Below are 144,179 nucleotides of genomic sequence, written 5' to 3' on the forward strand. Positions count from 1 at the left end.
CATCTTTGGACATGCTGGTTATACTGGGTGAGGTCACCGCATGTGTGGGAGGTGGGGCAAAGGAGGTATCTAAGGCATGTACAGTGGGACTAGGGGCTCCGCAGTAAACTAAAACAATGATAATTATCCTAAACAACAGTATACAAGGCATATTGACATTAGAGAGACATAAAGTGAGGCATAAAGCAATCACAGGTGTTGATTGGGAGAGCTAGCTAAGACAACAACGGGTAAGACAACAGCTAATGAGCTAAGTCAACATCAACAGGTAAAATGGCGATGAATGGGCAGGGAGTGTCTGTTAACTATACACAGGGCCTGAGTTCGGGGTTAGGGCCGACAGATAAACAAAGGTAAACAAAGTGGAGGACCGTGATAAATGAACAGTCCAGCAGGCATCAGCTATGTAGCCAAGTGATCATAGGGTCCAGGGGACAGCAACAGATGAAACAGGGAAACCGCTAGGTAGTCGTTACTACGCTAGCACGCGGGAGACATGGCGTTTAAAGTTAACAGGCCGGGGTAAGTAGAAGCGTCTGCTCCGTCGTCCGGCAAAGGCACAGCTGATGGAATTACATCCGCGGACCAGTCGTGGTGGTACAGCGGGGCGCCGTGTCGACAAAGGGACTGGGCCAGATGGCGAAAGAGGTATTGTAGTTGTGGGAATTTCGTTTGCTAGCCGGGAGATGTGCCTGGCTCAGGGCTAGCTTCGGGGCTTGGTCACTCAGTTGAAGATAGCTAGCTGTAATGATCAATGATCCAGGGGTTTACGGCAGGAATCTGGCATTGTAGTGGAGAAAAACAGCCCGAGGCTGGCAGGTATTATCCAGGCTAAAAAAATGGCTGGTGCCTGAGCAGAGGGTAAAGGCCACTAACAGTGGCTAACAATGACTAAAAGGCTAGTAACTTAGCTAATTAACTGGCTACCTTCTGATGAAAGTTTTGGCTATAGGGTAACAACAAAAAAAAATAGCGGCTCCGTGTCATATTGAGTGAGGCGGGTTACCGGAGGGTATATTTAATTTAAAAATAGAAAAAGAGAGATTGAAAAATAAATTGGAATATATACAAAAAAGACAAAAAGTAAACAAAAGAGGACAACAAACCACGTCTGCACTGCTACGCCATCTTGGATTGGAATACAGTTGGCATTGCTGTTATGATTTTAGTTGTCCTTGATGTCCTTTGTTTTAAATGTATTAATTTTTAATATTTTTTTTGCATTATTGTTTGCTGGTTTCTTCTGTCTTTTCCTTTTTTTCTCTTTCGTTCATTATCTTGGTTGCTGATGTCTTGGGGGGGGGGTGGAGAATGTAATTAATTGTATATTTTCTCTTCCTGGTGGTGGAGGGACTGTGGGAGTGGTGTTGAATGGTTGAGGGACAGCTATTGGGACACTGTGGGGGGGGGGGATCTTGGAGGTTTCGGTTTTAAAATTGTTTGGCCTGGTGGTAGATCGGTCAACATGCCCTTGAACAGGGCATTAACCCTGGATGCCTCTGTGTGTCGCTCTGAGTGGAAATCTGTTGGATGACTGGTATGATGTAGTTATTGAGCGGCTTCACTGCAAGTATATTGTATGTTTCGAATATTCAATAAATATTTTTTTTAAAAGGCTGACTCACAGAAGACAGGACACACAGACATAACAGCAGGGCTTTCTCGCACTCACACATATTATGTGCACGCAGCACAGGACAAACAGTCATAGTGAAGGAATATGAGAATGCTGCTAAGGCTTAAACCTGGACATGACAGAACAGTGTCAACTGACACGGTACGAATTCAACCGATACCATTTCAGTTGCACTTTCACTGCTCACTTAACCCTGATGTTACGTAAGAGGACTAGACCTCCTCCCAGGGCTTCTCCGGCTAACTTATCAAACGACAGCCCAGCTAAACGCGCTTATGAAAACAGGAAAAAGAGACTTGACAGTTTGGTAGGATCAGGATGTTTATACCATATCTGGTCTGTTTATACCAAAACATGCCCCGTGGGAATAAAACAGGTCTTTTTTATTTTTTTAGAGCTGACATCAGGTATTTAATTAAATGCACAACAGTAACATGAACATTTACCATTTTCATTTCCCCTCCTATAAGAAACAGAGGATATTTGCCAATCATCAGGGCCCAGTTTTTTATAAGTTATCTGATCGGATTTCAGCAATATAATACAGTATATACATATGAGATGAGTAAAGCAGTATGTAAACATTATTTAAACATTATTAAAGTGACTAGTGTTCCATTATTAAAGTAGCCAGTGATTCCAAGTCCGTATATAGTGCAGCAGCCTCTAAGGTGTAGGGTTGTGTAACCGGCTGGAAGCCGGCTAGTGATGGGTATTTAACAGTCTGATGGCCTTGAGATAAAAGTCTCCCGGGTGCTGTAGGTGTCCTGTTTGCTCCCGGTGATGCGTTGGGCAGACCACACCACCCTCTGGAGAGCCCTGCGGTTGTGGGTGGTGCAGGTGCCAGGCAGGGATACAGCCCGACAGGATGCTCTCAATTGTGCATCTGTAAAAGTTTTGGGGCCAAGCCAAATTTCTTGAAACTCCTCATTCTATGCATTTAATTCTATCCGATAGACGAAATCCCCTGGATAGGGATAAGGATTTGGTAATTCAATCTGACGTTTAACAATTGTGGTCAGTTGTTTGTTATATATATATATATATAAAAAACAACTGACCACAATTATATATATATATATATATATGTGTGTTATATGTGTGTTAAATAAATGCATCTACTTACTTATAAGAAGTGAGATATATATATATATATATATATATATATATTCAGGCTCTACTATTAATCAAGGTACCGTTATTCATATAGTATACTCATCACTGTTTCCTTATGACAGTGTAGAAGTAGTGTCCAGTAGATGAAAAGGCCTGTTCAAACCACTGAAAATCCTGATTCTGTGATCTTGATATTGTGGTATCTAGATCAGAATGATCCTATTAGATTATGTTTTGGGGGAAGAAAATGCTAAATACAAAAAAACAGCCAGATTAATCTGATCTGATCCTGGATCACAAAAAAGAAGATTACAGAATATTTTGATCCAGATTTAATAAATGGAAAAACTGGGCTCCAGATGATGATGAATAAAATATACCATGAGGGTGATATTATGACCTTAAGTGGGTCCAACATTTTGAAGCCTGCTATGTATCTGGCACAACAGGCACATATTATCTCCTGACTGTAGACATTACTGCTGAGATAACACATTCATCATCATCAAGGCCCAGACAGGCCAGGCAGACACACCAAGAAATACTAGCTACCTTGAGCTGAGCATTGAGTTGGCTCAATGCTCATTGAGTTGGCTCTGTGCCCATCAACATTTACATTTACATTTAAGTCATTTAGCAGACGCTCTTATCAACACAGACTGGGATGAATTCTCAAGGATTCAGATAATTAAGAGAATTGACTCAAACTACCAAATATGACAAAACTGCTAACAACAAAATAATGAAAACTGGCTGCTGTTTTGAATGGACCCAGATCACTATTCCCTCACATGGTATTGGTGAGGATATCAGCCAACAACACTCTCTCAACAAAACTTCATCATAGTGATGTCATTGTCAGGGTTCACATGTGAACATGTATGGATGGCTCCTACATGTAGTCTTAAGACTTCAACTACTGTTCAATGTAATAATACTTTGCTCAAAGACCCTCCTGTGCTGTAGCCTATGTTGCTACAGTAGCAACGAATGGGGAAATGACAGCCACTTCTCTTGGGAGAGTTCGAGATAGTCCATATCAATCACGTGTGAGTGACAAAAACAAAACCAGGACAGTAAATGGAGTCCTGCATCTTAGATTCCCAAGTCTCCCCTCATTGGTGTTCATCAGTGATGAGGAGAGTTAAGAGTTCCGTGAGCCAGGCATCTGTAAAACCTCAAGAGAGACTAGTTTGCCTGCCAAGAGTGACAGTGGGAGAAGGGAGGGTGTCATTAAAACTGAGCTTAAATATTGGGATTAACTGCCACTCCTGCACACGCTTGAACAGTTTCAGATGGAGCGTGATCCACAGCAAACATCCAACTTAGCTCTGTAAAATCATATTCAACTCAATTACCAGGCTTTTACTCAACTCTTGTTTACAGAGCAAGGGGTGTGAGAGAACAGATCCTTACTCAATCATGCGGTTCGTCTGCACACCTTTTGCGATGTTGACAGGCCTGCCTTTTGTGGTGCTCCAGCGGTGATGTTAGTGCAAATAGCAAAGTCCAATTCAGTACAGCTGCACGACCGCTGCAGTTATGGCCCTACCGACCTCCCCCAGGTTTAGCGCGTCTTCTGGCCTATCCAATGTCTTTTCACAGGTCACTCTGACATCTGCGATTGCATATTTTCTCAAGACAACAAACACAGCTTGACAAGTCATAAGGATAAATTGTTTTTAACTTGACTTCTCTCAATTAAATAGTACAATAAACAAATTGTGTGCTCTTCCAAACCTCTAAAAGCACTTAACTAAGTCGAGCAAATCCAGCATGGTCAGTGTAGTTCTTTCTAAAGAGACAGTGTTCAAGTCAATCTTTTGATGATGTGATGAACTTGAGCCACATGCCTTCTGCTTTCTGTGCAAAAACATCTAATAAAATGATCCTGTCAATAACCACTGAATAATTTTGAGTGAACCTGGCCACGCTGTTCCCGAGGGAGATCATCTTGGATGCACAATTATGACTTGTTAAGCTTTTAGTGGAATTCAATTAGTTTTTGGCTATTACATGCCAATTACACATTTAGAGTGAAACACAGCCTCCTTTACAAATAGTTGATTCTACAGGCTCGTTGCTAAAAATATTGATATTACTGATATGACTTAATATTAAAATAACACCTGGAAACTGATAAGGTGAGACCTATAACAACTGAGCTGGTGTTGTTGCACTGTGAAGCCAATCAGCAGAACCCATGGACCGTAATAAATATCATAATATAATGTCATTGCTAAAGGGCGTCGGAACTGTGCGGAATACACATATATCTGGAGGACTTTTAGAGCAAACTGATGGTGGAGGTGAGAGCGAATTTACTACCAGATCTATGAGACTGTGCACTCAATGTCCTTGAACAAGTCCAATTTGTTATTAGTAATAGTTTGAGAAGTGTTCGATTGTCCATGGTACTGTATCTGTCTGTACACACAGGCAACACATTGATAGAGTACGACTAATCATAATGAGATGCTGTTGAAACATGCAAACAAAGTACTTACAGTGGCCAATTGGCAGGTGCTGTCTGTTGCTTTTCAGTGGACCAAGAAAACAATCCAAAAACTAAAAGGACAAGAACCCACTTGCACTGACAAGAATATACATTATTTTCCAATGAAGAATGTTCTGAAATATTTGTCCATTATCCCATCTAGCCTATTCTTTAGAAATGGTACCCACATGTTGTACACAATACAGTATACAAAAACAAATCTGTCATCAATTATCCCCTCCTCCCCCCGATCTCTCACACACACACACACAGAACATATTTCCAGGAAGACAGGTCAGCACCAGAAAAACTATCTAAAGGAACAGGCAACACAGATCAAAGAAGCAATGCTCCACTAGCTTAGCTCAACCAACCACTGACTGACTGGCATCCATGTCCCTGTGCTGGAACAAGGACCCTGTGATAGAAGAGAGAGCGTGAGCTCGACTCACTGGTTTTCCACTCTGTCATACACCAGCAGCTTCTAGCTTAGCAACATACAAATGGTGCAGTCAAACTAAATCAGCCCAATAATTAGTCGGACCTCACAATGTTGCATTGACTTATGATTTAATAAGCAACACTCACAGAGACACACCCATACACAATCAGACCAGGATTTCCTGTCTTGTCATTGAGTAGAAACTCTGACGTTCACCAGTGTTTTCCACAGTAACGAGGATCAAGGCATAAACAAATACAGTACATTTGATATACTATACACACATGTTTAAAATACTTTGGCCTTGGACAAACATAACAAAATATCGATAAAACACACATAAAGACGTCAATAATGCAGTTTTGCAAGTGAGGGTTAAAAAAAAAGAGCTTTCCTCATTTTGTCTTCTACTACAACAGCTGTATCTTTTCACTTGACAGAAAGAAAGTAGATGATGAGATATTTGTCCAGCACAACCTAATGGCCATATGTCAAACTAGCACGTTAAGTCAAACAAAATGAGATAACCTTGGTCTTCCATTTCTTTCATTACAAAGTCGTATCACAGTTACATTGTACTCCAAAGTCTACTGTGTGGAATGCATGTGGGAGCCACTGTTTTCAAAACACTGATTGAAGTGTTTTGGAGTTACTAAGTATTTCAGGCCTTGGATGCGGTGACCAAGGAAATGAGAGAGGGAGTTAAGACCGCACCTTGGCCCTAACAACTGGCTTGTGTGATACTCTACACCCGCTGTCACCCACACAACAGGGCCGGCCGGCCCTATAGCCTTTTGTGGGCCCTAGGCGAGATTTGATATTGGACATGTTTTATGTTAAAGTTCATTTCCTGTAATTCGACACATGTTGCTATGGGGAATAGAGAAGTTTGCAATTTTGAAACAAATTTCATGCAAACTCAGCGATATGACGTAGATGCAAAAAGCAAACAGCATAGTGGGGTCAATCTCCGCAACAACTAAGAGTGTTGAAGTGCAAGGTTAAACGTGTCCTCTGTTTAGGTGCCTTGGCTACCACGCTGTGATGATATGCCCTGCTTTACTTAAGTTGCAAGACATTGCAAGCCAAGAAATTGCGAGATACAGCTTTTGATTGCTGATAGATAGGCCTAGTGCACGGTTCTGACTGTCTGCCTGGTGGCCGACCTGCCTGTACTGTGCCCCTCCCCCTCTCTGGCGTGTGTTTTGTGTTCTCCTAAGTACAGCAACTAATCAGTCTCCTCCGTTCCAAAAATAGTGAATCTTACCAGTCTAATCTTGACACTCAGAAATGGGCGTTGCGAATTGCAAGGATTTGAGGAATCCATTATTTTGGAGTCGACTTCACCACTACGTCATCGTTGTTAACAGAAAAAACTAATGTCAGAGAAAGGCAAGCGACAGCAGTGCAGTCCTGTATGGCAATACTTTGAGTAGTTCATTGAGAAGGAAATGCAAACTTTGCGAGGTGGAAGTGAGGTACAGTAATGGCAGTACAGGTGCAATGCTTAACCATCTGAAAGGGAAGCACCGTGAGACAAAACCGTTGCTGGCAGCAGCTGCATTGTGAAATCATGTGGGATTTTATGCTGTTTAATCATTAAGAAAAATGTTCAATTTGTCACATCCCTAGCCTGGGCACATGCCCTGTGTGCCTGATCGGTATTCAGCCATGATTACCAGAAGTTTAGATCGCTGGCTAGACTAATTTTTATAACTTTTTGGTCGGGGGCCAGGGGCCCTAAGCGACCATCATATTAGTGTCATCGTGCAATGGAATTAACACAGTGAACATGCGTACAAAATGTTAAATTGGACAACAGATCCCCTTCTCATGATTTAATTTTGAGAACCTCGCTTCAATTCCGTTAACTAGGCTTACACCGCCCTCCAGTGGTGATAGTGTCCTACACCATTGCAATGCAGCCCTGTAGGTGGACACGTTGCGAAACATGCACGCGGAAACTTGCGTGCCCACGTCTCCGGGATCCAGGGCAGGCTGTCGATCTCCAACATGGCGGCGTTAGGTGAGGATTATGTTAGCTAAATTCTGCATGGGCCGGGTGTGGCAAGCATGGAGATATGCATTGAGTAGCATCGACTAAACATTTTAGAAAGGGATGGACTCACCTTTTGAAATACATACTTTCTCCGGGTGTTTCAGAATTGCGTGCTCTGTCAGGGCTGTAATCACGATCGACGCTGCAGGGTGGGAGTGGGCATGGGACGGAGGGACCGAGTAAACATCGCACTTACAGTTTTTTCCCCCAGGAAGAGGATCTGGTCATAGACCACAGGAATGACCATGCGTCTTCATAGATATTATTTGTTTGAGACGACGATAGTTGCTACTGTGCCGACAGTGCGTTATCTGCTGGGTTTTAGAGGTAGTTAGTTACCTGTAGACGCTTGACATCTACACTATATATACCGAAGTATGGGGACACACCTTCAAATGAGTCGATTCGGCTATTTTAGCCACACCCGTTACTGACAGGTGTATAACATCGCGCTCACAGCCATGCATTCTCCATAGACATTGGTAGTAGAATGGTCTTACTGGAGAGCCCAGTGACTTCAAACATAGCACTGTCATAGAATGCCACCTTGCCAAAAAAGTCAGTTTGTCAAATGTCTGCCCTGCTAGAGCTGCTCCGGTCAACTGTAAGTGTAGTTATGGTGAAGGGGAAACGTCTAGGAGCAACAATGGCTCAACTGCAAAGTGGTAGGCCACGGAAGCTCACAGAACGGGACCGCCGAGTGCTGTCCTTCGTTGCAACACTCACAACCAAATTTCAAACTGTCTCTGGAAGCAACGTCAGAACAAGAACTGTTCTTCGGGAGCTTCATGAAATGGGTTTCCATGGCCAAAATTACCATGCGTAATGCCAAGCATCGGCTGGAGTGGCGTAAAGCTCGCCGCCATAGGACTCTGGAGCAGTGGAAACGCGTTCTCTGGAGTGATAAATCATGCTGCACCATCTGGCAGAGAACTCTACCTGCCCGAATGCATAGTGCCAACTGTAAAGTTTGGTGGATGAGGAGTAATGGTCTGGTGCTGTTTTTCATGTTTCGGGTTAGGCCCCTTAGTTTCAGTGATGTTAAATATTAACGCTACAGAATACAATGACATTCTAGACGATTCTGTGCTTCCAACTTTGTGGCAAAATTTTGGGGAAGACATCCTGTCTTAGTATGCCCCTGTGCACAAAGCGAGGTCCATACAGAAATTGTTTGTTGAGATTGGTGTGGAAGAAGTTGACTGGCCTGCACAGAGCCCTGACCTGAACCCCACCGAACACCTTTGGGATGAATTGGAATGACGACTGCGAGCCAGGCCTAATCGCCCAATATCGGTACCCGGCTTCACTAATGCTCTTGTGGCTGAATGGAAGCAAGTCCCCGCAGCAGTTCCAACATCTAGTGGAAAGCCTTCCCAGAAGAGTGGAGGCTGTTATGGCAACAAAGGGGGGGATCAACTCCATGTTAATGCTCATGATTTTGGAATGAGATGTTCAACGAGTAGGTGTACACATACTTTTGGTCATGTAGTATATGTAAACAAGAGAGTTGACAGCTGACCTACGATGACAGTATCTGGGGCATGCACAGTAGACCAGGGTGAGGTATTTATGTTTTGTGGGGTGTGCCAACATCTGATGGAGGAGGGGAAGGGGATGTCGGTATGGTAAATCAAATGGGGACCCTTGTGCATCATGACCTCATTTCATGCCATTGTGAGCTCTCTGCAAGTCTGTAAAGGGAACATCCACACAGCACTGAAATGGTCTGACTGTGAACCATATGGCCGGCTTGGAATGACCCTTAAAAATCAGGGAAATGTTAGTCTTGCAGGCTTATAATTTTTCCTTCACTGACTCACTACTAAGGGACCGTCATCGACCCAGTGCAACATCCCCAAACACTTTTGCCTGATTCACACTATAGGCACAAAAGCAAGCCGACTTGGTTACGCAGCCACCATTGTTGCTGGAATCATATTGGAAAGGACAGTGTGACTGTGAAAATAAAATATCCAAGCCAGCACAGTAAGGTTTTGGTTCAGCCCTTTGGTATGAATCAGGCAATCGAACCAGGAGGAGTGTGCATATATGATGCATTAGGTCTATGTTGGACTGTTGGGCTATGAAGCAGGCACTCTGATAGCAGTAATACAATTTTCCCATCACAGTCAGTCTTGTCAGAGAGCTGTTTGACCATGATGGTAAATGTTTCCCTCTACTCACAGCAGCTAAGAAGAAGGGGAATAAGAAGGTGAAGACCCTATCTCTGACTGACTTCCTTGCTGATGACAAGGGGGGCAATGCTCCCACAAGTTACGCTCCCACCAAGCCCGCTAGCAGCTGGGCAGACGAGACCGATGACCTGGAAACAGAGGGTGAGATACTTCAGAAAAATAAACAATCGCCATACATATTTTCTCCTCTTTAGGCCTATATGTTGAGTGTTTATTCAACCAGGATAATGTTGGCTACTGTAATCCGTTTAGGCCCAATGCTGTTTTGTGATATTCACCTCTGGTGTCAGTGCACCTGTGTTTGGTATTCATAGTTTCATAGTCAACGTGTTAACAGCTGCCGACACATGTTATTGTTAGGATCCGTACATACGGTACCTAGCAGGGTGACCTTAAAAGAGGCAATTTGCAGTTCAAACAAACAACAAAAGGGACACCCTGCCACTGTTTTGTTAAATAGCTGGATAAATGTAACCACTCTTAAATTCATAGACTGCTATGGATGCAAGGACTCATCATCCATGAGATCAAAATTATAGATCAAATCCAATTTTATGCCACATGCGCTGAATACAACAGTGAAATGATTACTTACAGGCCCTTAACTAACAATGCAGTTTTGAGAAAAAAAAGTGTTAATTGAAAGATGAAGCAGTTAAACAACAATAGCGAGGCTATATACAGGGGGTATCAGTACAGAGTCAATGAGCAGGGACGCCGTTTAATTGAGGTAATATGTACATAACCGTTCAAAAGTTTGGGGTCTCTTATAAATGTCTTTGTTTTCCATGAAAACATACATGAAATTAGTTGCAAAAGGATAGGAAATATAGTCAAGACAATGACAAGGTCATAAATAATGATTTTTAATTGAAATAATAATTGTGTCCTTCAAACTTTGCTTTTGTCAAAGTATCCTCCATTTACAGCAATTACAGCCTTGCAGACCTTTGGCATTCTACAGTGGCTTGCGAAAAAAATTCTATTTTGTTGCCTTTACAATCTGGAATTAAAATGGATTTTGGGGGGGTTTGTATCATTTGATTTACACAACATGCCTACCACTTTGAAGATGCTGCAAGTCCTTTGGGGTATGTCTCTATAAGCTTGGCACATCTAGCCACTGGGATTTTTGCCCATTCTTCAAGGCAAAATTGTTCCAGCTCCTTCAAGTTGGACAGGTTCCGCTGGTGTACAGCAATCTTTAAATCATACCACAGATTCTCAATTGGATTGAGGTCTGGGCTTTGACTAGGCCATTCCGAGGCATTTAAATGTTTCTCCTTAAACCACAAGTGTTGTTTTAGCACTATGCTTAGGGTCATTGTCCTGCCGGAAGGTGAACCTGCGGTCCTAGTCTCAAATCTCTGGAAGACTGAAACAGGTTTCCCTCAAGAATTTCCCTGTATTTAGCGCCATCCATCATTCCTTCAATTCTGACCAGTTTCCCAGTCCCTGCCGATGAAAAACATCCCCACAACATGATGCTGCCACCACGATGCTTCACTGTGGGGATGGTGTTCTCGGGTTGATGAGAGGTGTTGGGTTTGCACCAGACATAGCATTTTCCTTGATGGCCAAAACGCTACATTTTTGTCTCATCTGACCAGAGTACCTTCTGCCATATGTTTGGGGAGTCTCCCACATGCCTTTTGGCAAACACCAAACATGTTTGCTTATTTTTTTCTTTAAGCAATGGCTTTTTTCTAGTCACTCTCCCGTAAAGCTCAGCTCTGTGGCGTGTACGGCGTAAAGTGGTCCTATGGACAGATACTACAATCTCCACTGTGGAGCTTTGCAGCTCCTTCAGGGTTATCTTTGGTCTATTTGTTGCCTCTGATTAATGCCCTCCTTGCCTGGTCCATGAGTTTTGGTGGGCGGCCCTCTCTTGGCAGGTTTGTTGTGGTGCCTTATTCTTTCCATTTTCTTTCTTATAATGGATTTAGTGGTCCTCCATGGGATGTTCACAGGTTTGGATATTTTTTTATAAACCATCCCTTGTCTGTACTTATCCACAACTTTGTGCCTGACCTGTTTGGAGAGTTCCTTGGTCTTCATGGTGTTGCAAACTCTGGGGCCTTTCAGAACAGGTGTGTGTATATATAATGAGATCATGTGACAGATCATGTGACACTTAGATTGCACACAGGTGGACTTTATTTAACTAATTATGTGACTTCTGAAGGTAATCGGTTGCACCAGATCTTATTTAGGGGCTTCATAGCAAAGAGGGGGAGTACATATGCACACACCACTTTTCCATTTAAAAAAATTAATTAAACAAATTGAAACATTATTTTTTAAATGTCACTTCACCAATTTGGTCTATTTTGTGTATGTCTATTACATGATATCCAAATAAAAATCAATTTAAATTACAGGTTGTAATGCAACAAAATAGGAAAAATGCCAAGGGGGATGAGTACCTTTGCAAGGCACTGTAGTTGTCAATTTGTTGAGGTAATCTGAAGAGATTTCACCCCATGCTTCCTGAAGCCCCTCCCACAGGTTGGATTGACTTGATGTGCACTTCTTATGTATCATACGATCAAGCTGCTCCCACAACAGCTCAATAGGGTTGAGATCCGGTGACTGTGCTGGCCACTCCATTATAGACAGAATACCAGCTGACTGCTTCTTCCCTAAATAGTTATTGCATAGTTTGGAGCTGTGCTTTGGGTCATTGTCCTGTTGTAGGAGGAAATTGGCTCCAATTAAGCACCGTCCACATGGTATGGCATTGCGTTGCAAAATGGAGTGATAGCCTTCCTTTTTCAAGTTCCCTTTTACCCTGTACAAATATCCCACTTTACCACCACCAAAGCATTTCAGACCATCACATTACCTCCACCATGCTTGACAGATGGCTAGCTTTGAGTCTAGACAGTGTTTACAATGGAGTAAAATACATTTATATTTGGGGTTCTGGTCGGGTATGATAGTTGAACTAAGCTCATGAGGCATTTATACATGAATTCTTAATTAAGAATCAATGGGTATATATGTGGACACCCCTTCAAATTAGTGGATTTGTCTATTTCAGCCACACCTGTTGCTGAACGGTGTATAAAATCTAGCACACCGCCATGCAATCTCCATAGACAAACATTGACAGTAGAATGGCCGTACTAAAGAGCTCAGTGACTTTTAACGTGGCACCGTCATAGGATTCTACCTTTCCAACAGTCAGTTTGTAAAAATTCTGCCCTGCTAGAGCTGTCCCGGTCAACTGTAAGTGCTGTTTTTGTGAAGTGGAAGTGTATAGGAGCCTCGTCTAGGAGCTGCCACACAAGCTCACAGAACTAGAATGCCGATTGCTGAAGTGCATAGCACGTACAAATCATCTGTCCTCAGTTGCAACACTCACTACCGAGTTCCAAACTGCCTCTGGAAGCAACGCCAGCACAGAAGTGTTCTTCAGGAGCTTCATGAAATGGGTTTCCGAGGCCTAGCAGCCGCACAATGCCAAGTGTCGGCTTGAGTGGTGTAAAGCTAACCGCCATGGCAGCCAATCAGTCTGTCCATTTGTATGTCTGATTCTTGAGATCAGAGTTTTAAGAGTTTTTTTTCTGTATTAATGACCCTGATCCTGTTTACAGAAGCAAACCCTTTTGATGTGAAGCTGGATGATGTATATAACTATTTTTAGTTCCGTCTTTTTGACAAAATGTACTTTGTGAGAAGGCTTTTTTTTTCTGCCTCGGGCCGCTCGTAAACTGTAGCCTACACCTTTTTGGAGTTGGAGCCTGCCGAGTCAGGAGCGTCTGTCTGCACGCTAGGCCTGCTACGCGAGCGCAGGTGCGCACTGAAGGCTAGGATAGGAGAAGCGGTTGCCAGATTGGGAAATCGGATGCACTTTGGGAAAATCAACGTCGTTCTGCATAACGTCTACTTGTTTTTGCACACCTGTGCTGAAAGAGCTATAAAAACCGGCATTATGTATCTGTTACTGTACTTGCTCTTTACTTAATGACATCCTGGATGAAATAGGATGAACGATCGATGGGTGAGTGACTAGACCATCATGTCTATACCACCAGGTTCTCTCTCTGCTGTTGCATTTGTACACGTTTTCTTTTTTAGAAAGGATTGGATGAGTAAAGGAGGACGGGTTGCAATTTATGTGAAATCCAAGTTTAGCACTTGAAATTCTGTCGATTACCAAACCCCAAACATTTGGAATTTCTTTGGGTTAAAGTGAACGTTTACAAGGACTCCCACATCTCTGTACACGGCTGCTACAGACTGCCCTCGGCTTCGGGAGATGCAGGTAACTCTCTTTCTGATGTCCTACACAAGCTAAATGACTTCATAAATCAATTCATTATTTTAGGAGGTTTGAACTTTTGAACTGGGACATGATTACATCTGTATCGGACTCTTTTTTTTAAAGAACTGTGTGACTCTCTGAATCTCGATCAATTAATCAATGCGCCTACAAGACCGAGTCCCAGAGCACCTAACAAATCGACGCTACTGGACATTCTTCTAACGAATACCCCTCACAAATACACATCGACTGGGGATATTCTGTAATGATGTCAGTGATCACCGTTATATTTTACAAGACATTTTAAGACAGTTTGATGAGCAAGCGTTCTTACATGATCTGTACCATAATATTGACCGAGTGATAAGCACACCCCTGTGAAGACATTTAGAATCAGTGGTTTTCAGATAACTTGGCAGAATTAATTAGAAAGAGAAATGTATCTTGGGCTCAAGCTAGACATACATATGCTCCTGTTGACTGGGCCTCCTTCAGAGCACTAAGAAATAAATGCACAGGATTAATCAGGAAGTCCAAAACATATTTCTATCTAAATGCAGTCACAGAGAACCTAAACAACCCTAACAAGTTCTGGAAGGTAATCAAATCAGTTTCAGGTTCTAATGTATCCTCTGGCCTACCTGACCATTTAATCATGGACTCTAATGAAGTGAAGGATAAAGCAGATATTGTAGAGGTTTTTAACAAGCACTTCATATCTGCTGGTTCTGTTGTTGATAATGGTGGGGCACAGGCCTCTAATGTCAGCTCCGTTACAGTCAACTATGATATAGGCCCTCGTGAACCATTTTAACTTTGAGCCTGTTTCTTATGCTGAGGTCTATAAAGCATGAAAGGCAATCGAGACTAAAAGGTCTGCAGGTCCAGACCACCTGGATCCCTACCTCTTAAAGATGGCAGCTGTGGTTCACATGTTCAACTAGAGTCTCTTGACTAATTCCATACCCGGCATTTGTAAATCAGTTTATGTCTTCCCCTTGCTAAAGGGTGGAGATCCTTCAGATGATAATATATATCGTCCTATTTCCAAACTCCCTATCTTGGCCAAAGTCTATGATGGTTTTTTTTTTGCGTTTTAATTGAAAATAACATACTGAGCAGGGTTCAGTCTGGCTTTAGATCGGGACACAGACCACAGCTGCAGCTATAGCAGTGAAAATTACATCATAAATGCACTTGATAAAAATCAACATTGTGCTGCTCTGTTTTTGATTTATCAAAGGCATTTGATTCTGTTGAGCATGAATTGTTGGTAGCTAGACTCAGTAACAGTGGTCTCAGTGAAGAGACAGAACTCAATGTGTATATACTGACAATCAAAAGTCTAGCTTTCTTGCCATTAATAGAGGTGTGCCTCAGGGTTTTGCATTAGCTCCTGTGTTCTCAATTGTATTAATGATTTGGGAAATGGGATGCAACCAGCAAAGTTCCATCTATATGCAGATGATACAGTCATATATTCATTTGCTGCTTCTCTGGTTCAGGCTGTTGAAGAGCTCCAGACTGCTTTTCAGTCACTGCAGGCCTCCCTTTATGGTCTCAAGTTGGTCTTGAATGTACAAAAAAACTAAATTCATGACCTTTACCAGAACTCACACTCAGCCAGAGAAGGTTAGTAATTGTCACATCTGGTGGCTTATCCATTGAAAAAGTGTCATCCTACACATACCTAGGTATATAGTTGGATGACAAGTTGTCCTTTAAAGTTCATATGAATGATCTTTGTGATAAGACCTGCTTCCCACTTATGGCTAGAAAGAACCTTGTTCAGGCCACTTTTCTCTCTGTAATTGATTATGGTGACTTGTTTTAAATGCATGCAGCCTCCTCCATTTTACAGGGACTGGACTCTGTTTATCATGCATCCTTGTGCTTTATTACAAATGCCAAGTCACTCATCCACCATTGCACCTTGTACCAAATGATAGGTTGGACTTCACTTTATATGTGCAGGGAGCTACATTTGTATGTGTTCATCTACAAAGCCCTTTTTTGTAAACTCCCACTTTACCTCTAGTCTGGTCTCCTTCACCACCAGCAGATACCATACCCGGTCTGCTAGGTGGGTGCTACTTAAAGTCCCCAGGATATATACAGTATTAGGCGAGACTGCCTTCTCGTCTTGAGCAGACTATGGAATAGTCTACAATCCATGCTTCATCTAGATATGTTAGTACCCCTGAATTAATTTAAAACATTGATGGGAGATTCTGTTACAGAGGAGTGTAAAATTATTTTTTTAAGGCTGGATCATGTTTTCATTGTATGTATTGATTGTTGCTGCTGCCTTAGCCAAGTCTCCCTTGAAAAAAGAGTCTCTGGGTATCAATGGGCTTTTCCTGGTTAAATAAAGGTAGAAGAGCAGTGCTAACAGGTTCTCTGGAGTTATGAATTACGCTTCACCATCTGGTAGTTCAAATGACGAATCTGGATTTGGCTGATGCCAGGAGAACACTACCTGCCCGAATATGTAGTGCCAACTGTAAAGTTTGGTGGAGGAGGAATATTTGTCTGGGACTGTTTTTCATGGTTCGGCCTAGGCCCCTTAGTTCCAGTGAAAGGAAATATTGGCTTTACAACATACAATGACGTTGTAGACCAGGGGTGTCAAAGTCAAATGGACGGAGGGCCAAATAAAAAATGTAGCTACAAGCCGAGGGCCGGACTGTTCGAATGTTCATTGAAAAATTTTTAAATGACGCATATAGTCTAGTGAACCTAATTGAACCTACTGAAAACCTAACAAATATATTCCAATATGATCAGATAAATAAAGCAATATTTTCTTATGGCTCTGTCAGTAATCTTTAATTTTCAACAGACACAAAAGACAAATTTCCTTTATATAAAAATCCCCATAACATGAACATTAAATGAAAGAAACCGGTATTCAAGGCACCATCAGTAGCCTATATTTTCTATTTTAGCAAAAGTGGGCTAAATTTACTTCAAAGAAAAAAACAATAATAGCAATTTTCTATCATCCACTCAACTTGGTTTTAAATGCCTTCACTGTACTGTACATATCAGAGATGACACGATCCCGACCCTGCAGCTGCAAGTTCATTGCATTCAGATGACTCGTAATGTCACACAGAAAAGCCATTTCACACAGAAACATTTCGTCTCGGAGTTGTGTTGTGTCTTTCCCTTTGCTGTCCAAGAACAGACAAATCTCCTCACGAAGCTCGAAACATCTTTGAAGCACCTTTCCCTGGCTTAGCCATCGCACCTCTGTGTGATAAGGCAAATCACCATGCTCCGTTTCTAACTCCGTCAGAAATGCCTTGAACTGGCGGTGATTCAAACCTTTGGCTCTGATAAAGTTAACTGTGCGCGTGATGATGCTCATTACATGCTCCATTTTCAAGGCTTTACCGCACAACGCTTCCTGGTGTATGATACAATGATAAGCTGTCAGCTCACCTGTCGCGTTTTCCTCTTGCATCTTTTCCCGTATCTTCCCCACCAGTCCGCTCCTGTGTCCACACATCGCAGGTGCTCCGTCGGTTGTCAAACCCACGAGTTTTTCCCAAGGCAGCTCCATCTCATTTACACATCTTGACACCTCTTCATACAAATCATGCCCCGTAGTTGTGCCATGCATAGGACGTAAAGCCAAAAACTCCTCTGTCACGCTTAGGCTGGAGTCCACTCCGCGGATGAAAATTGACAACTGGGCAATGTCAGAAATGTCGGTGCTCTCATCCACAGCCAAGGAATATGCAATGAAATCTTTTCCCTTTTTCACAAGCTGCTCTTTTAGATTGATGGACAACTGGTCTACTCTCTCGGCAATGGTGTTTCTGCTCAGACTCACATTTAAAAAGAGTTGCCTTTTTCTGGGCAAACTTCGTCACAAACTTTAATCATGCAGTTTTTGATGAAATCCCCCTCCGTAAATGGCCGGGCTGATTTAGCGATCTCTTCTGCCAAAATAAAACTGGCCTTGACAGCAGCCTGGCCTTGTGATTTGGCTTTTTGAACAGAGCCTGTCGAGATTTGAGGCCTCGTTTTAATTCCTCTGCCTTTTGTAGCCTTTGTTCCATGTCCATATTCTTGTTTTTGTCCGCGTGTTTCGTTTCATAATGTCGTCTCAGATTATACTCTTTCAGTACCGCCACACTTTCTCCACACAGAAGACACACAGGTTTTCCAGCTACCTCCGTGAACAAATACTCCGACTCCCACCTTGTTTGAAACCCCCGGTTCTCAGTGTCCACCTTCCGTTTTGCCATTTTTGATGGGTATCTGAAAGTTAATTTTACTGTGATGCTGACAACTGCTGTGCCAATAAATATTGAAATGAAGCAGCCTACTGCTCGGTGCGTCACCGTTGCATTGTGGGAAATGTAGTATTGGTGCGTGTAAAAGATCTGCGGGCTGCCGGCTTGCTGCGGTCTGCGGGCCGGTTCTAATAACAAATCAAGATCATCCCAGGGGCCGTAAAAAACCTTCTCGCGGGCCGGATGTGGCCCGCGGGCCTTGACTCTGACATATGTGTTGTAGACGATTCTGTGCTTCCAACTTTGTGGCAACAGTTTGGGGAAGGCCTTTTCCTGTTTCAGCATGACAATGCCCCAGTGCACAAAGCGAGGTCTATGCAGAAATTGTTTGTCGAGATTGGTGTGGAAGAAGTTGACTGGCCTGCACACTGCCCTTACCTCAACTCCATTGAAAACCTTTGGGATGAATTGAAATGCCGACTGCGAGCCAGGCCTAATCGCCCAACATCGGTGCCCAACCTCACTAATGCGCTTGTGGCTGAATGGAAGAAAGTCCCCGCAGCAATGTTCCGACATCTAGTGGAAAGCCTTCCCAGTAGAGTGGAGGCTGTTATAGCAACAAAGGGGGGGTGACCCAACTCTATATTAACGCCCATGATTTTGGAATGCGAGTATGTCCACATAATTAAAATTCCAAAAATAGATGGACCCTTTAACCGCCAATCTCTCTCAATTCTCTCCCGTCTCCTTCGTCCAGTGTCCACCTCCTGGCATACAGAGGAGGATATGTACAGGGCCCCGGCCATCGACCGCTCCATCCTGCCCACAGCGCCCCGTTCAGCCCGGGAGCCAAACGTTGACCGCTCCCGTATCCCACGTGGTCCCCCTTACACCGCCTTCCTGGGCAACTTGCCCTACGACGTCACTGAGGACTCAATCAAGGACTTCTTCAGGGGTGTGGGGGTAAGTGCACTACGAATGTAAAAACATGAAACCGTATGTAAAATGTATATACACGCGTGACTGTAATTCGCTTTGGACAAAATAATCTGCTAAATGGCACTTTGTTTTATATTATTATATGATAATGCCCTCAAATTCAAGTCTGGAACTCGAAACCAGTTCCACTGCTCTTTTTCATTATTTCCCTAGAGTCAGGGACTGATTTAGACCAGGGACACCAGGTGGTAATTAATGATCAGGTAGAACAGAAAACCAACAGTAGTCTGGACCTCGTAGGGTAAGATTTGAATACCCCTTTTATAAAGTATTTGTCAAGTTGCTGCTAGTATTTGTTCATCCAAACCCAGACATATCTCTTTCTCTCTCTGTGTAGATCAGTGCAGTGCGTCTTCCTAGAGAGCCCAGTAACCCAGAGAGGCTGAAGGGTTTTGGCTATGCTGAGTTTGACGATGTGGAATCCCTCCTGAGTGCCTTGAGTCTAAACGAAGAGGTGAGTCAATTTTACAAAGTGAGCTATAAGGGAAAAAGTCAGTGAAAACACCATTCTCACCATTCATAGGTTTAGCCACTAGATGGCATCCATTTGTTTTTTTAAAGGCCCAGTGCGTTCAAAAAACAGATTTTCTTTCTGTGTTTTATATATATTTCCACACTGAGGTTGGAATAATATTGTGAAAATTCTGATAATGCCTTTCTACTGTAAGAGCTGTTTGAATAGACTGCCTGTAATGTCGGCCTGTTTTGGTGGGATGGAGTTTTGTCCTGCCTGGTGACACCACCAAGTTGTAAATTAGTTAATAGGCCAATAAGAGAGTTCCAAACCGCTGCCAATAACCGCTAGTTTTTTATTTTCCCCTCCCCCTTAGACCATTCCCAGACAGTCCTAGCAAAATTCTTGCTTGAGAAATTGCTCTTTTGCAATCTTTAAAAAGTAACTGATATTGGCCCAAGATGGAAGGAATGTTGAAACATAATTAACTAAATTACAGTTAACGAAAATGAATGCTTAATCCATTATAAACTAATGTATAGAATTGATTATACAAGTGACAAGCCACAAGTTCTACAGCATAACGGCAAAGTCGTATATATTTGCCCATAAAAGCTATCCACTGACATTTCTCGCATAATTCACACACAAAAAAATGTACCACATGTACCGAATAAAAATCAGTGTGTCCATCGCATTTTCCACACTACCGATAGTTTGTCACAAAAACTGCTGAGTTAAATAGCAATGGCCTGCTTTGGTCTTGGCACGTGCGCTCTAGCAAACAACAGACGTAGTGTAGTTAGGCTGTGCAGGTAGTCTAGTCTACATGATGAGATAATTATGGATAAGAGCGAGAATCTTTTTGTTGTTGTCAAACAGCAGTCAAACATCGGTCATCCTGTCACTGGAAGAAGACCCTCGATATTTATTGGAAAGGTGCATCAAGCTCATCACCTTGCACTTTCACCACCCTGTGAAGTTCATCGCAAATGTATTCATCTGTAGCCTAAAACTCCATGCTTTCCCGATGAATCGTAGTGGGAGTACCACACAACATGTCATTGCGTGACTACAAGTCTACGTCGATATGATGGTTATTATACTAAACAAAAATATAAAACGCAACATGTAAAGTGTTGGTCCCATGTTTCATGAGCAGAAAAGATGCCAGAAATGTTCCATTCGCACAAAAAACACATTTCTCTCAAATTTTGTGCAGAAATTTGTTTGCATCTCTGTTAGTGAGCATTTATTCTTTCCCAGATAATCCATCCCCCTGACAGGTGTGGCATATCAAGAAGCTGATTAAACAGCATGATCATTACACAGGTGCACCGTGTGCTGGGAACAATAAAAGGCCACTCTCAAATGTGCAGTTGTGTCATACAACACAATGCCACAGATGTCTCAAGCTGAGGGCGCGTGCAATTGGCATGCAGACTGCAGGAGCGTCCTTCAGAGCTAGCAATACGTCCAACTGGCCTCACAAATGCCGATCACATGTAACCACGCCAGCCCAGGACTTCCACATCCGGCTTCTTCACCTGCAGGATTGTCTGAGACCAGCCACCCGGACAGCCGATGAAACTGTGGATTTGCACAATCCAATCATTTCTGCACAAACTGTCAGCTGCATTGGACCTTTAATGTTTACTCTTTCTCCATGCAGAACTTGGGAAATAGAAGAATCCGTGTGGACATTGCAGACCAGTCTAATGACAAAGGTGTGTGTCTTATCTTGAAGCTACAGTACTACCGTACACATTTTTGCAGCTGTGCATTCTACATACACTTTCGCAGTTCAGATGAACTTGGATTAAGCATCAGAAGAGTTTTGTCTCCACTTCCTTTCTGACTCGTCTGTGTCTCTCTTAGGGAGGGATAATCACTCCATGGGTGGCCGGGACAGGGACCGGGGGGGAGACTTTGGCCCAGACAAGACAGACTGTGATGACTGGAGGGCTCCTCGGCCCAGTGGAGGAGAGAGTGACGACGGGCCGCCTCGGAGAGACGACGCCTTTGGAGACCGTGAGTACAGTACAGGTTAGAAACCTCATGTCCTCTATGTGGGGTACATTGACCCCCTAATAAACCCCCCTGCCCCCTCTCTGTCTGCCGTTTGCTGCAGGGTCACGGGACCGCTACGAGTCAGACAGGCCCAGAGGAGATGATCGCTACGGAGGGGGCCAGGACAGGTTCAGGGATCGCTATGATGACCGGGATCGCAGAGATGACAGAGGAGGTCAGTTGGAATGCCTGGTCTTACACCAGTACACCTATACACATTCGGCATTTTAGTTAGAAGGCTTACTAATATAGTATTTCTGCCGCTTCCCTCAGGTGGTTTTGGTGGTGGTGGTCGCAGGGCATTTGGCACTGGTTACAGGCGCGATGAGGGAGGACAGGATAGCTACCGGCAGGATAGCTACCGGTCGGATAGCTACCGACGGGATGACTACCGGGTTAGTGGGGATCGTTATGGTGATCGTGGTAGTGATCGATACGAGAGACGGGAGGAAAGCCGGGATGACAGAGGTGAGAAAGTTTATTAAAATACATTATCTCATTCTTCATGTGCACCGGACCAGTGAAACCTGTACTGTACCAGGGTGTACTTTTTGGCCATTCTTAGGTGCTGTCGAGAGGCCCAAGTTGATCCTGAAGCCCCGTAGCGTACCCAAAGAGGTGGAGCAGAGCAACACCCCGTTTGCCCCCTCAGGCAGGGCTGCCTCCATTTTCGGCGGGGCTAAGCCAGTGGACACGGCCGCCAAGGAGAGAGAGGTCGAGGAGAGGCTGAAGAGGGAACAGGAGAAACTGCAGCGACAGCTAGAGGACAGGATCCCAGACCGCAAGCCCAGAGAGAGGTATGTTACGAAGGGCAGAAGAGCATAGGCTAAAATGAGGAAATGGAGTAAGGAATAAACTTCATGTATAGGATGTTATCCTTGACTCATTGATCCTGGTCATCCCTCAGGCACCCCAGCTGGCGCAGTGAGGACCAACCTGCAGAACGCTCTAGGACGGGCAGCGAGTCTTCCCAACCAGGCAGCCAGTCTGGCAGAGGTGAGAATTTGACTGGCTATGATGGGTAATGCAGTCAGCCGTTATATCAGTACTGTAGTCGCTGAGATGTCTTTGGAGGGTAACGTTGTGATTTCAGCTGACTTCTTTGGGAGAGTTGGTCTAAAATAATAGAATACACTTTTCCTGTTGGACATTTGTGGACGTTGGACAATAAAGTCCTATTTTCTTCTTCCTGTCCCATTGCCAGTCTCCAAGCGCAGGGAGAGCGAGCGCTCGGTGGACAGTGGTCGTGAAGAGGAGCCCTCCTCCCCTGTGACCCTGCCCCCTCCCAGACTGGACGGGCAGCCCCTGAAGGTGGTGTTTGCCCCGCCCCCCAAGGAGAACGCCTGGGCCAAGAGGACAACGCCAGTTGGGGGCTCCAGTGAGGGCTCGGCTGGGCAACCTGTCGCCCCCAGCAGTGAAACAGCCCCACAGCTCACCAGGTTAGAGGTCATCCCATAGATTGATTCTATGAGTCACCCCACCATACAATCCACATGCCCCTAACACCTCAATTAAAAGTTTTGAGATTATGCCGCAGGACATTGAGGTAATTTCTGGATTTGTATGTTACCCTGCGCCACTGCTTCATATGCTCCAGACCAGGCAGTGTGAGAGCGCTGATTATGCTTTTGGGTACATTGTAAAATGTTGGTCCCATGGCACTAATGTGTCTACCTGAGTGAATGCTGTCAATGAATGGGCAATATGACCAAATAAATTCTTCACAGAGTTCAAGTAACAGACACATCTCAACATCAACTGATCAGAAGAGACTGTGAATCAGGCCTTCATGGTTGAATTGCTGCAAAGAAATCACTACTAAAGTACACCAATAAGAAGAAGAGACTCTCTTTGGCCAAGAACTACGAGCAATGGACATTAGGCCGGTAGAAATCTGTCCTTAGTTCTGGGGTACAAATGTAAGATTTTTGTTTCCAACCTCCGTGTCTTTGTGAGACGCAGAGTAGGTGAACAGATGATCTCCGCATGTCTGGTTCCCTCCATGAAGCATGGAGGAGGAGGTGTGATGGTGTATTAGTGCTTTGCTGGTGACACTGTCAGTGATTTATTTAGAATTCAAGGCACACTTAACCAGCATGGCTACCACAGCATTCTGCAACGATACGCCATCCCATCTGGTTTGCGCTTTGTTGGGACTATCATTTGTTTTTCAACAGGACAATGACCCAAAACACACCTCCAGGCTGTGTAAGGGCTATTTGACCAAGAAGGAGAGTGATGTCGTGCTGCATCAGATGACCTGGCCTCCACAATCACCCGACCTCAACCTAATTGAGATGGTTTGGGATGAGTTGGGCCGCAGAGTGAAGGGAAAGCAGCCAACAAGGGCTCAGCATATGTGGGAACTCCTTCAAGACTGTTTGGAAAAGCATTCCTCATGAAGCTGGTAAAAAAGGAAGAACAACCCTTGAATGAGTAGTTGTGTCCAAACTTTTGACTGGTACCGTATATTGAAGTAGCAATTGAGAGAGAGCCCTTTGGAGATTAGGGGGAAATTATCAGACCCAAGTGTGAGGACACTTCACCTGACACAAGTTATAAATGTATCAATATCACAGACCTGATTTGCCCGAACGGAAAATGCATCAACACCCAACAAATATGTACATTTATTATAACCCACATAATAATCAAATCGACCTTTATAATTGGCAATGATTTATATATTTCCAAAAGAAAGACTCGTATCCATATGCAATGTTTGTTCATCAACATCTTTGCTTTCATTAATAAAATGATGATAGACTCAGATGTTTGTCGTCCCCCCCCAGCTCCACGACCACGGGTAAAACCTTGCGGAGATGATTAATGTATTTGTTGCGTTGTTGTATCGTCAGTTTCTCAAGCGAATACGTCTTGATGCCCTTCACCAGTTCATCTTTGCTTGTAGGCTTGACAGAGTTTACAGATTGTTTTCAGTTGATGCCAATCCAGTTTTGATCAGGTTTAAATCAGGAGACCTACATTAACATATTTTTTTTTTTAGATATACTGTAGGCCTTACCATAGGTGAGGTGAGTCTCACTAGTGTTGAGTAATGTGCTGTGAAAGTGTTTTAGATCTACTTACTCTGCTGGCGTCTTGACCCAGATTCTTATACAACAAATACAATAATCATTCACAAACAAATGATAATCAATCCCATATAGTCTGTTCTAACAAAAAAGGTTTTAAAGTCTTTAGTAGAGTCTAGATTAAAAACAGTGGAATGAATTCCTGAATTCAGTTGCTTTAGCCGACCATGTTGCGGTTGATTTATTGTTTAGTTATTCAAGGCTCCTTTCTCTTCTCTTTGCTGGTTCTTTTAAGAACGTGATGGTATAGCAATAGCCTAATAAACTTTACATTAACTTGAATCAACTCTCTTCATTTTGCCCACAAGAAAAATCACTAACAGTCTAGTATAGTCCCATGTAAACTCAGCTGGTAGAGCATAAGCGCTTGCAACGCCAGGATTGAGGGTTCGATTCCCATGAGGGACAAGTATGAAGAAGAAAAAAGTACGAAAACGTATGCAATTACCACTAGAAGTCATGTCTGGGGAGTCAGGTAGCCTAGTGGTTAGAGCATTGGGCTAGTAACCGAATGGTTGCTAAATCAAATCCCCGAGCTGACAAGGTAAAAATCTGTCATTCTGCCAACTGTTCCTAGGCCATCATTGTAAATAAGAATTTGTTCTTAATTGACTTGGTGAAATAAGGTAAAAAAACAATAAATAAACGACAAAAAAATGACTATCGTTTTTAATTTGATTATTGCCAGTATAATTTAGCCACTTTGACATGCATCATCCAAACAATGGCTGAAGGGAAAATGTGATCTAATGCCAAAGTCTCTGCGACTTCTTGCCAATGTTCAAACGCTCTCCATACTACATTGACCTGATGTATCATGTATACATCATGTATACATCGGGCAGATGTACCAGTCAAAAGTTTGGACACCTACTCATTCTAGTTATAAAAAAAAAATCTTTACTATTTTTACTATTTTTTTACATTGTAGATTAAGATTTTAGATTCTTAAAAGTAGCCACCATTTGCTTTGACAGCTCTTGGCATTCTCTCAACCAGCTTCACCTGGAATACTTTTCCAAAAGTATTGGATTTCCCACATATGCTGAGCAATTGTTGGCCGCTTTTCCTTCACTCTGCGGTCCAACCCATCCCAAATCATCTCAATTGGGCTGAGGTCGGGTGATTGTGGAGGCCAGGTCATCTGATGCAGCACTCCCATCACTCTCCTTGGTCAAATAGCCCTTACACAGCCTGGAGGTGTGCTTGGTCATTGTCCTGTTGAAAAACAAATGATCGTCACAGTAAGCTCAAACCAGAAGAGATGGCGTATTGCTGCAGAATGATGTAAATCACTGACAGTGTCACCAGCAAAGCACCATCACAACATCACCTCTGTGCTTCACGGAGGGAACCACACACACGTAGATCATCCATTCACCTAACACTGCCTGTTCACCCCGCTATCATCCAGAAGGTGCAGATAGTACAGGTGCATCAAAGCTGGGACCAAGAGACTGGAAAAACAGCTTCTATCTCAAGGCCATCAGATTGTTAAATCAAATGTTTTTGTCACATGCGCCGAATACAACCGGTGTAGACCTTACAGTGAAATGCTTACTTACAAGCCCTTAACCAACGATGCAGTTTTAAGAAAATACCTTTAAAAAAAATAATAAGAGATAAGAAAAACAAATAATTAAAGAGCAGCAATAACAGCCATCACTAGGTAGCTTCCACCCAGTTACATAACCCTGCACCTTAGAGGCTGCTGCCTCATACATACTAGTCACTTTAATAATGTTTACATATTTTTGCTTTACTCATTTCATATGTATATACCATATTCTATTCTACTGTGTTTAGTCTTACCACTCTGACATTTCTCATCCTAATATTTATATATTCCTTTATTCCGTTCTTTTACTTTTAGGTTGTGTGTACTGTTGTGAATTGTTAGATATTACTGCACTATTGAAACGAGTCCAAATCAATGTAATATACCCAATCACAAAGAAATCCATTCATATTTTGTTTAGGAAGGTCATAAAAAAAAAAAAAATGTTACTAAGACAATTTATTTTAAAAGAACAGAATGGCGTGTTTTAAGATGTGTTTCTCTGTGCTATAGTATGGTTGCTTCATGTCAACAAAATGAATGAACTTGCTATGCTTTTTAAGGTGGGTGTATAGCAATCGAAACGTGTGGCCTGCACGGACCTCTGTAGGATTATTTGAGAAAGTAAGCAAGCACCAATGAGCTTCATGAAGACGCCCTCAAAGAGGCCCTCCTCCGGTGGTTTCAACCAGCATCAACGGCTACAAAGTCTGACAGTGAAATACTATGACTCATGCACTGTAACATGCTGTACCATACCGCAGTATTCTGCAAGCTGTGCTGCAGTATGATCCAACTTGTAAATGAGGACCCACTGTATGGACAGGGATGTCCTACCCTGTTTGATATTCTAGCAATGCACCTAACTGAGGAGAGTATAATCAACCATGTTTCAGCAGTACATTTCTCCATGGACATATTCCATTGACATGTGTATTTTTTTCCCCAGCTCCTCAAGCTTAGCTGATGAGGCAAATAAAAAAGGTAAAGATTGGTTGCTGACACTGAATTTACTGCCATATTGAGATTTTAGCCATTGTTCAGACTTTTCAATTAAACTCCTACTTTTTCCGCAATTCTGTTCAGAGGTGGAGCTCGGCGAATAAGTACAGTATGCAGCCTTGCTATAATGGATGCAGACCCACATGACAATATGGAGGACAATGCAGACAAGAGGTGGAATGAAAGAAGTGAAGATGTTTGATGCCAAAAGAGTGAGATCTCTGCTCTGCACCACAACCTGGCTGGAGCAGCACTACAGCTCCCTTCCTGCTAACCTGCTTCAATAGAAACCCACCCCACAGTGCTGACTGGCTGCACCATCAGGACTGTACCTAAACATAGAGAAATAATGACTGGTTTTAAGTAAAAAGAGACTGGAGGTTGAAGTTTTAATCATTATAACAATTTTGAAAGGTGGGGTTGAGAAAACATGTATTGCTACGGGCGTCGTCGCCACCCACCACCAGTCTAAATGCTGGACTATGTAAGCTGTCTGAGCTCTGTAAGCCTGGTTATGCTAATGATGGAGCGCCTGTGTCCAAGAGGTACAGACAAGAGTTTTAATAAAAGAAAACAGACAGTCTCCTTATTTTAGGGGGCTTTGCTGACATACCTTAACTACTTTTTGACTATGGGGGAAGCAATGTTTGTGTTCCTCTAAATCATGATTAGCAGTCATTTCGCTGCTTCTTTCCAGGGTCTTTCCGTCAATGGCTTCCTGCTTCCTTCACAGAAAGGAACCGCTTCCTTGTCTCATCCGGACCTGCCTGGAGGTCAATGCCAAGGCAACCATGTCATGGAAAATCATACGAGCTGTGTGATAAATGTTTTGGAGGCATTCTCTTCACTCACTCTTATCCATGTGACAAGTGTTGACTGGCATTTTAATGCAGAGGATGTTTCAGCATTGTGTCGTATGTAACCCCACTATCACATGTAACTGAATGAGATCTCATTAAATGTTTCTGGATGTTTCTGTTTCTTTATCTGTTACGTGCATGACTGTAGAACCAGACTCTTACGGTTCTTTAAGCCATGGGAATGTCAAGTCACCCTTAACTCACTATGGGGAGCTTTTAAGAGTGGGAGAGCTTGATATAAGGATTTGTTTTTTATAGATATACCCCAAGGGTAATGGTACGCCACTGCTAAATTATGCCGTTTTGATTGTCGAATCTAACCCCTCATTTCCCACCTTAAAACAATATTCACCCAGATTTTGGTTTCTAGGTGTATTTTTGTCACATTTTAGGTTCACTTCAAACAGATGAAAATGTGATATTTATCTTGTAATATCCTGTCTATACAAACCACCTCTTTCTTCACATCCCTGACCTGTGTGACCCTCAGGTTGTGACCTCTGACTTTGTGTGACAGGACTCATTAAGCACAGCATATTTTGGGTGGGTTCTCTGCTTCGGAACGCTGATAGTAAACAGGCATTTCTGTGTAATTTTGAGGGGGGGAGAGAGAGCAGGGAACAAGACTCAGTGTGTCTGAGGAGTATACTGTAGCCTGAAGCTGGTCCAGCTGCATGTGCTCCGAGTCACTGTTAAACTCTTGACATTTTCCCAGCATCTTTTCCTGCTTGTCTCCCATATGGTCTATTCCTGGATACCAAGGCAGGCGCCTCCGCCCCCAGGGGAAGTCTAGATGTCCTATCCTGGGAGGGAGAGACAAGCCCCTGGTTGTGTTCAGTCAAGGTTAAGGGGGGTCAGTAATGGGAAATGTGTGGAACAGTGCCTCAGATCTGAATTCAAGGTTGAATTAAATCAATTTTACAAGGTAATACCCTCACCACAGCTTTGAGGAAGTTGAACTTTCTTCTCAAAATCAGCTTTTATTGGTCACTTTTGAATGTGAATCTATTCAATTTTCTACCTAACCCCCTATTATTTGTCATTCTCATACATTGTTATAATTTTTTTTTAATTACTATTAATAGTGTCCTCAATATCATGAAGATGGTTCCTATTTGGCACATTTCCATCACATCGCTTGTTCTGTACCTGTTTCCTCCACTGTTTTCCATAACTACAACCTTTTGCCACTACTACGTTTCATATCTGGCCTTTGTATCGGGTCAAATAATATATATTTTTAAATGTCCCAAGTTACCTACTGACAACAATTCCCAATCCTAACATGAGGATTGATTGATATTTGGTCCTTTACTTCCTGGCTTGCTAACTCCTAGACACTATAGGGATAGTTCACCCAAATGACGTATTGCTTTCCTGACCCCGTAAGCAGTCCATGCTTTGGTTGTTTTACTTTTTAGGATTGTGTGGCACAAATCCAACATAAGTCAATGGTACCTTTGGTATATTAGCAGTTTTGCACTTCATTTCCAAATCATCTACTGTATAAATAACGTCAATGACACAATCCATTTTTAGATACTTTAGGATGATTTGGACATGATGTACATTTTGTACTGTCATTTGGGTGAACTATCCCTTTAAATATAGCCAGCTTTCACTTAGCCTTTTTTTCCAGGAGCAACCTCCCTAAAGGGAAGAAGTTTGTAAGTCCCACATATTGTACTTGAATATACAGCACTTCATTTTGGTTACTTTCCCTTTTTGTCTTGTGGTCTGTGATATGGCCCATGTTTTTGTTATTTCCTGTTTATGGATTATGCCCACACTTGGCACAAATCTGTCCTTGGTCAAACGGCCATTTTTTTTTTTTTAGATTTACCATATGCAGACAACTATGTTCTATTTGAGTCCATGCTAATGTGTGTTTGGATGTAGAAAGACAAAGTGGTAGGCTAAAGGAGGGTGCCCCTTAACACTGATAATCATTTGAAAAATACTAGCTTTGAGAATGTGGCTCATTTCATTTACATCGTTGAAACAATTCACAAAGACAACCGGTGTCAAATATAGTGTTTATTAATATATCATATATGTACATTGTAGTATAACAAATCTTTATCACAGAAATCTGTGATGTTGATTTGCAACCTTTGAAATTTGAAAAGGAGCATAAAAGTAGACATAAGGAAACAAATTGACATGAATTTATTGTACAAATTTTGCAATGGACTTCTCAATCTCCAGCCTCAAACTCCATTGAAAATCTATGGTTTGAATTGAAGAGGGACAGTCCATAGGCGCAGATATCATGGAAAGTATTTTTTTTAAATAGGGGTGTCAATCATTTTGACACCTATCTTTTTTAGATTGTTTATTATTACCTGTAAATAAATACAAATTTTGAGCAAATGTATTAGTATAAAATAATAGAATTGCCCCCTTTTTTTTGCATACAATATACTATAGCTCAGTATTTGTATTATGTATCTCATATAGTCTTTTTTGCTCATCTTTATGAAGTGTGACAATTTTGGTCGTGACTATCTTTCTCACTCTCACACTTTCTCAGGGTTTCTCTCATCTCATATTTGGTCTCTATGATCTCTGTCTGTCGTCTCTGTCATATTTTTTCAATGTATAGAAACCCATGGTGAGTGGTTTTTTATTATGGTTATATGTCACTGTGTCTGGTATGCTTTGATAACCAGTACTGTCTGGAAGCCCAGCTACAGATCCTCAGTTTCATCCAAACCCTCTCCCTGTGATCAGTCTACTTCACACAGGACCTAAGTAAGTTGATTTAAAAGGAGTAAATTGTACTGTGGTTAAAGCAGGAGGGGTTCAGTTGTAAACACACAAACGGGGATCTGGAAACAGACACAACTGGAGGGGTGGAAAGAGAGTTGGGGGTGAATACCTGCAAGGGCCGTCTGGAGGGAGCAACACATTTACAACAACAAGACATAGCCTGGCCTGCTGTTTTCAGTCTACCGAGGTAGGAGGGGAAAGAGAAAGAGAGGAAAAGGGGGTTGGAGTAAGGGAGTGAGAGACTGGGTTTGGAGGCACATCAAGAATTTGCCTTTTAAGGGGTACGGTCTCCAAAGTCCTGCGAGTTCACATGCAGCAGCCAAAACACTGAACAGGATAAACAAAGAACACCGAAAAGACAGAGGAAAAAAACAAAGCAAGAATAATACTAATGTTATTCTAACTCTAGTATAAAGGGCCTCTTTTGGGAGCAGTAGCAAAGTGTGAGAATGGGTAAGAGTAAGTGAACTTTGTCTACTCTAAGGTCTAGACAAAATGATAGAGGTTTAGAGTAGATGGATGGCCATAGCAGCACTTCTGACCACTTCAACTCTGCTGGAAGTATTTGGAATTGATGTTGCAAGTTCCACGTTTGTAAGTAGCGTAGGGAGATGAGACTGCCTCCACGCTAAGAGGTCTGTGTCTTTTAGAGCATCTAAACTGCAACGATTGTGGTTTTGTTGCTTTGTGAACCCATTTCTAGACAATACATGCAATGTCTGGCAAAATGACTGTGTATGTGTGAGCAGGAAACAGAGACGGTTTCAGAGCGAGAGAGTGAGGGAGAAACAGAGCGGTATTGTATATGCGTATGAGAGAAGAGAGTTAGTTAGAGGGAAAGAGAGAGGGTAACCATTTGTGCCTGGGAGAGAGAGGGAACGAAGGAGAGCGACCATATATGTACTGTATGTCTATATGTGAGTATTTGAAATGGGGGGATGCATATGTCTGTGTGAGACAGAAGGAGAGGAGGGAGAGAACGTATATCCTCTGGCCCTTGGCGAGTGTGCGTGAGGCTGAATGGGAGCCAGGAAAAGGGGAAGGGCCTCGTGTCCGCTGACAAAAACAGCTGCCTGAGAGTACACAGGAAAACAGTGTCTGGTAGAGTATAGGGAGCAGGGGACAGGGAAAGAGAGGACAGGAGAGAAAGAGAGCACCAGGGCCCACATCTCTATATGGGTTGCGCCCTGAGTGCGGAGCCTTGCTGTGGGGAGGAAGCGGAGCCTGTGCCCATAGTGAGAGGGTCACTGAAGCGCCGAGGTCCAGAGAGATCCAACAGCGTCAAGATGAAGCTGACCAAGGTGAGTGTTTGGGTGGGCTTGTCTAGGGGCCACAGCTGGTCCAATACAAAAGAGCTGTATTTTAGGAAACCTTGCACATCATGCATGATATAGTCATACATTTGAGTGCATGTGTTTGGTCTGTGTATATTAGCGTGCTTGTTTCTTTGAGTTGTGTCTGGTGTCTGTGCCCATGTTTGGGTGCAGGGTTTGAATTACTCGGGGCTATAGAGGGATGGCTACCCCCATAAAAAATCATGGCCCCCCTCATCAGAATGGAAATGGTCAAAGAAAGAGACGTCGGGCACCCCCAAGAGTCTGTGTATAATTGGAACCCTGTTTGGGTACATGAGTGTTATTGTAAGTCTCCATGGTTACAGCACCTGCTGTGGAGCGTGGGAATGCTTAGCCCCCGGGGACGACGTCAGTCTATTGCATCCAACGGACCCGTCAGTATGGGTGTGGTCAAAATGGATCATCCTCTTTTCATGCTCTCAAGCTATTCATTTAAATGATTATTTACCTATCACAGAGCTGATGTACAGTATTGGTGTCCTTTGTGGAATTGATTTAATTTTGACTGGTTTGGCTGCGGCTGTGAATGTCAAAAATGCTCCATGAACAGATAAGTATGGAAGAGATATCATTGACTTCTTAATAAATACACTTCACAACAGTGTCCTTCTGGCCGATGCCTGTTTTCCTGTTGCTAGAATGGCAATGCTTTTTATTGGGTGCCAAGGGCAAGGTGGTGGTTATACTGGTGATTGTTTTTAAGCCTCACAGGTTATGTGCTATGAGTCATGATGCGTCACAGCTTTGTTATACTGCTGGCTACAGTACATCCTATGAGTGGGCTGGCTGTGTTATCTTAGAGAAGCTCCATTAATGGCTTATAGTATTCAATTACTTGGCAACCAAAAGAAAAACACAATTTGCTGTAGCCGAATGCACAACAGGGATCAAAGCCAGAGGTGTAATTTCTGCGATTGAATCTATCGTGATATGATACTCACTCTTTCAAAGCATATCTTGATCACCCGGGGAGCATTGTGATATCGGCTTATGATCCCCTCACCCTAAGCCAGAGCTGGGCAGCTCTCCGTCTCTTGAATGTGAAGATAGAGTACAACAACACTGTAGTGACTTGATTGGAATAGATGACTAGATATTCCTCTTGTTCCACCTGTTACAGCTGTAACACACAGCGGTTCTGCAGGCTCAGATTTCTCATCCCTTCAAAGGTCAAAAGAAAATGGTTTGAATTCCTTAAAGAACCAACAACGCTTTAAACTGGCACTGCCTTGCAGCGACCATAATCCACAGGCATTTTCTACACACCCAACACAGAAAAGAGCATTGGAGGATCAAGGGTAAAAATAGCCTCTACGATCCATAATGCTCACTCAGACACAGACACAAATAAATACACACCGTTCCATTGGCACACATAACCACAAACTCACTCACATGGAAACTCACTCACTTCCTGTTATCTGTGGTCAAACTTTAGTCAAACCCCAGGGAAGCTTTGACTAGACATGACTCCTCTGGTTTAGAACAAAACTGTTACCAGTACTTGAGGAATGTTTGTGTGTATGGGGCAGCGTATGAGATGAAAGTAGAGAAATGGGTAAAGGAAATGTCTTTCCTTTCTCCAAAACCTGCCACCCCAATAAAGAAGATGAAGATAATATTGTATGCAAAAGAGTGTTTTGAAAGAGTAGGAAATGTTTTGGGAATGAGCTGGAATTTGGCAGGGAGAGTAGGGAGGGCACATAAAGTAAGTGGGATATGATTCAGCATTGTATTACTCTCATGGAAAATGAATGTAAATATTCCCAAGATAAATACAACCCCAAAGAGACCCTAGCTTTGTTTACTCTCGTGCGTATGTATTCATAGTCTCTCTCTCTCTTTCTCTCTCTTTCTCTTTCTGTCTGTACAGCTGTACCTTATCAACATTTGGCTTAGCGCTGTCTTACACAATCATTCCTCAAGCAATACAGCTCCCCCTTCACTCCCTTTTCCCCCCACCCCATTTCCTCTTGGCCAATGTTCCCACTCTCAAAACCTTTTTCATTTACCTCCATGTTGCTCCATGCATTTCCCCTATTCCCCAAAGTGTTATATATCCTTTGTATTTAGAGAACTTAAGCTAAAAGCAGTATTTTATTTTAGAGGTATCATTCTATGTGTTCAGTACTGATAAGGATCAGTGAGGCTCATTCGGACTTAGTTTCTCAGTATCTCTGCACAGTTAAAGTTGTAATGATGGTTCTGCCTGATTTGCTCTCGACACAGGCTTATTCGACCCCCTATTTGAGGTTCAAAAGCTGTCGCTCCCCCCCTCTCTATTGTAGTTGTCTCTGTCCATATAACCTTCTTTGTAAATAACTACACATGTCCATCCGCAGGTTAGCGTTTTTCATCGTGAATCTTCGTCGGGAGGCAGCTCTGCAGAGTGGTCACTTGCTGGCACATTTTGAAAGTCATAAAATCTGATTTGAAACCTAACCCTAACCTTAACCACGGTGCTGACCCAAATGCCTATCCCTAACATATTTTTGTTTTCATGAATGTTTACAATTTTGCAGCTGCTATCTAGGGGGAAATCTCTCAGTTCAGCCTCCAGGACAAGACTCATGACAATAAACATCAACCTGTTGTCCATCCATGTCTATGTGTATTTGAGGATGTGACAATAAAATTGGTTCTAGGGCCAATTCAACAGCTGTAATCAAATCCCCATCCCTCATCTATCCCCCAACCCTACCCTCCTCTCCAAGTCCCAGACTCCAAGCATCTTGTCAGCTTGAGGAAGTACCCCTGTATTTTGTTAAACTCTCCTGTGGCCTTCCTGCCCCTCCCTCCCCCTCTCCTCCACTCCTCTCCAATAGAAAAAAGCTACAGACAAATAAACGTCCCTGGTCCCTCCGTTTTCACATGAGCCGGAAATTCCATGGCGCTTAGGCCTTTTTTACGGCTGGACTGAATTACCCTATGTGTTGTTCTGGGATTCCTGTGAGTTACACTCAAATGATGTAGTGGTTAGATAAACGTAGGTCCCGAACACAGATATACTCAGTCATTATAGTCATGTTTCTAATAATGTATTTACTATCCTATTTAGGAATAGTCCTAAATCCTGTCAAGGTCACAGATTATGGGTATTTATCACTATTCTCTTGAGCATTATGGCATTTAATAGTTTCATCTTGGCTTCTAGTTGGCTGGGTAGAAATATCTACATAATGCTTCCATCTATCCCATCCTCTCAGATCAACAGAGGTGGCTGGGGAATAGGGGCTAGGAGTTGATTTGGAACTCACAAGACCACCTCTGGATTGTGTGAAAATGTGCTACGCCACAGAACTGACGCACTTGCACACAACCTGTTGCACCTCTCTCTTCCCCCCACGTGGTGTAGCTCTTGCGCTATTGGTAATATGACACAAGTTTGGCCTACCTTTATTATGTCAATGTCTAATCTTGCAACCTGTGTGCATGCATTAAAACGTGTGTGTGTGTGCGTGCCTGTGTGCAAGAGAGAAAGAGAAAGAGAGAGATAGAGAGAAAGACAGACAGAGATAGACAGACAGACAGACAGACAGACAGACAGACAGACAGACAGACAGACAGACAGACAGGACGGAAGGACGGACGGTGCCTTTTGGTGGGATTGTGTCTGGAGAGTATTTACAAGTTTGGATCTATAATTGTCTACCACAATTATACATAAACAACCATAACAGTTTAGAAAAATCGTGATGGTTAACATGCAATGTTAGGACCATTTTGACTTGCCCCCAGAAAATACATATCTAATTCCCAATCCTGACCAATCCTGGGGAAATTTCTTCACTCTCCCCTCCCAGATCTGACCAATGATAGAGTGGAATTCCAGTCATTCAATTCCACAATAGCCTTTCCTTTAATGGCTCCACCCACAGCGACAGAGCAGAGGGGGACTAAAAGAAACAAGGCAACCTTTAGTTGCAAACTATGTTTTGAGGACTTTTTGGAGATGTAAGAGAACTTTTGAACTAAAAAGTCTAACTCGGACCTATGCCTCGAGGCGTAGATTTAAACGAAAAAGAAATGAATAAGGTAAGAAAATAATGGAAAAGTAATTATTATTGAAATGTATTTTTATTGCAGGACTAGTATTACATAGTACTACTTATTGTCAATCAAATAATGCAAATTCGTGAGGGAATCAAAGTGTTACATTGAGGTGTGGGGGACTGTGCAAGCATCCTCTCTGACAGTTTTCATCCCATTAATTTGCGCACGCTGCGCTTGCCATCTCCCTCGAAATGTTGTCATGTTGACATCAATAGCTATAGTCTCTTGTCGAATGTTCCAGTGCTGTTAGTTTTTTTTTTAAATAAACAATTATCTTTTTCTGTAAATGTTTTTGCGCGGTTAGATTAGTGGATTAGTCATCTTTCCAAACTCGCTTGTACTTTGACAGTACACCCTAGTCGAAAGTTACACAGCAGCACATCGGACAGGGTTATTTGTCCGACTGAATGAGATATTCGAGACTCTTCCACAGGGTAATCATCCTCTGGTAAACTATACTCAATTGAAATGATAAAGTACTAATATTGTCGTTTTACTATGTGATTAATATCCTCGCTTTTAGTGGAGTCTATTTGCCCAATTACAGTATAATCCGATGTCATAGCAGGCTAATTGTGAAGTATTCTTGCAGGTCTGACACAGAAAGCCTAAAAGGAAAGTGGTTAAAGGATCATATGACTCCATGCGCACCCCTCCCCTCCCGTCACACCCCTCCCCTCCCATCCCAAATGTGTTCTGTGTTCATTACTGCGTCATAGCAATTTCCCAATCCTTTACCATTATTATGATTTTGTGAAAGTGTATTTTGAGCTCCTTAGGTGTGTGTGTTTGTGTGTCTGTCTGTGTTTGCGGGTGTGTGAACTTAATGACAAATGTCAATTTTAATAACCAGGTGGTGATGGTAAACCAGGTAGAGTGTGTGTGTGTGTGTGTGTGTGTGTGTGTGTGTGTGTGTGTGTGTGTGTGTGTGTGTGTGTGTGTGTGTGTGTGTGTGTGTGTGTGTGTGTGTGTGTGTGTGTGTGTGTGTGTGTGTGTGTGTGTGTGTGTGTGTGTGTGTGTGTGTGTGTGTGCTTTCTTGCATGTGTTGTGTACAATGTGTGTGAGGGGAGATGTGGATGTGTGCTTTAATCTCCTCCAATATCATATTCCCATGTCAAAAGTTTCTTCCCTGCGGTCTGAACATAATAACATCAGGGAAACCACAGTGGATAGGTAACACGATAACATTGTCCAATCTTTCCTTTGGCAGTGATAACCGTGTTACTGCTAATAGACTGGCGCTGCTGTGTACTGCAGTGACCCGAGCATGTCATTTATCAGTTGATAGATAGGGCCCACTCCAGCAGCAGTGTTGTGGTTCAGACTCTGAGGGAGAAAGGAGCAGAGACACAGTAGAACCAGCCCAAGTCTCATCATAGGATTACCTATCTAGGATCAGTTTTGCATTTTTAGATCAAAATGAATAAGAATACAATGGAAAGGGGGGACCTGATCCTATATCAGCAGTCCTACTCTGAGATATATGAATACGGCCCCTGAACAACAGGATCAGGATTGGGAATGTGAGAGGAGAGGACCCTAAGCCAGCGACAGCAGCATTGTGGCTGACCACCAGAGGTTAAAACAGTGAGGAGGGCTACACAGGAAGTGTGTCATGGCGCAGCGCTGACCTCACCACTGGAACAAGCTGTCTCTGTTCCCTCCACTGCCTGTCCCACCCTTTTGAGACACACTGGCCTTCTGTGGAGGAAGGGACGGAGGCTGCACAGAGAACACACGCACGTTTTGACACACAGACACGTACCCACACACACAAACACGTGTGCACATAAACACGTGCACACACATTCAAACACAGACACACACACATCCGCATCTTTAGACTTTCTATTAAGGGAAGGGGAATACAGAGAGAACACACACACAATTATGCACACACACACACACACACTTGATCTCCATCTGTGACACACTGCCTTTAAATCGAGGGAGGGGGATTGTACTGCAGACCCACACATATACACAAACAACCCCTGTAACAATATGAGTCACAAAGACTCATAGTGGAGAGAAGATGGCATATTACACATGTTATTATGCTACTGTAATAATTTTACCAGATGGCACATGAAGTATGATGCTCTTGCACTGAACAGTGAACACTCTAAGCTGCTCTGCAGCTCTTCTCCCTCAGCAGCTGGTGGCCCTCATCCAGCCAGTGCGCCACAACATCAGAGGAGTTGACATTCAGGTCCAAATACAGCTTCAGTTGTTTAGATCCTGGAGTCTAAAGGGAAACCTAAGAGAAGACCCTACCCTTATGGAGTATCTCTATAGTCCAGCTGCCTCGGGCCCCTGGCCTCGCTGTAGCCTGGGGTCAGTGGGTCCAGTCCGGTAGAGAGAGTGCCACACAATAACCATCATTGTGTAAACTAAATATCAAGCTATTTTTGGAGGGGAAGAGGGAGTCAGAGCATCCAGGGGGTCTGTAAGGGATGGATGTGTGTAGCATCTGTGTGTATGGGTTGGCTCCTCCCTTCAATCACGCTTCTGTTCTGGGGGCTTCTGGTAGACAGGGAGAAGGAAAGGGAGGGATTTATTTTCAAAAAGCGGTTCTTTGACTAAGGAACTTCTGGTTTTCTGAGCTGGACGACATAAAAACAAGAAAACAGAACCCTTTTGTGTGCTGAACTGCTGTTGATGCCTGGGGGATGATGGGGGGTGGGGGAAGGGGGGCTGTCCCAGAGCAGACGGGAGACACAGGGACTTGGCGATAAAGGTTGTCCCATTACACTGACTGACTACACAAACTGTCAGGTTTGTGAGGTAGCAAGTCACTAGTGTGCACTTGAAGGGTGTTTTTAGGAGAGGAGGGGTTGTAACAGAGAACTCTCTGCAATTTCTTTTGAACCCAGAGTCTGAAGTTCTATTTGGGCGGCTAACGAGGTAAGATGTTATGCATGCCCATTTTAGACATACTTTGCCATGAAGGTGAATGGGATATATAGCCTGTTGGTAAACATTGCGAACTTGTAATAATAAATCATGTTTGTATAAATAAAGTACAGTATGAGGAGAATGTTAGCATGTTTTTGAACAAATATGTAAACCAATGGCTGGAGAGTGAAAAATCATGAATACCACAGACAAACTTTGTAAAGAGGGAGGGAAGACCAGGATATTTGGTTTGAATCAACTCAACCAGTCTAAGTTTTCAAGTTGCTGTGTACACTTTGAAAAAGGGGGTTTTCGGCTGGCCCCATAGGATAACCCTTGGTTATAGATACAACCCTTTTTAGTTACAGGTAGAACCCCTTTTGGGTAGAACCCTCTGTGGAAAAGGTTCTGCATGGAATCCACAAGGGTTCTACCTGGAACCAAAAAGCAAATAGATTCTACATAGCACCTTTTTTACTAAGAGTGTAAGCAGTTTCACTCGATACCTTTATCTTTTCTCCCCATCTCTCTTTCTATCCATCCTGTCCTCACAGCTCTCATTTGGCAGCTGATTATCCAAAGAGAGCCAATCATTCCTTTTATGTCATACAGAAGGATCCATGAGACACATGTCTCACATGGGGGACATTTTGATTTGTTACACCCAATTGTTATCGTAAGGCCCCAACTTGCACATTGTTTCAACTGAGTGTTTCCCAACTGTGGCCGGCTGCTTGTGCTTATGTCAGTATCCAGGTCCGTGTTCAGTATTGCACAATGTTGTGAAGTGTTCTCAATGACTGAACAGCCTCTCTGACAAGTAAAGTAAGGAGTCATGTCAGCTCTTTATCTCTGCAACATTCAGTCCATTGCACCTTTTCTGAACGCATCCCAGGGTATGCTGGCGCTGCAGTCCATCCGTCTGTTTCTCTGTCTGTCTGCCAGGTGGTCTGTATAATGCAGAGTGATCGTGTCTTTAGCAAAAATGTTGTGAAACCATGCCCAGTATGTGTGAAACTGCTTACAATATTTTACTCACACACAACAGTAGGCTTGCTTTGAAGTTCATTTTAATTTGAATTTAAAGTCTCTATTTAAACTTTGTTCACGGTCCACTCCATGGCTGCAGACAGGTAGAAAGTTTCAGAGAGACAGTTGTTTAGTGTCATGCCTGGTATGCTTGGGGTCAGTGGTGAGGTGGGGCCATGGGTGGGCAGGGAGGGGGGGGGGTACCAGCCCTGGGTGTCCACACAGTTGCGTAGTGAACATGGTAAGCACAGTCTCCTGCCAGCTGTCCAAATAGTGCCCAGTCGTAGCGGGAGAGGAGAATGGAAAAGTGTGCAAACAGCCCCTTTACTGAAGAGGAAAAGCACACACTGCCGTAACAAAGGTTCATTATATGTTTCAGTTTGATTTCCGGACCAATGAAAACAGACAGGCTTTGAGGCAGTAGATAGATTGTACTGTACACACACGAACATGGACACACGGCCATGCATGGTCACTTCTGAGGGCTTACATTAACTGGTGGATTTGCCCTCAGTATATCTGAGTGGGTGTTACTATGCCTTCATTTTTTCCACAAACATTCTCCATCCTTTCTTTCCGTAGTTCACGACATAGGGAGAGAGAGTGTGTGAATGTGTGTCTGTGTGTAAGAGCAGAGCAACCATTTGTTTACATTGGCTTAGTTACCATGCCATGAAACGTGTAACTCCCATCCCCCTGCAGTCTCATGTTCAAAGCCAATTTCACGTTGTGAAACAAAGTAGGATCATGGGCGTGTTACTAGAAGATTACCTCCGTTATAGGACCAACCATCCAGAGGTTCTGGAGCAGAAATAAGGATCAGCAAACCTGACTGCAAAACTCCTTTCACTCAAACACGCCAACAACCTGCTAGTGTGTGTGCTACTCCCTAAGTACTGAGCTTCTGAATGTGTGTGTATCTGTGTGTTGACAGACGTGCAAGGAAGAGCCCCATGTCTTCAAGGAGAAGACCTTTAGGAAGAGGCGTCAGTGTGGGGTGTGTCGTCAGAGTGTGGACAGCACAGGGTCCTTCTGTCGAGGTGAGTCTCTCTCTCTGTCTTTCTCAGACTCTCTCTCTCCCACTTCTCTCCCTCTCTCTCCACCCTCCTCCATGGAGGATCCTGTCAACTCTAGCTAGCTGTCTCTCTCAGAGCCAACATCCTCCGGACTGTAAGCTGATTATTGTCTAGGGAGCTAGGCTCGGTTAGATCATGTTTTTTAACAATGCTACATCAAATACACAAAATTAACCTGGATGATGGAAGCTGACTAATTGCTCCATTCTCTGTCTCCCTTTGTTCCATTCTCATCTTTCTCTCTCCAGTGTGTAAAACAGCCACTCACAAGAAATGCGAGGCAAAGGTAAGACTCCAAACTGATTCACTCCTGCGTAACTTGCCCAACTCTGGTATTGTCCTCCCTGTCCCTACCCTATGAGCTCGATGCCACCTCTGAGTTGAGCTGCAGCGGGTTAAGGAAGGCTACAGTTTCTTTCCACTGATGTGAAGGCTTCACTGTTCCATTCCCAGAACGGGGACCGGCCGCACCCAAGCCCCACGCTGCTCCATGTGAAAGGGTCATTGATGGAGGAGTGAATGCCAACTTTGGCCTGGGGCAGGGAGAGACTTGGCAGACTGCGGCGGCGGGCGCCATGCATTATGGAAGAAAGCATGTGGCAGAGATTGCCTTCCAATCTTCGTAGCATCTTTTCCGTCTGATGAGAGAGCATTAGAAGATAAAAGTAGCAAATATTAGATAAAAGTGGAAAGTAGCAAATCAATAAAAGTCCAAAGCCGGTTGTTTTTTCAATATCATTTTCATATTTGATGATTTCTATCTAGGAATGGGCACAAACTCGTCTGCATTAGACCTGGAATAGTATGTAGGCCACTCTTGTCCTGTGGATTGTAAAGGTCTGGCTGTTTCCTCAAATTAATGCTTTTCGTCAGAGGGATATTATTTCCACATTGTTGTGTTGTTTGTGGCCTGGATGTGTTTGGGTTTGGAGATGATAGCTGCTTAGCTGAGGCTGTCCTGTTGACTGGGGGTGGTCGGTGCCCAGGCAGCGATAGACATCGGTCCTGCCCAGGAAGGGTGAGGCCAGGCCAGCCTCCGGGGGCATGGCCATCTCAACGGTTATCTGGCCTTAAGAGCCAGCGCTGAGGGCTAAAGGGGCTCGCCCATGAAAGCTTGGGATTCAGGAAGCTCTGATCGAAGGAAGCTGCCTGGGGTTTTATTGAAACCACATACAGAAGAGCAAACACAAACCCCAAATACACATGGTACAACATCCGTCTGGCCCTGAGGGTTTTTATAAGTTATTGTCCACGAAAATCTGTCTGATTTCAATAAAAAAGACCAGCCTCTGTGTTATGCTAGTGTAATAACCTTAGCTTTATCACAGTCATTGAGAATTAAAGAGAGAGCGAGAGATCGACAGATGGTCAGGTCAGTGTCAGGCCAGGGCCCATTTCCACAAAGCAGGCCCCAACCTGTCCATATACAGATGTACGATCTTAAATTAAGCCAGTTTGCTACAGCAGGAAAACAATCCTGCAGCAAGAGGAAATGTGAATTATTATGGGTATTATAATTAATGGAAATAGTTTGAGGTGTTGATACATTTTCTGTTAGTGCAAATCAAGTCTGACATTTTAAAGTGGAAATTACAAACTTTATAGAAGCCTTTTTAAAATCTTGAATACACTACACGTTTGCATTTCCTGCTGTGCAGACAATTCTCAGCAACGAGTGATCAAATTAAGATCCTACATCTTTACTCTTCTTCATTATGATCTAAAAGGTCAAACTGATCCTAGATCAGCACTCCTACTCTGAGAGGCTTTGTGGATAAGGCCCAGATCTGTATTATCACTTGTCACTTTACATGATGACGAGTTTCTCACACGACTGGCCTATCTGAGTGATGTTTTTTCTCACCTGAATCTAGGAGTACTGGGACTCTGCGCAACTATATTCAATGTGCGGGACAAAATTGAGGCTATGATTAAGAAGTTAGAGCACTTCTCTATCTGCATTAACAAGGGCAACACACAGGTCTTTCCATCATTGTATGATTTTTTTGTGTGCAAATGAAGCTTACAGACAATGTCAAATGTGATATAGCGAAGCACCGGAGTGAGCTGGGTGCGCAATTACGCAGGTACTTTTACAGATGACACAGATGACACAAACAACTGGATTCGTTATCCCTTTCATGCCCTGCCTCTAGTCCACTTGCCGATATCTGAACAAGAGAGCCTCATCGAAAGTGCAACAAGCGGTTCTGTGAAAATTTGCGTGGCAAATCGTGCTGTTAAGACACTGATGCCCTTTGTAACCATGTACCTATGTGAGAGTGGATTCTCGGCTCTCACTAGCATGAATACTAAATACAGGCACAGGCTGTGTGTGGGTAATGTTTTAAGACTGAGACTCTTTCCAATACAACCCAACACTGCAGAGTTATGAGCATCCTTTCAAGCACACCCTTCTCATTAACCTGTTTTTTTTCTCGATGAACAACAAGGTTTTATATGTAAGATGGTTAAATAAAGAGCAAAATTAGTTATTATTATTATATTATTATTTGTGCCCTGGTCCTATAAGAGCTCTGTCACTTCCCACGAGCCGGGTTGTGACAAAAACTCACACTCATTCTTATGTTTAATAAATGTATCGTATAGTGTGTGGCAGGGTTACAATAATGGCAAAAACAACAACATTTGAGAGTGAGCTGACCCTGGTGCTAGAGGGGGTACACAGCTGGAGGTTGAATGTTTGAAGGGGTACGGGACTATAAAAAGTTTGGGATCCATTGACATAGACTGACCAAATGAATCCAGGTGAAAACAATGATCCCTTATTGATGTCACTTGTTAAATCCACTTCAATCAGTGTAGATGAAGGGGAGGAGACAGGTTAAAGGAGGATTTTTAAGCCTTGACACAATTGAGACATGGATTGTGTAAGTGTGCCATTCAGAGGGTAACTGGGCAAGACAAAAGATTGAAGTGCCTTTGAACAGGGTATGGTAGTAGGTGCCAGGTGCACCGGTTTGTGTCAAGAACTGCAATGCTGCTGGGTTTTTCTCGCTCAACAGTTTCCTGTGTGTATCAAGAATGGCCCACCACCCAATGGACATCCAGCCAACTTGACACAACTGTTTGAAGCATTGGAGTCAAAATGGGCCACCATCCTTGTGGAACACTTTCGACACCTTGTAGAGTCCATGCCCTGGCGAATTGGGGCTTTTCTGAGGGCAAAAGGGGGGTGCAACTCAATATTAGGAAGGTGTTCCTAATGTTTGGTAGACTCAGTGTGTATCTTATCACCATAGGAACACGTTTAAGGTTAACAAATAATGTGACAAATATTAGAGTGATGAAATCTTACCTGCTTCGATGACATCTGCTTTGTCAGTCCAAGAGATTTTAACTTTGGCAGAAGGATTGCAGCAGCAATAAATTAGGGATCTTCCTTCATTCCTCCAAAGCTCTTTCAGAGACCCTCTCATGAGTGGTAGGGACATCTTGCACGATGCTTCCAGCCTTGATGGTGTTCAAAGCCTCCACCTGCCGTCACCACAGGCCTCATCACGGTTAAGAAGGCTATTTCTGTAGGACTCAGCCTGTAAGACATAAGCACATTTGAACACCTGTTAGAATAGTCATAGTTCATGGACAATATTTTTTTTAAATAAATAAATTACATACATGTATATGTTATCATGGCAGATATATCTTTGCTTGTTTGATGGTTCCTTGGTCCGCCTGTTTTTGCGTGCTGAGGTGAGGTTATTGTAGACCGTCATGTCACCGAGAATGTCACATGACCTCATGAAACACACAGAGATTGGTTTTATACAAATGAATGTAAACAAACCCATCTGCTGTTCTCTCTCACTTCACATACACACCCAATAAAATGAGAATGATGTGTAAGACAAAACATTACTTGTGAGAGACACTGATGAAAGAATACATCAATCATGAAGGTTAAATGTAATACATTATAGGCCTACTGAAACACTCATTAAGGTGTCATGAATGGCTTCATAAAGGTGTTTTGAATGCTTATGTAAAGTTTAAGCCCCAGTTATAGTAAATATTTAATCATGTGATATTTGGCTATTCTATGCTTTCATCATCTGAGTGATGTGGCATATCAAGAAGCTGATTAAACAGCATGTTAATTACACAGGTGCAACTTGTGCTGGGCACAATAAAAGGCCTCTTTTAAATGTGCTGTTTTGTCATACAACACAATGCCACAGATGTCTTATTAAGTTTTGAGGGAACATGCAATTGGCATGCTGACAGCATGAATGTCCACCAGAGCTGTTGCCAGAGAATTGAATGTTAATTTTTCTACCATAAGTCGCCTCCAACGTCGTTTTAGACAATTTGGCAACTGGCCTCACAACCTCAGACCAATTTGGCAACCGGCCTCACAACCGCAGACCATGTGTAACCATGCCAGCCCAGGACCTCCACATTCGACTTCTTCACCTGTGGGATCGTCTGAGACCAGCCACCTGGACAGCTGATGAAGTTGTGGATTTGCACAACCAAAGAATGTCTGCACAAAAAAAATGTCTGCACAGAAAAAGTTTCAGTGCAGCTCATATGTGTGCTCGTCGTCCTCACCAGGGTCTTGACTTGACTGCAGTTCGCCATCGTAGCCAACTTCAGGTGACAAATGCTCATCTTTGATGGCCACTGGCACGCTGGAGAAGTGTGCTCTTCACAGATGAATCGCGGTTTCAACTGTACCAGGCAGATGGCAGACAGTGTGCATGGCGTCGTGTTGGTGAGCGGTTTGCTGATGTCAACGTTGTGAACATCAGCAAACATCAGAGTGCCCCACGGTGGCTGTGGGGTTATAGTATGGGCAGGAATAAGCTACGGACAACGAACACAATTGCATTTTATCGATGGCAATTTGAATGCACAGAGATACCGTGACGAGATCCTGAGGCCCATTGTCGTGCCATTTATCCACCGCCATCACCTCATGTTTTAGCATGATAATGCATGGCCCCATGTCTCAAGCATCTGTACACAATTCCTGGAATGTCCCAGTTCTTCCATGGCCTGCATACTCAGCAGACATGTCACCCATTGGGCATGTTCTGGATTGACGTGTACGACAGTGTGTTCCAGTTCCCGCCAATATCCAGCAACTTCGCATAGCCATTGAAGAGGAGTGGGACAACAGGTGTCTCCAGGACCCAGTCAACAACTCTACACTAAGGAGATGTGTTGTGCTGCATGAGGCAAATGGTGGTCACACCAGATACTGACCGGTTTTCTGATCCACTCCCCTACCTTTTTTTTAAGGTATCTGTGACCAACAGATGCATATCTGTTTTCTCAGTCATGTGAAATCCATAGATTAGGACCTCATTTATTTATTTAATTTGACTGGTTTCCTTATATGAACTGTAACTCAGTAAAATCTTTGAAATTGTTGCATGTTGCGTTTATATTTTTGTTCAGTATATTAAGCCTCACAACTACGTTTCTTTGAACCATTTTCTTGGTAGTGTACAGTAAGTAGCTAGCTAAAAGAAGAATACAATTTGACCCATTCTATGAGACTTAGCTACAGAGTCTGGTTTTTATGTTATCCAAATTTACACAGAGAAAGTACATACAGTGGGGAGAACAAGTATTTGATACACTGCCGATTTTGCAGGTTTTCCTACTTACAAAGCATGTAGAGGTCCGTCATTTTTTTGATCATAGGTACACTTCAACTGTGAGAGACGGAATCTAAAACAAAAATCCAGAAAATCACATTGTATGATTTTTAAGTCATTCATTTGCATTTTATTGTATGACATAAGTATTTGATACATCAGAAAAACATAACTTAATATTTGGTACAGAAACCTTTGTTTGCAATTACAGAGATCATACGTTTCCTGTAGTTCTTGACCAGGTTTGCACACACTGCAGCAGGGATTTTGGCCCACTCCTCCATACAGACCTTCTCCAGGTCCTTCAGGTTTTGGGGCTGTCGCTGGGCAATACGGACTTTCAGCTCCCTCCAAAGATTTTCTATTGGGTTCAGGTCTGGAGACTGGCTAGGCCACTCCAGGACCTTGAGATGCTTCTTACGGAGCCACTCCTTAGTTGCCCTGGCTGTGTGTTTCGGGTCGTTGTCATGCTGGAAGACCCAGCCACGACCTATCTTCAATGCTGTTACTGAGGGAAGGAGGTTATTGGCCAAGATCTTGCAATACATGGCCCCATCCATCCTCCCCTCAATATGGTGCAGTCGTCCTGTCCCCTTTACAGAAAAACATCCCCAAAGAATGTTTCCATCTCCATGCTTCACAGTTGAAATGGTGTTCTTGGGGTTGTACTCATCCTTCTTCCTCCAAACACGGCGAGTGAAGTTTAGACCAAAAAGCTCTATTTTTGTCTCATCAGACCACATGAACTTCTCCTCTGGATCATCCAGATGGTCATTGGCAAACTTCAGACGGGCCTGGTCATGCGCTGGCTTGAGCAGGGGGACCTTGCGTGAGCTGCAGGATTTTAATCCATGACAGCGTAGTGTGTTACTAATGGTTTTCTTTGAGACTGTGGTCCCAGCTCTCTTCAGGTCATTGACCAGGTCCTGCCGTGTAGTTCTGGGCTGATCCCTCACCTTCCTCATGATCATTGATGCCCCACGAGGTGAGATCTTGCATGGAGCCCCAGACCGAGGGTGATTGACCGTCATTTTGAGCTTCTTCCATTTTATAATAATTGCGCCAACAGTTGTTGCCTTCTCACCAAGTCGTATGCCTATTGTCCTGTAGCCCATCCCAGCCTTGTGCAGGTCTACAATTTTATCCCTGATGTCCTTACACAGCTCTCTAGTCTTGGCCATTGTGGAGAGATTGGAGTCTGTTTGATTGAGTGTGTGGACAGGTGTCTTTTATACAGGTAACGAGTTCAAACAGGTGCATTTAATACAGGTAATGAGTGGAGAACAGGTGGGCTTCTTAAAGAAAAACTAACATGTCTGTGAGAGCTGGAATTCTTACTGGTTGGTAGGTGATCAAATACTTATGTCATGCAATAAAATGCAAATTAATTACGTAAAAATCATACAATGTGATTTTCTGGATTTTTGTTTTAGATTCCATCTCTCACCATTGAAGTGTACCTATGATAAAACATTACAGACCTCTACGTGCTTTGTAAGTAGGAAAACCTGCAAAATCGGCAGTGTATCAAATACTTGTTCTCCCCACTGTATCTAAAATTCCTAGGTCCCACTGGGCACAGCCACCACCACACGTGGTGAAAATGATGTGCTAGGCACAATAACGGCTATCATCATTGGATGGTGGTTAGCCATGTAGCTAACTAGCTAAATTAGCAGCCACCTCCATCATCCTGGGTAAGCAAAGCTTGCATTGCATGATTACACTCTCCCCTCTCCTGTGCTTAAAGGAGAACTGGTCACTGAGATTAGGCCAGGGATTTTCCTCCTCGCCTTTAACACTGGGTCTGTCTGTGTCTGGATTGTCTCATCTCCTCAGTCTCCTCTGTCTCCATTGTTTTTTCACACACACCTCTTTGATAAAAAAAATATTTTCCTCTGGGGACCCATGCCAAATCAGCTTGATTTGGCATGGGTCCCCAGATCCTCAAAAAGTTCTACAGCTACACCATCGAGAGCATCTTGACCGGTAGCATCACCGCCCGGTATGGCAACTGCTCAGCATCTGACTGTAAGGCTCTACAGAGGGTAATGCGTACGGCCCAGTACATCACTGGGGCCAAAGTTCCTGCCATCCAGGATCTATATACCAGGCGTTGTCAGAGGAAGGCCCAGAAAATTGTAAGAGAGTCCAGGCACCCAGGTCAAAGACAGTTTTGTTTTGCTATTGCACGGCAAGCGGTACCGGAGCACCGAGTCTTGGACCAAAAGGCTCCGTAACAGCTTCTACCTCCAAGCCATAAGACTCCTGAACAATTAATCAAATGGCCATCGGACTATTTACATTGACACCCCTCCCGCCCTCCATTTGTTTTGTACACTGCTGTTACTCGCTGTTTATTATCTATGCATAGTCACTTCACCCCTACCTCCATGTACAAATGACCTCGACTAACCTGTACACCCACACATTGACTCAGTACCGGTACCCCCTGTATGTAGCCTCGTTATTGTTATTCTATTGTGTTACTTTTTATTATTTTTTACATTTGTTTTTTGGTAAATATTTTCTTAACTCTTTCTTGAACTGCACTGTTGGTTAAGGGCTTGTGAAGTAAGCATTTCACGGTAAGGTCTACACTTTTGTATTCGACACGTGACAAATAATGTTTGATTTGATTTGATTGGCCTGTTTTGGCGTGATATGTGAAATTTGATTTGATTGGTCACAACAAGATGAGCAGTTTTATGGCTCCGCAAACTTTCCGTGCCATTATGATCTACTATTATGTATAGCCTACAAAATTGTGCTCTGTAACCGATGGTTTTAAAAAGGTAGCAGAGTACAATACTTCAAAACATACTTACAGTGTAAGTAAAAGTACAGTTACTGACTTTGAAAAATACAACAAAAAAATAACTACTTGGAAAAGCAACTCAATTACAGTAACAAGAGTATTTGTAATTTGTTACTTCCACCTCTGAATAAGACCTTTGGCTGATCTTCACGTTAACCCTAAATGTCTGAGTAGGGTATGTAACAACTCACTTCCTCATTTAAGAGTTTAAGTCACGTAGTTTCTACCATGCATCTGGAGACATCCTAATTCACTAGCCATCTGTGAACCATTGTGCTCTCATTATGACTGAATTTACAACCTTTTACAGACATGAGCCTGGTGACAAACTGTCCCGTAAGTTACTGTCAATGCTCCCTTGGGAAAAACCCCTGGTCTCCTGTTCCCAGAATAAAGCATTTCCTTGAAAAGAGGGGGACTAGAAAAAATAATCGTCTGTGTGCTTCTCCCTATGGCTTCTACTCTTGTACTTGTCTTGTGGAGTTGCGGTCCAACCACGACATCAACAACCTACAGCTGGCTCATCTCTTGTCTTTCATGAGCGATCCTACGTCAAAAATACATCAATATGCCAAAACAGTGTTTCATTTCTGCTTGTTCTCTGTAGAGAGAACAGTTCCTCCTTATCTGTGAGCTGGAGTGGAACATGTGGTCCACAGGGAGTGAAGGGGGACCAGGGGTAGGGGAGGGGGTCCAGGATTAAGGGTCAGGGAATGTTGCCCATGATGAGCTACCCAATAAGGCAGGAAGAGACATTTCCGCTATTTTGGGAGGAGTAGCAACCCCCGCCCGGCTGGATATTGGTTGTAATGGGAAATCAGTTGAAGGTGTGTGTGTGGGGGGCACAGTAGTGTAGATAGGAAGTGCTGGAGGGACAGCAGACAACTGTAAGAGGAAGGCCTGTAGATCCGGTTAACCTCTACTGTTTTTCTAACCCTGTCAACAACACAGAGCTGACCCAGCATCCTCTCTGCTCATCTTCTATTTCCTGTCAGACCCGAGCTCATAATAACGGAAAAAATCTTCCTGGTAATCATTACTAGGAATGTGTCACTGGTAAATAATCTTATTAAAATCCAGTTGTTATATATTTATCTCTTAATTAGTTTATATAGAAATGTACTACAGGAAGTGTAGAATAGAAATAGAATGAATGTGTCTCATCATCATCGTTAGGGACTCTGAGTCGCCACCCCGTCACAGAGTCATGGTAATTGCCGGGGTAGATAGCGTGGCTTGTTGTGAATGTGGGCAGACTAGTGAGTGAGTCAGTGTGATGCTGATCAGCGTTAAAACCATAAGCGTGACAGTTGGCTTAACAGGTCTGGGACTCTGCCAGATGACCTTTGGTAGAGGGGAAATAAGCCAGGCTAATTGGCCACTGTTTTGCTCTATTCTGACTGCACAACGCTGAAGGCTGCAAAGTCTCCCTATCATCTCAAGAATGTCTTTCCACTTTCTCCACTACAGGGCAGACCATGGTAATATGTCTGGTGTCATATTCAGTAGTCATTACATCCAGGTTATTGCCATTTGTAGATACAGACATGCATTGATTTGTACACAGTTTGTTGCTGTGTACATGGGGCAATGACTCCTTACCACAAAACATTTCTCTTAGAACTAGAGAAAGAGACATCGCCATCTGAGGAATGTATCTGTTCAGATTTCAACAATATTAGTGGGACAGAAAAGAGACTAGCTCTAGCTAGAATGGTCAGGACGAACCCATTTTAAACAACAGAGAGAACAGGGAGGAAGAGGAAACCATTTAGACACGATATAAAAATGGCTCATGTTGGTTAGTTCACAGGGGATTTTTCCAGTGTTTATCTCTCACAATCTCGCCTTGCTGATTTTTTAGAATCTGTTTATTTACCACTGTTTATTTTTGTCCAGCATTGCTCTTTGAATACTTCTTGCACTTGGAGGAGGCGGGGGGGGGGGGGGTTGTTGTGGTCACTGTTGACTCTGGCTCTATGACTGGGAGTCCCACACAGTAATTACAGATACCAAAGGGACACATGTGACCTCTGTCCTATCTGTTCTGTTCTGTACCCACCCTCAGCTGTTTGGTGAGAGAGATGGAGCGAGCGAGAGAGAGAGAGTGATAGGGAGAGGGAGATACAGAGAGATGAAGAGAAAGGGAGATGGGAAATGAAGGAAAAAGTAAAAGAGGGAGAAAGAGACGAAGTAAGAGAGCGAGGAAGAGAGAACGAGAAAGGGAAGGAATTAGGGAAAGAGAGAGGAAGAAAGATAGAGAGGGAGACAAATATAATGGACAGAGTTTAAGCCAGATGGATAAAGAGATCATTCCCTACAGCAGTGTATCCCAGTCCTGGCTTTCGAGGCCCCCAACGTTAGCTGGTTTTCTCGCATGATTCACTTTCAGGGACTCTCAGAGACAGCACACCTTGCAATGATTAAGGGGCATTAGGTCTGCTTCAGACTCCTCATACCAGCGTAGTAAAAATGATTGAATGGGGGTTGGGGATGGGGTGTTTGAATAATGAAACCTAGCTCAGAGATATACAGTCAGGTACCTCCACTGGGACTTGAACCTTTGACCTTAGTCACACCCCATAATCTTCTATATCAGGAGGGTCTATGAGAATGGACAGCTGCCTGCGGGACACTAACCAGCCTTATGCCTGTTGGGCACTACCAGTCCTCTGAAAATACCCTTTGTGATGAAAGCACAAGGCCATCTGGCATCAGCTTTCAATTCTGATTGGCTTCCCTTTCATCACTGCCCTCTGATTGGCTGTCCCACAGTGGAAGCAGTTGGCTAATAAGCATCAAATATAATTGTCTTGGAAAAATGCTATGTCAAGACAACTATTAGTTACAGTAAGACAAAGGACAAATACACTGAGTGTGCTCTTTCCATGACATAGACTAGACAGGTGAATCCAGGTGAAAGGCATGATCCCTTATTGATGTCACTTGTTAAATCCACTTCAATCAGTGTAGATGAAGGGAAGGAGACAGGTTAAGGAGGATTTTTATGCCTTGAGACAATTGAGACATGGATTGTGTATGTTTGCCATTCAGAGGCGGAATGGGCAAGACACATTTTTTTAACTCCCTTTGAACGGGGTATGGTAGTAGATGCCAGTGAGTGTGACAGGAACTGCAACACTGCTGTTTTCACACGCAACAGCCAACCAACTTGACACAACTGTGGGAAACATTGGAGTCAACATGGGGGACCATCCCAGTGGAACGCTTTCGACACCATTCCCGATGAATTGAGGCTTTTCTGAGGTGTTCCTAATGTTTTGTACACTCTTTGTGCATACCATGTCAGTGAAGTCATAGAAATGCCATTTCTGTGTGTGATTTTCTCCTATGCTAATTGAAAGCTGAGAAGAACCAGATGGTTGGGGCTGGTGATTAGACAACCAGAATATTGTTGTGAAATTCCTGCCATGTGAGTTTCAATCACCACTCTATTAGACCGCAGTCTGTTTTGATATGTCATGAGGTTTTGTGACTCAATGTGGAACAGGGTTACCACAGAGTTATGGCTGATACAAAGTGTACAAATCCAGTGAAGTTTCCATGAGCCTTAGCATGCTCATTTTCAGTTTTCAAAAACTGTTTTTGAATTCTGTTTAGTGATAGGCTTGATGGAATAAAAGAGACTGAGAGACTCAACTCTTGAACAAAACATGAATCGGACTTGACAGAGAAAGGCTGAATGAATTATCATTGGGGTGGGGCAGAATCAAAGTTGATGAAGTCCAATTGGCCCCAGTCCTGCACACTAATGATATTGTTTACATGATGTACGTATCCCCATTACTCCTCCCTGTCACCTCCCCTGTTATCCAGTCTATTTACCCTGTACTCCACTTACAAAAACACCTTTCGGTGTCAGTGGACATGAAGCAGACCCCTTTGTTCTCTTATGCATCCTAGGATTTCCCCTATACCCACACACTCACTTACTCATACGTATAACATACCAGTAGGGCTACCTCATCATCAGTTCTCTCTCCCATAGCTAGTCTTGCATAGCACTGAAGAGATGCATTCACAGTGAGTGCATTAGCCATGGTCCCTGGCTTTAATGGATCAAGGACATTGGTTGAACCAGTGGCCCATCTAGAAGAGGCAGAGAGGGGTTAGCACCATGAGCCTTACCAGCTGGGCCTGTTTGGAGAGTGATATAGTGAGAGAGGTACATGGAGGGAGAGCGGGAGTGAGGGAGAGGGGAGGGGGAGAGCACTTGCAGGAAGCGCGTGCGTAAGTGTTGGCCCAGGAGATGGAATCTGGTGTGTTTGTTCTGGCGTAATGCTCCCCTGCTGCAGGCCCCATCGCTCGCTCTGAGAGGGGAGGACAGCAGGCCGGGAGAGAGAGAGAGAGGGTGAATGCTGCTGGAGAGGGGAAAAGAGAGGAGGGAGGGAGAACGCTGGACAGAGGGATTATTGGAGAAAGAAACTGTTAGAGGGAGAGAGTCAGTTTGGAAGAGAACGAGGGAAAGAGAGGATGTGGCCGGAGAGAATTGATTAGAGGCAGAGGAGAGGGACAGTTGGACAGAAAGAGATTGGACAGTGTGCTGTCTGGTTCACCTTCTGGCCATCAATCAATCAATCAAATGTATTTATAAAGCCCTTTTTTTTACATCAGCAGATGTCACAACGTGCTATACAGAAACCCAGCCTAAAACCCCAAACAGCAAACAATGCAATGCCATGTTGTTCTTGTGTTAGCAGCAGTACCCTAATGCATCCTTTTTAAACATGGTTCTTGTTATTGTTTTCATAGTTATGTGGTCGCAGTTTCACAAGCCCAAATGGCAGTCAGGACAGAAGATAAGATCTGCTATGATTCTTAAAGAACAGAAGTATTATCCATCATGGGGACGAATTGTTCCACTGCTTGGCAGAATAAAGCAGTGGTGGTTCCTTATTGTAATCAATCAGAAACAAGATCTGTGACGTAGTCATGTGTCTCATTACAGCACGTTGTCTGTTGACACCACCCTGCTTAGCCTATAGCCACCTACTGTATGAGGAGGAGAGGTTTGAGGCCCACACATTTTCTTAGAAATGCACACAAGCACACTAGCTATATCTGGCTCACACACAGTCAAACACAAACATACTCCCACCCAAGGGGTCTGTAACTTCCCTCTGTACACAATGAGATATACAAGCCTTTGCCCTTTCCTGTGTCCAAACAAACAGGCGTAACAGCTTTGGGGAGTGGAAATGCTAGGACATACTCTGGCCCGCAGTGTGCTTTACGTAAGCATGACTGTGGTCCTCAACCCTACCTCAAATCTAACAGTGCTTCCTTCCACTTGCTCCGGAACATAGGTCTGGGTTCACGATCTACAGACCATTGCACATGGGAAATTACATTGTGTGTGTGTGTGTGCGTGCGTGCCTGAGTGCATACGAGACAGCAAAGGCTGTAGTGTTGTCAAAGCGAATGTTTCTAATAAATGCTTTTCACCAGCATATTAGTTGTACTTTGTAGTGCTTTGTATTTATATGAATCAGTGTGAACATGACCAACATGATTATGTGCACATGCTCGCTGGCTACCAACTGTGCCATTGTGTGAGTGACACCAAAATGGAGTCGGTTAGCAAGATAAATTATGCAACCTCTGGTTTTTCTCAGACCGTCCCACCAAGCGCCCCCAGAGAATGTTGGGACTTGCATACCATACTTCCCTTATCCTGGTATTTCTACTGTAATCATGTCTACATGGGATGACAGGGCTCTCGTATCTGGCTTAGATGTGTTTCTCTCTCTTTCTTTATCTCTCCGTCTGTCTGAGGGAACATTTCCTCTGGCCCATCTTCCCCCGGCCTCGCCAGCCTCACCACTCCCTTCCCTCTTTCCTGGAGAAAAATACAAGAAGAAAAAACAGACAGCGGAAAGCGAGATTTAGCGCATAGCCTCGGAACATGTCATGTGTATGTTTGACTGTGTGTTTTGGTTCGATCATGTTTTTCGTTGGAAAAAATGGTCTGTTGTTCTGTTTCAGGTGACCACAGCATGCATCCCAGCTCCATCTGATCTGGTAAGTTGACCCCTCTGTCTCTCACTCTTTAAATAGTCCTTCATTCCTTCACTTTATGATATAAACAACAAGCTGTAGCCATCCATAAATCTGCAGTGCTGTTGGAAAATGGCAGATGCCCCTCTTTTCCTTGGCTAGTAGAGTGGGCTTGGTTTGTTCTTGGATGAAAGTGTTGTCTAGAAGTCAGGTTGCTACAATAAGTAGTATAGGTGGGCCTTCAGGAAGGAAGCCTGTTTGTTGAATCACCATATATCTCCCCTTGTTGCCTACAGCAGCGCAGAGGGACAGCTCCATCCCGACACGTCCAACACCTGGTGAGAAGACTTTTCCAGACACATTTTTCTCACTTCCCCTCCACAAGTGAATGTTCATGCTGTTCTTCTCATGAGTGTGAGATTATGGTTCTAATTTAATATCTCTCTGTCTTCAGGGTTCCACAAAGTCTCTGACTTACACCAAACAGAGGACCACCCTCCCCAGGTAACACAGCTCCCTATGATAACCTAATTCAATTCATTATTTAACATGTCTCTCTATGGAGGAGGAGAAGAAGAAGGAAGAGGAGGATGATGAAAAGGAGGAGGTACTGGATGATTAAAAGGAGGATTTCACACGGACTCCTATCTCCTCCTCTTCATTCTCTTCTCTTTCCCAGTCTCTCTCTTTTTATCACTCCTCCTTCATTCCCTCTTTTTATTTCCCTCTTTTCATTCTACACCTCCTCTCATTATCCAACTACACTTCCTCCTGTTTTTCTCTCGAACCCATTTTCAAATCAGGCAACACCACATGGGGTCGCGACCCCTAGTTTGGGAAACGCTGAGTAATGTAAGGGAGGCTGCAAATGAAAGGTTTCAGTGTTTCTGTTTTAGAGCTCAATGGAGTAACACAACATCCATCTGTAGACCACCTCATAACCCCTTGCGTTTTCCCTCTGGTCAGGAGTTTCAGTGTGGACCGTGTGATGGAAAGAGTCATGGAGGGCCACTATGACTTTGACCTGACCTACATCACTGAGAGGATCATCTCTGTGTTCTTCCCCCCTCTGCTGGACGAGCAGCGCTACCGTCTCAACCTCAAGGAGGTGACTGCCATGCTCAGATCCAAGCACCAGGACAAGTTCCTGGTGAGTACATTATATCCTGCCGCTGTCGACATGGGCTGGGTTCAAATATCTACTCTACTATCATACCACTCCAAATTAAGGATTGTGTTGGGCATGTATTATAAGTGGTAGGCTGGTATGGATTTTGGAATGTAGCCATACACTATAGCCACATACACATAGCCACCCAGAAAAGCAACCCAGAAAAGGTTAAAAATAGCCCACATGAACATATGTAGCCTGAGAAACAAGGTTCATGAAATCAATAACTTACTAACATCAGATAATATTAATATACTGGCTATCTCAGAAACTCACTTAGATAATTCCTTTGATGATACAGTGGTAGAAATACATGGTTATAACATCTATAAAAGAGATAGGAATGCCAATGGGGGAAGCGTCCTTTATGTATTCAGAATCATATTCTTGTAAAAAAGTGGTCAAACCTTTTCTGAGCGGCGATCACTTTCTGAATCAAAATGGAGGCAGATTTTTTCATTTTTAACATGACTTAAAAGCTGTTAGCCTACTAAAACAGTATTGTAGCAATGAGGTTTGTGCAGTAGGCTCAATATATTATCACTACATATTGGTTATTCTTGAATTGCCCTGCAATTGTTGTTCTTCTCAGACCATTTAAAAATGATATATAATAAGAATGTTAATACAGGGCATTCGGAAAGTATTCAGACCCCTTGACTTTTTCCACATTTTGTTACTTTACAGCCTAATTCTAAAATGGATTAAATCATTTTTTTTCACTCATCAATCTACACACAATACCCCATAATGGCAAAGCAAAAACAGGTTTTTAGACATTTTTGCAAATGTAAAGTCGGAAGTTAACATACTCTTAGGTTGGAGTCATTAAAACTTGTTTTTCAACCACTCCACAAATGTCTTGTTAACAAACTATAGTTCTGGCAAGTCGGTGAGAACATCTACTTTATGCATGACACAAGGCATTTTTCCAACAATTGTTTACAGACAGATTATTTCACTGTATCACAAATCCAGGGGGTCAGAAGTTTACATACACTAAGTTGACTGTGCCTTTAAACAGCTTGGACAATTCCCGAAAATTATGGCTTTAGAAGCTTCTGATAGGCTAATTGACATTTTAGTCAATTGGAGGTGTACCTGTGGATGTATTTCAAGGCCTACCTTCAAACTCAGTGCCTTTTTGTTTGACATCATGGGAAAATCAAAAGAAATCAGCTGTTTGGCCATAATGACCATTGTTATGTTTGGAAGAAAAAGGGGGAGGCTTGCAAGCTGAAGAACATCATCCCAACCGTGAAGCACGGGGGTGGCAGCATGATGCTGTGTGGTTGCTTTGCTGCAGGAGGGACTGGTACACTTCACAAAATAGATGGCATCATGAGGAAAGAAAATGATGTGGCTATATTGAAGCAACATCTCAAGACATCCGTCAGGAAGTTAAAGCTTGGTCGCAATTGGGTCTTCCGAATGGACAATGACCCCAAGCATACTTCCAAAGTTGTAGCAAAATGGCTTAAGGACAACAAAATCAAGGTATTGGAGTGGCCATCACAAGCCTTGACCTCAATCCTATAGAAAATGTGTTGGCAGAACTGAAAAAGTGTGTGCGAGCAAGAGGGCCTACAAACCTGACTCAGTTACACCAGCTCTGTCAGGAGAAATCTGTCAGCAGCTGTCTTGATCCTTTACTGTTTTCTAGCCTTGAGCAAAGCCTGTGTGTCTACTGTATGTATGCTGATGACTCAATGTTATACACATCAGCTACCACAGCAAGTGAAATCACTGCAACCCTTAACAAAGAGCTGCAGTCAGTTTTAGAATGAGTGGCTGGTAATAAGTTAGTCCTAAATATATCAAAAACTAAACGCATTGTATTTAGGACAAATCACTCGCTAAACCGTAAACCTCATCTAAATACTGTTATTAACAATGTGGCAATTGAACATGTTGAGGAGACTAAACTGCTTGGTTTAACCCTATACTGTAAACTGACATGGTCAAAACATATTGATGCAACGGTTGCTAAAATGGGGAGAGGTCTGTCAGTGATATAGCGCTGCTTTGCTTTCTTGGCATCGCAATCAACCAAACAAGTCCTACAGGCCCTAGTTTTATCATACCTGGACTACTGCCCAGTTATATGGTCAAGTGCTGCAAAGAAGGACATAGGCTAATTACAGTTGGCCCAGAACAGAGCAGCACAGCTGGCCCTTAAATGTACACGGAGGGCTAATATCATGAACATGCAGGTCAATCTCTCCTGGCTCAAAGTAGAGGAGGGATTGACTGCATCACTTCTTGTCTTCGTGAGAGCTATTGACGTATTGAAAGCACCGAACTTGTCTGTTCAAACAGCTAACACAGCTCAGACACCCATACGTACCTCACAAGACATGCCATCAGGGTTCTCTTCACAGTCCAGAACTGAGGCTGGGAAACGCACAGTATTACATAGAGCCATGACTACATGGAACTCTCTTCCACATCAGGTAACTCAAGCTAACAGTAAATTCAGATAAATAAAACAGATGAAACAACACCTCACGGCACAACACAGACTGTGAAGAGACACACACACACACACACACAGACACACACACACAAATTGTAATATTGAATTGTTGAAATATTGTACATTTTATATTGTGGATGTGTAATGGTGGAGCAGTGTAAACTTGTATCGTGCACAATGTCTTGTGTGATGTATTGTTTTATTTATGATGTAGACTATTGTTTTGTTGTGATGTGTTATTCCTGTTTGGACCCATGAAGAGTAGCGGATGCTTTGGCAGCAGCTAATGGGGATCTTAATAAAATACTAATATGTGCTTTTATATGTGTAGCGTGAGTACACACATCATTCATCTCAAATATGAATTTTGCTTTCAGCTCTTCAATCTCTCTGAACGACGCCATGACATCACCCGCATGAATCCAAAGGTGTACATGTTTTTATTTTCTGTATCAATTCTGGATCAGTTCCACTTTCTGTGACTTATTATATTAACATACTTTTCCTATCTTCCTCACTATTTTCCCATGACATTCAGGTCCATGACTTCGGCTGGCCTGACCTCCATGCCCCTCCCCTGGACAAGATCTGTGCCATGTGTAAGGCCATGGAGACCTGGCTGACCTCCGACCCCCAGCATGTGGTAGTCTTGCACTGCAAGGTCAGGGTTCGCCCTGCTTTTGACTGGGTTTTAAATGCCCGTTTTGTTGTTTTAGGGGCTTTTAAAGAAAACACAAAAAAACAGAATGCTGGGTTTACCCAGATGACTTGCATTCACTTTACAGAAGCTCTTTGATATATTTAAGGGCAATATGTCATCTCATCTTTGTATCTTTTCACTGTGAAGTTTTGAAATCGCTGTGGAGTTAGTGGTCAGAATGTTCTTATAAGGGTAGTGACGTCCATAACTTTACAGCAGTAATAATCAGTTTAATGCCTCAAGCCTTAGGCTAAAAACAGTTGGTACTTTATGTCCTGATGGCACGGATCTTCCTCTTCCAGGGCAACAAGGGCAAGACAGGAGTGATTATTGCAGCCTACATGCACTACAGCAAGATCTCTGCAGGGTAAGTGTCCTGTCCTGCATCCAAAGCCACAGTTTCCATGCTGAGCATGGTTTAAGGCTGTAGTAATGGAAACTGGCTTGTTCATTGGCTCAAGCCTGCTGCATTCATGTACTTCTGGCTCTTAAGAGAGCCCATAATGGGAATGTTATGTAAATGTTGTATAATTCTCTCTATTAAGTATGTATTCTTCTTGTGCAGTGTGTCGGTTTAATTCTGTGTTTCTGTGTTTGAGCAGGGCAGACCAGGCCCTTAGCACACTGGCCATGAGGAAGTTCTGTGAGGATAAAGTCTCGTCCTCCCTCCAACCGTCCCAAAACAGGCAAGGACTATCTACAGACATTTTGTCTGTATCACTAACCCCATCTTTTAATTTTTTTGTCTGAAGTGATGTGGGCTTACTAACCCCCCCATCCCCCACCCCCTCTCCTCAGGTATATCTACTACTTTGGGGGGCTCCTCTCTGGGGCGATCAAGATGAACAGCAACCCACTGTTCCTCCACCAGGTCCTCATTCCCACACTCCCTAACTTCCAGGGCGAAGGAGGTGAGGCCATGCGATGGGCACTCTGACTGCCATCCTCAGATAAGACCACTCATTCTCCTACCTCAGGGAGCTGAGTCGGTTTTGAGTCTATGTTTACAGTAGACTGTGGTGTGTGTGTGTGCGTGCATGTATGTGTGTGCGTGTGCCAGGTGTGTGTGTGTCTCTGCACAAGGCTCTGAGATATGGCCCTGTGAATGACAACAGTGTTTTCACATGGTCAAGTTCACCCTCCACCCACACACTGGCCTGTTTATCCTTAATCGTATGACAAAGGACGGGGGGAGAGACAGTCAGCACATTCCACTGTGTAACACTGAACACCGCCTCTCTTTATCGTTGCCCAGGTTACTTTCCCTTCCTGAAGATCTACCAGTCCATGCAGCTGGTCTACACCTCAGGGATATAGTGAGTCTGCATCACTTTTTGTCCTACAGTATTATTAACCAACACAACTGACAGAAAAGCGATAGCTCTAACATACTGGACAGGATGTGCCTTTACTTTTCCTTGTCTGTGTGCGCCTATCTGTTTGTATTCATATGTTGTGTGTTGTTCATAGTGACTTGCAGGGTTCCGGGGGCCGAAGACTGTGTGTGACCATTGAGCCTGCATTGCTGCTGAAGGGAGACATCATGGTAAGTCTGAGTCAGACAGACAGTCTGACAGATTATTCCACTGTTTCTCAAGTTAAGTCACTGCCTTGCCAATGCCTGTTCAGAAAGTATATTGATTCTCCTCTCTTGCATCTCATCTGTTGTTCTGCTCCCTTCCCACATCTCTGTCTCCCCTTGCAGGTGAAGTGTTACCACAGACGGGCCCAGAGTGCAGAGAGGGACACAGTGTTCAGACTGCAGTTCCACACCTGCACCATCCACGGGGCACAGCTGTGGTTCGGCAAGGGGGAGCTGGATGAGGCCTGTACTGGTATGGAGGGGGAGGGTCTGGGAAGGGGGCTTCTTGAGACATGTATGGAAAGGGTTTATTATCAATACAAGGCCTTCTTGGCAGTAACGGTAAAGCCAGTGTGGAACAATACAACTTGTTGGTTCATTGGGGTGGTTAAGAGAAGTGGAAATGACTATATAGAACCGATGTGTCAAAATGAATCCCTCCGGGTTCATTGCTTAATTGTATAATGAACACACTAATTTCCTAATTCCCCTGTTTTTACTTTCTGTTAAATTACTTCCAGCTGAAATGTTGTGGCCTGTATTGTAAAAGCACCAGGGGATTATGTGGAAGTAATTAGCCCAATTGAACGAACCAAGCCACTCTAAAGGAAAACATTAAAACGCACCCGATAAATGTGGTCATTTCTTTTCTCAGATGAACGATTTCCCTCGGATGCAACTGTAGAGTTTGTCTTTTCCTCTGGACCAGAGAAGATCAAAGGTTTGTTCTTACTATGTGACTCATTTTCAGCTCTCTCATTTCAGGAGAATTTACAATGTAACAGTACCAGTGAACACAATAGCAGTTTGTATTAATGTGCTTGTGCTTAATCATATGTCTAATCATACACACTATCCCTTCAGGGCGTGAGTACCAGAGGAATGACCCTGCTGTCACAGTGGACTACAACACAGCTGACCCAGTGGTGCGCTGGGACTCCTATGAGAACTTCAACCAGCGCTACCAGGACAGTCTAGAAGGTACAGAAAGCCTCCCTGAATTTCTGGTGGGCTCTATCTCAATCATACAGCTTAAAGTAACTGCCCAGTGAAAATGTCACTTTTAAAAGTTCATATTTGATGAAGTCATATCCAAATAATGTTGTTGACTCGTCCTATACACTTCAAAATCCCTGCCTCAAACTTGTATCTCAAGCCGGAGAGGGATAACTAGGCCCAAAATCTGTCTTTCACCACCAATTTTTTTTGCACACCAAGCGAAAGGTGTGTCAAATTTGGTCCCCCAAAAATGTTTAATGGCTTATTTGCTACGTGAGGTTTATTTGATTGAATAGAAGTTTTGCAATGCTTAGGTAAGGCGAGTGTACTGATGAGTGTACTGATATAAGTAGGGCACGTGACATCCCGGCACCTTTAATTTAAAAAAATATTTATATCAGAGTTGTGCTTGTTAATGCTATGAAGTATGCCTGGGATGTCCCAATCCCTAACCCCTAACCTTAACTGGTACCTTAACCATTTTAAACATAAACTTCAATGGGGGGTAGGGACATACCAAGGATCCCGGATAGCAAGGACTGTTGTGGTTGGTCACACATGTATCTGCCCTCTCATTGGCTAGAATGGTCCCAAATTAACATTGCCTCCTCCTGACTGCCTACCATTTTTTAAGACATTTATTTTTATTGTTAGAGCGGCCAATGGAGTATCTATATAATATAATGGAACATCTGTACGCAAACAGACCGTTTAAAAAATGCTTGCTATTTCCTCATAGAACATGATGCCATCTGCATGAGGAGGATGAGTTGGCCAATCAGCGGTCTAGAGGATGAGCTGGCCAATCAGCGGCCTACTTCTGTGAATATGTTTTATGACTGAGATACAGCCACACCATTTTGTTGTTGGGGTACACCCACCATTCCAACACGGCTGATCTTTAAGATACATAATCATTTAAACCATTTGGAAATAAAACCATTTCACTCATATTGTAAATAATTATAGGTCATATTTCATAGAAATATGGAAACACTGGGCAATTACTTTATGGCTATACTGTCGATACTGTACTCTGAAGGTACAGTATGTTAAATCTCTACTCTCTCTCAGACATAGCCCACACCAGGGGTCCAGTGGATGGCAGTCTGTACGCCCAGATAAAGAAACGTCGTTCAGGCCCAGGTTCAGGCTCCCTGACCTCCACCAATGGGAGTCCAGCAGGCACCAATGAGGAGAGGCCGAGTCAGAACCAGCTCCTCTCCCCTAGCTCTGACTCTCTCAATCACTCCGGCCTCACTAGCCACTCCGGCCACTCTTCCCACTCTACGGCCCACCCAGAGCATCCAGAAGAGCCCAGAAGGCCCCCGCCCCCCACTCGGCAGGAGAGGGAGGAGCTGGAGCGCCTGCTGGGGGGCATCGAGGGGGAAAGGGACGACCGAGACAGGGAGAGGGAGACTGCCATCCTGGATGACGGGGACTCGTCCTCTCCCTCTGAGCGTACAGGTACCCTGAGGCTGGGCCGCTCCTGTTCCTGCCGGGTGGGCTACCGCTCCCAGCACTGTGCCGAGCCCGGTTGTGACCGACTCCACCTCATGTCCAACAGCTACTGCCTGGACAGAGCCCCGGGCACCAATGGCCATCCTGGGGCACCGCCCTCGGCTAACCCTACCACCGCCCCGTCACACATGGACCTGTGCCAGCACTACAGTCCGCACCCTCACCCGGCCCTGCCACCCCCTGACCTGGTGTGGGACCGCCAGCAGGGCCCGCCACATTACCTGCACCGCTCCTGCTCTGAGGGACCCTCTCATCACCCCTCTCTGTGCCCCTATCCATCCCAGGAGCTGACCCCTCACCCCCACTCCCACACCCTTCCTCCCGGGCGCCTGCTCTGTAGAAGTGATGACTATGGTCCGTACCATCACCCTCCCTCACACACCCATCACCACCCTCACCACACCAAGTCCTCCGGCCCCTACCACGACATGCTGCTGCTGGACGGTCTGCCGCCCCCTGGCTGCCCCTGCCGGGACTGCCTCATCAGGAGGGAGGACTCAGCCTTCCGCGGTCTGCGGCTGGAGCGAGGAGAGAGCTTCCACTGGGACAGAGAGGCAGAGCTGCAGCATCGTGAAGCAGGGCTGAGGAGGGGGAGGGAGTCTGAGCTGCCCAGGGGGGTAGAGATGCATTGGGAGAGGGAGGCAGTGGGACTGAGAAGAGGCAGGGAGATGTCACTGCATTGGGACAGGGAGGCAGAGCTCCAATGGGAGAGAGAGAGAGAGGCAGACTATTGGCACAGGAGGGCCACAGTGTCTTCCTATGGGCCCCAGGGACACGAGCTCCCTGCCTTCACTTTTGACCCCCTGCCGTCAGGCCACCCTGCGTACCCAGAGCCGTCTCGCTCCCACGCCCACTCCCACCTGGATCTGAAGTACAGCAGCAGCAGCAGTGGCTACCAGACCCCCCACCAGGCCTACCCCTGCTCCACCTACCAGCCTTCCCCCTCTGAAAGTAGGGGCTATGCCTCAGGCTACCAGTCTGAGTCTACCTCCCCTCTGCCCCCTCCTTCCACCCTGTCAGGCCCCTGCAGCCACACCACAGGGCCAGCAGACCACCACCCTGAAGCCCACCCTCAGCAGTACCTCTCCGACAGCCAGACAGGTGAGACAACCTCGACTGACAACAATTTAGAAAATAATTTCATGAAATTACATTTAAACCAATGTAGGAAATAATTGGTCAATTGTCAGTTCGGTGTCACATAAAATAATTCCCTATTTTCTCTGTCTTCCATAAGATGGAAGGGGGATGAGTGAGAATGTGGGTTGGAGAGACCACATCTCCCAGGGTTCCTTCAAGAGGATGCATCGAGATGTCCATGTCCCGTGTTCCACGCCTTATGACCGCTCTGGGCCACCCACTCCTGTTCATACCAGCAGCCCTCTGCGCACACAAGAAAGGTATTGTCTTCTTTTTAACATCTGCATGTCACATGTCAGTCGTGTGTGTCGATTGAAGACATGCTCCAGAACTTTGGCAACTACTAAGTATTTTTTTTATTTCCCACTTTGGGCTGGATGTGTCAATGTGCAGTTCATACATGCATAATCTGTAATTACTGTTTTACCTCAATTAGACACAAAATCCCTAATTTGAAAGCAACTGTTTTTCTCAAAGCTCTGCTGCCCCATTTTCCCTACATTTTCCCCCACGTGGGCCAGCCCCCTGGCAATATGAGTTCTAGCCAATGAGCTTTAGCCCCTCGCCATTTGAGTGACAGCTAGCAAGATGCACATACAGAAGAGCGAGTAATGACGTGGTGCACATATCTGCACATATGTGATGTAGTAGCAATTTTCGGGGACAACTTTTGGCTTATAAGCACTACTTTCAGAACTACTGGCTAAATAAACTCAGCAAAGAAGAAAAAGTCCTCTCACTGTCAACTGCGTTTATTTTCAGCAAACTTAACATGTGTAAATGTTTGTTTGAACATTACAAGATTCAACAACTGCGACATAAACCGAACAAGTTCCACAGACATGTGACTAACAGAAATGGAATAATGTGTCCCTGAACAAAGGGGGGGGGTCAAAATCAAAACTAACAGTCAGTATCTGGTGTGGCCACCAACTGCATTAAGTACTGCAATGCATCTCCTCCTCATGGATTTGCCAGTTCTTGCTGTGTTATCCCACTCTTCCACTGAGGCACCTGCAAGTTCCCAGACATTTCTGGGGGGAAATCGCCATAGCCCTCATCCTCCGATCCAACAGGTCCCAGACGTGCTCAATGGGATTGAGATCTGGGCTCTCTGGCCATGGCAGAACACTGACATTCCTGTCTTCCAGGAAATCACGAACAGAATGAGCAGTATGGCTGGTGGCTGTCATGCTGGAGGGTCATGTCAGGATGAGCCTGCAGGAAGGATGCCACATGAGAGAGGAGGATGTCTTCCCTGTAAAGCACAGTGTTGAGATTGCCTGCAATGACAACAAGCTCAGTCCGATGATGCTGTGACACACCGCCCCAGACCATGACGGACCCTCCACCTCCAAATCGATCCCGCTCTAGAGTACAGGCCTCTGTGTAACGCTCATTCCTTCGATGATAAACGCGAATCCGTCCATCACCCCTGGTGAGACAAAACTGTGACTCGTCAGTGAAGAGCACTTTTTTCCAGTCCTGCCTGGTCCAGCGACAGTGGGTTTGTGCCCATAGGTGACGTTGTTGCCGGTGATGTCTGGTGATGTCCTTACAACAGGCCTACAAGCACTCAGTCCTGCCTCTCTCGGCCTATTGCGGACAGTCTGAGCCCTGATGGAGGGATTGTGCCTTTCTGGTGTAACTCGGGCAGTTGTTGCCATCCTGCACCTGTCCCGCAGGTGTGATGTTCGGATGTACCGATCCTGTGCAGGTGTTGTTACAAATGGTTCTCCCATTGCGAGGACAATCAGCTGTCCATCCTGTCTCCCTGTAGCTCCGTCTTAGGCGTCTCACAGTACAGACATGGCAATTTATTGCCCTGGCCACATCTGCAGTCCTTATGCCTCCTTGCAGCATGCCTAAGGCACATTCACACAGATGAGCAGGGACCCTGGGCATCTTACTCTTGGTGTTTTTCAGAGTCAGTAGAAAGGCCTCTTTAGTGTCCTACGTTTTCATAACTGTGACCTTAATTGCCTACCGTCTGTAAGCTGTTAGTATCTTAAAGACCGTTCCACAGGTGCATGTTCATTAATTGTTTATTGTTCACTGAACAAGTGTTTAAACGGTGTTTAAACCCTTTACAATGAAGATCTGTGAAGTTATTTGGATTTATACAAATTATCTTTGAAGGACAGGGTCCTGAAAAAGGGACGTTTCATTTTATGCTGAGTTTATAGTATGCAGAAGTACCAGACAATTTCCTTAAATAAACGTTCCAAAATGTCATGTAAGAATATATTGCATATCTCTTTGAATGATTTTCTATTTTTTTTTAGGCCCAGTCTAGGTGTACAAGGGAATGAAGTTCGATCGACTGACATAGTCAACAGTGACTTTGAATCTGCCCAGTCCCAGGATAGGCCCGATAGTACTGCTGCTCAAGTATCTCAGCTCAACCAGCAACACATCCCTGACCCCTCACAGTCTTCATCCGTGACACCCACACCTTCCCCTACCCAACACAACAGCCACTGCACCACACCGACACATCCACCCTCACCCAACCAGCCCCAGCCCCAGAACGACTGTACCACACTCTCACCTACAACCAGCCAACCCAGCAACCACTGCCTCCCCGTATCACCCACTCAGGCCCCCCCTGAGAAAGTTAGCCCACCTGGTCCAGAGACAACCCTTCCTACAGAGACTGCTGCACTGCCTCCTCTTTCCCAGCACCAGCCACCCCTTGCCCAGCACCAGCCACCCAACCCCAACTCTGCAGCTGGCACAACGGGTCCCTGCCCAGCTCAGGGCCAGCTGAATGGAGCATGTCCACCCAGGGAGCTGAACCCAGAGGTCCCTAAATCCATCTCCACCCCCACTAAGGCCCCTTCCTCCCCCCAGCCTCTCATCAGCAGTCTGGAGGGCTCCCCTTCCTCAGAACCTCCTGTGCCTGGCTTCGCCACCCTGGGCCGGAGGCTTATGCTAGGCACTGAGTCCCCAGGACCCCTGCAGCATTACCCTGGCATGGAGGGCAGTGCCAGTGGGCACTCTTCAGCCCCTGAGGGACATGACACCCCCAACTTCCCCACCTCTGCCACTGGCTGCTGTGCCCAATCTGCCCCCCATGTGCCATACTCGGGCTACACTGCTGTCACCATCCCCCAGCCCCCACTCCCAGAGAAACGGCGGCAGTCTGCCCGGCCAGGATCACCTAACGGCGGGGTGGGTACACTGAGGCCCTCCCTCTCACAGCACCATGTCACCTTCTCTCCAATGGTGGGGGAGATGGCACCTCCTGCAGGCCAAGGAGAAGGAATTATATCTCTGGAAGGAGAGATGGCAGGCAGAGTCAGTGTTAAGTTTGTCCAGGACAGCTCACGCTTCTGGTACAAGCCTGGCATCTCCAGGGACCAAGGTAACTTAAGTTACTTTTTAACTCGTCATAGAGAAACCCGTTTGACTGTTATGCAATCAATATGCATGAAACTTTTTTTATGTCTATTTTCTGTTTGCCTGTAGCCATAGCTGCGCTGAAGGAGAGAGAACCAGGGGCGTTTCTTATCCGGGACAGCAACTCCTTCCAGGGTGCCTATGGCCTGGCACTGAAGGTGGCCATCCCGCCCGCTAACGTCAACAACCACAGCAGCAAAGGTATGACTCAACAACTGCCCAAGCCTTTTGCCTTCATCTCAACACTCTACATTTCCTCGACACAAAGCACTTCAATTTCGGCTAGCTAATAGTGTTCTTCATGTTCTCTCCCTAACACACACATGGTAGCCAATCCATTAGAGCAGCTGGTGCGACACTTCCTGATTGAGACGGGCCCCCGTGGAGTGAAGATTAAAGGGTGTCAGAATGAGCCCCATTTTGGTGAGATGTTCACATTAAGAATAGTATACTCTCAGTTTTGGGCTATATTGTTTTAGTTTTTTCAGTATTCAGCTATTTAGGCATTCATTCATTATGTTCCATAGTTGTTGTTCCCAATGGATCATTTAGTCTAAGGGCTCTATTCAGTCCGTATCGCAGAAGTTCAGCATTACAGCGAGATTGAAATTTAAAGGCAATGTTCCCACGTTAGTGGACACTGCATTCACAGTAAACGCTGCATATGTCGGCTCTATCAAAAATGACCTTTACATTTCTATCGTGCAATCGGAAACAATTCAACGATACAGATTGAATAGAGCCCTAAATGTCTGTGTTCCACAGGGAGTTTGTCTGCATTGGTGTACCAGCACTCCATCACCCCCATTTCTCTACCCTGTTCCCTACGGATCCCAGAAAAAGGTCTGCAGTCACTCACATTATGGGCTATTATTAGCTAGCCGGCTGGAGTCATTTTAATGGGAACCAGTCCCCACCGAAGTAAACATAAGCTGTTTTATAACCATTGATGCTAAGTACCCTCTCACAATCCCTAATCAATTTGTGTAATAATAGTACATAGACATTTTATGTTTGTGGCACTTTTCACTGATACATAATGCATAGAATTATAACCTTCTGGCGAGGTTGAAATATTTCCAGCAATTTCCTCCAGATGGAGACAGAGTATAGATATTGATTCAAATACCTTTATCTAATTTGTACATCCCTGTGTTGCAGATCCCATTGGAGAAATGCAGGCGCTGCAGTCGACTGCCAGTAACATGAGCACTGCTGCCGACCTGCTGAAACAGGGTGCAGGTGAGTTCCCTAGCCTAGTCAACAACAAATGGCTGCATTCCTGCTGTTGTTGGTGAGAGACCTTGTTGTGTGTGACATATGAACACCGTGGTGCTTTATAATGTAATACATCTTATTTTCCACAGTATATAGGGCGTAAAATATGTTGTAGTCCATGCAACTGATAATGATGGAGCAAGTCACATGTTTTATACATTTGTATAATATGCCAGTTTTTCTCATATTGGTTATACATTATGAGAAATCATATTCATTCATTCAACAGTGACCTGCCAATTGCTAATGAAAATGCTTCTAAGCCTACCTCCACTTGTAAATTAAATCCATTCGTCTATCCTTCTGGATGAATGGAAAAATGTTTGCGTGCATAATATGCATTTTGTCAGGTTATTGTTTTTGCTAGCTAGTTAGCTTCGTTGACGTTAGCTGACACTCAGGGGATGCCAGCACCAAACTATGTAGACGCCCCAAATAAGCACTGTTTATCCATTTATTTCAAAGGCAATACGCATGTGCAAACTATGAAATCCGCTCAATTAAATGAATGCAGCTAGCATCATGGAGAAGGCAGCAAAGCCCTATGCCTGAAACGTCCATCAACAGTGACTGGAGCGCATTTCAGTTAACGGGAAGGAAGGCACTGCATAAGACGATCGCGATGCATACCCTGGCGACTCAAGGTTTTGATGCAGTTTTAGTACATTTGGGGATTTGAGAGAAAGAAAAAAAAATTGAGAGAAAACAAATATTAGATAACAAAAAAAAATACTTAAATATAATTGTCTTTTCAATTTGACTTTCATAATAGCTATTTTGTTTAGATTGTCATTAGAGTAAGCACTGCCTCCCCTGACTGTACATCACTGACACACAGATGTGTTTGAGCAGTAAATGCTAACAAAGCTCACAGTAAATTTACTCGGTGAGTGAAGGCGGGGGAGGTGCATCTGCGACAGTCAAAAGTTAGGACACTGTGGGGGTTTTCCAGCAGTAAGGCTCAGGTCAATATGGCAGTGTCAACATAGCTGCTATTGTTTATCAAATGTTTTCTTTACAAATTGTTGAAATAAACTTATGTACCACCATATCACACTCACAAACTGAAAACATAACATGTGTACAATTAATTCATTCGATCTTAAATATCACTTTTTATTCCCTGTAGCTTTAGATTCATGGCAAAGGTGGTTCCGGTTTCAGTCACGTGTTTGGTCACGTTCACGTGGGTCAAGCAAAAACACCCTAATGATTGCTTAACTCAAATCAAATTTATAAAGCCCTTTTTACATCAGTAGATGTCACAAAGTGGTTATACAGAAACTCAGCCTAAAACGCTAGACAGCAAGTAATGCTGATTTAGAAGCACAAATGAAGAAGCATTTTAAAAAAAAACATTTGTAGAGTTCATGCAATCGATATGTAGGCACATGTCGAACTATTTTTATCCCCATAATGCAACGCACTTTGAAAGGCGGTGACCGACTAGACAAAATGTATCTGCTTGAACGCATCCAGCATTAAGTAGTGTTGTGGTAATTTCAGTTCTTGAGGACAGTGAGCAGATGATTGCGGAAGAGTGCGCCTCTACATCGGTGTGGCCTGTGTCTGGCCCTGGGATGTCACCAGCTGCAGCAGAGTTCCGGAGGCCGGTCGGTTCTCTCCCGTCGACCAGCCGTAGAACATTCTGGAACAACACAATTGAACATTCCATAGATCACAGCATGGTAGAATTACAACCCAGTATCACATCAGACAGCACTGAATTACAGTACTGTGTTAAAGCAGTGCTTCTTAATCCTGGTGCTAGGGATCCAATGGGGTGCACATTTGAGTTTTTGCCCTAGCACTGCACACATCTGATTCCATAGCTAAATACGGTATATTACATCATTATAGTACATTTTGTGTGGTGTGTGTATGGACAGCACTGTCGCACACTCACTCTGCCACATATTCCAGTGGTGTCCAGGAAGTGACATCAGCGTCAGGCATGAACTTCCTGTTCATAGGCGTATCCAAGGTAATGCTGTCAGAGAGTGCAAAAGATTATTACAGACTGGTGTGAATGTGTGTCTGTTCGTCTGTCTGTGTGTGTGTGTGTGTGTTCGTCTGTCTTACGGTAGTATAGTGACAGCAGCAGCTTGTGGAGGGAGGCCACTGTTGGTTCCCGCTAGAGACTGACACAGCTGGTGGACCGCTGCCTTCGCCATACCATAACCCAACATACCTACACACACATGCAGAGGAGGGAGAGAACAATATATGGAATCTACTGCTCACATTCTTAATGGATGCCAATCATAAAAGCCAGGCAGTCTGTCTGTGTGTGTGTACCTGGGGTTCCGGTCAGGGCAGCCTGAGCTCCAGACAGTGTGAGCAGCCCCCCTTCTCTCAGGTGTCTGGTTGCTAGGTGACTGGAAATGGTAGACGTCCACACACTCTGCTTCCACATCAGATCACTGTTCTTATAGAGAGCTACAGACACACACACGATCATTGTTTTATACAGGGCTGAAGAGAGGGAAAGAGAGATCAGTTGTTGTGTGGGTGTCCGTCTGTGTCGAGCCCTGACCTTTAGCCTTGGCGCTGCCTCCGGCCCATCCTCCCGCCACACACAGGATGGCATCCACCTTCTGGTCGCCTAGCAACGACAACACATCCGCTGTCACCTAGGCAACACACACACACTCTCCATGATCAACATGGGCATACATACAGCATATAACACACACAGCCTGGCTTAATGTCCTCTTCTTCCCTCATCTCCTTCCCTTCCCTCTGTGGTGTTGAAGGAGATAGCTGAGGGAAAGAGACAAGACAAGGAGAGGAGGAGCGGGGAGGGTCTCACCTGTTCTGCCTGGTCAGTAAAGGAGTCGGTTGGTTTGACTAGGATGTTGGCACTTGCCTCCTCATTGGCATTGATGTCAATACAAGCCACCCACTGGAGAAACACACACAGTACTGTAGGCAGGGCTGCAATTTGAGTATGGCTTCAGCTCGTCATATTCTATTTATTTAACCTTAGTTCGGTTAAAAGATCCTTGAGGTTAGAGTGCTCTTTAGCGAGGGGTACCTGGCCAGTTAAGACAGTTTCTAATTCTATTCCTACTGGCACCAACGTTACACCTTAAACCTGGGGGTATATTAATTCCGCCGATTTTGTTTCAAAACGTTTCTTAAACGGAAGCAAACATAAGAAAACGATGAGCGACTTACCGGAATTTGTCCAATAGAAACTCGTTTTAGGGGTGTATCATTATTGCACACAAAGTAGCAAACCGTTTCAAAACGTTTGGCAACGAAAACGAGCGTTTCAATTAGACAAATTCCGTTCCGTTTGCTTTTGTTTAGTTCCGTTTGTTCCTAGTGAATACACCTTACAAGAGCTACCATAATAACAACACTAGAAATCTGACAGTCGGCCTCAGTTATATTTCTATACTGTTCATATACCTGCCGTTGTTGAAGCTAATATCGTTCATTGTAGCTTTACAAAGAAGAACAACAGTTTGTCTGTCTGTCAATTCTCACCCAGTTTTTAGACTTGAAGTATTGGACACAAGTGGCTCCTAGTGCTCCTTTCCCGCCGTAGATGATGACTTTTCGTGCCTCTCCCGCCGCCATACCTATAGCTTCGTCTGGTACGTTAACTAATGTCCAGTAGTCTGTCCGCGGACAGAAGGGGCTGTTGTAAGTTCTAGAACTAGACTATAAACTCCTCCGTTCCGACTTTGCTCTTCCACCTGATCGTGACTAGTTACCGCAGCCACAAAGTCTTAATTATGGCTAAACCCCTCCTATTTCTACAATTGATCTTCTTAAAATCGGATTTTAAACCTTACTCTTAACCCTAATAACACTGATAGCATTATGCGTAACCGTAAATTAAGAAGAATAAAAAAAAGTTGATTCATGAATGTTTACGATAATAGGAATTTTTGACTTTCTGGCTGTGGTAACTAGTGACCACCCTTCCAACTCAATGATCAGTTCACCCGGAACTAGTTACTAACCAAATACCGCCCGGAGGACCAATGTAAATTCTCCAAAGTGAAATCTGGCCAATCACTAAAAGAGTTCGAGCTCGTTTGCCCAGCAGGGGGAGTTGGGACGTCAGAGTACTAACTATCCGTGTTGACTTAGCTGTTCCGATACCGTACAAAAAAAACCAGAACAGGATTAATTAATCACTGTGATGTGAGCTGATATAATTTCTATGTGATGCATAATGCATTAGCTGCTATTGATACGCTATTGATACAGTACTATGTAATGCCGAAAAACTTGCCTAGTTAAATAAAGGTTCAATATTTACAAATGTCGAATTTGAAACTAAATCATTCTCTCACAGTTCCCTTCCTGAATGTTCTGACTTTTTCCTGTCCCACCCCTCTCCCGTCCAGCCTGCAACGTGATCTACCTGAATTCTGTGGAGACTGAGTCACTGACTGGACCACAGGCCATCTCCAAGGCAACCGGAGCCACGCTGGCACGAAACCCCCAGCCAGCGGCCACAGTGGTCCACTTTAAAGTGTCTTCACAGGGTATCACACTGACTGACAGCCAGCGCAGGTAACATTACCACTGACAAAATCATATGGTCTAAATGTCACCCACATAAGTCATTAGTGATTAAGAAAGAAAACAGGAAGAAAGGTTGTATGGATGTATTGTGGTAGATTAGTACATATGATAGTGATATCAATGGTCACACTAAATGGTCTTTCTGTTGGTCTGTCTATAGGGTGTTCTTCAGGAGACACTACCCAGTCAACAGTGTGACTTTCAGCAGTATCGACCCCCAGGACAGGAGGTGGGCACTGGAGTAGCACACTAACACAAACCATTCACAAACAATTGAATTGTCAGTCAGCCATGACATATAACATGAATTACATGAAGACTGTGCCCTTATGCAATCTAATACACCTCGACCACCCTGTTTATAAACCATCTCAGCTAACCATCTAAACAAGAGAAAACATTAAGGCATATCCATTCTGTCATCACCATATTTAATTCATCCTTTGCTGTAAACCTGCGCATGGATCTGTGTGTGTGAGCTTGAAATATGTGTTTCTGAGTGTGTGTGTTTGTGGGAGAGAGAATGTGATGTGTTTATGCCTGGGCAATGCAGGCCGTGGCTGTGACTGCACCTGTACTCATGCCTGTGCTTGTTTGTGAGCTCTGTCTGTCAGTGTGGGTCTTGAGTCCGGTCTGTCTTTCTCTTTGCTTCAGGTGGACAAATTCAGACAGAACAACATCTAAGTAAGTGCTCTGTGTGTGTTTGTGCATATGTTTGTTTGGGAGTGTGATGTGTTTGTATGTGTATTGATCGGTGTGACGCGATGTTTGATTACCTGCATGGCATCATATTGCTTTTGTGCCATCATCCCAGTAAATACAGTATCTGTTGATCACGGTCATCAATTCATGTTCACCAATATTCATGCTCACAGCTTCTGTTTTATGCCAGTTCATAGGCTTTATGTACCTTTGTGTAGTTTGATTATTATTTATTTTATCGTATATTAGCTTAGGAGATATTATTATAACCTGATACACCATCCTGACCGCTACGCACTTCACTGAATCCAAGTAGCGGAACATAATGTACTATAAGCTCGCGAGATCAGGATAATCAGATGAGGCTAATATTATCCTTCCAGGTTCTACCTTCTACTACGGTAACTTTGTTTGGTTACCTGGCCCATATGTTAGTCTCAGCCTGTTCCTGTCTAAAGAGTTAGGCCTAGATTTGATTCAATCAGATCAAGCATTAACCTGCGATAGCAGACACAGATACAGCGGTTTTCGGAGGTGGAACTGCTTTGGAGCAACTGCTCCGCTTGACTCATGTTAGAAGTTCAGAATTAGAAAGTGTAGGCTATAATAAAAGTAATTATGCTCAAAATGAAAAATTATTTCTACGAAATAATGAGGATTGCTATCATCATAATCGAGGTGTAGATTGCATCTCACATTCCAGTATTCATACTTGTATACAAGGTTGCATAGAATTTATCTTAATATGATTCCGTTCAGCCAATGGAAATGTCCGCTTTAGGTATAATGCCGGGTAGAGGTCGACTGATTATGATGTTTCAACGCCGATACCGATTATTGGAGGACGGAAAAAGCCGATGCCGATTAATCAGCCGATTTAAAAAATGCTATGATTACGTAAAATTCTGGCAAATTAGTTCGCAATGAGCCAGGCAGCCCAAACTGTTGCATATACCCTGACTCTGCGTGCAATGAACGCAAGAGAAATGACACCATTTCACCTGGTTAATATTGCCTGCTAAACTGGGTCAGTAGTTATAACTAATGATTATGATTACTTGTTTTTTATAAGATAAGTTTAATGCTAGCTAGCAATTTACCTTGGCTTCTACTGCATTTGTGTAACAGGCAGGCTACTCGTGGAGTTAGAGCGTCGGACTACTTAACTGTGCAGTTGTAAGATTGGATCCCCTGAGCTGACAAGGCAGTTAACCCACAGCTCCTAGGCAGTCATTGAAAATAAGAATGTGTTCTTAACTGACTTGCTTAGCTAAATACAAGTTTTTTAAATTTGTATTATTATTATTTATTTTTTTAATAATCGGAAATCGGCGCCCAAAAATATCGATTTCCGATCGTTAGGAAAACTTGAAATCGGCCCTAATTAATCAGCCATTCCGATTAATCGGTCGACCTCTAACGCCGGGAGCCACTTAAGAATTTGACATCTCTGACACTGCCAAAACAGATCTGATTGAATTGAGCGTTTAGTAACAGAAGTCTCACTCATAGTATTAAACCAGTAAGAATGGGCATCAATATGTCTAAATAGGGGCTTGATTCAATCCGGAATGCAGAATAATTGCAATATAGTGCAATTTATATTTAAAGGTCATTTCCGATTGAGCAGACATATGCAATGTTTACCATGAATGCAGTTTCCGCAAACGCAAGAAACCTTGTTTTTAAATGTCAATTGCATTATAATGCAGATATTTTGCAGTCAGGTTCGAATCTTGCCCTAGGTGTGTATTTCTAACCCTCTAATATCTATTTCCTGTCTCCCCCTCCTCCTTCTGTTCAATAGGGTGTTTGGGTTTGTAGCCAAGAAGCCAGGCAGCATGGCAGAAAACGTGTGTCATCTGTTTGCTGAGCTCGACCCGGAGCAGCCAGCCTCTGCCATTGTCAACTTCATCAACAAGGTGATGTTAGGGCCGCAGCGCAGGTAGAGAACCAAGCCAAAGACCCGTCACCGGTGTTACACTGTCAACAGTGTTACAACTCCCAAAGAGGAGGCTTCAAAACAAATGCTTTACAGACCCACAAAGCACCATTGGCGGTGGCCTCTTCTTAAAGACTGAGTTTTGGAACCAAAAGGCTCAACATTTCAAACATGACTGGCATTTTGAATTACCGTAATTGCTGGACTATTAAGCGCACCTGAATATAAACCGCACCCACTGAATTATTAAAAAAGATGTATTTTGTACATAAATAAGCCGCACATGTCTATAAGCCGCAGGTGCCTACCGGTACATTGAAACAAATGAACTTTACACAGCCTTTAAACGAAACACGGCTTGTAACAAAAATTAAACAGTGGCCTACCAAGAAAGTCATTGGTCACTATCTTCCTCCTCCTGTGCACTGAAACCACTGAAGCCATCTCCTTTGATGTCGGAGTTGAATAGCCTCAGAATTGCTTCATCCGATGCTGGATCGTTTTCATTGTCGCTCTCGCACATTCATCCGGAGGCAAATACCCCGCTGAGCTCATGCTGCCCCTTCAACACGCAGCAGTCCAGCCTTTCAAAACCCAATGCTCCACGCTGTCAGGACCCACTGGCAGACTTGACCATAAGTTGCTCTTCGCATGCGGCCCGTTTTAGTGAAGGATTTCTCCCCACTTGTCATCCAAGGAGCGCCACCTTAAATACACGATTTACACTGATGTCGAGTGGCTGCAAATACTTTGGGCCATCTGCTTTTCTTCCCTCTGAAAGCTGTTGTCTTTTTGCACTGAGTCAGTTCCTCACGCTGCTTTCCAACGTCTTATCATCGACTCATTAAGGCCAAGCTCCCGTGCAGCAGCTCTATTTCCTTTTCCAACAGCCAGATCGATCGCCTTCAACTTGAAAGCTGCATCATATGCATTTCCCCGTGTCTTTGCCATGATGAGGGGACAAAATTACTACCGTAATCAGAATGATGGGAAGTTTGAGCGCACTCGATTTACGTCACATTATGTGACGGTGCTCAGTTTTTTGGCGGCATGAATCTTGTGAAAGCGGGAAATATCCATAAATTAGCCGCGTCATTGTATAAACCGCGAGGTTCAAAGCGTGGGAATAAAGTAGCGGCTTATAGTCCGGAAATTACGGTATAGTCCAAATGTATTAGTTGTTTAAATGTCTAAAAATGCCTTAAAGGTCCAATGCAGCCATTTAAAAAAAATCTCAATATCAAATAAATTCTGGGTAACAATTAAGTACCTTATTGTAATTGTTTTCAATTAAACTTGTAAAAAAAAAAAAAATCTCAGCAAAGAGCAATTTCTCAAGCAACAATTTTGCTAGAACTGTCTGTGAGTGGTCTAAGCTGAAAACTGAAAAACTAGCTGTTATTGGCAGAGAGGTTTGGAACTCTTATTTGTCTATTAACAAATTAATCGCCTTGTGATGTCACCAGGCAGGCCAAAACCTCGATCCCACCATAACAGGCAGATATTTCAGGCGGTCCTTTCAAACAGCTCTTAAACTAAAAAGGCATTTATCATTTTCACAGTATTATTCCAACCTCAGTGTGGAAATACATATAAAACACAGGAAACCTAGTTTTTAACAGCACTGGGCCTTTAATTTCCTATTACCTTAAAGTTACCAAAGCCTTGTCGTCACTTGCTAGTAGGCTACAGTAGAAAGTAAAAGTGAATGTGAGAAACATCTATTTGTAATGTGCAAGGGAGAGAGGGTATGTTGTTAGGGTATCAGTGTGTGTAGAGGCTAGGGCACAGATATGGTCAGTACTAGAGATAATGGAGTATTGTTATGTTTTGTTCACATGTACGTTCGTATGAATTGTACTCTAGAAAGAAAAGTTTGTAGTAACCAAGGAATAACGGTGGGCCGCACCAATGCCATCTCTTAATGTATTGTATATATACCTATGGCTTTTCCTGTTAAGAGCAATACACAATATTGCTGCAAATAGTCATTTTGTTCTATTCCACAATTTTTTTGTGGGTCAATTATCTAGAATATGGGGCAAATACTAGTCCTTATTATACTGTATAACATTGAGAAATGTATTCAAACGTTAAAAACAAGACAAGAATAAGTCACAATATCAATGTAACTCCCACATATATTTTTACCTGTATGACTTTATGTACAAAGTTAACACACAAAGCAGCCAGTTGTCTAAGGTCCCATGTACTTAACCAAAGACGGAGCACTCCTGTATTAAGATTTAATCGTTCATATTTTTAAGCTTCATGTATTTGTATTCTTAGTGTTTTGCATTGTTTTTGTAAGAAATAGAAAGACACTACTTTGTATGACAGCGGTAATATATTGTGGTCTGTTTTCTTATTGATCTTTATATGTAGTAATATATTTTCTCACATGCAGCTAGGAAAGGGAGGACAAAAGGAAACATTTGTAAGAAAATCTATGTTATATGCTATTTTTTAAGAAAGCTTTGTATGCACAAATGAAGGATATAATAAAACATTTTTAAAAGTTAAAATTCTGGTACCAAGTCTGACTTCTGCTCATTGGATTTATTATCACTAGGTTTCTAAACTGTACTCCAGAATTTCAAGCCTCATGTGTTTTGCTTAATTCTTTCAAGAGCAAGAATCAGGCCTGAAACAAAGATGTCACAAACAGAGGAGACATACAGACAGGTCCCAAAAAATAACCATCTTTATTAGTTTAATTATTTTTTCGCCATTTTAGAATTCTGCATTTGAAAAATATACATTTATTCAAAAATATCTAAAAAGCAAGATCCATCAAGTTATTTTTTTACGTCGCACATCATCTGTTTTAATTTCACCTTTCTCCATTGTAGCCTCGTCCCATGATCTTTGTGCTCTTGTCAACTCATTGCTGTCATTTTCATGCCAACTCCCTGTCAGTCATTGTCAAACAGACAGGCACTCAGGCCATCTCTATTGCCATTTAGTGCAATAATAGTCTTCAAATTAAACAGCCAATCCACAAACTTGGAAATACCACACAAATGTAACTTTTTAACTTTCTCGAAAAACAACTCTGAAACTAAATTTCAAGCCATTTCATTAGCTTATTCTATGTAGGTCTATGACAACAAGAGGGTGTGCTTTGGAATGTAAACAACATTAGCAAGATGCTCAACATAATAGGACAGTGAGTGAGTTAATGTAATTAAAGTTATCCTGACCTGGTTAATACCACAGCAGTTGCCATTACAAAGATCTCTTTTACAAGCCACTACGGAGTCCAAGCTGGGCCTCCAGACAGACATACATCATACTGTGCTAGTGCTGTGTATTTGGCAAGACTATGCTTTTAGTATTACAATCTTGTCAACAACTTGGACATAAGGGTTGGATTTACTAGCTAATTGTGCTCAACTAAAACATTTGCAGTTTCCCCCATAATCTAGGGCAGTAAAATGAACAATCCCAACAACATAAAACTGCCTTATGAACATAGCCTTTGCCCTCCTATCTTACTTTTAAGTTTAATCTTCTACTGTTGCCCATAGTGCCTTCAGAAATCATTCATACCCATTGACGTTTTGTTGCGTTACAGCCTGAATTCAAAATGGATTAAATTGAATAAAATGTCCCCCCCTCACACAACTACACACAATACCCCATAATGACAAAGTGAAAATATGTTTAAATTTAAATTTTTGCAAATGTATTGAAAATGAAATACAGAAATCAAATGTATATAAGTATTCACACCATGAGTCAATACTTTGTTGAAGCACGTTTGAGGCGATTACAGCTTTGAGTAATTTAGGGTTTTCTGCATCAGCTTTGCACATCTATGTGGTCTCATCAGACTTTCTCTCATCAGACCACATAATCGTTTGCCTTATGATCTCAGTCTTTCACTTGCCTTTTTGCAAACTCCAGGTGTGCTGTTATGTGGCTTCTTCTCAGGAGTGGCTTTATGTGACCACCCTCCCATAAAACCCCCATTGGTGAAACTCTGTAGAGACTGTTGTCCTTCTGGCAGGTTCTCCCATCTCAGTTAAGGCATTCTCTCATTCTGTCAGAATGGTCATCGGGTTATTGGTCACCTCCCTGACCAAGATCCTTTTTGCCCGGTTGCTCAGTTTGGTTCAAACAGCCAGCTCTAGGTAGTTCCATATTTTATTTTTACATTTTCCAATTATGGAGACCAAACTTTCTACATTCTAGAAATTGTTTCAACTGTGGGACCTTATATAGACAGGTGTGTTTCTTTCTAAATCATGTCCAAACAATTGAATTGGCCACAGGTGGACTCCAATGAAGTGGTAGTGGTATCTCAAGGATGATCAAAGGCAATTGGATGCACCTGAGCTCATAGCAAAGGGGTGAGAATACTTACGTAAATTAGATATTTATGTATTTGATAAATCCTTTTTTTTCTTCACTTTGTCATTACGGAGTATTGTGTGTAGATTGGTGAGAAAATTCAGGCTGTAACAACAAAATATGGAATAAGTCAAGGGGTATGAATAGTTTCTGAAGGACCTGTAGCTGCTTTGTTGCTTGCATGCTGTGGTCTTGGGGGTGGCATACAGCCTGGGAGACAGGCTCAAATGCCCCATGATGGCTTAGATGCCCCAAGAGAGCTCTTTGCTCAAGGTAAAAGACATTTAGCTTGCTAACATTCTAACTTATAAACTGATAATGTGCTCCAAATATAAATTAAAGCATGATGTTAGCATGAAATGTACCATCCATTAGTGTAACAATCAATAAAAACATATGCGCTGATCCACCATGGGCTCTGCCACCTCAGCCATACTGTCCACTCCTATTTATCTCGTGATCTCAACAAAACAACTTTTTTTCATGTTGTGATCATGAGATAAATACGTTGTGATTATTTATTTATTCGTATGTCCTCTCTGGACTTCAGCATTTGTGGGTTCGATTACACGCTCAAAATGGCCAGAAAAAAAATACTTTCTTACGAAACTCACCAGTCTATTCTTGTTCTGAGAAATGAAGGCTATTCCTTGCAAGAAATTGCCAAGAAACTGAAGATCTCGTACAACGCTGTGTACTACTCCTTTCACAGAACAGGAAAAACTGGCTCTAACCAGAATAGAAAGAGGAGTGGGAGGCCCGAGTGCACAACTGAGCAAAACACCAGTCTCAACGTCCACAGTGAAGAGGCGACTCCAGGATGCTGGCGTTCTAGGCAGAGTTCCTCTGTTCTGTGTCTGTGTTCTTTTTCCCATCTTAATCTTTTATTGGCCAGTCTGAGATATGTCTTTTTCTTTCCAACTCTGCCTAGAAGGCCAGCATCCCAGAGTCGCCTCTTCACTGTGGACGTTGAGACTGGTGTTTTTCTGGTACTATTTAATGAAGTACCAGAGGAATTGTGAGGTGTCTGTTTTTCAAACTAGACACTCTAATGTACTTGTCCTCTTGCTCAGTTGTGCACCAGGGCCACCCACTCCTCTTTCTATTCTGGTTAGAGCCCGTTTGCGCTGTTCTGTGAAGAGAATAGTATACAGCGTTGTACAAGAACATCAGTTTCTTGGCAATTGCTCGCATGGAATAGCTGACGATTTTCAGAAGAAAGTACTTTGGCCATTTTGAGTCTGTAATCGACTCCACAAATGCTGGTGCTCCAGATACTCAACTAGTCAAAAGAAGGCCAGTTTTATTGCTTCTTTAATCAGGACAACAGTTTTCAGCTGTGCTAACATAATTGCAAAAGGGTTTCTAATGGTCAATTGTCCTTTTAAAATGATAAATTTGGATTAGCTAACACAACACTCCATTGGAACACAGGAATCATGGTTGCTGATAATGGGCCTCTGTACGCCTATGTAGATATTCCATAAGAAATCATCCATTTCCAGGTACAATAGTCATTTTCAACATTAACATATATATACACACACACACATATACACACACAGTACAAGTCAAAAGACTAGACAAACCAACTCATTCAAAAGGTTTTTCTTTATTTTTACTATTTTCTACATTGTAGAATAGTGAAGACATCAAAACTATGAAATAACACATGAAATCATGTAGTAACCAAAAAAGTGGTGAACAAATCTAAATATATTTTATATTTGAGATTCTTCAAAGTAGCCACCCTTTTCCTTTGACAACTTTGCACACTCTTGGCATTCTCTCAACCAGCTTCATGAGGTAGTCACCTGGAATTTCCATTAACAGCTGTGCCATGTTAAAGGTTAATTTGTGGAATTTCTTTCCTTCTTCATGCGTTTGAGCCAATCAGTTGTGTTGTGACGAGGCATGGGTGGTATACAGAAGATAGCCCTATTTGGTAAAGGACCAAGTCTATATTATGGCAAGAACAGCTCAAATAAGCAAGAGAAAAGACAGTCCATCATTACCTTAAGACATGAAAGTCATTCAATACAGAAAACTTCAAGAACTTTGAAAGTTTCTTCAACTGCAGTCACAAAAACCATCATGTGCTATGATGAAACTGGCTCTCATGAGGACCGCCACAGGAAAGGAAGACCCAGACTTACCTCTGCTGCAGAAGATAAGTTCATTAGAGTTAACTGCACCTCAGATTGCAGCCCAAATAAATGCTTCACAGAGTTCAAGTAACAGACACATCTCAACATCAACTGTTTAGAGGAGACTGTGTGAATCAGGCCTTCATGGTTGAAATGGCTAGACTGTAAACTCTCTTTCCAGATTCACATTAAGCATCTCCAATCCAAAATTAAATATAGAATTGGCTTCCTATTTCGCAACAAAGCCTCCTTCACTCATGCTGCCAAACATACCCTCGTAAAACTGACTATCCTTGACTTCAGCGATATCATTTACAAAATAGCCTCAAGCAAATTGGATGCAGTCTATCACAGTGCCATTTGTTTGGTCACCAAAGCCCCATACACTACCCACCACTGCGACCTGTATGCTCTCATTGGCTGGTCCTCGCTACATATTCGTCACCAAACCCACTGGCTCCAGGTCATCTATAAGTCTTTGCTAGGTAAAGCTCCGCCTTATCTCAGCTCACTGGTCACCATAGCAACACCCAACCGTAGCACGCGCTCCAGCAGGTATATTTCACTGGTCATCCCCAAAGCCAACACCTCCTTTGGCCCTTTCCTTCCAGTTCTCTGCTGCCAATGACTGGAACAAATTGTAAAAATCACTGAATTTGGAGTCTTATATCTCCCTCACTAACTTTAAGCATCAGCTGTCAGAGCAGCTGCAGCTGTACACAGCTCATCTGTAAATAGCCCATCCAACCAACTACCTACCTCATCCTCCTATTTGTTTTTGGTTTTTTGCACACCAGTTTTTCTACTTGCACATCCTCATCTGCACATATATATGACTCCAGTGTAAATTGCTAAATTGTAATTACTTCGCCACTATTTATTACCTTTACCTCCTTACTTCATTTGCACACACTGTATACAGATTTTTCTATTGTGTTATTGATTGTACGTTTGTTTATCCCATGTGTAACTCTGTGTCGTTGTTTTTGTCGCACTGCTTTGCTTTATCAACTTGCCGACCTGGTTAAATAAAGGTGAAATATATATTTTTTTTAATGCTGCAAAGAAACCACTGCTAAAGGACACCAATAAGAAGAATGGACTTGCTTGGGTCAAGAAGCACGAGCAATGGATATTAGACTGGTGAAAATCTGTCATTTGGTCTGATGAGTCCAAATCTGAGATTTTTGGTTCCATCCGCCATGTTGTTGTGAGACGCAGAGTAGGTGAACGGATGATTTTCGCATATGTGGTTCTCACCGTGAATCATGGAGGAGGTGTGATGGTGCTTTGCTGGTGACACTGTCAGTGATTTATTTAGAATTCAAGGCACATTTTACCGGCATGGCTACCAATGCATTCTGCAGTGATACGCCATCCCTTCTTGGTTTGCGCTTAGTGGGACTATCATTTGTTTTTCAGCAGGACAATGACCCAACACACCTCCAGGCCGTGTAAGGGCTATTTGACCAAGAAGGAGAGTGATGGAGTGCTGCATCAGATGACATGGCCACCCAACCTCAACACAATATTTTATTTCATAAATGTTTTATTTCACCTTCATTTAACCAGGTAGGCCAGTTGAGAACAAGTTCTCATTTACAACTGCGACCTGGCCAAGATAAAGCAAAGCAGTGCGACACAAACAACAACACAGAGTTACACATGGAATAAACAAACGTACATTCAATAACACAATTGAAAAATATATATACAGTGTGCGCAAATGTGGTAAGATTAGGGAGGTAAGGCAATAGTTGAGATGGTTTGGGATGAGTTGGACCGCAGAGTGAAGGAAAAGCAGACAAGTGCTCAACATGTGGGAACTCCTTCAAGACTGTTGGAAAAGCATTCCAGGTGAAACTGGTTGAGAGAATACCAAGAGTGTGTAAAGCTGTCATCAAGGCAAAGGGTGGCTACTTTGAAGAATCTCAAATATAAAATATATTTTTTGAAAAAGAAAGAAAGAAAAACACTGGAATGAGTAGGTGTGTCCAAACTTTGGACAGGTACTGTATATATACAGTCAATGGCCAAAAGTTGAGAATTACACAAATATTAATTTTCACAAAGTCTGCTGCCTCAGTTTGTATGATGGCAATTTGCATATACTCCAGAATGTTATGAAGAGTGATCATATAAATTGCAGTAATTGCAAAGTCCCTCTTTGCCATCCAAATTAACTGAATTCCAAAAAAAACATATCCACTGCATTTCAGCCCTGCCACAAAAGGACCAGCTGACATCATGTCAGTGATTCTCTCGTTAACACAGGTGTGAGTGTTGATGAGGACAAGGCTGAAGATCACTCTGTCATGCTGATTGAGTTCGAATAACAGACTGGAAGCTTCAAAATGAGGGTGGTGTTTGGAATCATTGTTCTTACTGTCATGTTTGTCATTTATTGTCATGTCTTGTCCCTGTGCTCCCCATGCTATTCGTTTCCCTCTGCTGGTCTTGTTTGGTTCTATCCCTCTCTCTCCCCCTCCCTCTCTCACTCTCTCGCTCTCTCTTCTCTCTGTCGTTCCGTTCCTGCTCCCAGCTGTTCCTATTCCCCTAATCATCATTTAGTCTTCCCACACCTGTTCCCGATCCTTTCCCCTGATTAGATTCCCTATTTATTCCTTTGTAATCCGTTCCTGTTCCGTCGGTTCCTCGTATTGTATTCACCATGTTGTGATTGCGTTTCGCCCTGTCCTGTCGTGTTTTTTGCCGTGATTGTGTATCACCCTGTCCTGTCGTGTTTTGTGCCTTCATCAGACGCTGCGTGTGAGCAGGTGTCTCAGTCGACTACGGCCTGCGCCTACCCGAAGCGACCTGCAGTCTGTGGCCGCTTCTCCAGTTGTTTTCCCTCTACAAATCTAGAGGATGTCAGTTATTCCGTTTTGAACATTATTAAACTCTGTTTCTGTTAAGTCGCTTTTGGGTCCTCTTTTACCTGCATGACAGAAGGAACCGACCAAGGAATGGACCCAGCGACTTCAGACGCTCGTTACACTGCCGTCGAGATCCAAGGAGCCATGCTCGGCAGACACGAGCAGGAATTGTCCGCTGCTCGCCATGCCGTGGAGAACCTGGCCGCTCAGGTTTCCGACCTCTCTGGACAGTTCCAGAGTCTACGTCTCGTGCCACCTGTTACTTCCTGGCCTGCCGAGCCTCCAGAACCTAGGGTTAATAACCCACCTTGCTACTCCGGGCAGCCCACTGAGTGCCGCTCCTTTCTCACGCAGTGTGAGATTGTGTTCTCTCTCCAACCCAACACATACTCTAGAGAGAGAGCTCGGGTTGCTTACGTCATTTCACTCCTTACTGGCCGGGCTCGAGAATGGGGCACAGCTATCTGGGAGGCAAGGGCTGATTGCTCTATCAAATTCCAGAACTTTAAAGAGGAGATGATTCGGGTTTTTGACCGTTCAGTTTTTGGTGGGGAGGCTTCTAGGGCCCTGGCTTCCTTATGCCAAGGTGAACGGTCCATAACGGATTATTCCATTGAGTTTCGCACTCTTGCTGCCTCTAGTGAGTGGAACGAGCCGGCGCTGCTCGCTCGTTTTCTGGAGGGACTCCACGCAGTGGTTAAGGATGAGATTCTCTCCCGGGAGGTTCCTTCAGATGTGGACTCTTTGATTGCTCTCGCCATCCGCATAGAACGACGGGTAGATCTTCGTCACCGGGCTCGTGGAAGAGAGCTCGCATCAACGGTGTTTCCCTGCTCCGCATCGCAACCATCTCCCTCCTCTGGCTTTGAGACTGAGCCCATGCAGCTGGGAGGGATTCGCATCTCGAATAAGGAGAGGGAACGGAGGATCACCAACCGCCTGTGCCTCTATTGCGGAGTTGCTGGACATTTTGTTAATTCATGTCCAGTAAGAGGCCAGAGCCCATCAGTAAGCGGAGGGCTACTGGTGAGCGCTACTACTCAGTCCTCTTCATCTAGATCTTGTACTACTATGTCGGTCCATCTACGCTGGACCGGTTCGGGTGCTACATGCAGTGCCTTGATTGACTCTGGGGCTGAGGGTTGTTTCATGGACGAAGCATGGGTTCGGAAACATAACATTCCTTTCAGACCGTTAGACAAGCCTACGCCCATGTTTGCCTTAGATGGTAGTCATCTTCCCAGTATCAAATTTGAGACACTACCTTTAACTCTCACAGTATCTGGTAACCACAGTGAGACTATTTCTTTTTTGATTTTCCGTTCACCGTTTACACCTGTTGTTTTGGGTCATCCCTGGCTAGTATGTCATAATCCTTCTATTAATTGGTCTAGTAATTCTATCCTATCCTGGAACGTTTCTTGTCATGTGAAGTGTTTAATGTCTGCCATCCCTCCCGTTTCTTCTCTCCCTACTTCTCAGGAGGAACCTGGCGATTTGACAGGAGTGCCGGAGGAATATCATGATCTGCGCACGGTCTTCAGTCGGTCCCGAGCCAACTCCCTTCCTCCTCACCGGTCGTATGATTGTAGTATTGATCTCCTTCCAGGGACCACGCCTCCTCGAGGTAGACTATACTCTCTGTCGGCTCCCGAACGTAAGGCTCTCGAGGATTATTTGTCTGTGTCTCTTGACGCCGGTACCATAGTGCCTTCTTCTTCTCCGGCCGGGGCGGGGTTCTTTTTGTTAAGAAGAAGGACGGTACTCTGCGCCCCTGCGTGGATTATCGAGGGCTGAATGACATAACGGTTAAGAATCGTTATCCGCTTCCCCTTATGTCATCAGCCTTCGAGATTCTGCAGGGAGCCAGGTGCTTTACTAAGTTGGACCTTCGTAACGCTTACCATCTCGTGCGCATCAGAGAGGGGGACGAGTGGAAAACGGCGTTTAACACTCCGTTAGGGCATTTTGAGTACCGGGTTCTGCCGTTCGGTCTCGCCAATGCGCCAGCTGTTTTTCAGGCATTAGTTAATGATGTTCTGAGAGACATGCTGAACATTTTTGTTTTTGTCTATCTTGACGATATCCTGATTTTTTCTCCGTCACTCGAGATTCATGTTCAGCACGTTCGACGTGTTCTACAGCGCCTTTTAGAGAATTGTCTCTACGTAAAGGCTGAGAAGTGCTCTTTTCATGTCTCCTCCGTTACTTTTCTCGGTTCCGTTATTTCCGCTGAAGGCATTCAGATGGATTCCGCTAAGGTCCAAGCTGTCAGTGATTGGCCCGTTCCAAGGTCACGTGTCGAGTTGCAGCGCTTTTTAGGTTTCGCTAATTTCTATCGGCGTTTCATTCGTAATTTCGGTCAAGTTGCTGCCCCTCTCACAGCTCTTACTTCTGTCAAGACGTGTTTTAAGTGGTCCGGTTCCGCCCAGGGAGCTTTTGATCTTCTAAAAGAACGTTTTACGTCCGCTCCTATCCTCGTTACTCCTGACGTCACTAGACAATTTATTGTCGAGGTTGACGCTTCAGAGGTAGGCGTGGGAGCCATTCTATCCCAGCGCTTCCAGTCTGACGATAAGGTTCATCCTTGCGCTTATTTTCTCATCGCCTGTCGCCATCTGAGCGCAACTATGATGTGGGTAACCGTGAACTGCTCGCCATCCGCTTAGCCCTAGGCGAATGGCGACAGTGGTTGGAGGGGCGACCGTTCCTTTTGTCGTTTGGACAGACCATAAGAACCTTGAGTACATCCGTTCTGCCAAACGACTTAATGCCCGTCAAGCTCGTTGGGCGTTGTTTTTCGCTCGTTTCGAGTTTGTGATTTCTTACCGTCCGGGTAGCAAGAACACCAAGCCTGATGCCTTATCCCGTCTGTTTAGTTCTTCTGTGGCTTCTACTGATCTCGAGGGGATTCTTCCTTATGGGCGTGTTGTCGGGTTGACAGTCTGGGGAATTGAAAGACAGGTTAAGCAAGCACTCACGCACACTGCGTCGCCGCGCGCTTGTCCTAGTAACCTCCTTTTCGTTCCTGTTTCCACTCGTCTGGCTGTTCTTCAGTGGGCTCACTCTGCCAAGTTAGCTGGTCATCCCGGTGTTCGAGGCACTCTTGCGTCTATTCGCCAGCGCTTTTGGTGGCCGACTCAGGAGCGTGACACGCGCCGTTTCGTGGCTGCGTGTTCAGACTGCGCGCAGAAGAAGTCTGGTAATTTTTTTCTGCTTCTGCTCCTGGTCTTGCTGGGTCTCAGTCTGTTCCCTGCCATCGCATCTCTCCTGTTCTTGTCCCTGCCCTTGCTGTGTCTCAGTCTGTCCCTAGTTCTCATTTTTTTTTTAGAGTAGTACCCTAGTTTCCCTTTTTATCGTTTTTCGTTACGGTCCTGAGGAGAGGAGTTGGGTTCTTTCTCGGGACGTGCTGGACCGTTTGATCTATGATTTCCTCCGTTGCTGCCAGTGTTCCTCCTCGAGAGCGCCAGGAGGCGCTCGGTGAGTGGGGGGGTACTGTCATGTTTGTCATTTATTGTCATGTCTTGTCCCTGTGCTCCCCATGCTATTCGTTTCCCTCTGCTGGTCTTGTTTGGTTCTATCCCTCTCTCTCCCCCTCCCTCTCTCACTCTCTCGCTCTCTCTTCTCTCTGTCGTTCCGTTCCTGCTCCCAGCTGTTCCTATTCCCCTAATCATCATTTAGTCTTCCCACACCTGTTCCCGATCCTTTCCCCTGATTAGATTCCCTATTTATTCCTTTGTAATCCGTTCCTGTTCCGTCGGTTCCTCGTATTGTATTCACCATGTTGTGATTGCGTTTCGCCCTGTCCTGTCGTGTTTTTTGCCGTGATTGTGTATCACCCTGTCCTGTCGTGTTTTGTGCCTTCATCAGACGCTGCGTGTGAGCAGGTGTCTCAGTCGACTACGGCCTGCGCCTACCCGAAGCGACCTGCAGTCTGTGGCCGCTTCTCCAGTTGTTTTCCCCTCTACAAATCTAGAGGATGTCAGTTATTCCGTTTTGAACATTATTAAACTCTGTTTCTGTTAAGTCGCTTTTGGGTCCTCTTTTACCTGCATGACACTTACTCTGTCAAAAAAGGTTAATCTAGGCTATGATCCCTTATTGATGTAACTCTGATCCACTTCAATCAGTGTAGATGAAGGGGAGAAGACAGGTTAAATAAGGGTTGTTTAGCCTTGAGACAATTGAGACATGGATTGTGTGTGTGCCATTGAAATAAAATAAAATGATATTAGTCACATGCGCCGAATTCAACAGGTGTAGGTAGACCTTACAGTGAAATGCTTACTTACGAGCCCCTAACCAACAGTGCACTTTCAAAAAAATACAGATAAGAATAAGAGATAAAAGTAACAAGTAATTAAAGAGCAGCATTAAAAATAACGATATATACAGGGGTGCCGGTACAGGGGTGCTGGTACAGAGTCAATGTGTGGGGGCACCGGTTAGTTGAGGTAGTACATACATGTAGGTAGGGTTACGAAAGTGACTATGCATAAATGACAACAGAGAGTGGCAGTGGTGTGGAGAGGGAATGGGAGGGGGGGCAATGCAAATAGTTCGGGTAGCCATTTGACTAGATGTTCAGGAGTCTTATGGCTTGGGGGTGAATGGGCAAGACAACATTTTTAAATGCCTTTGAGCAGGCTGGTAGTAGGTGCAAGGCGTAATAGTTTGTGTCAAAAACTAGAACGCTGCAGGGTTTTTCACACTCAACAGTGTCCCGTGTGCATCAACAATGGTCCACAACCCAAAGGACAACCAGCCAACTTGACACAACTGTGGGAAGCATTGGAGTCAATATATGTGCCTTAAGCACATCCCTCAACTAGTCTTGTCATGTCCCCCATATAAATTGCAAAGAACAAATCTCCCTTCTTGCGCAATACAATGTCAGTCGCTTTATACATTGTTACTATGCCAAGCACCTTAAATCACATGAACCCACGCTAAAGGACCTTCCTAAAATTTTAAAGGATGCTCTCAATGTTACAAATAAAACGACTAGCACAGCAGGATACAGTCATAATTCAGTAGTAACACCAGTTACTATGATCAAGTCAAGGTTAACTAATTAACTCCTAAAATCAAGGATGTTGAAGCTACAGGAGCCTGTAAATTAGTCATACCCTGAACATCAGTCAAATACACAACAGCTGAAAATATAATTTACTGATGAGCTAATGTTTTATGCATTTACGTAGGCAAGTGACCAAGCCTAATAATCCTGCAGTCGAAACAAATGCTCGGAGTGAATTGGTTCTTGTGGTCTGGCTACCAGCACCTTGGCGAGCACCAATGGTCCCTGTGACCCTGTCACTCATCACTGTGGCTGGTGGTGACTGTAGTGGGTGGGGGAGGGAGGTTTGGGGACTGGTGAACCGTGGAGTTGGAACCACAGTCAATGTAGCGGTAGGCTTCCAGGGTATTCTGGGTCGTGCGCACAATGTAGGAGGTTTTCACAGACGTCCTGGGAACAAAACAGTTCTGATGAACAATTGAATAAAAAAATAAGTCAATATCAGAGAAGGTAAATGCATGAGGACATAAAGGCAAGAATTAAAGGCAAGAGGGAAGGAGGTAGGATATGCTTAATGCATGAAAACCACAATATTGTGAACCTTGATGCTTGCCATGGTGCAGAAGGCACTGAAGGGTGAAAAATGTGGTTAGGACCTGTTCAATTTTCATCTAATTTTACATTGGCGCGTTATGTTCAGTAGTTTTAAAACATGCAGAGATTGTGCAGAGAGCCACATGAATTCACAGAAATACTCATTATAAATGTTGATGAAAATTCAAGTGTTATCCATGGAACTTTAGATACACTTCCCCTTAATGCAACTGCTGTGTCAGATTTTTTTTTTTACTTTACGGAAAAAGCATAATCCGAGAACGGCGCTCAGAGCCCAAACCAGCCAGAGAAATATCCACCATGTTGGGTAGTCAACATTAGTCATAAATAACATTATAAATATTCACTTACCTTTGATGATCTTCATCAGAATGCACTCCCAGCACTCGCAGTTCCACAATAAATGCTTGTTTTGTTCGATAATGTCCATCATTTATGTCCAAATAGCTTCTTTTGTTAGGGCGTTTGGTAAACAAATCCGTTCTGGTCCAGTCGGACGAAAGTTCAAAAATGTATATTATAGGTCGAAAACACTTGTCAAACTAAGTATAGAATGTTTTTATCATAAATGTTCAATAATGTTCCAACCGGAGAATTCCATTGTCTGTAGAAAAGCAATGGAACGAGAGGTACCTCTCATGCGAAATGTGCATGACTGAGAACGAGGCTGCAGGCAGATCCCTTAGTCAAACAGCTCTCATCCGGCCCCCCTTCAGAGGAGCAGCCTGAAACAACGTTCTAAAGTCGGTTGACATCTAGTGGAAGCCTTAGGAAGTGCAAAATAACCCGTATCCCACTGTGTATTCGATAGGGGTGAGTTCAAAAACTACAAACCTCAGATTTCCCACTTCCTGTTTGGTTTTTGTCTCAGGTTTTTGCCTGCCATATGAGTTCTGGTATACTCACAGACATCATTCAAACAGTTTTAGAAACTTCAGAGTGTTTTCTATCAAATACTAATAATAATATGCATATATTCACATCTGGGACAGAGTAGCAGGCAGTTCACCCTGGGCACGCTATTCATCCAAAAGTGAAAATGCTGCCCCCTATACAAAAGTTCAAATAAACCCCACAAATTCTTGTGAGCTTTCTCGATTACCTGTGAGATAATGACAAACAAAAAATATAACTTTCAAACCTGATTTTCATCATTATATACATTTTTTATTATACATTTTATTAGGTACATATATCTAGTACTGCGTAGGGCCCCCGTTTGCCTCCACAACAGCCTGAATTATTGACGGTGTTGTACGGTAAGAGATGCCCTTCTGCACACCATTGTTATAAACTGCTGTTATTTGAGCATTTGTGGCCTTTCTGTTAGCTTGAATGAGTCTGGACATTCTCCTCTGACCTGTCTCATTAACAAGGTGTTTTTGCCCACAGAACTGCCACTCACTTCTTATCGCACCATTCTCTGTATACTCTAGAGACTGTAGTACGTAAAAATCCCAGGAGGGCAGCTGTTTCTGAGATGCTGGAACCACCATGTGCCACACCAACAATCATACCACGGTCAAAGTTGCTTAGATTACACATCTTGCCCGTTCTAATATTTTTGTCGAACAACAACTAAAGCTCTTTACTCTATAGATTGAGTTGCAGGCAGCCACATTATTCTCTGTTCGAAGGAGCAGGCTATTTGCGTTAACATGCAGCTGTACCTAATAAAGTGGCCGGTGACTGTGCATCTAACTGTCAGGACCTTCAAAATGGTGTGATATCTGGGCCAGCTGTCCAGCTTCTTGCACTGTGGTGCAGATCTATGATCATGTTTCCCCTGTCTATATGCTATCCTTATTCTTTGCTTCATAGCAACACTGACCCTAGCTCAACACCCATACTCTGAGAAGCTTGATAACTGCATGCCCAGATTAGCTTAAATGACATGAGTAGGATTTAACATTTAATAGCCATAGAAGTTCAAGCTTATCAGAGTACGGGTGCTGATCTAGGGTCAGTATTATACACTATGCAAATTGAATTCAAACATGCAGGAATTTCTCATAATTCAACAAGAAACTCCCTATACATTCAAGTTATATGTTCTAAAATGTAAGATTTGTGCATGCCTATGTACATCACAAAACAAATTGTCACAATATTGCACAAAACAATTTGGTTCACTGTTGATTGACTTTAAATGTCTGGTTGAGGGCTCCCTTTTGACTATCAAGTGATGATCAAGTGATGATTCTTTGATTTCATAAATACGTTCTCAACCAATAGATCAGCTTAGCTTGAGTCATGTTGTCTAATATTTTTAGTACACTATGCTTATGGCAAGTAAGTCAGGCTATATAACAGTAAATGAAATGATATGTCAGTTGTTGGAGGCACATTCTTACTTTACACTTGGTTATAAATTATATAATATTAATTATAATACATTCTTTGTATGATAGCTAACTCACCATCAACAGGGTGTAGGCCTACTTGACCCCCTGAAGTGCCCGATGAGGTTCCAGATGAACTTGCTGTTGACAATGAAATTGTACAATACAAATGATCAGCATGCACCATTAGGCCTAGATATCCACAGCATAAAATATGTCGCTATAAACTTTCATTCAAACTGCAGAGGAGTATATTGCTCAGTTACTCATGCTTATTTCTTAACTTGACCGCACCATTTCAGTGGTATCTGGCAATATACCTAGGGAAATCTTCTAATATTCTCTTTGTGGACTGCTAGACAATTCACCGTGTTTGCTAGCTAACTAATGCTACAACATTTGAGTGAAAAGCAAATGATTAGAGCTAGCTTTGGCCAGTCTGCATTCTTCCCTTTGGTGAACATGTGTTCCTTTGGCCAGTCTTCTTGCTAAGTTAACGTTAGCAGTCTGAACATGTGGTTTCTATGTGTGCAAAAAGTACACATCAAATAATGTTCAACTGATGCCCAGCAAAAATCTAATTTATACTTTCAGAGTATGTGTCATCATACTTACAGTGCTCTATTTCTTCAAGACGATCAGCCTCCTCTCGAAGAAGCTCAGACACCGACACTCGTCGTGTAGACATGCTCACAGTGACAGAAATACATAAATAAATAAAAGTTGGCAAAAATAAATAAATAGGAAAATAAATAAATACAGGAATAAATGGTCAAGGAAATAAATAGGGAAATAAATAAATACAGAAATTCATCATTAGGAAAATAGATATTTTGGAAAAATAAGTAAATGCAAAAGTACTCATTTATATCAAATTGTGTTGATTTATTTCCGTGTATATTCTTTTTTTTACATTTATGTGCATATATATACTTGTTTATTTATTTATTTTTGATTTTGGCCGTCTTGGTCCTCCATAGGGGTGAGGTAGATGGTGAAAAAACAACTATTTAATCAATTTTGAAATCAGGCTTGTCGTGACGTGACTATCATTCATGTGATGACATGCTATTTTTAGAATAATTAACTATGTTTAATTATTACACAATTAAATTAATAATGTAACAATGAACTAATTAGTAACTTGGGGCACCACGGGAAAAGTTTGTTAAATGAGTTACTGTTTCCCGAATTAACTCAAGAGTATACCCGAATATCTCGATATCATAACAGACAATCAATCATTTCCTCAAATCATTCTCATTCTGAAAGTTGTAGACTCTCCACAAACCCGGGTCTCACCCAGGTCTTACTAAATTTCCTGGGTCTCACTAAATCTCCACAAACCCGGGTCTCACTAATCATTCCATTCCACACAAATTGAGTTGATTATTTATTTACTAACAAGCTAAATGATAACATAAGATACACACAGTCTAGGTTATTGCTTAGAACTTAATACAATGACAACAGGTCCCTAGCGGACCAACACATTATGACACGTGTTTTGAGAGAGAGAGAGACTTGGATAAATTTGTAAACTACGCTTAGTTTAGCCCTAATACCTTGCCCCGAACTGCCGTTCTTATGGGTAAGAAGTGCAATGCATGTATTTACATGTTGAAGGTCTCCATTGGGTATCTCTGTTGGGCCCACTTCAGATGGCCTGGTCTTTCATCCTCAGGTGTAAGTCTCTGATTTTCCACAAGATGTCACAATGTCCTTTCTCTTAGTTGTCTGTTTCCTTGCACTCGTTCTATAAGAGTGGTCTATGTCGACACCGTTTCAAATTAGAGGATTTGGCTATTTCAACCATGTATGTATAAAATTGAGCACACCGCCATGCAATCTCCATAGACAAACATTGGCAGTAGAATGGCCCATACTGAAGAGCTCAGTGACTTTCAACGTGGTAGTCATATGATGCAACCTTTCCAACAAGTTAGTTTGTCAAATTTCTGCCCTGCTAGAGCTGCACTGCATAACATACTTTTAGTTATGTAGTGTACTTACACCAATCGGTGCGCCCTTCGTGGTAAGTTATTACCTCGAAATATAAACCAAAAAAACTAAACCTGTAACATCAATTACATAAGTATTCACACCCCTGAGTCAATGCATGTTAGAATCACCTTTGGAAGTGATTACAGCTGTGTCTTTCTGAGTAAGTCTAAGAGCTTTGTACACCTGGATTGTACAATATTTACACATTATTATTTAAAAAATTCTTCATGCTCGGTCAAGTTGGTTGATCATTGATCAAGCCATTTAAGTCTTGCCATATATTGTCATTCCAATTTAGGTCAAAATTAGGCCACATTCAATGTTGTCTTGGTAAGCAACCAGTGTATATTTGGCCTTATGTTTTAGATTTTTTCCTGCTGAAAGATGAATGTGTCTCCCAGTATATGTTGGAAAGGAGACTGAATCAAGTTTTCCTCTAAGATTTTGCCTGCTCTTAGCTCTATTCCATTTATTTTTATCTTAAAAAACCTGCCTAGTCCTTGCCGATGACAAGCACACTAATAACATGATACAGCCACCACCATGTTTGAAAATATCAGTGATCTGTTGATTTGCCCCAAACATAACACTTTGTATTAGTGCCTTTGTATCCTGGAAACGGGATACATGTTTTGGAATATTTTTGTTCTGTACAAGCTTCCTTTTCACTCAGTAATTTAGGTTAATATTATGGAGTAACTACAATGTCAGTTCTCCTATCACAGACATTAAACTCTAACTGTTTTGAAGTCACCTTTGGTCTCAGTGAAATCCCTGAGCAGTTTCCTTACTTTCCGGCAACTGAGTTAGGAAGGCCGCCTGTATCTTTGTAGTGATTGGGTGTATTGATACATCATCAAAATGATTAATTAATAACCTCACCTTGCTCAAAGAGATATTCAATACATACAATATATGTCTCTGGTTATTGGTATTGCCAATAGCCGGCTAGCTACCTATCTAGCTAGCATGCTAATTGGCATCAAATCATCAATCTAGCCAACTAACCTGTAAGCCTAGCTAGCTTCTTAGGGATAGGGGGGGCAGTATTCAGAAGTTTGGATGACTGAGGTGCCCAAACTGCTTGTTACTCAGGCCCAGAAGCTAGAATCTGCATATAATTGGTAGTATTGGATAGAAACACTATAAAGTTTCCAAAACTGTTAAAATAATGTCTGTGAGTATAACAGAACTTATATAGCAGGCAAAAACCCAAGGAGAATCCATGCAGATTTTTGTTTTTGGAGCTCACCACTCATTGGAATACCTTCCAGATTGCAGTTCCTAGGGCTTCCAGTAGATGTCAACAGTCTTTAGAAAGAGTTTCAAGCTAGTTTTTCTAGGTGACTCCCATTTTGGCTGTAGTATTGTGGCGCGAACTTTGTTATTTATTTATCTCCAGTAATGAACATACTATTCTCCATCTTAAATTGTATCTTTTATTTACATAATTACGGTACCTGAGGACTGATTAGAAACATTGTTTGACTTGTTTGGACAAAGTTTATTGGTAACTTTTGGAATTCATTTGTATGCATTTTGAACTAGGGAAACCGGTGGATTACTGAATCAAGCGCGCCAACTAAACTGACTTTTTTGGGATATAAAGCACTTTTTCGAACAAAGGGACCATTTGTTATGTAGCTGGGACCCTTGGAATTTAAAACAGAGGAGGATCTTCAAAGGTAAGTGATTTATTTTATCACTATTTCTGACTTGTGACGCCTTTGTACGCGGGGCGCTGTCCTCAGTTAATCGCATGGTATGCTTTCGCCGTAAAGCCTTTTTGAAACCTGACAAAGTGGCTGGATAACCAAGAAGTTAAGCTTTTAAATGATATATGACACTTGTATTTTCATGAATGATTAATATTACGAATGTTGTATTTTGAATTTCGCTCTCTGCAAATTCACCGGATGTTGTCGAGGTGGGGCGCTAGCGGCACGCCTAGCCCAACTAACTAATATATTTAAAGATTGGTTAGTTTCTTACCATAAATCGCACTAAACCAATTTAAATTCAGGCTGTAACAAGACAAAATTTGGAAAAAGTCAATGGGTGTAACTACTACTGAAGGCACTGTATTTATGTAATTAGCAGTCTCATTAAAGTTTGGTTACATTTTCTAGCGCCTCCCTCATGTTAGCATCGGTGTGGACATGAGAGGCTGTAGCCATATCACCTAGATTACACTTTGACATGTAGGCTGATTATGTATCTACATTTTTACTAAAATGAACTCAGCAAAAAAAAAAAAAAAAACATCCTCTCACTGTCAACTGCATTTATTTTCAGCAAACCTGTCTAAATATTTGAATGAACATAACAAGATTCAACAACTGAGATATAAACTGAACAAGTTCCACAGACATGTCACTAACAGAAATGGAATAATATGTCCCTAAACAAAGGGGGGGTTCAAAATCAAAAGTAAGTCAGTATCTGGTGTGGCCACCAGCTGCATTAAGTAGTGCAGTGCATCTCCTCCTCGTGGGCTGCACCAGATTTGCTGTGAGATGTTACCCCACTCTTCTACAAAGGCACCTACAAGTTCCTGGACATTTCTGGGGGGGAATGGCCCTAGTCCTCACCCTCAGATCCAACAGGTCCCAGACGTTCTCAATGGGATTGAGATCCGGGCCCTTCACTGGCCATGTCAAAACACTGACATTCCTGTCTTCCAGGAAATCACACACAGAACAGGCAGTATGGCTGGTGGCATTGTCATGCTGTCAGGATGAGCCTGCAAGGAAGGGTACCACATGAGGGAGGAGGATGTCTTCCCTGTAACGTGAGATTGCCTGCAATAAAAACAAGTTCAGTCCGATGATGCTGTGACACACCGCCCCAGACCATGACGGACCCTCTACCTCCAAATCGATTCCGCTCCGAGTACAGGCCTCGGTGTAACGTTCATTCCTTCGACAATAAATGCAAATCCGACCATCATCCCTGGTGAGACAAAACCGCGACTCGTAAGTGAAGAGCACTTTTTGCCAGTCCTGTCTGGTCCAGCGATGGTGGTTTTGTGACCATAGGCAACGTTGTTGCCGGTTATGTCTGGTGAGGACCTGCCTTACAACAGGCCTACAAGCTCTCAGTCCAGCCTCTCTCAGCCTATTGCGGACAGTCTGAGCACTGATAGAGGGATTGTGCGTTCCTGGTGTAACTCGGGCAGTTGTTGCAATCTTGTACCTGTCCCACAGGTGTGATTTTTGGATGTACCGATCCTGTGCAGGTGTTGTTACACGTGGTCTGCCACTGCGAAGACGCTGTCCATCCAGTCTCCAGTCTCCCTGTAGCGCTGTCTTTGGCGTTTCACAGTACGGACATTGCAATTTATTGCCCTGGCCACATCTGCAGTCCTCATACCGCTTTGCAGCATGCCTAAGGCACGTTCACGCAGATGAGCAGGGACCCTGGGCATATTTCTTTGTTTTTCCAGGGTCAGTAGAAAGGCCTCTTTAGTGTCCTAAGTTTTCATAACTGGGACCTTAATTGCCTACCGTCTGTAAGCTGTTAGTGTCTTAACGACCATTCCACGGGTGCATGTTCATTAATTGTTTATTGAACAAGCATGGGAAACAGTGTTTAAGCCCTTTATAATGAAGATCTGTGAAGTTATTTGGATTTTTACAAATTATCTTTGAAAGACAGGGTCCTGAAAAAGGGATGTTTCTTTTTTTGCTGAGTTATTTTAAAACATTCATTACAGTATAAACCTAGTATTTACTTGAAATGAGCCGCATTGTTTTTGCCGTGTGTCCCAGTCTGTTTTACGTCATCCTATGTTGTGATGAAAATACAAGTATCACAGATAGAAAGGACAGAATTTAATTACAATATTCAATGACTGTCATAGAACATTTGGCTGCATGTAGGTTAATTTAATCATTGACTAGACATGAGTTACTGTAAATTGTCATTTCCTTAACTATAGATGCTAGACTTTAAAAAAGCACTTACAAATGATGAAATGAACATCCCACATACCAAATGAAATATTAGAAAGAAAATAATCATAATATAACTACAGTATACAATTGTAAAATATTAATTTGGTTATGGATCATAAAAGCTCAATTTACATGTATCACATTTATCATAGAACAGCTACAACAAGTTGTCTTGGTCTTAAAGGGTTCTGAGGCATTTTTGTGGTGCTGCTTGTTCAAAGTTCAAATGATTTTAAGTTTCAAACACTAATTCAAATTAAGCAAGAGCCTTGTTGCCATCATTGTGAAATTAGTCTAAGCTGCTCTTGGTGAGAGATGCAGAGCTGCACACCGGTACATGACCTCCTGACAATAATGTTATAGATGGTCATGTTCGGTCTTTCCGGCCTACAGGCTTTGACACAATAACAACTTTTTGCAATATTCTCTATGGTAAATAACCAAGTGATTTTGGGTCACCTTTATATTGACCTTACATAACAATATTTCCTTTATTTGCCTATGATTTAATTAATTAAATTGTGTTTCATATTTCAAGATGCCAAACATATAGGCTTACAACAAACAGTTGAGCTGATGTAATCATCTTAGTACAAAACTTTGCAGTGTGTGTCCCCTATTTCTATAGCCATTTTCTTTCCCCTGTTACTAATAAAATGTTGGCGATCTTCACTTCAAGAACATATGCAGTAATCTGCAATTTTGCTTTCAAAACTGTCTCCAGAATCTCAGAAAATTGACAACATTGTCCAAGATAGTCTACACTGAGTGTATAAAACATTTCCATGAGACTGACCAGGTGAACGCTATGATTCCTTATTGATGTCACTTGCTAAATCCACTTCAGTGTATTTGAAGGGGAGGAGACAGGTTAAAGAAGAATGTTTAAGCATTGAATCAATTGAGACAAGAATTGTGTATGTGTGCTAATCAAAGGGTGAGTGTCTTTGAACAGGATATTGTTTGTGTCAAGAACTTTAACGCTGCTGGGTTTTTCACGCTCAACAGTTTCCCGTGTGTGTCAAGAATGGTCCACCACGCAAAAGACATCCAGCCAACATGACAACTGTGGTACGCATTGGAGTCAACATTGGTCAGAATCCCTGTGGAACGCTTTCGACACCTTGTTGAGTCCATGCCCTGACGAATTGAGGCTGTTATGAGGGCAAAAGGGGGAAATGAAACTCAATATTAGGAAGGTGTTCTTAATGTTTTGTATACTCAGTGTAAATAATGATTATAAAATTACATTGTCCAGGTCATACTAGTTGGTGACCTCAGGTTTCCTGTTTGTTCAGTATAGAGTCCAGGATTTTCTCGCACATATAAAGGCACCGAGGCACATGGAAGAAACCTGAAATAAAACGAAAGGAAGATTAATAGTCAGTGCAATCACAGACGTACACAAGGTCATAACACTTCATCTGATCCATTTATTTTGGGCAAAGAAACCAGTCTGATGAAGGTCCACCATGACCGAAACGTCTGTTTTTAATTCATTCATAATAAAATAGAAGTGTCGCGCCTCCACCACTTTTTGGTTGGGTAAAAGGAAGCCTTGGCAATCACTGTAATCAAATACAACCACATTGTATTTACTATATCCACTAGAGTGGGTGATATGGACATATGGAAACAAGGGCAAAACATAAAATATTACAAATTGAGCATATATCAAACAAATTTATACATTACTGTATTGTCTCAAAAAGGAGGTACAATTATTTGTGCCTGTCATAGTTTCTGATTAACCCCTTCTCTGGCCTGTTAACATTCTCACCTTTGAAAGGCCCTCCTTTAAAGTCCAGTGTCACTTTCCCTTGTTGGGTCAAATATCCAAACCACTCGCCATTCTCAGCATCAGAAAACTGCATAAACAGGAAGACAAAACAGCACACCACATTGCAAAAGGTTAGCTCCTCAAAGCAGTTTAGCTTAATTTGAGCTGCAGTACCAAATATTTGTGTTACTTATTCTCTACATATAAAATGACACCCATATTTCATGCCATTTCCATGTATTGTATTTTTAGCAGAACGATAGCAAAAAAATATAAATAAATTAAAACACACAATTAGACTGGAGTTCACTCACATGGCTGAAGGTGTAGTCGTACACTTGAGAGAATCGCTCCAGCAGGGCTGGCTCTTTGGTATGGCTGTAGGCCATCAGGTATGCGATGAGAGCCTCACAGTGCGGCCACCATAGCTTCATACTCCACTCCAACTGTGAAAACAGAACACATTGGCCCTGGTTCACATTTCTATAGTACTTTGTTCCCTTGTTTAGTCAATTAATAAAAAGGGTTGGACAAGCAAAAGCAATAGGTTTGGTCCCCTCAGTTGCCATTTCATCCATATTACTTTCACCCATTCAACCCTTTGTGATGAGTGTGGGTTTGAGCTGCCAAATGACTCCTACACTGATTTTTATGCTTGGTTGAACGACTCGTGCATTTGCAGCAAGCGCAGTGTTGTATTGATGGGTTCGGACTTTAAACTTTAAAATATGAAATATACTTATTCATGTTACTGAGGGAGAGGGGGAAATGTAGAACGTTTACATTCTGTCAGGATATGTTAATGTTAACCATCAGGGATCCTATGTGGAAAAGTGAGGAGTTGGGGCCGAGGTCAAGTATTTGTATTTATTATCAACCTCCATTAGCTGCTGCCAAAGCAGCAACATTAGGGCAGTTTATACAATTTTAAAAACATTACAATACATTCACAGATTTCACAACACACTGTGTGCCCTCAGGCCCCTACTCCACCACTAACACATATCTACAGTACTAAATCCATGTGTATGTATAGTGCGTATATTATTGTGTTACTACAGTGCGTATGTTACCATGACTACGTGGAACTCTATTCCACATCAAGTAACCGACGCAAAGCAGTAAATTTAGATTTAAAAAACGGATTAAAAAAAATCTTATGGAACAGCGGGGACTGTGAAGCAACAAATGCGTGTGTGTGTGTGTGTGTTTTTATGTGCATGTGTGTATTGTGTGTTTTTATGTGCATGTGTGTATTGTGTGTCTGTCTGTACCAATGTTTGTTGCTTCACAGTCCCCGCTGTTCCATAAGTTTTAAAAAAATCTATTTTTGAAATCTAAATTTACTGCTTGCGTCAGTTACTTGATGTGGAATAGAGTTCCATGTAGTCGTGGCTCTATGTAATACTGTCAGATGAAGTGAGGAAGAACAGAAATCACTAAGGTTCTGTCTAGCAACAGACGTGTAAAAGGGAAAGGAGATACCTTGTCAGTTGTACAACTGACAAGGTGAGTGTCTTCAGCATTTAACCCAACTTAACCCCTCTGAATTAGAGAGGTGCGGGGGCTGCCTTAATCGACATCCACGTCTTCGGCACCCGGGGAACAGTGGGTTAACTGCCTTGCTCAGGGGCAGATTTTTATCTTGTCAGCTCAGGGATTCAAATCCAGCAATTTGCTGTCCAGATGTGTAAGGAGGGGCTCAGCATTGGAGAAAGGGTTACATACCAGTGCTTGTGTGAATGTTTTTTGTCTTATGCAGCTGTATGACCCAGTGGGTGAATCAACTTGTGTTTTTTAACTCTATTTTACTCTATTTAGAAAACTAGTATGCAGGGGTGAAAGTAAGGCGTTATGGTCCGTTACGGCATCCCAGCAAAATAAATAGTGGGGGCCCATACCGGAAATAAATTAAGTCTACTTTCACAGGATGTACCTGTGTGGGGCAGTAACCGTCCACATCCAGGAAGTAGAGGAGCCCTCCGTGCTCCTTGTCCCAGCCTGTCAGAAAGGGGATCTCCATGAACTTGTCCACTGCTGTCCTTTGGAGCTCCTGGTCCCCATTCTCCAAACCATACTGAAGCAGGAACCAGCCTGCTTCCAGTGCATGGCCTATGGCAAATGTATATAGAAAAGAAATAAGGATGCCAGAAAGGAAAGAAACAGGCAGGCAATACAATGGTAACAACACAGTCATCTTAGATATCACTACATGTGCAGTATCCAGTCTAACTAAGTAACTAGTGTTACTGCACAAAACAGAAACCATAGTGTTAGGGATAATAAGGTAATACACTAATATATACCACTATGTTAGATGACTTGACAAGTAATATGGAGCTTATCAAACATTATCTACAACAGGGCTGTCAATGTCGTTCCTGGAGGGCCAAAACCCTTCTGGTTTTCATCCTCTCCTTCTAATAAGGGACTAATTCAGACCTGGGACACTAGGTGAGTGCAATTAAAAACCAGAAGTGTTTTGGCCCTCCAGGACTGGAATTGAACATCCCTGATCTAGAGAAATCTCATTTAGTTGAGTACAAAGGGTACCACCTGGGTTTTGCAGTCGCCCCTCGCAACCAGGAAGTTCCTTTCCTTCTGATGAGACACTTTCCAAAATGGCCGTACCACCTCTCTGTACAAAAACAGTCATTAGACAATTCAATGGAACCAATGGAAATGCCCCGAAAAGTGCAAACGCCTTCCGTCTGACACTCCAAACGGGCTCAATCAGACACACACACACCTGGTTGTTTCATATTTGTAGGCCTACAGTTTTTTACCTGAAGGTGTTGGAGGATCTGCTTTACGCACCAGCCTCCAACCTCCCTGTACTTGTCTACCTCCTCCCCGCTGCGGGCCTCCGTGAGCTGCTGTACCAGACACAGCAGCATCATGGGGACAGCCATGCTGCAGACCGGGGTGTCTCCAGAAAGCTGGGGCTTGCCCAGGCCTGATGGGTCCACCCTGACCCAGTGGACCAGCTGGTCCATCATTTGTGCTGCTTCCGCCTAGTAACAACGAGGGCATATGAAAAATAAAATAGGCCATAATACAGGCAAAACCCACTAAGGGTTCTGTGTTCTGATTGGCTAGCAGATATTAGCCCCCATTCTGCTCAAATTTGATTGGGTCTTTGATGCATGGCCCTTTTCAACAAACCGGAAGTGTCCCTGTGGATGGAAGGTTCATTCCATGATTTCAAAATTATAGTTTTAACCATGTAAAAAAAGCTTAAATTTTGGGTTCTCATGGGCTCAACAGTTAAACTAATTATTAAACATGGCTGTATTGATCACAGATTGCCAGTTTAACAACAGAGAACTTTATTGTGGAAGTGTTTAGTGCTCCGGGCAGTTTTACCTGCATGTCTTTGTCTCCTGTGACCCTAGCCAGCTCATCCATGGCCATGACATAGAAACACTCGCTGAAGATGGTCCTCTGCACTTTCAGGGCTTTACCGTCCCTGGTCAAACAAAAGGCACACTTCCATGGGCTGCCACTACTGGGAATACGAGCGAAGCGTCGCAAGAATGCACCTCCTAAGAAAACAGAAGAAAAACATTTACAAAGTTTGCTCATCACAAGTAGAATTGTGTACCAAAATCCCTATAGAGACCACACTCCTGTTTGTTTTTCTGCAGCAAATTAAAAATGTGGTATACATTTTTAAGTTCCACACATTGAATAGCAAACCGGAAAAACAAAGGAGGATCACTCAATGTTTACCATCTTTGGCGAGTGTGGGTGGCAGGTAGTCTAGTGGTTATGACAGATGATGTTTTTTTAACAATATGTGGATGAGGTAGGTAGATTGGATGGGCTATTTACAGATGGGCTGTGTACAGCTGCAGCAATCAGTTAGCTGCTCAGATAGCTGATGTTTAAAGTTAGCAGTCAGGTCTGGATTGAACCAAGGGCTATATCTGTTCTTAGTTCTACATTTTTTGAAAGGGGCATGCTTATTTAAGATGGTGAGGAAATTACTTTTAAAGAACGACCAGGCATCCTCTACTGACGGGATGAGGTCAATATCCTTCCAGGATACCCCGGCCAGGTCGATTAGAAAGGCCTGCTCGCAGAAGTGTTTTAGGGAGCATTTGACAGTGATGAGAGGTGGTTGTTTGACCGTGGACCCATAGCGGATGCAGGCAATGAGACAGTGATCGCTGAGATCCTGATTGAAAACAGCGGAGGTGTATTTGGAGGGCAAGTTGGTCAGGATAATCTCAGAATTTTTGGTGGCCTTCCTAAGCCAGGATTCAGACACTGCAAGAACAGAGGTTGGCGGAGTGTGCTAAAGCAGTGAGTAAAACAAATTTAGGGAGAAGACTTCTGATGTTAACATGCATGAAACCAAAGCTTGTACGGTTACAGAAGTCAACAAATGAGAGCGCCTGGGGACACGCAGGACATGGGTTAACCTCTTGGTGTTAGGGGGCAGTATTTTCATTTTTGGAAAAAAAAACATTCCCGTTTTATACGGGATATTTTATCAGGAAAAGATGCTAGAATATGCATATAATTCACAGCTTTGGATAGAAAACACTAACTAACGTTTCCAAAACTGTAAAGATATTGTCTGGGAGTATAACAGAACTGATGTTGCAGGCGAAAGCCTGAGAAAAATCCAATCCGGAAGTGCCCCAGGTTTTGAAAGCGCTGTGTTCCAATGACTCCCTATTCAGCTGTGAATGTACCATCAACAAGCTTACGCTTTCTACGTATTCCCCAAGGTGTCTACAGGATTGTGACGTAGTTTTACACATTTCTGTTGAAGAATAGCCGTAGGCTACATTGCGTAAGTGGTCACATGGTGGCTCCGAGAGAGATTCTTGCGTAAAATACAGAGGTAGCCATTACTCCAATCGGTCCTAGTGAAAAACTAATTGTCCCGACGGATATATTATCGAATAGATATTAGAAAAATACCTTGAGGATGGATTCTAAACAACATTTGCCATGTTTCTGTCGATATTATGGAGCTAATTTGGAATATTTTTTGGCAATTTCTCAGCCAAACGTGAAGAACAAACGGAGCTATTTCGCCTACAAAAATAATATTTTGGGAAAAAATTAACTTTGGCTGTCTACCTGGGAGTCTCGTGAGTGAAACATCCAAAGTTCATCCAAGGTAAACAATTTAATTTGATTGCTTTTCTGATTTCCGTGACAAGGTGCTGCTAGCAAGGCATAATGCTATGCTAGGCTATGATAAACTTTCACAAATGCTTGTCTAGCGTTGGCTGTAAAGCATATTTTGAAAATCTGAGACGACAGGCTAAGCTGTGTTCCAATATAGTTCACTTGTGATTTTCATGAATAGGAAGATTTTCTAGGAAGATTTATGTCCGTTGCGTTATGCTAATTAGTGTCAGATGATAACAACGGTCCCGTCCCAAAACTGGTCATCTAGTGCAACAGAGAATAAAAGGAGCAACATTTCTGGGCATGGTAGGATAGATTCAGGGCATAACGTACAGACAGGGGTATGGTAGGGTGTGGGTACAGTGGAGGTAAACCTAGGCATTGAGTGACGATAAGAGGTTGCATCTCTGGACGCACTAGTTAAGCTGGGTGAGGTCACAGCATGTGGGACAAAAGAGGTATCTGAAGCATGTTGAGTGGGACTAGGGGCTCCACAGTAAACTAAAACAATGATAACTATCCTAAACAACAGTATACAAGGCATATTGACATTGAGACATAAGGCGAGGCATAAAGCAATCACAGCTGTTGATTGGGAGCGCTAGCTAAGACATCAACGGGTAAGACAACAGCTAATCAGCGAATACAACAGGTAAATTGGTGATGAATGGGCAGAGAGGGTCAGTTAACTACACACAGGGCCTGAGTTCGAGGCTGGGGCCGACAGAAACAAAAATAAACTAAATGGAGTACGTGATTAATGAACAGTCCAGCAGGTATCAGCTATGTAGCCAAGTGATCATATGGTCCAGTGAACAGCAATAGATGAAACAGGGAAGCCGCTGGGTAGTCGTTAGCAAGCGGGAAACACGGTGTTCAACAAAGATAGCAGACCGAGGCTAGTAGAAGCATCTGCTCCGGCATCTGGCAAAGGCCGGTTGAGGGCACAACGGATGGAATTACGTCAGCAGACCAGTCATGATGGAACGGCGGGGCGCCGTGTCAACAAAGGGTCCAGGCCAGTTGGCAAAAGTAGTATTGTAGCTCATTTCATTTCGTAGTTTTTTGTTTGCTAGCCGGGAGATGCGCCTGGCTCGCGGCTAACTGGTGCTAGCTTCGGGACAAGGGTGTTAACCACTATAGCCACTTGGTAGCAGCTAGCTAACAGCAATGATCCGATGCAAAGGTCCAGAGCTTATGGCAAGAATCCGGTGGAGTAGTTGATTCTAATCGTGTTAGTGAAGAGTCCGGGAGGCATCAGCTGTGTAACCAAGTGATCACTGAGCAGGCCGGGAGGTGGGTCTGGCTCAAAGCTAGCGTCGGGGCTGGGCCACTCCGTGGCAGCTAGCTAGCTGTGATAATCAGGAGTAATGGCCCAGGGCTTTTGGTAGGAATCCGGTGTTGTAGTGGAGAAAACAGTCCGATACTGGCAGGCTGGGAAATATTATCCAGGCTAAAAGCGTCTGGTGTCTGTGCAAAAGGCCGCTAGCAGTGGCTAACAATGACTAAATAGCTAGTAGCTAATTAGCTCCTGATGGAGGTTCTGGCAATTAGGTCTAAAAATAGCAGATCAGTACCACATTGGGTGAGGCGGGTTGCCGGAAGATATGTTTCATTTAAAAAGTGGAAAAAGAGATTGAAAATAAATTGACATGTATACAAAAAAGACTAAATGTACATGGGAGAACAACAAACTATGTCTGCACTGCTACACCATCCTGGAATTTTTAGAACTTTGCATCAGTTAAATGAGTCAGAATACTGGCACAGCAGGTGAGGTGACCTCTTTAAAGGACTTGCATTAATTAACTAAATCACTAACAGAAAACATTTCGCCATCTACCACCTTTGGGGAAAAAAACTTGAAGCTAAATGCTTACTTGGCAAATTCCTTGCAAAGCTGACAGGACACAACAACGAAACAACCTGATAAGTGTTTGGAAATCCACTCAAATGCTTTGACAGTCTGAATAGGTGTGTATTTTCACTCCCAATAACTGACAAAGATGCTGTGCAACCACCAAACCCACATACCAGATTTGGCGGCTTCCAGGATCTCAGGCTTGTTGAAGCGCTCCATTGTCCTGTATAGGCGGCAATACATCCACACCTGCAAAGATACATTGATCCAAGTGAAAATGTGAAATTATATTCCCTCTAAGCTGAGCAAGTGCGAAATATCAGCCAGAGCAGAGAAGCACAAGATTTAATTGAAGTTCACTTTCTAGAGTTCCCTGTTAGTTAACACTATCAAAGTTCCCCTTTATTGTTAGAAATGTGATCGTATCCATGCAACATTAGCCACTTTCAATGCAACATACTGAAACAAAACAAACTATGCAAGAGATGTTGTAGGCAGAACGCAGAGTAGGATTCTATTGCATTGACAGGCCTGTCAGAGCTGCAGTAGGCCTATATGCAAATCGACCATTGTCACATATGGATCTGTGCCATTCACTTTGAACTAGATTGTGTTTACAGCATGAACGGTCATGAGTTGATGCGCTTGTTTTGAGTTCAAAGCAAGAGCTACATGTAACCACGTGTGCACATTTGTTCAGATCCTTTGCTAGTTCGTGAGTTATTAGCCCAGTTATAGATACTTTGTAGTCTGAAATGGGTGAGTGACTGCTTCCTACAAAAGCACAAAATGTGTGCATTTCTAGCCATCTTTGAAAAGTGAGTAAATTAAAGAGCTTTTTTTCTTGTCTTAAAAAGGGGCAGTGCTCTATTTTGAGACAGGCTTTAATAAGCTAAGTAGCCAATAGGCAGAGGGCAGCATAATTTGTCTGATTCTCTGTAATAATGGTATGGGAATAATGATGCATTTTATTTTGAAAAGTGGTTTCTTGCATCAACCACAACATGTTCAGTCACCTCTTTGTCTGAAGGACAAGTGGATAGACCGGTTAATGTCAGGCCTACACTGAAGACCACACATTGACTGCAACTTGAGCCACACATTGGCTGCAACTGTAGGCTGAATGATAGAACATCTATTTCCATGTTCAAATGTTATGGGATGCATTTTCTTCACTCTGGTAGGCCTACATTATGATCAAATAGCCACAGCAGCCTACTTGACCACTGTTTCAAGGGTAACTTAAAGCGGGTACAGCATCAGTGTTCACAGTAAATGCGCACTGGAAGTTGCACTGAATTTTCACAATGTTCAAGTTTGTGCTCAGCAGACCTGAAATTTGCTCAAGGCCCCCCCAAAAAATGACTTTCTTTTTAAAAAGTACATTTATAGGAAAACCCACCCAATAATCAAATCAAGGTGCACTGCAACAGTCAGCAGAATATGCACATCAATGTTATTAGCAGGCCTTTGCATTGGTCTATCTGTTTGATGTTGAGTGGTAAAGGCAATTACTGAACATTTGTGGATGAGTTTACCTGTCTCCCCTGCAACCAGACATATTTCAGCTCATCGTAGATTTTTCCATCTTTCCCTATACAAGTGAAAAATCCACTGGAAAAATACATTTAACATGGTCAATTGATCTCATCTCACAGACATGGCATACATACTATCCTACAGCTAGACAAGGCTACACTTTTTAAAATGTTTGTAAAAATTCATTATGATAAAGAAAAATGTTAAAATAACAAAACATTTCGACAAATATTTGTGAATATGTGATCAAATGGTTTTACCCATATTGTGTGTCATGAGAGTATTTCTGCCAGAAGTCCACCACTTTGTCCAGCTCTGTGCGCATCTGCTCGCGATAACGCTGCAGCTTCTCGACAGACATCGCACCTTCCAAAAGCAAGACTGAATCAATCATCAAGCCAGATGAAAATGGGTAGGTCTTAGGTCTACACGTTTGTAGAACACTAATGTGAATGCCGTTATTCTGATATCCTAAATACTATTCTTGCAGGACCCGTTCAGGAAAGCATAATGATGGTTTACGGCTATGGTGTGAATCATATTTCTGAACAAGTGACAAGTTAGACATGTCAATGTGCTATGTACTTTCTAATAGATACCTTACGTTGGACTCGTCTATACACTTCAGACCACTTCTGCTCTATAGAGAATTCGGTTATTTTAAAGCGCTGCGCTTAGTTACCTTTTTCCCAAACGTAGTTTTAGATTTTCACTCTTGTAACGGAGCTTCATTCGATAAATGCAGACGTATGCCGTTTAGACGCGAACGCAACCGTAGTCAACACAGTGTACAGACAAAAAAAACTGGTTACTTCAAGAGGAGGACGTTTAAAGTCTTATCACATGACTGCTTGTCATGTGGGGTCATGTGCTTCCCGAGGTCGGTCACGCGAGGAGCAGGGAGAATTACAAAATAAAAGCAAACCCCTTTTATTCAATGGTAGAATGTAGTAGGAGGCTAAACCAATGAACCGCTCAACCTAAAGCATACCCCTCCGCTGTTACCTATGAATAAAGACACAATTCATATAGGATCACGAAACTTAGTTATGGGCTACATTTCAATGACAATTGATTTCTAACTTTTAATACAAAGAACTTATATGCTTTAGAAACATCCTCAGATGCATCATTATTTTTAAATACAGTACCGTTCATAAGCATGAAAAAAATGTTTTTAATATTATACATGGAAATAAAGAAACACAAAATATAGCATTATTTAGAGAAGATGTGTTAGGAATATATAGTTTTATATCCAAGCATTTTGCTACACCTGCAATAATACCTGCTAAATATGTGTATGTGACCAATAAAATTTGACTGAATACTGTCCAGAGTCCTAACACTGAAACCATAGATCCACACCCCTTTGACTGACCCATTGGACAGGAATATAGTATTTCATTCCCCCACAGCTAGTTCAATGTGAATATTTGTCGATGTTTGTCCTTGGTTTAAAATATTTCTAAGTTCATGATATCCTTATGCCTTCAAATCGTATCAGTGATGTTGTATGAATTTCTGACTAGTCTCTGCACAAAAGCACAGTATTGTCAATGTGTGGGACTGTGGAAGTGGAAGGAAGCCATTTTGGAAAAGTTGGGAGAGAGCCAATGCTGATTCATGGCCTTTCCCAGGCATCATACAGTACGTCTAAGCGTCTATTCTGTGTCAGTCTATTCTGAGCCTGTCCACACAACTAACTCAAGAGTTTGTAGCCTTGTGGAATGCCTGGACAAACTCCAACAGATGGGGGAAACCCTTGCTTAATAAACATGACCCAGGTGTGGGCTGTGTGAGATGGGATAGGCTACCGTAGCGTTCCCCACTCACCTCTGTGTTTTTCTGTTGGCGTGTCAGAAGCACCTCCTCCAGGGGAGTCCTGGCCTAGTCTCTTTCCTCTTTCTGGGTTTGCTCCTTCTCATGCCTTTCAAGCACCTGCTGCAGCTCAAGCTTACTGCACAGGCCCTTACCCCTAGGTCCATAGATGGAGAGAGGAGGAGGGGGATAGTGGGAAGGGGGAGAGAAGGAGAGGAAGAGAGGAGAGCGTGAAAGGAGCGGTAGGGAGAGAGGGGAGAGGGAGGGGAAAGGAGGAGGAGACAGGGAAAAGGAGAGCATGAAGGACATAGCTAGGACATGAAGGACACGTCCTTTTCAGTCAAAACAGGTAACCTAGGAAGAACTAAGTGTACAATACATGAACATTAACATCATGTACAATACATTAACAAATATATGGGGACACCGCTCGTCGAACATCTCACTCCAAAATCATGGGCATTAATATGTAGTTTGTCCCCCCCTTTGCCACTATAACAGTCTCCACTCTTCTGGGAAGGCTTTTCACTAGAATTTGGAACATTTCTGCAGGGACTTGCTTCCATTTAGCCACAAGAGCATTAGTGAGATCGTGCACTGATGTTGGGTGATTAGGTAGGCCTGGCTCAAAGTCGGTGTGCCAATTCATCCCAAAGGTGTTTGATTAGGTTGAGGTCAGGGCTCTGTGCAGGCCAGTTAAGTTCTTCCACACCAATCTCGACAAACCATTTCTGTATGGATCTCGTTTTGTGCATGGGGCATTATATCATGCTGAAACCGGAAAGGGCCTTCCCCCAACTTGTTGCCCCAAAGTTGGAAGCACAGAATAATTTAGAATGTCATTGTATTGCTGTAGAGTTAAGATTTCCATTCACTAGAACTAAGGGGTCTAGCCCGAACGATGAAAAACCACCAGGGACCATTATTCCTCCTCCACCAAACTTTACAGTTGGCACTGCATTTGGGCAGGTAGTATTCTCCTGGCATCCGCCAAACCCATATTCGTCCGTCGGACTGCCAGATGGTGCACCTTGTTTCATCACGCCAGAGGATGTGTTTCCCACTGCACAAGAGTCCAATGGCGGCAAGCTTTACACCACTCCAGTTGACGCTTGGCATTGCGTATGGTGATCTTAGGCTTGTGTGCGGCTGTTCGGCCATGTCATGAAGCTCCCAACGAACAGTTCTTGTGTAACGTTGCTTCCGAAGGTAGTTTGGAACTCGGTAGCTAGTATTGCAAATGTTTGTCTATGGAGATTGCAATTTTATACACCTGTCAGCAACATGTGTAGCCAAATCCACTAATTTGAAGTTGTGTCCACACAGTTTTGGCCATGTAGTGTGGCTCTGGGTGTAATGGGTTCATTTTGGGTTGTTAAATACAGTAGTTATGGCTTGGTACATGAGGATTCATTATTGGTGATGGAAAAACATTGGAGAGGTTTGAGGTACACTAAGAAATAGCAACACATGTTTTCATGACCAAATTATCTAAACTTTTCTGGCTTCAAATGTATAACATGACAACTAAGTCCTCACATAACATATTCAAACCCAGGAATTCAATGTCTCTTACACAGTTTTCAAAAATGAGTTATTGTAATAGGCATGACTTTCTTGCCTGATTTTCAGGCAATGTATTTTCAGGCAATTCAACTTCTGCATAGTTTGCCAAACTCTTAAAATTAGGCAATCTAGGGCACTGCATCGCAGCACTAGCTGTTCCACCAGAGACTCTGGGTTCGCGCCCAGGCTCTGTCACAGCCGGCCGTGACTGGGAGGTCCGTGGGGCGATGCACAATTGGCCTAGTGTCATCCGGGTTAGGGAGGGTTTGGCCGGTAGGGATATCCTTGTCTCATCGCGCACCAGCGACTCCTGTGGCGGGTCGGGCGCAGTGCATGCTAACCAAGGTCGCCAGGTGCACTGTGTTTCCTCTGACACATTGGTGCCATTGGCTTCCAGGTTGGATGCGCGCTGTGTTAAGAAGCAGTGCGGCTTGGTTGGGTTGTGTTTTGGAGGACGCGTGACTTTCGACCTTCCTCTCTCCCGAGCCCGTACGGGAGTTGTAGCGATGAGACAAGATAGTAACTACTAATAATTGGATACCTTAAAAAAGGTGGTACAATTAAAATATTAAAAAATATTATAAAAATAAATAAAAAAACTCTTAAAATTAGGTTGATAACTATTTATGATACTACAACAACAAAAACATTAGAATGGCAGCCAGATGCTCAACATGGAACTTCAGAATGCTCCTAGAACGTTGGGCGCATGAGCTCCAAATTGGACTAGGAACACTTGTTTGGGTCTTTCCAGATGATCAGACTCTGCTTTGGAATCCTGATGTCCTGATAAAAGCAGAGTTTGTGTGTACAGTGTAAAGGGCTTATGCTTATACTCATCTTTGTGGTGCCTACTTTTTGTGGGCTAGCAGCAAGCAGTTCCTTGTGCAGCTCCTGGTGAGTCCTGGATGACTTGATAGGGTTGGACTATGGCCCTGAGGGTTTCCTTGCTTCTGTCATTGAACTCTGCTTTGACACCATTATCTGGGAAATGCATGTCTACATATATACTAAGTGTACAAAATATTAGGAAGCTGTTCCTAATGTTTCGTACACTTAGTATATATGTAGATATTGAACCCCCTTTGGCCCTCAGAACAGCCTCAATTCAGCATGGACTCTACAAGGTGTCAAAAGCTTTCCACAGGGATGCTAGCCCATGTTGACTCCAATGCTTCCCAAAGTTGTATCAAGTTGGCTGGATGTCCTTTGGATGGTGGACCATTCTTGATACACACGGGAACCTGTTAAGCGTGAAAAACTGAGCAACGTTGCAGTTCTTGACACACTCAAACCAGTGCATCTGGCACCTACTACCATTGCAAAGGCATTTAAAACTCTTGTCTTGACCATTCACCCTCTGAATGGCACATATACACAATCCATGTCTTAATTGTTTCAGGGCTTAAAAGTACTTCTTTAAATCGGTCTCCTCCCCTTCTTCTACAATGATTGAAGTGGATTTACCAAATGACATCAATAAGGAATCATAGCTTTACCTGGATTCACATGGTCAGTCTGTGTCATGAAAAGAGCAGGAGCTCCAAATGTTTAGGGAGGTAGGGTATTCCTAAAGTGGAAATCTATTATTCATTCAATCTTGTGGGCAACTGCAGTACCCAAATGGATGGTTAGGAGGGAAGGAAAACAGTTGCAGTGAGATGACTCTGATGACGGAGATATGATGGCAATATTGGCATCTTACTGATTAGAAAAGTAGAAGAGCACGGAAGGGAGAGAATAATATCGGAGGTAGAAATCAAATTGTTTGAGTGAGGATTTAGATACACATTTACATAATAATGTGTTACTGTAATTTAATTATGCCAATGTGCTTTCCTCAATTGAAAGCCCTTAATCTATTTTATGAGAATTTGTAAGATTTCTTGTTTGCATAAATTAGACGCAGACCAGTCTTTCAATAATAGGCAATAGAATTTATTCTCGGAGCACGCTCCCACTTAATCACGTGCAGCAGTTTATATACAGATCATGAAGTAATTTCACTGCTTTAACAGAATCCCCTCCTTTCGACCGGGACAAAGTAAGGTGAAAAGTTAATTCTAACTTACTAACACACTCCCAGATAACTTTTGACCCCTCAACATTATCGATCACCACTTAACTGACAGTTTTAATTAACAGAAAACCTAGGAATGCACTCACTGCCTTATCTAAAAACCCCAGAGTTAAGTTTCAGTAGGGTCAACCATAGGCTAATGACCTTATGTGTTTACACAGTCCCCAACCCATTTGTTTCTGCCTAGTTGGAATGGTGTTCATTAACTTTTTATTACTCCTTGTCCGTGTCACACAATCCCTTCTTATGAACTCATATTGTTAATCACTTATATAACATAGTATAAGTTTACTTAGTGTGGCAAAGAAGGGGGTCGAGTGATAAATGGCAGATATGTGAGAGCAGAACTAATAAACGGGCTCTGCCCGATCACTAAAATGGCCACCCCTGTCAGAACTACAGATCACAAAATGGCCGACCGCCAAAACTACAAGTCCCAGAAGCAAGGGGAACACTCAGAAGGTGGAGCCGACCCACATATAAAGGGTCAAGAAAAAACAGGAAGAGGGAGAGAGAGTGCTGGAAGGATCTATGAACAATAGTCATTTTAGTCAATAAGATTCTTGCTACGTAGCTTAACTTTCTGAACATTCGAGACGTGTAGTCCACTTGTCATTCCAATCTCCTTTGCATTAGCGTAGCCTCTTCTGTAGCCTGTCAACTATGTGTCTGTTTATCCCTGTTCTCTCCTCTCTGCACAGACCATACAAACGCTCCACACCGCGTGGCCGCGGCCACCCTAATCTGGTGGTCCCAGCGCGCACGACCCACGTGGAGTTCCAGGTCTCCGGTAGCCTCTGGAACTGCCAATCTGCGGTCAACAAGGCAGAGTTCATCTCAGCCTATGCCTCCCTCCAGTCCCTCGACTTCTTGGCACTGACGGAAACATGGATCACCACAGACAACACTGCTACTCCTACTGCTCTCTCTTCGTCCGCCCACGTGTTCTCGCACACCCCGAGAGCTTCTGGTCAGCGGGGTGGTGGCACCGGGATCCTCATCTCTCCCAAGTGGTCATTCTCTCTTTCTCCCCTTACCCATCTGTCTATCGCCTCCTTTGAATTCCATGCTGTCACAGTTACCAGCCCTTTCAAGCTTAACATCCTTATCATTTATCGCCCTCCAGGTTCCCTCGGAGAGTTCATCAATGAGCTTGATGCCTTGATAAGCTCCTTTCCTGAGGACGGCTCACCTCTCACAGTTCTGGGCGACTTTAACCTCCCCACGTCTACCTTTGACTCATTCCTCTTTGCCTCCTTCTTTCCACTCCTCTCCTCTTTTGACCTCACCCTCTCACCTTCCCCCCCCTACTCACAAGGCAGGCAATACGCTCGACCTCATCTTTACTAGATGCTGTTCTTCCACTAACCTCATTGCAACTCCCCTCCAAGTCTCCGACCACTACCTTGTATCCTTTTCCCTCTCGCTCTCATCCAACACCTCCCACACTGCCCCTACTCGGATGGCATCGCGCCGTCCCAACCTTCGCTCTCTCTCCCCCGCTACTCTCTCCTCTTCCATCCTATCATCTCTTCCCTCCGCTCAAACCTTCTCCAACCTATCTCCTGATTCTGCCTCCTCAACCCTCCTCTCCTCCCTCTCTGCATCCTTTGACTCTCTATGTCCCCTATCCTCCAGGCCGGCTCGGTCCTCCCTCCCGCTCCGTGGCTCGATGACTCATTGCGAGCTCACAGAACAGGGCTCCGGGCAGCCGAGCGGAAATGGAGGAAAACTCACCTCCCTGCGGACCTGGCATCCTTTCACTCCCTCCTCTCTACATTTTCCTCCTCTGTCTCTGCTGCTAAAGCCACTTTCTACCACGCTAAATTCCAAGCATCTGCCTCTAACCCTAGGAAGCTCTTTGCCACCTTCTCCTCCCTCCTGAATCCTCCTCCCCCTCCCCCTCCTCCCTCTCTGCAGATGACTTCGTCAACCATTTTGAAAAGAAGGTCGACGACATCCGATCCTCGTTTGCTAAGTCAAACGACACCGCTGGTTCTGCTCACACTGCCCTACCCTGTGCTCTGACCTCTTTCTCCCCTCTCTCTCCAGATGAAATCTCGCGTCTTGTGACGGCCGGCCGCCCAACAACCTGCCCGCTTGACCCTATTCCCTCCTCTCTTCTCCAGACCATTTCCGGAGACCTTCTCCCTTACCTCACCTCGCTCATCAACTCATCCCTGACCGCTGGCTACGTCCCTTCCGTCTTCAAGAGAGCGAGTGTTGCACCCCTTCTGAAAAACCTACACTCGATCCCTCCGATGTCAACAATTACAGACCAGTATCCCTTCTTTCTTTTCTCTCCAAAACTCTTGAACGTGCCGTCCTTGGCCAGCTCTCCCGCTATCTTTCTCTGAATGACCTTCTTGATCCAAATCAGTCAGGTTTCAAGACTAGTCATTCAACTGAGACTGCTCTCCTCTGTATCACGGAGGCGCTCCGCACTGCTAAAGCTAACTCTCTCTCCTCTGCTCTCATCCTTCTAGATCTATCGGCTGCCTTCGATACTGTGAACCATCAGATCCTCCTCTCCACCCTCTCCGAGTTGGGCATCTCCGGCGCGGCCCACGCTTGGATTGCGTCCTACCTGACAGGTCGCTCCTACCAGGTGGCGTGGCGAGAATCTGTCTCCTCACCACGCGCTCTCACCACTGGTGTCCCCCAGGGCTCTGTTCTAGGCCCTCTCCTATTCTCGCTATACACCAAGTCACTTGGCTCTGTCATAACCTCACATGGTCTCTCCTATCATTGCTATGCAGACGACACACAACTAATCTTCTCCTTTCCCCCTTCTGATGACCAGGTGGCGAATCGCATCTCTGCATGTCTGGCAGACATATCAGTGTGGATGACGGATCACCACCTCAAGCTGAACCTCGGCAAGACGGAGCTGCTCTTCCTCCCGGGGAAGGACTGCCCGTTCCATGATCTCGCCATCACGGTTGACAACTCCACTGTGTCCTCCTCCCAGAGCGCTAAGAACCTTGGCGTGATCCTGGACAACACCCTGTCGTTCTCAACCAACATCAAGGCGGTGGCCCGTTCCTGTAGGTTCATGCTCTACAACATCCGCAGAGTACGACCCTGCCTCACACAGGAAGCGGTGCAGGTCCTAATCCAGGCACTTGTCATCTCCCGTCTGGATTACTGCAACTCGCTGTTGGCTGGGCTCCCTGCCTGTGCCATTAAACCCCTTCAACTCATCCAGAACGCCGCAGCCCGTCTGGTGTTCAACCTTCCCAAGTGCTCTCACGTCACCCCGCTCCTCCGTTCTCTCCACTGGCTTCCAGTTGAAGCTCGCATCCGCTACAAGACCATGGTGCTTGCCTACGGAGCTGTGAGGGGAACGGCACCTCAGTACCTCCAGGCTCTGATCAGGCCCTACACCCAAACAAGGGCACTGCGTTCATCCACCTCTGGCCTGCTCGCCTCCCTACCACTGAGGAAGTACAGCTCCCGCTCAGCCCAGTCAAAACTGTTCGCTGCTCTGGCTCCCCAATGGTGGAACAAACTCCCTCACGACGCCAGGACAGCGGAGTCAATCATCACCTTCCGGAGACACCTGAAACCCCACCTCTTTAAGGAATACCTAGGATAGGATAAGTAATCCCTCTCACCCCCCCCCCCCCTTTAAGATTTAGATGCACTATTGTAAAGTGACTGTTCCACTGGATGTCATAAGGTGAATGCACCAATTTGTAAGTCGCTCTGGATAAGAGCGTCTGCTAAATGACTTAAATGTAAATGTAAATGTAGAAAGAGACTATAGAGATTGGCTGGATTTACTGTGTATGAGCTAGATTGTTTTGGATTTACCTGTAGGCGTTTGGACCTGGACCTAACGAGAACCCGATTCGTGTACTGAAACCTGCTATCCTTGACCTCGCCTACGGCCTGGGTGGACCAGGTCGGAGAAACAAACACACAGGTACTGTCCTGTTCGAAAGAACTCTCATTCTTGGGTGACTTGGTGACAGTTTACCACTTAATTTGTGACAAACGTTCCTAACCTTGAAGAGGTTTGCCACATAGTTACAATTCTATTTAAAATGGGGATATTGTTTATTAATTTATCCATAATAATTTCAGCAATCTACCCTGAAAATGACTAAACAATTCATACCTTCATTAAACACTAAAAGGTCACTTCAATGATATCCTAGGAATAAGACAACCAATACACATATGTACATAATCAACTTAAATGACTGTTCTATCCTACATCAGAATCTTAATTCTACTTATCAGGATTTTCTGTTAATCTTCATGAAAAAACAGTCTATACATTGAAACAAGAGAACATCAAATATGGTCTCTGGCGAGTGAAAGGATCCGGATTCTTCTATTATGTCCAAGCCATGTATTTTGTATTCCACTGGACAGAGCTTAGGATTGGTCCATATATCACCATGTGAAGTGTCATTGATTTCTCCAGAGTCCTGGAAATGATAACTTTCATACACGCAATCAACCACGTCCGTACAAAACTAACACAGTAACACAGGTGAAGGTAGCCCATAACACAGTAATCATAACATTTTTCCATCTTCCAAACACACAGTCAACCCAGTTAGTCAGAGCAGTATCCACCCCTGAGTTAATTTCCAACTCGTGAACTAGGGTGTGTAAACCAGACAAGGCCTTGGTCACTGATCCATCCTAACTGTATATCCCAGAGTCAAATTACCTATACACTCCCACCCTCTTCAGCCAGCAAACATCCAAGACTTTCCTATTCTGCCAAGTCATTCATTACATCTCTAAAATAATTGGTGAAGCGCTGTGGATTTTTAAATGATATAATTGATCCAATCCACATTCTCATTGAGAGTGGACCACCAAAAAATACTTGACTCTAATCCTGCCAGGATCTAATTTATAGCTTTGATCTCATCTGCCACCCTTAGATCCACAATGTTATTAATACAAACCCTATCATCAAAAGACTCAGTCGGAGTACTTATTTTCTCCCGTTTAGTCAACACCATGTCATGGTTGAATGGGTGTGAAAGGCATTCTCAAATGTACCAGTACACATACCTCTTGTTCAATTAGCCAGTAATACTCGGCCATCATGTCATTCTCCCAAACAATCAACAGATGTGAGCCCTGGGACTCCTTATCTTACTGAAATCCCCTGATCTCAACCAGCCTGCCAAATCACTCATTGGTCGCATCAGAAGTAACATTATCTGTCCTATTGCAGTACTGATTTTGCCCCACATATTTCTCAGGAGTATTATACTGAATCAAACAATAGTCTCCCGTTGCCTCTGTGAAAGGAGGAAGCTCAGATTTCAGAGGAACATGTGGATATAAATAGTGCAAATCCATACAACTTATTATCTGGCTTTCCTGCTTCCATGAATAGCTTTACCATACAGGCTGTTCCCTTAGGTGAATAATTCCATTTCTGAACTATCCACACCGGCTCTTAGCTCTGGACAACTCCAGTCAGTATCTGCTTTGTCAGGGACTCTGCTTGTATTCTGCTGACTATAGAGCAATCAGCTGCTGTAACTTTTTCTACCTGGAATGCACTAGGTTATCAACTGAAACCCTTACTTTCACTGCACTCCATCTCCTTCCATGCTGGGTATGTAGATTTATGTAGCCTTCTCACTTGATGTGACCTATAACTTGTTTCCATGAACTACACAGAGACTTGCATAGATGTCTTCCATAATAGCTACTCTTGGACCTGAACTGCCAAGGAGTCAGAGACACCACTTGGTCTACATAGAACTCCACTGAGACATCCCTCCCTATCCTACTCTCACTTCCTGTTTATCATGATCAAGTGATCTCTTATGCTTGGTTAATACTAATTTCTCCTTGTTTAATTATGTCAATATTACCCTCTGGCCTTCTCGGGTTCATGGTGTAGGAATAAGATCTCCAACCATACAGTTTAGGATGGACAGCTCACCTATAAGCCCCACCCTCTTCCAGAAAACACATCATTAGCAAGAGTCAGACACATTTTCACTTCTATGAACAGTGAGGAAAGGACAGGTAAGGTATTTTTCATTCGAGAGATGGCCCCCCAGAATTCTGTTAATTCCAGTTCTCCTCTCGAACTCTGTTATTGTTCGACAGTGTCATTGTGTCTTACCCTCCCGCAGTGTGATATGAATCCGGGTAGTTCTTTCTGCTAGCCGTCACCAGGAGTCCTTGGTATGGTCCCCCCAACAGGCCTCAGGGACTGGATTGAGTGACTTCACCTGTAATTCACCTGTAGTGCATAAAATCTTGGACATACAGGTTTGGTTAACGAACAGTTTCTCATTTGTTCTATCTTTAACTTCTATACCTACTTGTTAGCTAATAAAAAAATTGCATCAGTTAATTATCCCGTAGGTCACATCCTATCCTAGAACACAATTTACCCATCCCCCCTTTGTTACCTGGCTCTGCCCAGGTACAACCTTGCCTACTCTTAAACAATGACTTTGGTAAGATTAGTAAATTATCCTAATGTCTGACATCATCATGTGGGATCCCCTTTAATTTTCCACATGTCCAATTCTCCCTTGGGCGTCCATTCATGTCAACCCTGTACCAATACTGTCAAGTTTCTTATCTACTTTAAAGAACTATCTGTGCTACTTATATATTTTTAAATATATATATTTACAGATTTTTAAACCGTAACCCTTTTCTCTCATATCTCTCAAATACCACTAAGCTTCTAACTGTTTGACTTTATCTAAAATCATTGATTTTAGAAAAAACATGTATATGAGTGGCAATCTCTAAAGTCCTTAGATTGATTAAGGAAATGTATCTTAATCCTAACAATAATCCTAAATCATCACAGATGTCCTATATTCCTGTTAAATTTAATACTATTCTAAAAAACTCCTAATAGTCAAACAAAGTCATAACAAATGCTAACCATATCCAAATCCTTCCTATACTAACAAGCTCTTTCCTTTAGGGACCCTCAGTATTCTATCTGGCAATAACATTAATTTAATATATGTTGCATAGTGTTGAATACCTTATCTACAGTAATTTATCACCCCTAAGAACTGAAACTTATTTTTCTATATAATTCCCTGTCCTATTGGCTTAATATATCTCCTATCCACACCTCAATGTATCTTATCTTCCCCTATTTATTCTCAATGATAAATAGGATTTCTCTGTTATAATACCAAATCAATAATAGCCCATTCAAAAACTTCACAGCTAATATTGTAAATCAGAATCCTGAAACACTTTCTCTTCAGTGATTCAAACAATAATTCTAAACCCCTAACCAAAACTCCATTATAATGAATTTACCTTAAAACTAGTAACTCAATATGACCACATTCATTATACAAATGACTCTCCCCTGAGGCTGATCGGACCTCAAAAGATAGTCATGATAAGGTCACTAAGTCATATCACCCTTTTATAGTAAAGTTCTATACTACATTAGACATATTAAAGAACCCTTTAAAATAAAAAAATCACTTGTGTAATTAAAACTCACTACCTAAAAACATAAAGTTCCATATGTGAGCGTGCCTCTTTAAAATACCTTTGCACCAAAACGAATAGTCCTAACAAATGTTTTATGTGTATATATTTGCAAACCTTAATGATTAATCAACTTCCAGGCCTTTTTCAATTTGGTCGTTTATGGCCTCATTCTCCCCGAGATTATCATCCCAGATATTTAATAAAAATTTAACGTATTTCCCTTGGCTCCTTCAACTCACATATTTTAGATAACTTCCATCCGTCCCAGTATGAAGAATCCTACTTAAACACACCAGAACAAATGCTTAATTAAGTTAAATCAACTCCTTGAATAACCAATCATCAGTAACCAAATAAACAAACTACTTTTATCAGCAAAAAACAAAGTATACAAAAACTCACTACTATAATGCTTCAGATGACAAAATTACTCAGACTCACGTTTACATCTCAATAAAACAAAACATCTGTGTTTTCCTCAAGAAAAATCAACTTGCCCCTGTTACAGATGTCTATGTATCAGGGGAAAAGCTCAAATAACCAAATTCAACCTAGCTAGTTTCCCGAAACCTATACAAATATGTTTTACTATAGAGGTTGCTTTTCAACATTAATACCCTAACATTGTTTCACATAATGGAAACGGTGCTCAAATTCACTGGTGTTACATAAACAATCAAACCAGGAATCAATAACCATCAGAATCCATTATCACGATGTTTTACGATTCAGACATTCAATCTCCCTTTCTCATAGCCTAATACAAGCCTAATACAGTCCAAATAAACGCCACAAATCAATGATGCCCACCTAGCGAATCAGGTGCTAGTTTTTAGCATCTTTCCTGACGACTCACATACTCCTTTTAAAAATTATTTGGACATTTTTATCACCTTCTCAAAAGTGACCCAAAACAATAATGCACGCATTTTCCTTCTAAAAGACACAAACAATTATCTCCATTACCCCCAGTCACGACATCATTTCCGTGGCGACAAAAGTACCTTGCAAGTGATGTCATCAACAAGGGCTCAACCTCGATTCAATTCGCAACGATTTTCAATGAATTGTAAATAAATTGCTGGCTGTCTGCAGCAACAGTATTTCGGGTTCGATAAACCAAACCTAATTTATAACATCTGAATCCTGAATTAGAGTTTACAACATCAATCAACATCTCATCTCCCAATTCGCTAAATTTATAAGAATTTTGATTGGGCACAAATCTATCGTAATGTTTTCCCCGTTATTATTCAGAATTCATTTGATTAAGTTACTGTCTCATCTTTGATTTAGCATTTTAATTACGACTCTATTCCCAATATATTATTCCCAACAGATCATTTAGTGAGCAGACATCCTCTTGCATCAAAATTCGCTTCGTCTGCAAAATAATTAGTTTAATTACAACCAAAAACACAGATATATATATATATATATATACGCCTCAGCTGGGAACCAAACCCTGGACTGCAGGTTGTAAGATTGCTACGATAATGATCCCCGTTACAACAGTTATTAGCCAAATAGTTCCGCTTGTCTTATCATTTCCCCCGCATAGCGAACACGTACAATGCACACTAACAGACTGAAGTTGCAGTTGAAGTCAGAAGCTTACATACATCTTAGCCAAATACATTTAAACTCAGTTTTTCACAATTTCTGACATTTAAATCCTAGTTAAAAAAAAACTGTCTTAGGTCAGTTAGGATCACCACTTTATTTTAAGAATTTTGTCATGTCAGAATAATAGTAGAGAATTATTTATTTCAGCTTTAATTTCTTTCATCGCATTCAAACGTTTCGGGCTAGTCTTTCACAAGCTTCCCACAATAAGTTGGGTGAATTTTGGCCCATTCCTCCTTACAGAGCTGGTGTAACTGAGTCACGTTTGTAGACCTCCTTGCCCGCACACACCTTTTCAGTTCTGCCCACAAATGTTCTATAGGATTGAAGTCAGGGCTTTGTGATGGCCACTCCAATACCTTGGCTTTGTTGTCGTTAAGCCATTTTGCCAAAACTTTGGAAGAATGCTTTGGGTCATTGTCCATTTGGAAAACCCATTTGCAACCAAGCTTTAACATCCTGTCTGTCTTGATGTTGCTTCAATATATCCACATAATTCTTCTCCCTCATGATGCCATCTATTTTGTGAAGTGCACCAGTCCCTCCTGCAGCAAAGCACCCCCACAACATGATGCTGCCACCCCCGTGCTTCACAGGTTGGGATGGTTTTCTTCGGCTTGCAAGCCTCCCCCTTTTTCCTCTAAACATAACGATGGTCATTATGGCCAAACGGTTCTATTTTTGTTTCATCAGACCAGAGGACATTTCTCTAAAAAGTATGATCTTTGTCCCGATGTGCAGTTGCGAACCGTATTCTCTATTTTTTTTATGGCAGTTTTGGACATCCTTGCTGAGCGGCCTTTCAGGTTATGTTGATATAGGACTCGTTTTACTTTGGATATAGATAATTTTGGATCTGTTTCCTCCAGCATCTTCACAATGTCCTTTTCACACCAAAGTACGGTCATCTCTAGGAGACAGAACCCGTGTTCTTCCTGAGCGGTATGACGGCTGTGTGGTCCCATGGTATTTATACTTGCATACTATTGTTTGTACAGATGAACGTGGCACCTTCAGGCGTTTGTAAATTGCTCCCAAGGATGAACCAGACTTGTGGCGGTCTAAAATTTGTTTTCTGACTTTTCCCACATAAGCATACTTAGGTATCATTGATAAATAAGATGTTTCATCAATTTTCATAACTAATTCTGATTCTGCTATGACAGTTTACAAACCCGGAGACTTATGTTCTCTGATCACACCATACACCATTTTATTTCCATCTCTCATCACACAAGAAAATGACATTCGAGCTGAATCTGCTATCTTGTTCTGTGTTAGCTAGAACGCTTTTTGTTTCACCACTTTCAACTTTTGGTTCCTAAGTGATAGCATAAGACTTAGAAATCAACAAAAAGACACACAAAACATAACAATATTAACAATGTGGTAAGCGATGCATAATTACATATGCATGAAAACCAAAGTCTGAGATGATGACAATTCCCACTCTCTCTTCACCTGACTCTATGCCTCCAGGATACTTTTCTGCTGGGTTCCACAAAAATGAAAGTCATGTCATTTTCACTTTGTTCCCCATTTCCTCCATTTCAGTTGATAGGGACCTGATATGCAAGTGCCTATCCCTAATCAACGTTACATCCTCTTGCGGTAACTCAGCACTTCACGTCAATGCCTTCAACATGTTGTTCAGAGTACAATTACCCCTACATCTATCCTCTTTCATATGATGCATTTACCAAAAAAGCAGCTAATCCCAACCCAACTATGATGTTTAAAGTAGCTCCCAGACCCAACCCCAACTGCATGTCTTACAGTGGAATCTATAGTCTCTCTCTCTCGCTCCACTTCCTCTGTCATGGTGTCTTCAAGCTCACCCATTATGCAGCTGGACCTCACTTCATGTGAGAACTATGCACCCCCCAATGAGAGACATGGCGATCTTTACCGCTGCAGGTGCTGTAAGGAGTAGTGTGTGTGGTGGCCCAAACCAATGCTGTCCCAACACCCCCGCCTGGTGTCTCTTGATGTACACTCAATCTCCATAATTCAGCCTGTGCCCTTGGTTATCTCTGCTTTCACCTGAGGATATACACACAGGGTCATTTCCTGACAACATAGACTCTCCTCTTATGGCAAGATCACTAATTTGTGACATTTGAATAACAGCATCAACTGTACTCCCATCGGTCTCCCAGTTACCAATCTATGTGGCACGAGTCCCTCATAAACTGATATCCCAACAATGCTACTAAAGTAAGCCCTGCTACTACCAACATGGCCCATGACCATAGTCTCACAATTACCCCTCATTTTCTCAGTAGTCCAGTTCCATGTTTGTAAATATTGCATCATTCGCTACTAGTACTGCTCCTTCAGTTACTGTCCCTACCGCGACTGCCATAATAACTCCTGCATGTAATCTGTCAAATGTTCGCCGGCTGTTAGAAATTGGGAAAAAGATTAATGCGTTGGGTAGAATATCCAACCGAACAAAACTCGGAGTCACAGGTTTCCTGAAAGCTTACCATAGTGTCTGAAATGCCTGAGTGGTGGCATTTCAGACACATTTATCTCTTCTACTCTCACCATGATCTGGGTATGTGTAATATCCAATTAAAACCCCATATTGTGTACAGTTACAACACGCTAGTCACTATTCCTAATGCATTTCTACAGTTATAAACATACACTTTTTCAAATCAATTGGTCAATATGCACCATTCCCTCCTCTGGAACTTATGTTCCACAAAACCTAAAAACATGTTGACTTGAGAATGAAAGAGAGAGAAGTTGAATAACTTAACATTAAAATTCTGAGTACACGGTAAAACAAAAGAACAAAAGACGTTAATCGTTGTCCCAAGCTATCATCCAGTGATTCCCCTAACAAACCACCTTCAGGATGACACTTAGAAGGTTTCTTGGAGACTCTCTCGGCCAAATACATTTTAGCAGCGCCTCCACCCCTCGCCGCTCTGTAGCAACTCTCTCTCGCTGTCTCCAAATCATAACTAAAACATTTTATAAATTATCCAACCCAAATTTAGAATAACAGTCCTTAGTGCTTACTTTGTGTCTAGGACTCGAATTCCAGCTTCTCAACTTAGCACACATCATCCCTGTTAGAATATACATTTATTAACGACCTTTTATTGCCAGTAATAACTATTCTCATTTACAGCCCCCCTTTGTCCCCGTTTTCCTGTCACGAGTGGCCTGGTAATGAAAGGTCACTATCTCAATGTCTTATTCTAAGCTGTTTTATGAATTATTACATTCATCTTTTCTTAATAACATTATCTCTACGACAAATGTCAAAAAGCATAACAACATACTGTTACTGCTAAAACCAATTTCAAAATTAGTCCATACTCCCTTATTCTACTGGTGACCTCTCAGAAGAGTTACTCGATCATGAAGTTAGCGCCTAACCCCTCGCAGAATCCCACACTCCAGTATCCCAATCTGGTGAAATTTGTATCGAAACAAAAACACAAAATGAAATCAGCAATTATATACAGTTGAAGTTGGAAGTTTTACATACAATTAGGTTGGCGTCATTAAAACTCATTCTTAAACCACTCCACAAATGTCTTGTTAACAAACTATAGTTGGAAAAATGACTTGTTTCATGCAGATAGATGTCCTAACCGACTTTACACAGGGAATTTTTAATAGGATTAAATGTCAGGAACTGTGAAAAACTGAGTTTAAATGTAGTTGGCTCAGGTGTATGTAAACTTCCGACTTCAACTGTACACCCCCACCTTGTCACAACACAACTGATTGGCTCAAAAGCATTAATAAGAAATTCCACAGATTCACTTTTAAGAAGGCACACCTGTTAATTGAAATGCATTCCAGGTGACTACCTCATGAAGCTGGTTGAGAGAATGCCAAGAGTGTACAAAGCTGTCATGAAGGCAAAGGGTGGCTATTTGAAGAATCTCAAATATATTTTGATTTGTTAAACATATTTTTGTTTACTACATGGTTATGTGTTATTTCATAGTGTTGTCTTCACTGCTATTCCACAACTAAAGAAAAGGCCTTGAATGAGTAGGTGTCCTAAAACGTTTGACTGGTAGTATATATATATTTCTTATTCCATCCCTTTACTTAGATGTGTGTATTAGGTAGTTGTGTAATTGTTAGATTTTGCTGCACTGTTGGAAGTAGTAGCACTTTGCTACACTCGCAATAACCATGTGTACGTGACCAATAAAATGTGATGTTTCATACACAACCCCATATTGCAAGGATCTGTACACAATTCCTGGAAGTTGAACATTTCACACAGCCATTGAAGAGTGGGACAATGTTCTACAATCAACAGCCCGATCCACTCTATGCGAAGGAGATGTGTCACACACTGCATGAGGCAAATGGCAGTCAAACCAGCCTCTGACTGGTTTTCTGATCCACGCCCCTATTTTTTTTAAGGTATCTGTGACCAATACAGATCAATATCTGTATTCCCATTCATGAGAAATCCATAGATTAGGGCTTAATGAATTAATTTCAATTGACTGCTTTCCTTAAATGAACTGTAACTCGGTAAAATCTTTGAAATTGCTGCGTGTTGCAATCATATTTTTGTTCAGTGTAGTATGGTCTACAGATGCCAATCCTCACCAACTAACAATAATAACTAATGTACAACATGTAGGATCATTAGGTGTATCTCACTGATCATTCCTAAAGCCAACACCTCATTTGGCCGCCTTTCGTTCCAGTTTTCTGCTGCCTGTGACTGGAACGAATTGCAAAAATTGCTGAAGTTGGAGACTTATCTCCCTCACCAACTTCAAACATCTGCTATCTGAGCAGCTAACCGATCGCTGCAGCTGTACATAGTCTTATTGGTAAATAGCCCACCCATTTTTACCTACCTCATCCCATACTGTTTTTATTTATTTACTTTTCTGCTCTTTTGCACACCAATATATCTACCTGTACATGACCATCTGATCATTTATCACTCCAGTGTTAATCTGCAAAATTGTAATTATTTGCCTACCTCCTCATGCCTTTTGCACACAATGTATATAGACCCCCCCCCCCTTTTTTTCCTACTGTGTTATTGACTTGTTAATAGTTTACTCCATGTGTAACTCTGTTGTCTGTTCACACTGCTATGCTTTATCTTGGCCAGGTCGCAGTTGCAAATGAGAACTTGTTCTCAACTAGCCTACCTGGTTAAATAAAGGTAAAAAAAATATTTAAAAAATAAAACATCTTATTGTACAGATGTCTGAACAATGCTCAAATGCAATAACAGGTAGCCTACTGAGTGGTGGGTCATGCCAGTGCACAGGCATTGGACTATTGATTACACAATGAATGTACACAGTAGTAATGGTTTACATTTCAAGAGCTTAATACATTTTCTAAATGAATGTGGCAAAATTGTTTTTTTTTAAAGGATGTCAATAGGAATAGGAGGACACGACCTGATCAGGAAATACTATGGTCAAATGTTTTGGAAAAGTTACAGTACTCAACCACCTAGAGGGAAGCAAGGTCAAAATGTACATGTTCAAGCCAAAACAGAGATCCTTATCAGAGTTAAAGCCTTTCAGACAGCAAGGTCGTTCACATAACAGCGTTTAAATACAGTCATGTCTAACACAGGGTTTTATGGAACTTTTTAAAAGGAACTGCATTGAAGGCAGAAGTTTTTTTCTCACAGACAATTACCTTGACTACAACAACGATTTAATACTTTAGAGAAAAAGCGGCACACTCATGCCATGTTTCCTCTTCATTCAGCTTTACAGTAACCAAGGTGAGGTGAAAAGTATAGCGGAAAAGTACAGATATCTCCAGACGGCACAAACAGATCTGGGACCAGGCTAAATATCACCTACACGATCTCCACAATATAACATGACAGGAAGTGTGGCATTGGAATGATTTAAAGCCTTCCTAGAAACACATGTTAGTGGGCTTACTGAAAATGAGTAACAAGTCACCGGACCTATTTGCAACACCAACTATTTGCGTGGTCAGAATACAAACATTTCCTTTTATTTCTCACAATTTTCAGACTCCGCTCCTTTAGTGTCCACAACAAGAATGCATCATCTTGAAGTCAACAAAAACACTAGACAGAATTCCTCTCTTACAAAAACATACTTTCAGATACATACAAAAGGGTATTAGTTATATAATTTCCAGTACAAATAATGGTCTTTGAAATTATCGTAATAAAATTCACACATACACACCTGGTTGAGAGAAAAGTCCATTGAACTAATGAGAATAGTCTGACCATGTTTATGTTCCACAAAGTTGTAGGGTGTTTTTATACCTCAAAATAAGCCTCATGTGAAGATGGATCCATGTCCAACACCATTGATTGTGTAGATACAGATATCGTCCCCAAATGAAAAGTCCAGATCACAACCCATAATTGTTCATTCATAAATCTGTTTATTAATTAAGCTCCATGGTGCTCGTCTTGGTGCTGATCCGTTTATGAATGGGAAAGTTTAGCACCATTTCCATTCAAAAACCTAAGCATTTTGGCTGCTCATCTTTTCCATTCACTTGAGGTTGTGACATATCCTTGGATCTATGAAACCCATAGTGTGGGACGTAGACTGCTGTCAACATAAGACCACTTTTGAGGTTTGAAAAGTGTTAGCCTGACAAACGTTCCTTTTAGAGTGTAGTGTCCCTTAGAGTACAGAAAATGGAAGTAATAAGCCACTGATTCCTCACAGTAAAAAATGGTCTCATACACGTACAGAAAGCATTGCATAGGCGTGACAACTACAGAGTATCAACAATATTGAAAGAACAGACTGTATTCAGAGCCTATAAAAAATCTAAATATACATGAGGTGCATGCTATTTTACATTTAGAAACTAGTAATTCAGCATTAAAAGTTCTCTTAAAAAAAAAAAACGCTTATTCTGTGTGCATCAGTATGCATATGCTAGTTTAGCAACTGTTTACTTATGCCAAGAAGTATTGTTTGAGTTCCCACCTACAGTAAATGTAGTTGAGTAGTTGCTGAACAGGGTCATCAACATGACATCAAATCAAGAAAATGGCATCCATATGATAAAATAACATTCTGGAAATCCGATTACTGCATTGATTTGCTAACTTCCATAGTCTGGTAAGCATGAAACAAATAGACTAGAGAGATAAAAGGCACTGACGTCTTCTTGCGCCACTAAACAAAATGGGGTCAAACCTTGGACACCGCAACAACTTAATCCTCTGAATAATCCTAATGAAAACAGTGCTGGCAGTCAAGGAGCTGGTATTGCTGTATAGTTCAAGAGTGATGCGTGAGTGAACAATGGGTGCCATTATCCCAGCTGCTCAGGGAAAGAGTCCCTTGTGTCCTCCATTGAGCATAAAACGGCTAATTAAAAAAGTTGGACTACACTACTGCCTTCAGAGTCCAAACCCATTTCGCCGTGGCTACAGGGCAAAGGCTTCCAACTATCAATGAGCCTCAGTCTCTTTGTCAATTATCCTGTATTGATAAGCAACACAGGCCGCAACGCACAAACACTGTCTGTGCAAAGCCATTAATTCAGTCGCCAAATAACACCTCTCAAAATTCCAAGGAGCAGCTGTCTAAGTAGCTGTACAGAATACAAAAACTTGAACATGAATAATAATACATTTAGCTCACCATTGATGGCTGACTTGACTGAGAGGATGAAGATGGAACTTGAAATTAAATCAGTAGGAGTATAAAAAAAATATGGTCAGCTGCATATACAAATGAGATTTGGAACAGGGCTCATTGTAAAGTAATCAAAAGGCATCTAAGACATTGAGCGAGTATTTTTCCCAATCATATTGATCCTTTGAACCCGAGCCTCTTCTGTCTAAAAACAGAAGTGTGCTCTCTGTCCAGCAACAGTGTTGACCCAAAGTCCCCACGATTGGAACTGTGCTCTCTGCTCACTCCCCTTGAGTGTCAGGTCTAAAGAAAGCCAGGTAAGCATGACAAGTGCCATCGAGATCATTTAGCCACAGATGCATGACAAGGGGCCATCTGATTACATCTATTGTAGCAGATGTCCAGACATAGCGGGCCACAGAGGATGCAGTACCCTGCTTTGATACCTAGAGGGCACCAAGTCTCAGAGCTGGGGCACTTTGTCCTCATACATTGGTGGTGGAGTAAGAGGCTCAATACTCATCCCTCCCGGCGGCTGAGAGTTATCCGTATTCTTCATATGGATCTTCTCTGATTTAATCCTCTGAATTTTAAGGGGAAGGAGATTGAGGCCTGTTCGCCTAGTGCGGTGGTTAGGCGCAGCAGCAGAGGAGGCAGGGTTAGCGGAAGTGGCTGTCATCTGAGTGACCGCTGATCCTTCGACCTCTATCTGCACACCGTCCACCAGGTCGTCGTAGGAAGGAAGCTGGGAGGAGCTGTGGCGCAGGTGGCTCTGGCGTATGGGCCACTGGCCGCTGCCCACTGCCTCCTCGTAGCTGGGCACGGTGTACCTCTGGGTTCGCTCCTCGGCCCTGTCGACATTCATACACTGACGTGAATAACTTGCGCTTTCAGAATGGATTCTGTTTTTCTTTTACATTGTTGCTACTGTGTACTGTAGGCTGTGCTGTGTCTACTATTAATTACAGTCCTGATGGTTTTGCAACGGTTGTCCAAATCAATGTGTGTTATGTGGAGTTTACGACAGGGGGCTTTAAATGAAAAGTTACTAAAGAAAGCACTGTAGTAAGACTCAAAGTACTTAAACATAGGTAAGCAATCTTTTTGCAAATGCCCAGTGTTGGTGCAGGCATCCGCTTCAGTCAATGCAAAGTAATTCACATGATTGAACAAATCAACTAACTACTTGAATCAGCTGTACACATGTTAGAGCTTTGGCTGGTGCAAAGCCTACACACACACACACACACACACACACACACACACACACACACACACACACACACACACACACACACACACACACACACACACACACACACACACACACACACACACACACACACACACACACACACACACACAGGTTGAAGGGAAATTTCACCACTTTGCAACCACATGTTCATCTCCAGCACCACCCCAAAATCAACATATGTGAAATGGTGGGTTTCTATGATTTGTAATAAACAAATATAGAAGATACAGTTGAAGTCGGCAGTTTACATACACCTTAGCCAAGTATATTTACACTCAGTTTTTTACAATTCCATATATTTAATCTAGGTAAAAATTCCCTGTTTTAGGTCAGTTAGGATCACCACTTTATGAAGAATGTGAGATGTTAGAATAACAGTAGAGGGAATGATTCATTTCAGCTTTTATTTATTTCATCACCTTCCCAATGGGTCAGAAGTTTACATACAGTCAATTAGTATTTGTTAGCATTGCCTTTAAATAGTTTAACTTGGGTCAAATGTTTTGGGTAGCCTTCTACAAGCTTCCCACAATAAGTTGGGTGAATTTTGGCCCATTCCTCCTGACAGAGCTGGTGTAACGGAGTCAGGATTGTAGGCCTCCTTGCTCGCACACACCTTTTCAGTTCTGCCCACAAAGTTTCTATAGGATCGGGGTCAGGGTTTTGTGATGGCCACTCCAATAGCTTGACTTTGTTGTCCTTAAACCATTTTGCCACAACTTTGGAAGTATGCTTGGGGTCATTGTCCATTTTTAGAAGACTCATTTGCAACCAAGCTTTAACTTCCTGACTGATGTCTTGAGATGTTGCTTAAATTATGTTGATATATTATTCTCCCTTATGATGCCATCTATTTTGTGAAGTGCAATAGACCCTCCTGCATCAAAGCACCCCCACAACATGACGCTGCCAACCCCGTGCTTCAAGGTTGGGATGGTGTTCTTCGGCTTGCAAGCATCCCCCTTATTCCTCCAAGCTTAACGATGGTCATTATGGACAAACAGTTCCATTTTTGTTTCATCCGACCAGAGGACATTTCTCCAAAAAGTATGATCGTTGTCCCCATGTACAGTTGCAAACCGTAGTATGGCTATTTTATGGCGGTTTTGGAGCAGTGGCTTCTTCCTTACTGAGCGGCCTTTCAGGTTATGTCGATATAGGACTCCTTTTACTGTGGATATAGATATCTTTATACTTGTTTCCTCCAGCATCTTCACAAGGTCCTTCGCTGTTGTTCTGGGATTGATTTGCACTTTTCGCACCAAAGTAAGTTAATCTCTAGGAGACAGAACGCAGCTCCTTCCTGAGCGGTATGACGGCTGTGTGGTCCCATGGTGCGTACAATAGTACTTGCATACTATTGTTTGTACAGATGAACATGGTACCTTCAGGCATTTAGAAATTGCTCCCAAGGATGAACCAGACTTGGGAGGTCTACATTACATACAGTATATGTAAACTTCCGACGTCAACTGTAAGTGTTTTCCGATGACAATATCCGGAAACACTGATGACATCATCTGGTGTACATCATGTGATGTTTAAACATCTAGGATCAGGCAAAGGTTAGTAAAAGTAGTAAAGGGATTGCCCATCCCTGCAATGAACCCTGAGCAAACAAACCTGCTGAGGTCAGTAATTATTTCAGTTATTATTCAGTAGCTACAGTACTCACGTCTCTCCGTCCTCCTCACTGGCAGCTACGTTGTCTACCCCCAGAGTCTGGGCCTCTTGAAGCGCTTGCTCCCGCTGCTTGTTCCTCATCCCCAGGCACAGGGACAGCATGAGCATGGCCACCCCAGCCCCGACCAGCACAAAGGCCACCGACGAAGCCCTGCCCCTGTTGTCTGGTTTGGGGTTCCCTCCTCCAGTGCCACCGCTGTTGTTCCCGGCCGTGTTGGAGGGCACCACACTCCACACAATCATGACGATGCCCAGGGCCACCAGCCCCACCCCCAGGGCACACAAGGCATACTGGGAACCTGAGTTTCCAGGGCTGTTGTTGTGGTTTCTGGCTACAGGGGGGTTCGGGGGTACCCCACTTGTGCCTGTACTGCGCATTTCCCCCAAAATGTAGGCCCTCCTGGTGTTCAGTCAAAGACTGAGGAGAAACGCAGTCGATTAGGGCACAGATAGAACACTGATACAGTAGAGAGGTTAATCTGTGGAGTTAACAATAGCCTTCCAACATAAATCCCAATATAACATGTATAACTATGGCCTATCGCTCTGTAGAAGGGCGAAAGGAGGGCAACCCCACCTAGCCACTAGCCTCAGTGAGGCTCTGGGCCAGGAGGGTGACTTTGGTCCTCGCCCGAGCTCAGTTCCCTGCATCGCCATGTCGCCTGTGTTGCACCCGACCAGCTCATCTAATCTCACCCCATGTCATCTGCTGTGTATGCTGTCCATTGTAAATAAGAATTTGTTCTTAACTGACTTGCCTAGTTAAATAAATAAATAACATTGTGGTTTTACTAATTATTTTTATACCCAACCATTTGTATATTGTAACAGCATGGTTATTTAGTACATTTCAGCTAGCTAGCACAGTTCATGGTGGACAATTTCAGTTGAAACTGGTCAGGGAAAGGTTTACATCAAAAATGACATTTTACGGACTTCCAAAACATGTACATAAACCATGACTAGCCATGATGTCAATATTTTTTTTAATACATTTCCTGTTGTGGTATTCCGGGATGCTAGCCTTCTAGTCAGAGTTCCAAAGAGAGCCATATTTCAGTCTGGCCAATAAAAAGAAAAGCTTAAGATGAGCAAAAGAACACAGACACTGGAAAGAGGAGCTCTGCCTAGAAGGCCAGCATCCCGGATTCGCTCTTCACTGTTCACGTTGAGACTGGTGTTTTGTGGGTACTCTTTAATGAAGCTGCCAGTTAAGGACTTGAGGCATCTGTTTATCAAACTAGACACTAAATGCACTTGTTCTCTTGCTCAGTTGTGCACCGGGGCCTCTTACTCCTCTTTATATTCTGGTTAGAGCCAGTTTGCGCTGTTCTGTGAGGGAGTAGTACACAGCGTTGTACGAGATCTTCACTTTCTTGGCAATTTCTCACATGGAATAGCCATAATTTCTCAGAACAAGATTAGTTTCAGAAGAAAGGTCTTTGTTTCTGGCCATTTTGAGCCTGTAATCGAACCCACAAATGCTGATTCTCCAGATATTCAACCAGTCTAAAGAAGGCCAGTTATATTGCTTCTTTAATCAGAACAACCAGTTTTCAGCTGTGCTAACATAATTGAAAAAGGGTTTTCTAATTATCACAGCCTTTTAAAATTATGAACTTTGATTAGCTAACACAACGTGCCATTGGAACACAGGAGTGATGGTTGCTGATAATGGGCCTCTGTACGCCTATGTAGATATTCCCTAAAAACATCTGTCGTTTCCAGCTACAATAGTCATTTACAACATGAACAAGTCTACACTGTTTTTCTGATCAATTTGATGTTATTTTAAATAGACAAAAAAAGTGACCCCAAACTATAGTGTATGCAAATTTGATATTTAATTTTTAATAAATTAGCAAAGAATTCTAAACCTGTTTTTGCTTTGTCATTATGGGGTATTGTGTGTAGATTAATGAGACAAAAACACAATTTAATCAGTTTAAGAATAAATAAAAAAAGTCAAGGGGTCAGAATTAGATTACTTACCAAGCAAAGTCAGCCTCTGAATGTCAAAGAACCTAAATGATATCCCCATATCCATCGGAACCACGTCATTCCTGGGTATTTTACAGCTTGTTTCTAGCATAAAGCATTGTGGACCAAAGCGGGTCCATTTTATATTCTTCAAAATCTTAAGCTAACAATGGATAGGACTGTGCTTTTTTTCTATTTCCTTAAAATGTATGCATGGTGGGTGGAAGAATTGACCAACAAATATGTATATAGCACCCTATAGCCTCATTTCATCTGTCAAACAAGTAGGCCTTCCTCTTATTTCTTAAATGGGAAGAAATGGGCTCAAACACAAAGCCCTCTTGATGTTAGTAAAATGAAGAATTCCAGCACCATGAGCTGTCCATATCCGACTGACTGTGCCACGGCATCTGCTTCAAGTTTCAACACCACAACGTAAGGTAACCGAATCTGGATGATTGTAAGGTCAATAACTCAAATACATAATGGGCCAGAAACACATTGTTATTAATAAAATAAATTATAGTAGTAGCAAGCTAGCAATGTTTTTGCGCGGGCAAGTCCGTGCGCGCAATATTATTTATTTTTTGGACTAGGCCTAATCAAAAAAAATGTAGGGAAGAAACCTTTAGACTGTTCTCCTGACCTGCCATCCTAGACCTACTCAGCACAGCGTTGGTTAAGCAGCACACAAACATTTTGCCCAGCATGAGCAGAGCAGGGCTCAGGGTTGAAATATCCATTGCAGTGTGTAATGCAGCCTAGTTTTATGTACACCATTCCAGTAGCTATTTTAGAAATATAACTTTTCACTGTGCTACTCCGAGCATGCACTTCGTAGCCTATAGGCTATGGATAATTTGATTGAGACCACACTAACAATTAATATTGCGTGCACAGTGGAGAATCAGAGATGAGAGGTGGCATCGGGCACACAGCGATATATAGCCTAATAAGTAACTCATTCTAAAACACTAAGAAATATGTACATTTCATCAATTACAAATTACACGACCCTCCCCTGGACTAGATTAAAACAAAAAAATACTAAACCTCACCTTGATTGAAAAAGCATGACCCTCCCCCATTTTCCTCCAGGTAACCATTCTGTAATTGTCAATGGCATGCTCCTTAAGAGTACATCTTGGGCTAAGTAAGGCTGTATATTGCAATTTAAGTATGCCCCCAATGCAATTATGAAGTCCAATACATCCACAGTGCGATTTCAGATGTTTTACTTTGTGTCATATTTTGTTGAATTTATATAACGTTCCAACTTTATTTAGCATTATCTAGTCCAATTGTGGCATCTTCCATTTGTATCCGTTTTCGCAGTTTCAATGGGGAACTTTTATTTTGAAAGCAGCCCACAGAGTCCACTGTTGTTGCTCACAACACGCACGTCTTTGTCCCAGTAGCCCAGTATAAAATCTTACTCGCTCAGGAACACAGGGGTGTGTTAGGAAAAACAAAGAAATTAACCCATGTTATTCTCGTTTTAATATTCTATAGTTTCGGCTGTCTGAATGTCAAAGTTACTACTGATAAAAACCAAAGAGGTTTGTAATAATAAAGAAATGGGGCGGTAGTCTACATGGCCTTACCTTGCATAGCAAGACAAAGATTCGCGCGATGTGATGTTTTCATTTGTAGCCATCCATTCCAAATAGTTCCTTTGTAGTTGATCGCCCCTATCAAATCAAATATTTATGTAAGCTATGTCTTGGAAACTCACTATTCTCACCTATTTTCAAACCAGGAACTTTCTCCAACGGAAGTGGTAAAGAAAAAGTAACAACATATAAGAATACTTATGCTTGATCCGAAATGTGGACGGAAGCTTCGTATGGAGGAGGGTGTGACGCAATTGCGGTGCATGGATTCATGCAGAGGGCAAATCAAGCGCTGTACCGCATGGCCATATGCCGGGCATGTACACTTGCAAGCGGTAAATTGCCGCGTTCCCCTTAGGCAGCCCATTGGGACTCGCTTGTGGGCGTGCACATGACAGCTTTTCGAGGGTGCGTCAAGAAATCAGCATAGCAAGTTTGTAAGAAGGTCTGGTTAGTAAATGTGTAAATAGTTCAATAGTAATACGCTCTGGTGACAAACTTTCCTGCCCTGTTTCCAATTGTTTACATGGCTGGGAGAACCTATTCAAGTAAGCAAATACATTTAGAAAATGTAAACAACCGATATATTATTAGCTAAAAAGCTACAGTGCAGGCTAACGCAAATTATCTAGTTGGCCAGCTAGCTTTCTAGCCAACTTTACGTACTGTATAATTAACGTTAAATTAAATATCACCCAGGTACCTAACTTCATATTAGCTAGCTATCTTGATGTATTTATCACTTTATAAATCAAACTCCAAATGCATTTGTAGGTAGCTAGCACACACGTCTTTGTCCCATGGAGGAGGGTGAAAGGATAGCAGCCCCAACTGTCAAAGTGAGTAGGCTATTCGGGATATGGCAGGCAGGTACTTGTGTGTGTAGTTCCAGTCCCTAGTAACATAATATTCAGTGCTGTGTAATTTTAGTACAATGAAGTCTGTTTCTTGTGAGGTTCTGTCCCCTGATAAAGAGAGCAATGAAAGCCTGTACCAATGAAGAGCAGTGGTTCTCAATCCTGGTCCTAGGGATTTAGAGGTGCACATTTTTGTTTTTGCCTTAGCACTGCATAGCTGATTCAAATGATCAACTCATCAAGTAGTATTTCTGTATTAATTTGTGGAACTATCCTTGATATGATCCTGTTATTGTCACATGCACGTGTGTGTGCAAATGGACCTATCAATCCAATTTTATCATGAATTGTTATAAGGGATAACATACTTTAGTAATCCACAATTACCTGGTGATGTAAAAGTCTAATAATGACTATCTCCCATATTACCACAGATACCTTGTAACTGTAGATTATTTCAAACCGATTGCCTACAGTTACCATCTGGGACTGCCTCCTGGAGGAATTCAGGTGTGTGAGGGCTACCTGTGTCCTGCATAACGTCATGAGGATGGACACGAGGACCAGGAGGTGATCTGCAGCTCGCTGCCGCATGCAAGAGGAGAAGTCTGGTGCTCTGCAGGATGTTTCAAGGATAGACTACACTATGCACAACCAAAGGCTCTTTTAAGAGCCATCCACATTGCAATATGAGTATTCTTCAATTTACTTAGCTATGTCAACTGCTGTTATTCAATTCCTTGTTTCTCTCCCTTTGATTTCTACTTCTCAGCTGAGGGTACTGTTTAGGTAAGGGTGTGACGTCGGTACAAAAACAAAACGGGCAATTATAAGTCACCCACATTGAACAAATTTAGAACAATTAGACACCATAACCCACACCTACACTCATGTATCAATCTAAAGGATGTGTTGTGCAGTATGCAGGCTCTGGTGTATATAACTGTGGCTCATTCAAAGAACAGGCAAGAGGGCCAACCATGGAGAATAGTAAGACACTTCATTATTTCTATAACTACGCTAAATTGTTTGTCCTCGTGTGTCCGTTCATGTTTTTCAGCATAAAGTTCTCTGCAGCCACTTAGTGTGGACACCAGGTGAGGCCACACATAGATTCCTGTTGAACACTGTCTCTTTAACTACCTTATTTTCTCAATAACAGTCTCCTTCACTTCATCACTCTCTCTCCTTCTCTAAATCCTCTAGGTTATATCAGCTGTGTCGGTGAACCCCTCCCGCATCTGAACTGGCTACATAGAGGGCACAGTATAATCAGAGGTGAGAGGTCACTTGGTCAGGTCAACAGGAAGTATTATTAAAGGGATGCTTTACATTGAAATACAGATTGAGATGTAGTAGTCTCAAGAGTTAATGATCCAAGGTCAGTTTTGCATTTCACCTGATGAAATTCAAATTGTGTTAGAATAAAAAACAAACAAGTCTTAAGTATGCTCTCTCTCCATCTCTCGTCTGCAGATATGTTTTGCTGTGAAAGAGGATTCCAATCCCCAGTCCCGTCATCGCCACCTCACCCGCTCTTAAGATAACCTTCGGGCCGACTGGGAGTCCAAGGCTGGTTAGGAGACACCACTAGAGACACTTATGTCATTTTGATGAAATGAAAGAATATTAGGGTAGCACTGTGATTCATTAATCATATGCTGCCTTCCCTGCTCCAATGTCCTTACCTCTTTCCCTTTGTCTTTAACACCTCTCTCGCCACGTTTCTTCCTCTGTTTTCATAATGCACAACAGATGTGCATTGAAGTACAGATTGAACTTGTATTTATAACACTTGGAAAATTAAACATTTCACATTCTCTACTGGTTGAAATTAAGTCTCATTTGATGAAATACTACACCTGTCCTGTGTTTATCAGATCAATGCAGATGAAGGGCATTAGATATTGAGATGAACCGGTTTGAGTATTTACATGATGCATAGTAGTGTACTGTTTTTTTTTCTACTTCTGTATATATGAATTATAAATCAGCCTTTAACTAGTTAAATCATGTTTCTAGTCTATTGCATAGTTACAATGTGTAACCATTGATGTCCCAGGACCAAGATTGGTAAACACTGTTGAAGTGTATAATTCTAATACATGCAGGCACAGCATCATTCAAAGATTGGAATTGGAAATGAATGGAAAATTCTCAGACATTCATACCTGAATTGCACCATTATTTGCCAAGGTTTTGAGTACATGATCAGTGAATATACAGTGTTAAATGTACAGGCTTCAATGTGGGGATCTCATGCATGGTAATGACTACATGTATATACGACTTAATCAAATTTTGCGGTTGAGATGTGCAGTTGCCATACCAGACAGTGATACAGCCTCACAGGATGCTCTCGATTGTGCATCTGTAAAGGTTTGAGTGTTTTAGGTGACAAGCCAAATTTCCTCAGCTGTAGTCAATGAACAGCATTCTTACAAAGGTATTCCTCTTGTCCAGATGGGATAGGGCAGTGTGCAGAGATGGCGATTGCATTGTCAGTGGACCTTATTGGGCAGTAAGCAAATTGGAGTGGGTCTAGGGTATCAGGTAGGGTGGAGGTGATATGATCATTGACTAGTCTCTCAAAGCACTTCATGATGACAGATGTGAGTGCAATGGGGTGATAGTCATTTATTTCAGTTACCTTAGCTTTCTTGGGGACAGGAACAATGGTGGCCATCTTGAAGCATGTGGGGACAGCAAACTGGGATAGGGATTGATTGAATCTGTCCGTAAACACACCAGCCAGCTGGTCTGTATGCTCTGAGGACGCGGCTAGCGATGCTGTCTGGGCCAGCAGCCTTGCAAGGGTTAACATGTTTAAATGTTTTACTCACGCTGGTCACGGAGAGGGAGAGCCAACCGCGGGCCGTGTCAATAGCACTGTATTGTCCTCAATGGAGCAAAGAATTTGTTTAATTTGTCTGGGAGCAAGATGTCGATGTCCGTGACAGGGCTGGTTTTCTTTTTGTCATCTGTGATTGACTGAAAACCCTGCCACATACATCTCGTGTTTGAGCCGTTGAATTGCGAATCTACTTTGTCTCTATACTAGAGGTTGACCGATTAATCGGAATGGCCGCTTAATTAGGGCTGATTTCAAGTTTTCATAACATTCGGAAATCGGTATTTTTGGGCGCCTATTTTTTTTAATATTTTTTTTTTATACCTTTATTTAACTAGGCAAGTCAGTTAAGAACACATTCTTAGTTTCAATTACGGCCTAGGAACGGTGGGTTAACTGCCTTGTTCAGGGGCAGAACGACAGAGTTTCACCTTGTCAGCTCAGGGGATCTAATTTTGCAACCTTACAGTTAACTAGTCCAATGCAATAACGACCTGCCTC

At 43.0% G+C, this 144,179-nt stretch overlaps 5 protein-coding genes and 2 long non-coding RNA genes across 14 annotated transcripts; 3 read left to right on the forward strand and 4 right to left on the reverse strand.

Annotated features, from left to right (window-relative positions):
• Positions 1-7,568: 7,568 nt before the first annotated feature.
• LOC124046150 (eukaryotic translation initiation factor 4B-like) lies at positions 7,569-28,617 on the forward strand. 2 transcript variants are annotated; one of them, XM_046366221.1, is made up of 13 exons: positions 7,569-7,717; positions 9,940-10,089; positions 19,223-19,428; positions 19,802-19,918; positions 21,591-21,645; positions 21,797-21,949; positions 22,050-22,163; positions 22,262-22,456; positions 22,554-22,785; positions 22,896-22,984; positions 23,193-23,427; positions 27,591-27,625; positions 27,728-28,617. In XM_046366221.1, exons 1-13 carry the CDS (start codon positions 7,705-7,707, stop codon positions 27,745-27,747), a joined length of 1,614 nt encoding a protein of 537 aa, XP_046222177.1. In that variant the 5' UTR covers positions 7,569-7,704; the 3' UTR covers positions 27,748-28,617. The 2 variants fall into 2 exon arrangements, with proteins under 2 accessions (XP_046222177.1, XP_046222178.1); XM_046366222.1 differs by having other exon boundaries at positions 7,632-7,717; positions 9,943-10,089.
• A 2,942-nt stretch (positions 28,618-31,559) lies between these two features.
• tns2a (tensin 2a) lies at positions 31,560-77,925 on the forward strand. Of its 3 annotated transcripts, none has more exons than XM_046366223.1 (28): positions 31,560-32,576; positions 41,545-41,650; positions 41,935-41,972; positions 56,138-56,173; positions 56,446-56,487; positions 56,604-56,653; positions 57,116-57,299; positions 60,174-60,224; positions 60,335-60,457; positions 60,799-60,863; positions 61,099-61,182; positions 61,295-61,407; positions 61,752-61,812; positions 61,967-62,042; positions 62,202-62,331; positions 62,734-62,799; positions 62,943-63,059; positions 64,152-65,699; positions 65,836-65,998; positions 68,024-69,105; positions 69,210-69,341; positions 69,471-69,563; positions 69,906-69,983; positions 70,302-70,382; positions 74,786-74,954; positions 75,127-75,195; positions 75,621-75,650; positions 77,476-77,925. In XM_046366223.1, the coding sequence occupies exons 1-28, from the start codon at positions 32,451-32,453 to the stop codon at positions 77,615-77,617; spliced, it is 5,055 nt and encodes a 1,684-aa protein (XP_046222179.1). In that variant the 5' UTR covers positions 31,560-32,450; the 3' UTR covers positions 77,618-77,925. The 3 variants fall into 3 exon arrangements, with proteins under 3 accessions (XP_046222179.1, XP_046222180.1, XP_046222181.1); XM_046366225.1 differs by lacking the exon at positions 31,560-32,576 and adding an exon at positions 36,204-36,665; XM_046366224.1 differs by lacking the exon at positions 75,621-75,650.
• Positions 71,771-74,153, reverse strand: LOC124046152 (dihydropteridine reductase-like). 2 transcript variants are annotated; one of them, XM_046366226.1, is made up of 7 exons: positions 73,914-74,150; positions 73,231-73,323; positions 72,955-73,051; positions 72,717-72,857; positions 72,501-72,609; positions 72,325-72,408; positions 71,771-72,066 (listed from the first exon to the last, which is right to left on the reverse strand). In XM_046366226.1, the coding sequence occupies exons 1-7, from the start codon at positions 74,004-74,006 to the stop codon at positions 71,967-71,969; spliced, it is 717 nt and encodes a 238-aa protein (XP_046222182.1). In that variant the 5' UTR covers positions 74,007-74,150; the 3' UTR covers positions 71,771-71,966. The 2 variants fall into 2 exon arrangements, with proteins under 2 accessions (XP_046222182.1, XP_046222183.1); XM_046366227.1 differs by lacking the exon at positions 73,231-73,323 and having other exon boundaries at positions 73,914-74,153.
• Positions 77,926-91,507: 13,582 nt separating the features above from the next.
• LOC124045178 lies at positions 91,508-99,287 on the reverse strand. Its single transcript, XR_006840800.1, has 3 exons — positions 95,582-99,287; positions 95,045-95,107; positions 91,508-92,459 (listed from the first exon to the last, which is right to left on the reverse strand). It is a non-coding gene; the product is annotated as an uncharacterized LOC124045178 (long non-coding RNA).
• A 1,494-nt stretch (positions 99,288-100,781) lies between these two features.
• LOC124046154 (renin binding protein) lies at positions 100,782-112,101 on the reverse strand. Its single transcript, XM_046366228.1, has 11 exons — positions 111,940-112,101; positions 111,518-111,623; positions 111,257-111,332; positions 109,892-109,967; positions 106,073-106,251; positions 105,493-105,720; positions 105,263-105,344; positions 104,643-104,818; positions 103,021-103,152; positions 102,707-102,794; positions 100,782-102,280 (listed from the first exon to the last, which is right to left on the reverse strand). Exons 2-11 carry the CDS (start codon positions 111,616-111,618, stop codon positions 102,204-102,206), a joined length of 1,215 nt encoding a protein of 404 aa, XP_046222184.1. The 5' UTR covers positions 111,619-111,623; positions 111,940-112,101; the 3' UTR covers positions 100,782-102,203.
• Positions 112,102-131,795: 19,694 nt separating this feature from the next.
• On the reverse strand, positions 131,796-140,202 carry LOC124046155 (transmembrane protein 51-like). 2 transcript variants are annotated; one of them, XM_046366229.1, is made up of 3 exons: positions 139,962-140,202; positions 136,370-136,795; positions 131,796-134,290 (listed from the first exon to the last, which is right to left on the reverse strand). In XM_046366229.1, the coding sequence occupies exons 2-3, from the start codon at positions 136,753-136,755 to the stop codon at positions 133,903-133,905; spliced, it is 774 nt and encodes a 257-aa protein (XP_046222185.1). In that variant the 5' UTR covers positions 136,756-136,795; positions 139,962-140,202; the 3' UTR covers positions 131,796-133,902. The 2 variants fall into 2 exon arrangements, with proteins under 2 accessions (XP_046222185.1, XP_046222186.1); XM_046366230.1 differs by lacking the exon at positions 139,962-140,202 and adding an exon at positions 139,416-139,893.
• LOC124046156 lies at positions 139,890-142,651 on the forward strand. Of its 3 annotated transcripts, XR_006840950.1 has the most exons (6): positions 139,904-140,518; positions 140,745-140,809; positions 140,926-141,009; positions 141,304-141,924; positions 142,034-142,105; positions 142,304-142,651. It is a non-coding gene; the product is annotated as an uncharacterized LOC124046156 (long non-coding RNA). The 3 variants fall into 3 exon arrangements; XR_006840952.1 differs by lacking the exon at positions 140,926-141,009 and having other exon boundaries at positions 139,890-140,518; positions 141,262-141,924; XR_006840951.1 differs by lacking the exon at positions 140,926-141,009 and having other exon boundaries at positions 139,901-140,518.
• The last annotated feature ends 1,528 nt before the right edge of the window (positions 142,652-144,179 follow it).

Source organism: Oncorhynchus gorbuscha, linkage group LG10, assembly GCF_021184085.1.
Source record: "Oncorhynchus gorbuscha isolate QuinsamMale2020 ecotype Even-year linkage group LG10, OgorEven_v1.0, whole genome shotgun sequence".
Lineage (NCBI taxonomy): Eukaryota > Metazoa > Chordata > Actinopteri > Salmoniformes > Salmonidae > Oncorhynchus > Oncorhynchus gorbuscha.

What these genes read in the sequence shown, in the direction of transcription:
- LOC124046150 (XM_046366221.1), top strand. An exon ending in AGACCAGTCTAATGACAAAG is followed by an intron (nt 21,646 to 21,796) that starts GTGTGTGTCTTA and finishes TGTCTCTCTTAG; the next exon opens with GGAGGGATAATCACTCCATG. An exon ending in ACAGCCCCACAGCTCACCAG is followed by an intron (nt 23,428 to 27,590) that starts GTTAGAGGTCAT and finishes TTTTTTCCCCAG; the next exon opens with CTCCTCAAGCTTAGCTGATG.
- tns2a (XM_046366223.1), top strand. Translation starts at nt 32,451, where the DNA reads ATGGGTTGCGCCCTGAGTGCGGAGCCTTGCTGTGGGGAGGAAGCGGAG. An exon ending in TCAAGATGAAGCTGACCAAG is followed by an intron (nt 32,577 to 41,544) that starts GTGAGTGTTTGG and finishes GTGTGTTGACAG; the next exon opens with ACGTGCAAGGAAGAGCCCCA. An exon ending in TCCCAGCTCCATCTGATCTG is followed by an intron (nt 56,174 to 56,445) that starts GTAAGTTGACCC and finishes TGTTGCCTACAG; the next exon opens with CAGCGCAGAGGGACAGCTCC.
- LOC124046152 (XM_046366226.1), bottom strand. Translation starts at nt 74,006, where the DNA reads ATGGCGGCGGGAGAGGCACGAAAAGTCATCATCTACGGCGGGAAAGGA. An exon ending in AGGCAGCGCCAAGGCTAAAG is followed by an intron (nt 72,858 to 72,954) that starts GTCAGGGCTCGA and finishes GTGTGTCTGTAG; the next exon opens with CTCTCTATAAGAACAGTGAT. An exon ending in TGCCCTGACCGGAACCCCAG is followed by an intron (nt 72,610 to 72,716) that starts GTACACACACAC and finishes ATGTGTGTGTAG; the next exon opens with GTATGTTGGGTTATGGTATG.
- LOC124046154 (XM_046366228.1), bottom strand. Translation starts at nt 111,618, where the DNA reads ATGTCTGTCGAGAAGCTGCAGCGTTATCGCGAGCAGATGCGCACAGAG. An exon ending in TCTGGTTGCAGGGGAGACAG is followed by an intron (nt 109,968 to 111,256) that starts GTAAACTCATCC and finishes GTATCTTTGCAG; the next exon opens with GTGTGGATGTATTGCCGCCT. An exon ending in CAGGAGACAAAGACATGCAG is followed by an intron (nt 105,721 to 106,072) that starts GTAAAACTGCCC and finishes CGTTGTTACTAG; the next exon opens with GCGGAAGCAGCACAAATGAT.
- LOC124046155 (XM_046366229.1), bottom strand. Translation starts at nt 136,755, where the DNA reads ATGCGCAGTACAGGCACAAGTGGGGTACCCCCGAACCCCCCTGTAGCC. An exon ending in AGTGAGGAGGACGGAGAGAC is followed by an intron (nt 134,291 to 136,369) that starts GTGAGTACTGTA and finishes GAATGTCGACAG; the next exon opens with GGCCGAGGAGCGAACCCAGA.